Genomic DNA, 144179 nt, shown 5'->3' with positions numbered 1-144179 from the left:
CAACGTTTCAAAACTATCCACGCATCGCAGAAGCAGTGTGGACCATTCACGTATGCTCAAAACAACGGTCAAATGCATCGGAAACTGGCACACTGTGACCTAGTTTCGGGCCGCAGCCGCCTCAATCGAGCACTCCAGAAAACCAGGCACCCCAGAACCAGAACCTTACGCTTTTTAAGAGGTTAACAGTGCGACTTTACTGCCCTTCTTTCGGGGCCTCGCCTTCTCCCCACTATCATCCATTTACCTCCGGTCTTTCCACCACCGTGGGTTGTCTAAAAATCTTCTAACTGATAGCAAATTACTCCGGTAGGGGGAGCGAGTCGGAGGAAAAGACGAACACTCATAACGCATGGAGCGCACTGGTCAAGTGCATAATTCATTTTGGAAGTTTTTTTTCGTTTGTTTCTTTCCCCCACGTCCCGGCCCCGGAATATATGCTCCACGGCTGCGACGTGACACGTACAAACACGAAGACAAATTCGACGAGCGCAAACACACATAAATCCAAATTCCTCCCGTGCCCTTAGGAACATCCAGAACCATTCCGTAGGGTTTTGTGATCGAGGGAACTGTTCTAGTTTTCAATCCCTCGCTCTCTTTCCCCCTATCTAGTTTGTTTTCTTCTTTTGACTTGCCCATCTTGGTGGGAGCATCTTCAGACTGCATACGTGTGGGTTAAGGAACGAGGGTGCATTTTTCGGGGAACACTTTCGTTTTCGATGTGTTCGCGATCGAACCGATGTTTTTTCCCTTCCGAAAACTAATCTAACCCACTGTCCCTTTCTTTGGCGCTCTCTTTTACCCCCCCAAAAGTGAAGTTTGTGTTAGTTTGTTCCTGTGTTATGGGGTGTGTTTACTAAAGGGCTGCGTCTTCCATCACCCTCTGCCGGCGAAGATTCCGAAAGGGCCCCACGTGTTATCTCGCGTGGGCATTCGGACTGGCGATGTTTTATTTCCATTTGGGCAGGTTTTTTTTCTTCTCCCGCAACGCACTCACACCACGTTGAGCCCTTCGGATGGCCGCCCCCTCCGCGCCCCCCTGGCTCCGAGGGTTCCTTCTGCGAGGGTGAGGTTTGAAGTAGTTTCGTTTTAAATAGTTTTGACCTATTTATGTTTTTCCCTGAGCGACGTGTTTGTTGTTTTCGTGCAGCATTGGCTTTTTTCTTCTCAGGCGCTTCTCGTCTTCGGGGTTTGCCGCTCGTAACCGAATGTGTATAACATTTTTTCCGCTATTCTTCTCACTCACCCTTTGCTTCCTTCAGCCGTCGTCGTCGTCGTCGTCTTCAAACGTGGGATAGTACTGAAAATGAATCAAGAAGACCTGTTACTTGGGATGCAGTTCTTTTTTTCAGTTTGTTGTCCCCTCAACAAATGGCGCTCATGCTCGCTAGAATCATGTGGAAGCGCCTCCGCGGGAGGCAGGTCAGCTAAATTGAAGGCAAACAAATTGTCCACGTCGACGCCCGAAAATGTGGAGCAGTGGAGCACGCCCTACGGCGGGTTAGCTGGTGCGGTTTGGGAAAACAAAAGGCACGAACATACGAAATCTTGAAAATACCATTTGAATTAATATGCAAGATGAAGCAGCTTCGTAAACAAACCGAATTGGATGTTGATGATAGAAAAATGTCTCTGTTTTACTTTTATTAAAATTAAAAAACAAATTATCATTTTATTGATGTATAATACGAATTTCAATAATAATGAATCGCTGCGATAAGGTTTCAATTAGTATTATACTTCATTGTCTAATTGAGTCCGAGAATACGGGCGAAAAAAGCCGTCTATTTAAATTCGTTGTTGTCGTTAATGATGTTCGTGAGATCTGGCAGAAGACAAGACAATAAAACAACTCAATCCTTATCAGCAATTGCTTTAACATTCTCAACCCCTATGGGGTGAAATTAAATGAATTAGTATAAATGATTTCTATGATGTCAGCAATAAATTACTTCCGCTGTCATGGCACACTTAAGCGGCGTTCTTTGGGAAAAGTGGAAGATCTGAGTAGAAAATAATTTGCTACAAGTATTTTTTTTTTTTGCAAAAAGTCATTTTCGGCCATCGACGCCGTTGACCTGGTGCCTAAACCAGACGCTGCTTCAAGGTTAGCCGCGTCCGCTAAAGCCTCGCGTTATCAGCCCGAAAGTGCCGGATCGACCGGTGGCAAAGGTGAACTGATCAACAGCCCCGTCAAGACGGCGATGATTAGGCGCTAGACAGGATGCATCTCCGATGCACTGGTTCGTAAACAAACTGGGAAACATAACACTCTCGAGCCGAGGTTTTTTTTAACTTTCGGGTGTTGAACAAAAAGTTGTTTTATTTTTTAGCGATTGCACGAATCGGCAGAAAGAAGGGAAAGAATGCCCGTTTCGGTGCGGTTCAAACGGAGGTTTTTATCAGCTGGTAGCCGGGCATGTCAAAAGGCACAAGAGAAAGATTAGATGGACCTCTGTTGTGGTTGTTGCACGAAGGAATACCACCGACAACACCTCGGGAAGTTATCTATACTGTATGTGATAAACGAATCCGGTACAGCTGCACCGCTCCAGATCAGGCTTCTGATCCCTTGGGTTCATCCCATCAGCTTCTGTTGGCCCGCATCAGGTGTAAACGGAAGCGTAGCCAATGCAGTTCTGCCTCACCTGGGTCATGGTTTGCGATGGTGTTGCGATATTGCCGGACAGGTTGTTCGTTTTGCCAGTGATAACTTCCATTCATTAACGGTCGATGAAGAGGCTGAGCCTTGCATTGTAAACATAGTGCTTTATGGCTGTTAATTAGCCTGGATTAATCTCCACCAGACAACAGTTATCGTACCGACAGGTTGTGGCGTTGATAGCGCCACGGCAACGGTGGTTCACCCAAATAACTTCATTTCTTCTTTCCGTTACATAATTGTACTTCTCGGTCAAAAGTCAGAAACGTGCGTTATTTATATTTTAAACCATGAGTTTTACGACTATATTTGTTTTTAACTTCGAAGGATTTGCAAAATTTCACGTTGCAACATCGTGGCCACCTAAGCTAAAGGCAACATTGGCGAAATGCGGACAAAATATAATCGCACAACTGCAGACGATGATAAGTATGGCTCTGCTAAAAGCATTCCACCTTTCGCTTGCATTTTTGCGCTATCAGTAGCTGCAGCTTCACGTGGACGTGTTTTTAATATATAGAATTCGGAAAACATAAACATAAATCAAAAGAAAGCAAACAAGATGCTTTTGATTGTTTTTTTTTTATACTGTTCACGATTTATATTAACATCTTTAATAACTGCATTCTTTATATTGAAACATGAGTTCAAAAATATTTGAAATTTTCTGTATTTGTAAGTGTTAGATTTAAATTTGCATGAACGATGCAGATTAATGGTGCAGATATAATTCTCGCAATGCATCAACGTCAATTAAATGCAAACTGCCGGTCGGTGGCACGTGCTGAGCGAAAATAACTCTGAACCATGTATCCTCCTTTTGAAATTTTGTTCGTTGGGAACATAGGAGATGCCGTACTGAGTGTTTAATTAGTAATAAACTGTTAAACTTGGGCTTTTAAAACTCCTTGAAATATTTTTGAACATAAAATGAAACACTACTCAAACAAAAAAACACAATGGAAGAACAGTTTTTGAAGAAATTTGTTTTCAAGCTTAGCTATAACTTTCTTTAAAAAAGAAAACTAACTAAGTAACAGATAGAAAACCCGGATGTGAACTAATTTTCCACGGTCAGAAACATAGCGCACGGTTTGATTAGAATTCGACTCACTTTGGTGAATCTGTCGGAAGTAAACATTAACTATCCTGTTAGCGCAGAACCGTATAACGAATCGTGGTCAACATCGACGAAAGGGACGGCGCCTAGCATCGACCAAAACGAAACGCATCTCGTTCGGAAGCGGAGTCTCAAAATTTGGGCATCGATTGGAGAGGGATGAGCCGGGCAAGATTGGACTAGAACCTTAGAAATTAGATTACGAACCTAGCGAACGCATAGTGTCCACGCGGCGTCATCGGTGGAACGCCACAGCTGAAAAACTAGCCGACAGCAGGCCGTCGACGGGCCGTTCTAAATTTAGTATTTAGGTCCCGAATCCGGCCCCGAAAACGGGCCAGGCCAGCTAGAGCGGGCGGCGTGCGACGTGGTAGCGCAAGGAAAAAAGTGCATCCGGCCGCATCCGGTAGTAGGTCAGTAGTGGTGGTGGTGGTGGTGGTAGCGACGGTCAAACACCACCGCGGGGAGAAGGACGGTTGCCGGGTCGATTTTTTTTCTCTTTCCCTGCGTTCTGATCGACTGAGGAAAACGCTGCACGGAGGGTTTTCCGCGATTTTCCCGCCCTCGGGTCGGTTGGCGGCATTCATAATGTGTACGCGATACGCATCTACGCGCGCGTCGGGCGTGAAATACGCGTGGTTCCCGGGGGGGCCCAGATGAATCCCTCCTCCCTCCCCCCGTGCAGTGAGGGAAGTGTCACGAAGGCCTGGGCCCGCTTCCTGAAGGGCTGAGGAAGGTCATTTTAAAAATAATTCCCAGCGACTGCACCCTGCACGCGTTTGCTTCGTACGCACTGCGTACGAAACGCGCAGCTGGCGCACTTTTCCGATTAGCGATTTTCCATGAGTTGGAAAAATGCACCGTTGAGGCACAGTGATGAAAAGCAAACCAACGGTCTCAATTTAAGACCGGAAGCTTCCCGATACTCCCAGTGCAGTGGGTCTCAAAAGCCGACCGCTTTTGTCAAACATCCGAAATTATTCAACCCTGCCGTGATGGAATGGACGGTCGTACGCACGAAAGTGAAAGTTTTACCAATCACGCTCGTATGCTTGTGTTAGTCGTGTAATAAACGTAATGTACCCACCGTTTTTGTTAGTACTGGTGTTTTGCTGGACACTTTTTGAAGATATTTCTTCCTACGATATCTTTATTTTTTTTTTAGTTTTTATAGTTTTATTCGAAAGATTATATAGAAAGCTCAACCCATTGTAACTATTATTATAGTTATTAGTTTTACAGGTCTACAACTGATTTCGTTACATAGTAAACTTTACTTTCGTTTTACATGGTTGACCAATTGTTTTCCTCTATGATTCTGATGATTTCATTTACCGTTAGGGCATTACTTGTTGTTAATTTTCGTACGGTTTTGCTGATACCGATTTGGTTCTGATTGCTTCGTTTTTCCTAAATATAGTTTTTAACATTCATTGCAACAGAATAATCACTTAGTTGGTCTTCTAAAATAATTTTAATTACATACAAAACAAGCAACATACTTAATTGACATGCACGAAAAGCTAAGTGTGTAAATTTACGGTTTTTCTTTCTACTTTATTTTCCTCTCATAGTTAGATGTCTGAGTTGTTCCAAAAGTGCAAATAGTTATGAAAAATTTGTATAATTTTTTTTTAAGTTTGTTAATCAATACTTTTGTATCGTTCATGTATTTCAAAGATAGTTTTACGATTTATACTGCACATCCAACGAGAATAACATAAAAGCAACTCTTCAAATGCACACAACATCTCCTCAACCTTACAATACCGCCTACCGACGACGTAAGTAGCTCAAGTTCAGCCCACTTTCACCCTGTCGGAGACAGCCTTTCTTTGCCATCGTATTGGACAGTTGAGTAGTGTTTCTTTTTGCGTTGGCTTACCACGTAGTGAGATTTCGCAACCGCATCCGACGCCACCGACTATCAACAGGCCGGATTCTATCATTCAGCAGTTATGTTCTTTCTCGTGTGGTGAACATTTCTTTTTTCAGCTTTTTTTCAACTAAGGAGAGATGAAACGACATCGGAGGTGCAGCATCAGGAGATAACCTCATGCATGGTTGATTTACAAACCATTGTCAAGCCGTCAGGACCTTAGAGCCGGTTCGCCTCGATGCCCATGCCAACAAGAGGCGATTTGGGAGACACACTTGTTGAAAAAGAGGTTTGAATAAATTCCACCCATCAAGCAATTCGGAGAGTGGTGGTGTAAAACAAAACCCTGCAAAATGAACGTGCACACGATTCAGCTCGACTGCACCAACAATCGTCGGTCATCATGTTACCGGTCTAACACTCACCTTGCTTGTTTTTTCACCATCCCCTATCAAGGGGAGACACTTATCAAGTGGAAAGTGTTTCGTTTTTTCGTGACCCACCCCGACGAGGGTGAAACAATAATTTAAATTTTCTTCCCATTCTAATTCCGATCGACTTATGGCTCAGCGCCAAGCAGGCGTCTCATCAGAATCGTTCTCAGGCGCTGTGTTGGACCGGCATCAAAGGACGGCAAAACAACCAAAGGAGTGTTGTTTTGGTTTTCGTTGTTAAAAAATGACGATTAGATGCAGCACGCTCTTCCTTTGCTTCGTGCCTTCACATTGGCCCTGGGATCCTCTTTCTCCTCCCTGTGTTGGCGATCTTGTACGCCGCACGGAATGATTTCGAGTGGCGGTCCATTTGTTCTAGCAGTCAACCACTAAACGGTCGCACGTTGCATTCTTGGTTGCATTCGCAAGGGGGTTTCGCACGCTGTCCTTGCGAATTTTTGCAAAGACAGACGAAGCTGTAACACGTTCGTGCCGATAAGCTAAGATACGAACAGTTTAATTTTGGCATTTGATAAACAGAAAGTAGGCAATGAACTTGAGGTGCTTCGTATATGAGTAACCCGGAAAGAAATCGTACATTTTTATCCGTTCATCAACCACTTTCTTGTAATGAGTTGTATTTCTTTATAGGCCTGCTTTCTAGGAAAGAAATATTAAAATAGTCAAACAATAAATAGAGTTTTTAAATGAGTTTATTACATTTATTCAGCCCGTTTTATATAAAGTTATCGTGTTTATTCAGCTAACAGGTTTGCCATCACAAGCTGAGAGAAAAGAGTGTTAAACATAGTTTCGTTACATAATTGCGCTACATAACTATCAGCTAGAAACCTAGGTATTGCTGCGGCGGTGAGTTAAAAATGTTCACCAACCGCTTAGATAAAAATTGTCTCCGGTGGATCGGTGTTCGTTGCGTTCTTTCCTATCGGCTCCGGAGTATGTGCATTGTGATGGAAGAATGACTAAATTTTTGACCGCCACACATACAGGACGTTTTATCAGAGAAACGAAGAGAGGAAAAACTAAAAGAACGGCAGAGGAAAGGGACGCACGAAAAGGTGTCCGTAAACTTAACGCTACCTTCGGTGCAGAAGCGATATGCAAGATTGGATGGTAAGCTAACTCTAGGTGGTAACTTTAGTTTCGTACGTTGGTTGTCGACATTCCTACAACGATCCCTGGGAAACAAATACGATTCGAATCCTGTTTCATAAGTATTGACATTCATAATTTATTTTTCATTTAAACAGTTTTTTTATCTAGCCGCCACGAACGGATTGTAACAGTTTTCGCGTTTGATTGTACGAGCAAAACAGACTTCATCGGCGCTTCCGCTTTCACTTTCGCTTGCATGTCAAATATTCCCGTCCCTTCTTCTATCGACGCTACCCGTTCTATCGATTGCGTTGACACCGTCTGGCTGCTTTCTTGGACACGCACCGCACGGGGTCAGTCGGGCAGCCTTAATTTTAATAATTCACCCCGTTCTAAGTTCTAGGCACACCGGCTGGCCTACAATAAACCGTATTGAAGACGCCCTGCAACACTCACAATTTACATTGTTGGTAACTTTCTATCTCAGCCACTTGGTTACATTCGGTACGGGCTTGGTATTTACAAAACTGGTTCACATTACAATTTACGCGCTGGGTGCAGTTGAGACCTTGTTTGCATACGAGCTGGGTTGAGGAGGGAAAGATAGAAGTGAAGTAACGAAAACGAAAATGCCAAAAGTTAATCAAATCAAAGTAGAAAAGAACTATTTTTTCAATACAGGAGATAGAGAGTTGAGTGTTGAAGAGTGTTAGTACCAACAAATATAAAAAAAATCAAACATGAAAAAAAAGCTCAAAATAGAAGTGAAGATGCATAGGTAAGTGAAACAAGGTGAAAGATAAAGAAGAAGGTAGAAAAGGACAAAGAGGAAAGGAAGATTTTGGTAAATTGCGAAAATGATTGTCATGGAGTGAAAAGTGAACTGAGTGGTCAGAAATGATATTAAATGATAGTGGATAAGAGCCAAAGAAAGATATGTTAAGTGAAAGTAATCGGAAGCGGAAAATGCGTGAAAATTATTTGATAAAAAAAGAACACTGGTAAACCCAACTTTTTGAAAAAAGAACATAAAAGATAGAAGTAATAGAAAGAACGAAAAAGTTGTGTGAAAAACTGTATTTTTGGTATTAACAGGAAATAAAAAGGAAGGGAAAAGTTATAAGAACATTCAACGTAGCTCGAAAAGAGAGGCTCGGTACACGGTGAGCCTTATCGGTGAAATAATAATAATAAAATAAGTCTTATCTGCAGCTGCCCCATTGGTTTTCTTTGTGCAATTTCTTAAGTATTAGTCAAAGTTTCTTGACGTTATCTTATTTCTTTCCCACCTTTCACCGTTTTTGCGTGTGTGTGAGCGTATGTCATTTCACGATGTGAAGAATAAAGAAAAAGAAAATAAACTTCGAAACAAACGCTCGCCTTTTTTTACATATACATGTTTTCCCTACACACGGCATTGCAATAATATTATTACTCGTAACATAAAAAATAAACACGAATATCTTAGAGTCTATGTACAGGTATTTAAGTTCCTATAGCTCGCTGTACGCGCAGTGTCACAGATTGTTACAGTATGTAGTTGCCTTGCATGTGTGTTTATTCGCCAACCATTCGGCGTCCGCCTTCCGCTTCGTCACTTTGTGTCACTATAGTGCTACGATTTCCCGCCCAACGAAAGCCCTTTTGCTTTCCTGCCTGGGGATGGAAACCGGAGTCTCTTTCTGTCTTTGGTTCATAAACGTAAACGCAAAAGCGGGGAAAAGCGGACTGGCCCGGACGCGGCGTGTTCTCTATGGGTGTTTGTGTCTTTCCTATCGATTGGTCCAACTGTACACGTTCCTTAGCGGGAGGGACTAACCAAGTAACAAGGTAGGAGTCTGTAATAGGAGTTCGCAGCGCGTTTGGTGCATATTGGGATTACACTTGGGGTTGTGGTTTTTGTCATAGATATCAACGAGTTGCTACAACTAGGATACTAAAGCCTGATCTTGCACAGCGGGTCCGTTTTGGCCCGCTCCAAGGAGCTCTTTTCCGCCTTCAGGCCTTAGAGAGTGAGATGAGAGCCTGAAGAGAATCCGCGGAGACTCAGCGCGTTCAAATTCCCAAGGATATTGGCGAGATGTGGCCTCAGTCCTCCCACACACACCCACGTATTTACAGAGTGGCCACACTCACGCCACATATCCTGTCGCTGGGGTTGAGCCCGACCTACATGTGATCACCCATGTTGGACAGATTGAGCGCACTGCGGCAGATCTGGTTGATCTCGGGATTGCTGTGGTTCATCAGGTGCATGTACAGCTGCTTGTACAGCGCGATCTCGTTGTTCTTCTCCTCGATCTTCCGGATCAGCACGTCCTTCTCCTTCAGCAGCGTCTTCACCTTCTCCTCCACCTCGCGCGATCGCACCTTGGCCTTTTCGCGCGACTTCCGCACGGCGATGTTGTTCCGCTCGCGCCTCCGCCGGTACTCGTCCGTGCCCTTGTCCACCGACTTGGGGGCCGTCTTGCGCCCCACGTGCGGCAGCATCTTGTTGTGTTTGGTGAGGTTCGCTAGGTGGGCGGCACCGGCCGCCAGGTGCGGGAGGGCCTGATGGTGCAGTACGGCGGCCGGTGTGAGGCTGGAGAAGCTGTTCCCGTTGCCGTTGGTGACGTAGCTTGGAGTGGTGCCACCGCCTCCACCACCACCACCACCACCGCCTCCGGTACTGCCACCGAGGGGACCGCCATTGGGGAGACCGTTCGTGGGACCGGATGTCGCCGAACCCGGCAGTCCCTGGTAGCCATTGATGGTGCCCATGAACTGAGCGCCTCCACCGTTCGCCAGCAGCTGCCGACGGTACTCGTTCGGGTCGACGGGCTCCTCCTTGATGTTGGCCGAGTCGGCCGAGGAGCCCACCGAGCTGTTCTCGTCACTCGACGTACCACCGTAGGCCGCGCCGGTGTGCACGGGCTGTGGCATGTAGGCCAGAGATCGCTGGTAGCTGTTGTTGCCGTTCGAGTGCTGCGAAAGTCGAGCCTGCTGCAGCTGGAGCGCCTTAGCGGCGGCCGTCTGTACGAGCGGGTTCGCCATCGTGCCGTTCGTGCTGCCCACCGTCACCATCTCGGTGAAGATCCCGAGCGCTTCCGGGTCACGGAACTGATCGTCGATCAGGTGCTGCAGGTCGAGCGAGATCTCCTGCGAGGTCAGCTCGTCCAGCTCGGACTGGGAGTACTGGATCTGCTGTAGCATCTGCTTCGACAGTAGGTTCCCATTGGTGAGCAGGTTCGGTACCACACCGTTACCAGGATGCTGCCCCAGCTGGACCTGCTGTTGCTGCTGCTGCTGACTCTGCTGCTGCTGCTGAACTTGCTGCACTTGCTGGACTTGCTGCTGAACCTGCTGCTGGACTTGCTGAACCTGCTGAACCTGCTGTTGCTGCTGTTGTTGCTGCTGCTGCTGCTGCTGCTGCTGCTTCAACGCCAGCGTGTTCTGGTTAATCGCCGTCGGGGAGTTATTGTTGTTGGTCGGCGACGCCCCGTTGGCCGTGCCGTTCGCACCGTTCACACTATTGTTCGCTGCCATCGTTAGCTTCTTGATATCACTGCGCACTTGGATTTGATTCGTATCGTACATTTGAGGCGATTCCATATTTTATTGCTGCTGCCTTACACTGTAACCGGGGGGACACATGGAACTACAACTGGGACGCACCACCACCACGCACCAACGTTGTCTCGTGAAAACCCAAAAACTCTGCACACGGCCACTGAACACTGGTTCGAACGTTCTGCGGAAGCAACAATCAGAAGAGCCTGCACGGGACACTGCTCTTCGAGTTGGCCAGACTATTGCACTCACTTTCCACCACACTAGAATATCTTGTATCCGTATTCCAACCACGTCAGACTTTGCACCTCAGTCCACACTCGGAAAAGATCACGATCGCACGAGAAAAGCCACTCTGGTAGTTTCCACTAAAACCTCACTTTCTTTCACGTCAAAACGTCCTCATTTGTTGTAGATCCAGAAGTAGAAATAATCCATGATTCTTCCGTGTTTCGCGAAAACCAAAAACCGAACGGGGAGATGTCCCTTTCCGCAAACTAAAAGGGGACTAAAAGTTTGTTTAGTCGGTGGGGAAACGTTTCGGCCTCGGCGTACCCGGGAAAACAAGGCGGTTTAGGCCGCGCGGCTGCCTGTGTCCGACCAGGGGGGAAGCTTTTTTGCGAAAGATGTTTGTGGACGGTACACTTTCTTAAGACTGAAGTCTTAAGACTATGATGCAACTTGTTATATATTCAACAAACTTCGTCTTTCGCCCGACGCGGTAGTGCTGTCTCACTCGCACTGGGGGTCCACTTAAACTCACTCGCACACTAACACACACTCTTTCTCACCAAAACATTTCTCTCTCCCTTGCTGGGGTGAATTTTTCCGACCGACTGGTGAGAGGGAAGGGGCAAGGTGGTCCCTAAAACGGTCCGCTCCGACTCCTCGAACGATTTTCGGAATGGCGGCTCAGAGCTCTGGCCGATCTTGAATGCACCGTTTCTCACGCTTCTCACTCACCATGCCAGTACTGCAGCTCACTGCACTCTCACTTCGGCGGTGTTTACGGGGACTGGGGGAGGGGGATTGAATTCCGGAGTTCCCTGCACCAAAAGGGTCGCGGTCCACGCGGTCGCGGTTCGTTCGTCTCCAAACGAATGTGTTAGGGGATGGCCGAGCAGCGCGTGTGCGATCGGTTGCGCTGTTTGAACGAGAGTGAGCCAACCGCGGTGTAGCAACCCGACTATCACTCGGACGCCGAGCTCGCGGCTCAAAAACCCCCCGTCGACGCTGCTCACTCGCGGCTCCCCTTTTCCTTTGCGGTCTCTTTCGGTTTCACCGCATTCGAGTGCATCAACTCTGTCACTCTCTCTTTCGTTTTTTATTCGTCCCTTCGTTGCTCGTGCTCCACGCCATTCGCTTATCTCACAGCCGACATTTTTGGGGGGAACTTTGCGGTGAGTGAGTGAGATGGCCCTTATGGCTTTGGGGCCAGCGAATGGAAAGGGAAAGCCGATGACAATGCCGAAACGGAGACGCCTGGTCACTCTCACCTGGTCCTGGCGCGCTGAGCCTTAGCAGATAGCGAGATTTTCGCGGCGCGCTATGTTTTGTCTGACGGGATCGTAGCGAAGCGTCGTATTCACGTGCTTCAGTGCACTCTCTCCTTCTCTCGGTGTCCCGTTGTACGTGCGTTGAACGTCGGTTTCGAACGACTCGATTCATCATAGTAAGCGGGACTCCACACCTGTGGCATGCTGCTCGCCAAGCTCGACGTCATCGAACACCATCCTCCCCCGTTTCGGTCACCCTCGGAAAACCCCATCTAAACGCTCTAGCTTGGTATGATATAATCAAGTTTGGCCGCTCAGTTGTGTTGTTTAACGTTTCGCGCCGTTTTTCGCGTACCACATGGAGGCATTTTCACTTTCGTTCTTAGATTCTTACTCCCGGAAAGGATTTGGTGTTTTTTTGAACGGGTTTTAACGGATAATAAGGCTCCTTGGAAGGCATTAAACAATCACAACATGAAAATCAAACAGTCAGAATGAAGAACAAAATAATCATTTATTCGATTCAGTGATTCAGTTTAACAAACCCAAGAACGATCGACATTTCCTTTCATATTGCAAACCTACTGTTTTTATTTTTGTACAAACTATTTGAAACAGCATAAATTAGTTTTATTTTCGTAGGAAAATGCTAACACTCTGTAGCATAAAACAAAACATTCCAAATCAATCCAAGAATCAGTTGAATTTTGTGTCAGAAAAAGTTTAATGTTGAGAAAAGAGTATCAGTGTGAGTTATGATTTTTCGTCACTGCAACATTGATTTTAAACATTGAAGTAAAACTTTCAGAAAAAACTACAAACTATTGTGTCTAGGAAAGGAAGATATAGCAGCAAGAAACATCATCTTATTTTTAAGTTATTTTAGCTGATACAGCTCGTACTTGATTCCATTTATTATCATGTCATTTTTAAAATAAGAATAATTGTTTTGTTGTAACGGTACGAATTTATCCGAAAGTCTCCTTAATACAAACTTAATAAGTTTTTCATTAGTATGATGATATTACATCAATTTAATGAGTAATCAAACCATCCAATCACCGATAAATCATGAAAATTGGACAAATAATGTGTGATCATGTTTCAAAGTTGCTCTTACAATTAAAAATTTCCTTTAACCTCAGGTTGTTTTCAACCCTAGTGAAGTTTCTCTAAGTCACCTGCAAATTCTGAAGAACTCGAAGTGAATCAGTGACAATCATAATATTTACTACACTTTACATTTTCCCACCGTTTCCTGCGGCTCATAAATGTCCTGTGTGATTTTTTATTTCGTGGAATAAATCAAGTGCAAACATAAAATATAGCGAAAACATTCGATGAAAAATACCCTACACGGTGCATAGTCATGCTGACAAGCCGAAGGGCGAAGGAAAGGTGATCTGTTTGACCGTGCATATCTTAAGAATGCTTCTACACCTTAATTTGCACAGTGATTCGTTATCGCACTATCAGTCGGTACGTGTGTTTTGCTGGCCGATCATATTTTCACGATGGTGTTTTTTTTTCTCTTTGCTTCCCTTTTATGTCATGTTTTCCCACTGACCACTGAGGGAGGTAAATGAATGAACCCGTTTGTTCGATCAAGCATCGCCGATAAAGCCAGGTGGAGTTTCCCGCATTCGTGGGCAAACAAATGCAGACAGGTCATCCAGAAAACAGGTCGCCCGAGGTAAAGCACCGCGCTTCCGAGCTGGAGCTCAATCCACTGACCAACATTTAAGTCTCCATCGACGATAACGCTTTGATGTGGTGGGATCGTTTATCGCGTTGTTTGCTTATCGGTAGGTCAGTTTATCGACGGTTTACATGGCCGCAAAATGTGAGCAAAAGAAACATTAAACAAGCGCAAACACAAGTACGCCCGGTCCGGTATATCAGCAGTTTCTCTTCGATTTTTTATCACGAGACCGCGTTTGGAGCAAGACAAATTGGCTTGATTAAAAGTAAGCCTGGCCCCGACGAGAGGAAAACAAAAACAAAACAAACCCGTAAGATAAAACAGCCTCGGACGCACAGTGCGAATCCCTTCGATCATTCATTGATTAGCGAGCCGATTTGATAAGCCTATATCAGCCCGTCACCGATACGTCACCGTCGTAAAAACAAGTGACTCACGGCGTGGAACAATACGTAATAACCACTTATCGCATGACTCGCCCAGCATTCGCAGGGGTTTGCCGCTGCCAATCTTCCCTTATCACCGGAACCGCGAGAACGTCATCAAACCGCTGGCGATAGTGATTAGATTGTGTTTAGTATCGCATTTGTTTTACCATTACTTCATCCATTCCTGCAGCTGCCCTCCCCGAAATGGCTATCGGAAAAAAAGATTACTTATCGAGACGCCAAATTCCGGTGCGGTCGAACACTTCCGGTGGCCGGAAGAGGCCGAACCGGTTTGACGTCACGTGCCGAGGTTTGAAGATTCACGCGCGGGATTCCAGGTATCTTAAGCTACTCATCTAAGTTCGCGACAACTGATAAAGGAAGTTTGATAAAGGTAGGGCAAAGATTGAATGAAAAAGAAAAACACAACCAAAGGCTTAGGAGAGGGGTTTTCATTCATTGATTGAAGTTTTTGTTTCACGCTCTGGTTCTTTTGTTGTCTCCTTATCGTTCGCCATATTTGTTGTTGAATTTTGAATTGATAATTTCACTGCGTTGTTTTGATATTTTACTCTTTGTTTCGAATTTATTTTTATTCTTCAAGTTATTTTACTAATTTGTTTTAAAATAAGTTTGTCATTTTCACTCTAATTCATTCTAATGCTCTTAATTACAGTCTTCCAATCCTTACTTTACATTTTGTCTTAATCTATTTATTTAATATCTAGTTCGCTTGTGATATTCACTATAAGAAACTTAATTTTAGGAGTACGTTCCTTGATTGATTATTACTTGTTAACTTTTCAGTGTCATACTTTTTCACAGGGCGAGTTTGCATTGCATCTACTGTTTTATTATTGTTCGAACCCATTTTCGCGCGCCAACTTCATCGCCCACCCCTTCTCGCCATCTTGGCAAAACAGGTTTGCTGAAACGTGTCTGGGTCGAGTGAAACGAAGCGGATGAAGCGGAAGAAATGGGGCCATTTCTTTTTCAAGGTTACCGTGAACGTGAATAATACAGTCGTACCTCCCCCCCTCCCCCCTTCGCCGGGCGAGCGGAAAGGTAAGCCATCCCTCACCCCATCACTTTTCTTTTTCTGTCATCGTTTTTCCTTTCGTTTATGTTTGAAACTTTCTTCGATCGCGAGCTTTCTTCGTCACTTCGTTGATGATGGGTGAGGGAGATCTTCGTTGTACGGTGAGAAGATTTACTCACAATACCCCCCACAACGTGTGTGAGATACGTGTCGGGCGTACGGAGAAGATTAGTGGATTCATCTCATCTTACAATCAATCTGTGCATTTCTTTTCTTTTCCCTCATCCCCTTCTCATCTTTTCACGAAATTGTGGCACGCGCCGGGAGGGGCAGTGAAACGAGCATCAGCATATTTTCACGCCGGATCTGGGACAATCTTTATATAATTGTTATAACCTGTTCGTTTCGAACACACACGCATAAAACGCCCCGGCTGAGATCTTCAAGACGCGCGGCTCGCTTCGGTGCGTTTGTGTACGTTTTGGAAATTTTAGCGCGAGCCACATTACGTGACTCAGGTCCTGTTTATTTTGGGTTTCATTTCGCCTTGCCTCCGTCCATCCCGCAATTAAGAGGAGCTTTCGCGGGCATGTGCATAAAAAAACAGAAACGCGAATAAAGTATCATGGTCAATGTGTCACGCCGGTGATGATCGTATGAGAGGAAAAGGGAAGGCTGCTGCGTGGTTGGTTTTTAACGGTATCTTGTATTCCCGACGATCACAGGCCCTCACAGACGGCGAAAATGCGGGAAATTCCCACGTTCGGACCGGAATTGATGCTGTCGCTAGGTTACTCAAGCTGACAAAAATAGGATGTCAATTTTGAATAGTATATCTTTCTTATTATTTTGACTCAAGAACCAAATTTAAAGAACGACCAACTAACATTTAAACACTATGAATGACAATTTAAGCTGTTAAGATAATTGCCACCCATTTTTTATTGTGACAAATTACGCGGTAATTGAATTGCTTCCGAAGAGCTACCCCTTACACGGTACTTAACCTCGAGACGGAAATCAACTCCAAGAAATCTAACCACTCTCTACTCCTTTCGTCCTAATGTATCGTTCTACCCCCGGACCGCCTGTCCGAGAACGTCCGTACTTCAATTTAATAATGATTACCCCCGAGAGCACCCCACGCTATCAGATAAGTAGCAACGCGTGTCCGGAAGGTGGCAGGTTTCGCTCCTTTCGTATCAATCCTTAACCGGGGCCCAAGGGCTGCACCGGTGTGGGCTTTCAAGTACATTAAACAAATTGTATCGGTCGCCGGATTAAGGCGCTGTGACAATTTGTTGCTGAGAGTACGAACACAATCATCGCCATTTAATGGCGTTTGGGGAGGGGACGATTGATTTTGTTGGATGGGAAACGCCGTACCCACGAATTAATTTTCTTGCTGTGGGAAAAACTACCTACCCCCGGCTTTACATGAGATTGGTCCTCGAACATACTCCGTCGAAGGTATCGAAGGACCTAAATTACATTTTAATGGAGCTCAATCTTTACCGTGATATGTAGCGTTATGTGATGGTCAAGAAAATGATAATGATGTTTCGAGGGCTGATTTCCATAAAGACATGTTCTGTAAGTAATTTGGAGAGGTATTTAATAAATCCGATTAATAAATCAAAATTGCGTTTAAATGATAAAAAAATCATTTAAGTTATAAAGCAAAGAGTTTACTTCAGTCTACGAATTTTACGAGAAAAGAAAAACAATCGTCTAAAGTAATATATGTATGTGATTGGAATCTGTAAAATTGGTATATTTATGTTAAAAATTCTAAAATAATTTAATGGTCCTGTATTTTTCAAATTTAATTACATCACATTCAGATCACGAACAAATTGAAGCTAACTTCTTCTTGGTGTTACGAATTGAAATTGAAGATAACATGAATTTTAAATAAACCCTCTCCTTTCCAAAAAAAGGAATCAATTATTCAACAACTTTCGATTCGAGTTTTCCCAACTATTTAAACTATTTTATTCTAGATTTATCACCGTATCATAAAACAATCCCCCCCCCCCCCCCCCCCCCCCCCCCGTATGTTACGAAACTTGATTGGTGGTCTAGGATCGGAATTGTTTTCGTCGATTTGATTGTTTTCTCCTGCCGGTACCTTTCACTCTTAATTGGTGGATTGAAGGAATGCTAGTGGTGCCGTGATCACCATCACTACCGACCCCCCAATCGCCCATTACCCTACCGTGCGCGGCCCAAGACACGACCACGGGACTTTCGTCGATCACGTCGATCAGGAGGGCCCAATTGTGGACGGGCGTGTGATTTGTTTGGATACCCAGATGTCATATCGAATCGGGCAGTTTGGGTGCTTTTAAACGGGAAAATCCAATGGCATGCTTCGATGGCCCTATCCTGTGCGTGCACACTATCGACGATTGTTTCAAGCGACGGGAAGACGATCGCAGTCGATTGCGTCACTGCATTTGCGAACGGAGTAGAGTTATCGATGAGAAGAACGGGGTGGTCACCATAGAAAAATCGTACTTTGAACACATGATCGTTAAATGCTAGAAAAGATCGACATTTTTCTAAATATCAAGGAATTGAACAAAACTAAATCTTCTATTGAACGAATTTCAAATATGGTATAATTTTAATTGGAAACAGGAAATGTTCTATTTATTAAGGTTTTTGATTTCAACAAGACCTCTTAAAGAAGGGTTGTGGGAAATCAATGGTGTATAAATTGAGTTTTGCTCGTAAGATTTAGCTTGAAGTAGAACAATTTTATTAGGACTGGTATATTCCGGAAAGGTGTGGCTTAGAAAAAAATTCCTTCAACGTGATAATATCGGCGCAATTCGAGCAACTTTATCAAACCGATTTACCCGACCGCCGGTTCAATTGGTGATAAGTGAAACATGGCGCCATTCAGAAGAAATGGTCTCTCTCTTATCATATAATCATGCTGGACTCCACAACGCAGGCGGTGTTTACAGCTGGCGCCACTTGTGGTGCTCTATGTGAGTTCGATAACAGTGTCTTTCGAGGAAGTTGCTAACCACATTGGTTAAAAAAAGCTAAATACCCTGGGATCAATTTACGTACGGCAGCTGTAACAGCATCGAACGACACAGGAAGCTGATGCAATTTGTCTCCGCAAACATTCGGCACGTTTTAGAAAGCATGGGAAAAATCATCATTAAATCGACGCGCGAGAGAGATGCGTGTTTCCCGAGCATGGGTTTTCGAATGGGGCTAAGACTATTAAAAGTACACCGGGATCGCTATCGGTATCGAACCCATTGGACGGTTTTATCTTCCCCAAGTTTTAGGACGGTTTTCACTTTCGTCCGGCACTCACAATAAAGGTAAAGGTAAAAGTTGAAAAAAAGGTTACAAGACACCAAAATAGTCATTCGATAGGAGTGTTCCAAGTTAAAGGCGTAAAGTTTGTCACACAGAGAAACGCGAACGTACTGCAGGACGGAAGAGTGTTTTGAGGGATTTAAGTATCAATGCGTTCGATTAATTTCGTTTGAATTGAACTAACGGTATTTAGTACAGAAAAGGAAAGTTTGCGTAACTTCAATTTTCACCCAATGTGTTTAGTTTAAAGTTCAAAACAGATATATCGTTTACGGAGCAATGAGCGAACGGAACTAATACATTTTTTGGATATTAAAAATCCGATGTGTGTTCATTAAAAAAGGCGGTATTCTTACAAAACAATGTAGAACGAGTAAATTCAACTTATTTAACTAAATGTATGCAGTGCTAATGTAATATGGTTTCCCATGAAACCCGTTACGTTAAGCGAAAACGTTCGTGGTCACAATTGTTTACGTTGCAAGTATAAATTACAGAAAATAGTATGTTCAGATATAATAAGTGAAATCAGCATACACAAATTAGTAACTTTAGTGATAGTTTTTTTTTAAATGTTATGTCACAGAAAGTGTACGCACACAGGCTTAAGTCATGATATGATATAAAAATCGTCTGTGTGCCCTCTTCATTTCACCCCCTAACGAACGGAAGTAGGAAACAAAAACGACAGTGTTCAGCTAGTTCGATTGTCTGCCCACACATTATGTACGCACATATTGTCACCCCCCCCCCCCCCCCCCGCCCACCCCCCTGTGTTTCCCGTTGCTATGGAATCGGTCGGCATACCACCTCCACAACATAATTGTTTTTTTTTTTGATGAAGTGACCGAACGGAAACGCACCGACGCAACATCGTGAACAATATAATTTCACTTTCAGTATCAAACGGATTGAATCGGAATTTGAGTGTGGTTGATTGTAACGGTTTTTTGCAGCCTGTAAAAGTATATTCACATTGGAACTCTTGCACAGATTTACATAAATTTCAACCTAAAATTGTTATGCTCAAGATTTATTTGTTATATGCTTTTATGTTTATTTTAGTTTAGATTTGATGTATTTGGTGTTTTTAACACCACCTTTATGATTTAATTTACCGTTTTTAATTGTATTCTTCAGTTTTATTAATTCTACTTTTGATCTTTATCTATCTTCTCGTTGCTTTATTCATTAAACAAATATTTCTTATTGTTTCTTTCTGTGTTCTCGTTTTCGATTTCTCATTTTGCTGTCTTCGTAGCATTTTTAACTTTTTTCGTCCATCTTTTTCCATTCATTCGCGTGGATGCGACGCACGTTTTGCTGCGCGTGACACAATTTCGGCTGGCGCTTGATCGCGTTTTTTTATTTCACCCCTACCTGTCCCCCCCACCATCCCGTTCGGCGTACCACGCAAAAGGCCTCGGCGTCGCGTCTAGCGTGTTTGAAAAGTGAGAGTGATAGCATCACGCGTCGTGCTGCCGGTTGGCTCGATTTTGTAGACGAAGCCGTCGTCGTCACTAATGATGGTGTATGTTTGCGTCGGTGTTGGCATGATCTGTCAATCGAAACATTCCGGCATTGGTGTAGGGGCTGCGCTAATCGCGATGTTGGTGAGCGCGTTGAGGTCTAAGCTCATTAGGATTGAACTGAGTTCTTCCGGTTCGAATTGGGGGGATAAGTCAGGGCTTATAAGAGATCGCAGAGCAATAGAGGGACCTTTATCATTGGTAGAAAGTTTATTTTCTTTTCTCTACATTTTTTTTACACTTTTCACTTTTACCATTCTACTTTCACCCTGCGTAAATAATTCTATTAGGTGTTGCACGCGTTAGCAACCTTCATTGATATTTAAAGAACGTTTAAAAATGCCATTTACTTCCACACCACGGCGGAACATCATCACGCGTCGGTGGAAAATCTCGAGGGAAATCCATCATCGTTGCTACCTTCGCGGTACTCCGCGTTTGTGCGAGTAATTATACGACTGTTCCCTTAAAATAATACACTCACTCCCATCGTAAACTGTCAACGAATCGTACAGCGATGGCGAATCATCCGACTAACCATCGCATGAACGGTTTTTACGATGTGTACACATTAAATCATCAGCATTTTCCCGTCGCGGCCAACGCACGGTGCACGGTCCGTAAAGAACAACATGCAATAAATTTCACTTCGCTCCCGCCAGTACGTCAGGCTATCGGCTGCGGCGGTGTTTTTCATCGGGAAAATGGATCGAATCTTCCGCAGTTCGCCACTCGGATTTGGCATGTTTCGTCTCCGAGATTCGGAACCGCGATCCGGACCATTCGCTGAGCTGACGCTACCTGGCTGACTGGTAAAAAAAAAGTTGGCAACAATGTGTCCCGACAAATTGCCAATCGTGGTACGGCGGCGACATAATTGATCAACAAATTATTTTCTCACTTACGATGATTTACGGCGGGGTGATTCTTTCTGGATAGTACAGGGTTGGCTGGGTTTGAAATGCATGGTTTGATCAAATCCAACACCAAATAATTCTATTACGGTAAAATTACATCATTGCATTCACTTTATCTAAAACAATAGTTTCTCAAGGTGCTACATTATGTCTTGAACGAACGCGACAGTACTGCGAGGACCAAAAATGCTAGAAATCGTGTTTTTAAATATCAAGTCAATCATTTAGTATCATGAGCGGCTTTTCATTGGTGTATGATATACCGCCTCTATACGTCATAGTATCTCTCCTCGAAAAGAGGCCAATACCAGCAAGAGTAGGTTGAACCATATAATAAAACTGTATGATACGATATAATATATATAATAATGTATTTACCTATTTTTGTACTTCGTATAAGAGGTTGAATTGATCAAAATTGTATCAATGTCAAATCCTTTCCTCCTATTTATTTGTTCAGATAATCATTCTATACGAGCGCATCCGAAAGAAATTTCACAATTTAAAAAAGTATCTTTGTGATTTATCAAAGTTTTATTTACCCAACATAAGTAAGGTTTTTTTAAAATTTTTAACCTCGTAAGTAACGTTATTTATTTTGAAAATTCGCATGATTTTATTGTCTGCTAGTTCTGAGCTCTCTTTTAAAACATTATTCTTCCATACAACGCATGACTTGTACGCAGCATTTGCGTGCAAGTTATCTATCGCATGTGGAGCAATGGGAATCAGGGGTCGGCACATGTTTTCTGGAACGATACGGAAAGTTCTCACATTTTACATATTTCGTTAATTTATTTTCCTAAACTTTGTAATTGTTGAGGCTTTCTTTTATTCTGTTTTTTTCTTTGCGTCAGATTATTTTTATACAAGCTTTTAAATGATTAAGAGTAGTCCAATTATTACTATTATTATTATTATTTCCACATACAATAAACCGATTTCCGTTTCCTTTTGTAGTGCAATGGTTTCTTAAAACTTAAGGAAACTTAAATCCAACTCTGGACTAAATCATTGTGCTGGCCGCGTTTCACTTTCCATTTTATGCTTTCATTTTTTTAACCCTTTCCAACACCTCACTCGATTTTAAATTTGATTTTAATAAATCTTTTATTTACAATCAAATTTTTCTTTATATACCAACGATCATATTATCGTTCGTTTGAAAAAATAAAGCAAACAGATGTTTGATCGACATTCTTGGCAACAACATTCTTATGTAAACACTTTATGTAACGGTATGATCCGCTGATCAGTTTTTACTATCCATCACAAATCTCCAATACAGCTCAAAAACTAGCATTTGGCCATGTTTATTTTACTGATTGCATTAAACTTTTAATTGCAACCACCAAACATACGCGCGCCGAGTGCATTGTTGCAATTCGTAATGGCCGTCCGCGATGATCGATGGCCGGACGAGGGCGAGCACCCGAATGGAATATCAATCACAAAAATCCACAAAAGGAAACTCAACGAGCGGAACAAGGAAACGCGGTCCAGGCCACCCATTTGCATACTTGATTGCGGCCGGCGGGAAAACCAACCGGCTCGTTAACTAATTACACCGAAAAAACAACCAGGCGTCTCCATTGGCACGATGATGAGGTTGATAAAGAATCATTACGTGAAGTGGCGGTTGAAGGGTTAAAAATCCAAGCTCTTAACTATCGCTCGCTTGAGGGTGTAATTATTGGTATTTTAAATGGATTGAGAATTTTTTATTGGTGAGAAATTACGGTGCCAGTTTTTGTTGCCAACGGTAGACGCAGTGATGCGTAGGAAAATGTGAAAGTGTTTCATTGCAATAAAATTCGTCAAAAGATATCAATGGCGTCCGATGGATGGTTTTTGCGTCGAAAGCAAACATTTGTTGGCATCAGAAATCATTGGTTTTGTGGTGTCTGCTATTATTATCTCGCCAGTCGCTAGATCAAGTTCCAAACCACGTCGAACAGTCTCCTCAAACCGGGGAAAAAAGGAGTACCCATGCAAGTGGCACCAGAAGTAGCCCGAAGTAGTTGTGGAAAATAGTTTCAGCCAGTGCGTCGCTTTCCAAATCCGAACCCGAAGCAATTTGCATTAATGCGCATACATTTGCCCACCGGGTGCGGGTTTCACCCAATGTCCCCCACTTTCTCTCCCACCAACCACCCCCTCGTTCCCAACCAACCCTTTCCAACTGTGGCAGCGAAACGAGCGTGAAATTATTCCAATTTTATGGTTGAATAAATAACTTTTCATGAACATGTTTTTCACCGGAAAAAGCTTGCTCACTTCACGACGACGTGTGTGTGTTTGTGTGTGCACGGTGTGCGTCTGCATGTGCCTTTTGGAGCAGGCAGTAGGAGTTGCACAACGAGTAGCGCCAGCTTGTTTTGCTGTTGGTTAACCGAGAAGCAATCCCTTGGTTTCGCAGGGCCCGATGTTGTCGTTTTTCCCATGATGAATCCCGTTCGCTTCCGGTGGGACGATTCCCATGTCGTAAGCCCCATGAAAGAAGGACTCTCGGATCCCGGACCCCTCTCCCCCTCCGTGTGAGGAGACAAGTTCTCGAGGGCGAGTTTTCGGTATGCCCGACCGATGGAACGTCTCTGTGCGTTTCTTGTGTGGAAAGGAGTCGTCGGCGCCGTGGCTCCTTTGGACCAGCATCGATAAGCTGCTCATTCGAGCTGGTTTGTGGCCGGGCAAAAAGGGTATGGGTGTGGGAAGTAAGGCGCATCCTCGCGTGGACCAATGTTACCATTCCCAACGGTTTCAACCCGCACGAATCGCACGAAAGCTGCCGATGACAGAAGTGTTCCAGAAACGCGTCCCCCGCCCTTCCTGCCCAAACCGCACGCCAAACCGCGTGCGACAAGACCGCACGGCACATTCTTTAGGTTTCGGTGGGTTTTCACACGACACCCCCCCTGGGCCGGGACGAAGTTTTCCACCCCGTTTACCAATTCGCAGTTCGCGCAATCCGTGCAAAATCCTCGACTCCCGAAGGGACTGCGGTGTGGAAAATAAAAGAAACGCTCTGCGATTTGCAAATGCACTCACGGTGTCGGTAATGAATGCGATTGAATGGAGCTCGCGCTCGCGCAAGATGCGCCAGTTGCACGGTGCCTGGCCACCCCGAACCCCGTCGCCGCTTGGGGAGTTGCCGCTTCGTCGGGCGGAAAAGTGCAGCGAATGGAAAGTTTCTCTCCCCCGCTCCATTGATTGAATGGCCGTTGTGTTGGGGCACAAATTGGTGCATATTTTGTGGGAAATAAGCACCGATTCATAGAGCTTTGCCATGTGCAAAAGCCCGCGTGCTTACTGTCCTTTCTACGAACGATGAAATTTGATATGGTTTTGAAAAGAACTAATAAAACATTTTCTCTGTTCACAAATAAAATTATTACAAACAAAAAACAAAAAATAAAAAATGCTTTCATTACGAAATTTCCTATACATTCTTAAATTAACACCAGTTAAATTTAATAAAAACTAAAAACACCTACAAAATGAAATGCAAGTTGTACAACAAACTCAGACATTTCCAACAGTTGACTTTTTCTTTCAAAAAAGATTGTAAGACAAACTAAACTGATTACTTATTCCTTTCACACTTCAAGACTCAACGCAGTCCCAAAAAAGTCTTCCTGTGCGCTTTGCATGCGAAACAGAAATTGGTTTTCGTGTAAAGTAAATATAAATTTTCTCAATTTTTAGCATAAAAGTGAATTATTTATTTGCTCACCCTCGCCCGGGCAGAGGGGGGGCTTGCATCATCATCATCATCGTTTTATTTACTTTACCGTTTTCTTTTCCCTTCGCTTTCGGACGCACTGAGCGACTTTTCCAATCTTTTCGAGTCGTCGCCTTGGGCACCGGTTTTTTTTCCTTCGCGTCGTTCTGTTAAGATTTTTACCACGGTGTGAAGATGCTTCCCGACCCGACACTTGAAATCAGACCGCATCGGAGGTTCTGCCAAATCCATTTTCCACTCTTGACTCCGGCAAAACCGGCTCGAGAGACGTATGTGTTTGTGTCAAGTTTACCGGAAGTAAGAACGTTGGGAAAAGCAGGCCGAAAACGTGGAAACGAAGGAGAACGAAAACGAACCGGGTGGGATTGGAAGGCGATCGGTGCCGGAAACGGTGGCAAACCAACACCAAAAACCGTATTGACATTGGGCATCTTATGTCTCCGGTGGGTTTGAGATCCTCCTGTTGTTTGCCTTTTCTTTTTTTCCAAACCTCCTGCCACCTTCTCTGCCGTTCACTCTTCTCCAGATGCTTTGGAGTATTCTAAGCCCATTTGAAATTCTGTGGTTATTTCGGTAAATATTTGTTATGACGAGTTGAAAATGTGCACCAAGACGGCGCTGTGATTGCCACTGCCTTGTCGGGCTGATAAACATGTCGACGGTTTGCTGAGGAGCGGATGCGGAGTACGTTTGCGGTGCTTCTGACGCATGGAGAATGCGGTTTTAAGTAACAGGATGGCACACGAAAGCAAGGAGAAGGTGAAAGCAAACATCACGAAAATCAAAAGAATTTGAATGAAAATCAGAAGCACGATGGTTTAGAACCAACAATTAAGCAGTAATTTATGTTTTGCAGGAACAAAACTCAAAAGAAAACAAACACAACATTAAAATATCATTGACAAATCAATCAATCTATCTTTTATCGTCGTCGAAAAACATGCAAATAAAAAAAGATAAGAAAAATAAAGATTTTACTTACCTTGATTTTCTTCTTTCCTAAAATGTCAATAGAAAAATATCTTTTTAATATGTTGTTGTGTTAAGATTCAATCAATTGTTTCATTCATCGTTTATTTGTGAACATTAGTTTAGCTGATCTGTTTTTCCATGTTTGATTCCAGCTTCAAGTTTAACCATGGTAAAAAATGCTTCAATTTCAATATTTAATATAATTCATTCATATTTAACGCAGGTAGATTGTAAGAAAAAGAATGGTGTATAATTCTTATCGAAATTTTAATCTTTAGTTTACTACACAGATTACCTGTTTTTGCTTGTTGGAGTGCTTTTACCATAATAATACTGACAATGAAAGCAATGTAATCCATGCTATTTGCACCACTTCTTCCACAATCTTTCAAGAAAATAGGCCCCAAAGACGCACCGGATAACGTAAGATTATCTCGATAGGCATCGCCCGGTTCCACAATCCAAGCTGGCAACTGTATCTGGCATAAACAAATAATTCAATCCCATCCATTCCGTTCGCTTCCTTGCGCCCCGCTTGCAAATGTGTTGATGGTGTTTTTCACTCAGCCCCGTTAACGTAAAGATGGTGTTTTTAACCATTTTCCCGGGGAGACGGGAACGGGAAAATCGAATGTCTTCCCACGTTCGGCTCGCCTCTCGTGCTTGGCGATTGTTGTTTGCGAATCGTTTGTCACAAACGATTAAGAATTACGCTTCCACAGTGCCACCACCCGAAATCGGGAAGGAAATACCAATGAACGGAAGAAAAAGTAAAGGGAAATGCTGGTGGAACGTGGCTCGGGATGTCGCTTCTCTTGGCCCGCAGGGCAATAAATAGATGGGCCTGTTTTTGTTCTTCCGTTCAATAAATGCCAGACACCCAGGCAAAATGGGAACCCCGATGTTGGTGGAATTCAAACAATATAGCACCCCATCAACCCAGTTTGACACTGAACCAGAACGTTGTTTTTTTAAATTTTACAATCATAAGCCGATTTTGGGACGTACTTGAATAAAATGTATAAATACAGTGACTTAGAAAATCATCTGATGACTTATCTTAGCTAAAAGATTTTGAAAGGATGATCGCGGTTGATGTAAAACAGGACTTGTATTACACGCAAGTCTTATTTTTTGTTCAAATGTTCAATTGTTATACAATACTGAAGTCAGATGAAGCTTTTGATATTTATCAGCTTTACTTTGCATGTGAATTATTGTGATTTATTCCTTTTACCATCAGCTTTACCATCACTCTTTCGAAAAAAGGTGGAAAATTGTCAACGTCGATTGCATAAAAACATCAGAATGAAAATTACAGAGTTGTATTTTAAATTAATTGTAATTGTATGGTTTTGTGAAAATTTACATTGAAAAGAAAAATTACCTCCCGTCAAGCATATCATTTTTCCTTAATTGAGTAGACAAACGTGTCCCGGATGTTTCCGCTTTGGTAGCTGCTTGCCGTGTTAATTAAAATTTTCTGCTTGTTTGTTGACCGTTTAACCATTTGATTAAATGGCCACCATTTAAGCGGCAAACAGTCAGAGTAATTGAAAGAATGAACTCTTTTGCGTCACACGTCAGGGTGCTCGTTTGTGTCCGGCCTTGTAATTGATTTCTGGTTAGCGATGCAAATTAAACACCGCTTGGATTGCGCTCTGTTTGACTTGATTTCGAAGCTTTCGATCTGAACACGACTTTATGCTTTTTGTTCCAGTTTTTTCATTCGAAGTTCCTACGATATATCGTTTTAACGTAATTGTTGCAAACACTTTCTACTTCGCGGGAATTAAAAGAATTCTTAGGAATTTCTATTGTGGCAAAGAAAAGCCAAAAATTTACTCTTTATTCCCGTTGGTTGTGTTTGTACAAGAGTAAGAGCTTTTTCCCGCTTTTCCACTTCTTTTATCGGTTTTCTAACGCTAGTATCGTTCCCTTTTCGTCTGACAGGTGCTGTTGGAGCGAGTTCGAACTTATGGGTCCGAACTGTTTCCAACAGTAATGATTGCTGATAAAAGAGAGTTTTAAAAAATTCCTCACAGTTACACCTGTAATGCAAAGGAATGAAATAATTTTATAAATAGTGAAGTTTAAAAAACAAAACAGAAGCTAATATTTCATACAACAAAATGGAATTGAAAAAAAATTAACAGTACGCAAGTAAACAAAATTCGAAGAATGTAGAATTATGGTATGTACCATAAGATGTTCGATTTACCTATCATGGTGGCAATGTTACTGTCTAACTAAAAGCTATTATTTACATTCAAGTCGTATGGGCTCCACTCGGAGAATTCAAATATAATGAAACTCACATAACAAAACTTAATCAACGAAAAAAGCTATAGTTGTTTGACATTTTTAAATTCGATATGTTTTGAAGAAGAGCAATACTTTATTGAGAAGAGCAAGTTAAGTTTTGGAAAATCAACTTTTCCTGAAACAAAAACATTCAACATATACAGACATACCGATCAAATAAGATTAGACCGAGGATAAAACAATTTCCCAACGCTCGGTTGCGACAGTTGCACTGCCAGGAAAATATCGAATGATAACGCTCTATTTTTGTGGATCCTTACTTCGGAACGGAATAGGAAATTGACAAAAAAAAACAACGCGGCACCGGGGTTGCGCCAAAAAGCATCCTGAAGCTACGCTAGAAGACGTTATCTTTAGCTAAGGGATAACAAGTTTACGACTGTGTTTTGTGACCGTTGAACTTTTATGCTTTTGTTTTTTGGGATGAGTGCGCGAACAAGTCTGCAAATGTCGTATAAGATATAATTTAATAAGGACACATTTTATGTAATAAAACAAACGACACCAAAAGAAAGTTTTCTGTCCAAGTGTTCACAGCTGGAAAGTTTTTGAAATCCAATCGTCTTAAAACAACTCGTAGTTATTCATTTTTAATTACGAATCTAGCAGAAACAGCATAATTTCTAAAGGATGTTATTTATTTACAGTTCTTAGCAAATTGTTTCATAGTTTACTCTTCTCTCGCACATTGCACACGAATTTTAATTCATGATGATTTTTATCAAATTAACTATGATTTTGTTGAATTTTCATGCTACCGCACCCTACTGGATTGTGCGGAGGCCCGCTTGTAAGGCGTTTGTTTCTTGGCCAAATCTGAAATTAAATGAACGCCTTGCCGGACCCGGCACCGAGCGTTGAGTGAAAAATGGCTGCAATAGTGAAATTAAATTTCAATTTAATTAAGTTCGTTCGTTGTAGCCGTATTTCGCTGCGTCTGTAACCGGATTTATGCTACCACCTTCACTGCAAGAAACAGCGGTTGTTGTTTTTCTTTCCCCCGGCAAAAAGTGCACTTTCCTTCGGATTGCTGTTGTTGTGCAGTTTGTTTTATTTTATTTAGTCATTTTTGTTACTTGAGTGTTTTTTTCTGTATTAACGTTTTTGCAAACCATCCTTTCTCTTTGCTTTCTTCATTTGGTTAGAACTTTTTCTCAATCCACTGACAGTTTTCTGCCGCTTGTTTAACGTGCCTTTTTCCTCGCATTCTTTTCTCCCTCCCGGTTAAAACTGTTTGAAGACGGTGGAACTCGGTCTCATTCCTCCGTCCTTCGTGACGATCGAAAATGCATTGGATTTTGTTTACACTTTTCACTCCTAGTACGTTCTGTTTCGTTTGCTACTCCCTTTGAGCGAAGATTGCAAAATGAATTATTCTCGGTGTGGTCTAAGACTCTCGAAAGACAACGGTCGAGTGCGGTACTGTCTGCTGAAGTGACCTGATTTAAAAAGAATCCCCTAAGGATTCTCCAGTTTCCCCCCGGATTCGAAAATGATCTCGAAAGTGTGAGTAACTGAAGGAATAAAAAAAACGTCCAGGACAATGTCCGTTTTCCTTTGACGTGCTCGACATCTACCAAGTCAAGGAAGAGGTAAAAAGACAAAACACAAACGGATGGGCAGGCGAAGTAGATAAACTTTCGAAGCAGTAGTCTCCTTCGGGTCCATCATCGTCGCGCTTAAAGTGTCTTTAAGAAAGCCCACTGTCAAAGGGAGTCTTCCCAAAGGCGAATCGAGAAAAGACACCGGGAAGAGAGAAAATAATGGCCTTTCTAACGCTGATGATGACGATCGTGATGATGATGCCATTTCTACGAGCGCATCCATCCCGGGTGGCATCCATAACGCGCACGAGCTGCCGGGGGGAAAACATTATTATGAAACACAAAACATAATTAGCTGAAATTAAATTTAGCTCCGCTGCAAACAATGCGCGAACTGGAGCGGAAACCCGGACCGGCGTCATTTTTCAGCGCTCCGTCATCATCGATGCACTTTTCAATAAATCTCCTCAGATCTGCTGGCTGCGTCTGTAGCGCCACCCGATGGGTGGCTTCTCTCGGTGGAATACAACAAACTTGAATTTAGGACAGGCGCTTCCTGCGCGACCAAACAGTCGGGAACAGTACAGGGTGATTCATTATGGGCTCTTCATTCCGGAACTGGGAGTGGGCGAGTTGTTAAGCTCGGCGTAATTACGGGTTCTTTTAACAATAACTTAACGGCGAAAAGGGATGAGTTTCTGTCGCAAACTGAAGCCACCGTTGACATACAGAATGGAGATTCGTCGCTTGTTTCAGTTGCAGTTTTTGTTAGCATTTATCGTACTTTTTGTTGCATTTACAATAATGAAGAAATTAGCATTTAGATGGCGACGCTGTTTCAATTTCCATCGTGATGTGCAATAACGAAACATAGGTTATGTTTTTCATGAAAACAACAGAAAAGCTAAATTTCTTGCTTATTTCTAGAAATATTTTCTAATAAAGAAATACTTTGGTAGAATTAGAACTAATTCAGATTAGGTTGACTAGAAAAACCACGAATACCCGATTATATCTGGTAGACGTTTGATTAGTAATCCGCCAAATATTGGAAAAATGAAGGGAATAGTACTATCCAACTCATGGCAAAGCAGTTATCGTATTGACTCCAGTATATAGTTTGAAGAAGAATCAAAATTATTGGAAAACTTTATTTTGTTATAGCAAAGCATACAAGATTAGATGTATGGAGAACTGAAAGAAGAAACTCGAACAAATTCTAGGATGTTAATCAAAAACTGTTTTTGATTTAGTGTAATCAAGATCAGTGAAGTGTCTCAAAACTGTACAAAAGTACATTATTAAATTTTTTAGTCATTAATATTTAAGGAAAAAAAGAATTTCATGGGTACTTAGCTCTTAAAAATTATCTTGCTCAACTGCTTACGAAGAACATTATTTTCTTTTATATTTGAACTTTTCCAGATTTTGGGAAACTAAGTAACAAATTAAAATCCTTGCATATTGTAAATACCTAATTTATGCTATAGGTTTAATTTACGAGCAGTCAAAATGAAGCATTTGTACCATATATCGAATCAATTAAAACATGTTTCCTTTCATTTTCAAATGTGCATATATTGATGAGTACTGATCGTATAACTGAGAAACAATATTATCACTTCGTTTTCAAAAGTCATTTATAATTCTTAACCCACTTCTCTTTTTTACCCTATTCAGCAAACTGATTTAGTGGCTCGCGCTTTTCTACCTCCACTTGCTTGTAAACATATAAAGGCACATCAAGTGCAAAGGCTCATGAATACTGTATTTATGCAGCTGGTACCTATTCAATTGTGCCACCAGGCGCTAGTTCATGCTCGGCGCTGATTTTCCGTTTTTCCACTTCCATGCAACATCTGTTTCCCTCGAACCGTAGTGTTTTTCCGGTTCTTCCCCCAGCACAACACGGTCTCGAAACTGACTTACAATGTAAAACAAAAACTCCGCTAACGCTCTTGCTGCATCTTTCAATCGGAAGGGGCGAAAATAAAAACAAATTCCACCCGTTGCCGGGGTAGCTGCGGAATTTTGCCACCGCCACTTAGTACATCATAATCGCTCTGGGTGTTGTGTGCTGGGAGAAGGCACGGGAGCGTGGTGGATACTTCGAGGATGGGCGGGAAATAAATGTTAGTTAACTTGCAGACAAACGGTCCCGAACATGCACTTCAATCTTGCCTCGCTCGGTGCCAGGGACACCGTAGCTGTTTTATCATTTTCTTACAACCGTTGGCCATTTTGTCTGCCCGTCAGCTGACGACTGCGCCCGTTGGAAGCCGAACTATCCGTAGACTTTCCGCAGTTCTTAGAGCTTCCAAGCTGCATGAATATAACGAATTCTGTCTTCCTCCGATGGCCTTTCGCTTGTTTTTCGCATTGTTTTGTACCGGTGGCAGCAGCTGCATTTACAAGCGGCACAATTGCACTTTCGGAAAGGAAAACATCGCACTGAAGTGCATTCAAAGGGAAAGAAAGTTTTTGTCTTGTTGCAGTTTTGTTTTGTTTCCTTTTGTCTTACGTCGAATCTAGCTCACTCAACACACTTGGAATGTACTCGGCGATTCGTTAGCGCTGTGAATATTGTTCGATTTCGATTCTATTGTTTTAACAAGCATTAACTATTCATCGTAAGGATTTCCATCTCGGAAAAAGAGTGTTGGAACTCTTGTCTTACTTTTTCCGTTAGATATCGATGCTTTTTCTTGTGCAAATAACAATTCATATCAGACTTTGCTCGTTATCACCTGGAGCTGTTTCTGTTTATTTTCAGTTCATAAATGATAGAATTTAGTTTTCTTACACTTATGTAAAGTTGCAATATAAAACCAGCTCTAAAAGAGAAGTGTTTCGATTTTGCTCTAAAGCAAACATCCACACGAATCCCCAATCTAATTTCGTCCTATCAATTCGACATCATGCAGGACGATTCATTTTTCGGTACATTTGCGTGTGACATTCCATTTAGATTCCCCTCTTGAGAATTTAGGTCGCAAGATTCTCCTTTGCTCATCGAAACCGAGCGTGCTTCAAGTGAACCCTTTGGAAGTGTTTTTTCAATCCTTTCCCAAAGTCTGGTCACTTACCACCGGGTGTGTGATCATCCACGGGTGGACCTTTCTTTCTTGAGAGACACTCGTAACATCACACCCAAACCGCCGCTCAATCATGTTGGAAAGAAACCAGCGCCGATGTCGCTTCAAAGTTGTCCACTTGAAAAATGGGTATGGAAAATCGATTGTTCGACCACCGAAAGACTTCGCTATCCGACGTGTTTTGTATCAGTGTTTGTAATGTACATTTTTTTTTGTATATGTTTTAAAATCTTCTCCGTCAGATTTACTTGAATTGTACCGTTGGTGTTAAATTTTTTTCAACCGTATTTTCTAGTTAATATTTGAACCATAAAATTGAGAAGCGTGTGTTTGATGGAAACGTGATTCGATCAAGAAAACCAGTCGCTAAGATTGATTTATGGTCAAGCTCCTAATATTTATGGTCGAGTTTATCTCGATTAAGTTTGTCAAATACCATGAAAAATTTGAAATATTTTCCTTAAAGAAAACCAAATCATCCCTCTTGACTAGTTGAGAATATGGTAAAGAGCCATCTGGATTCCGAAACATTTCGGATTCAACACATCAAAAACTCAACATGATCCGGACATACCAAATATGCCAAATACGGTACGGCCTCGTCGAGGTGAAATTCGATGACGGGACCAACCACAACGACTTCGAACTACTACCAGAGTATCTATTTTCACAGAATTTGAGTCTTATTTTACGCATCTGCAAAGTAAAACCATTTTTATTTGATGTAGGAAACAAATTCAAAGAAATTTCATGCAATGATTAGACCTTCACAAGCAACGTGAAACAAAAAGAAAGATGCTAAAGTGCTGCTTCAGCATTTAGCTTGATCACCTAACTTATCACACATTTGCCTAAGTGAAATTAATAAAAAAAGTAATCCTTTTATGATATTTAAAAATAAACACAATCCAACAGGAAAACAACTTTGGTGCGGGCAACATGTTACAATTTTACGGAAATAGAATCCACAAGAAATAAGAATTTGGCTGCCAGGTTGGTTTATATGCATATTTAATATAATAGACATTATTTCTTTCTCCGTATATCTTTTGTTGTCAGTGATATTAAAGAAAATTGGTCGGAATTTTACAGTTTATCTAAAAGAACACAAATTAGTGCTTTATTCGACTACCAGACTCAACACGCCAACTTCTGCACTTAAAAGAAACCCCAGAGCCGTTCGCGCCGCATGGCGGTTCTGTTCGAATCTACCTCCATAACTGCTGGGGCAGCTGACAGCGACGGTGTTGTGTTGTCATTCTAATCACAACATTATTTTCCTTGGTCTTTTTTACCATCTTTTTTACCATTCTTATCAAACAATTTCTTGATATTTTCATCGATGGTACGGCGTCGTTGGTTGTAGTGATTATCATGCACTCCATTGAGACCATCATTAAAATATCTCATCCACTCATTAGTGTTGGTAGATTGAATCATTGTTATTACTGCCTCAATTTCTTCACGCGATTCGGGTTTAATAGCTGACCTCAAACACTCAACCAGAGAATTCACTATTTGTTGTATGTTTCCAGAGTGGACGTTTCGGTTTTTTTGAATAAAATCCTTCAAGAAATTGTCGAGAGCGCGGCCTACGGTTCCAGCTGCGTTTACCGCTTTGTGCACTGACTCTGTCTCGCCAACCATGTTCATGAGTATGTTTTCAAGGTCGAGAATGAGCTTTTTAATCTCTTCCTGAGTCTTATTAGGATTACGCTGTCTGATTCTTTGACGGATTAAATCAAAGTTAAAATCGGTAACGGGAAAAACATGAGCATAGTGATACAATTCTGATTTATCTGTGATTTTACCAGGGCGAGCATCTTTGTACACACTTGTCCCAAATTTACATATATCCTTCATATTGAGACCTAACTCGTTACACAGCTTTTGTAAACGACCGATGCCATAGAAAAACATACGGGATCTATAGATTAAGTGACTTCTCGGTTGATAGGGTCCAACGTGAGGCAACCTCAAACCATGAATTAATGGGTTCGGTTTCTCCGCATAGTCAGGCACCCTAAAACGAATAAAGAATTGCTTCTCCGATGGATCTCTCAAATCAACGGCCTCGAGCCACGCTGTGGAAACTCTACGGTTTGAAGTTCGTTGTTGTTGCTTTTCGTTGTTGTTGTCTTCGTCTTCCGATTGATTATCCAATTCGTGATCAGTTTTCTTACGATCTCCATTTCCGTTCCCACCACCACCGTTACCGTTGCCGCCAGTACCGCTGCCGCAAGCACCGGTATCATCGGTCTCCCTTCGATTGCTTTGGCCAGTACCACTGTTGGTAGTACTACTTCTATTGCCATCACTTGTACTGCTGCTGCCACTTCCGTTGCTGCTGGTGTTCCCGCTGCTATTGCCACTTCTATTCGCTGCTAAAATTGCTGCAGATCCGACGGCCGCAACTCCGGCTTGAATAAGTGGCCCTGTCAGGGAAATCAGAGGCGCTGCAAATATCCCCATCTCGTGTTCCTGGAAAACCAGTAAGATTAGTTTTTATAAGCTGAGCGGAATATGAATGACCATTACAATTGTTGTTTTCTTTACAATTTACTATCGGTATTCTAAATAATTCTTCTTCTTCGTTTTCTTCTTGGCGTAACGACAATCTTGTTAATGGTAATGTCTGCCCATCAAGGACTTTCTAGACTGTTTTACCCTTTGTGTACGTGGGTAGTCAGTCCTCTCGCATAGCGGAGCGTCCGATCTTGGTTGCGACTAGTGTTGGGTAATGTGCGATTGTGCGCACTGTTCGCCTCTTACGTTAGTTTTTGGATAAGATAGTGATAAGCACGATATTATCAAAACAATATAAATATATATAAGGAAGATTAGATGGGGATCTATAAGGATTAAGGCAGTGCGGTAAACATACAACTGGATTGATAGGAATTAAAGTAGTGCATGATCCCCCCCCCACCCTTTTTTTTGTTGGTAGCATGATCCGCGTCAATTAACGAATGGAGGAGATTCGTGACAGACCCGTGAAAGATTCATGCTCTTGTGCGCACTGTGCGTGAAGTGCAGACAAGACAGATAAGACGAATTTTCCAGAAACGTGGTTGACAAATAAGGAGCTACCAACGCATTCCAATGGAGATTAGATTGATTAAAAATCCCCTAGAACTATCAACTGGTTACGCAGCTTAACCTCACTAACACGGTCAGGCAAAAATTCAAAAGTTGGAACACCGGAATCAAGATACGGCGGGATATACGTATAATGATGATCATTATGAAGAAAGATATAATGACGAAGAATGAGATAATAATGAAGTAAAGTAAAATTTATGATCATGATCCAAGATGATGCATCAAATATTTTTTAAAGGAAGCCTTTGAAGGAAGCCGAATGACATCAGAAGGTTAAATCGCCGGCTTACATATTTTAGTAACCCCTTTACGAGGATTTTCATATGATAGTAGTTTGGTGGTAGGGGAGGGGGGGGGGGGGTGGGGAGAAGGGAGGAGGGGCTGTGATATACAGAAGCTTCTTACGTTAGTTTTTGGATAAGATAGTGATAAGCACGATATTATTAAAGCGATATAAATATATATAAGGAAGGTTAGATCTCTATAAGGATTAGGGCAGTGCGGTCAACATACAGCCGGATTGATAGGAATTAGAGTAGTGCATGGCAAAATAGAGATAGTACGGTAGGAAGGTGTAGGTAGGGCAATTAGAAAAGGATGCGCAGGTGACCTCGTCCACGCTGGGGAAAAGTCCATATACTGTACCCACACAACACATATGCATGTAAATCGAATATCAACTTGAAATAATCGTACTTCTATGCAATATGATTGAATCGTAAATGATGCTAAAATAATGCCTATACGTACCAAAGTGGAGGCGCTAAGCGTACATTGTTCAAAATGTATATGTTTAGTCGTATATTTTCTAAGTCGGCATCATATACGACTTACGATATACATGAGCCGTACATTGCTCGTTCATCTATACGTATGCATAAAGAAAATCGTATTACATTCTTAATCGGCATCATATGCAACAAAAAATGTACATTGCTCGTACATTGTCTATGCATAATGCGATTCCGATTCGAAATATACTAATATGAGATTCAATTTATTCAACTTAATACGACTTCGTGTTGTGTGGGTATACCCTAGTGCATACTACCATATAGCCTAGTATACCCACACAACACATATGCATGTAAATCGAATATCAACTTGAAACTTTCTATGCAATATGATTGAATTGTAAATGATACAAAAATAATGCCTATACGTACAAAAGTGGAGGCGCTAACCGTACATTGTTCAAAATGTATATGTTTAGTCGTATATTTTCTAAGTCGGTATCATATACGACTATACATCAGCCGTACATTGCTCGTTCATCTATACGTATGCATAAAGAAAGTCGTATTGCATTCTTAATCGGCATCATATGCAACAAAGAATATACATTGCTCGTACATTGTCTATGCATAATGCGATTCCGATTCGAAATAAGCTAATATGAGATTCAATTTATTCAATTTAATACGACTTCGATCGGTATTACGAACGGCTGACCACCGATCTATAATATACCGTCTTTCGGTTACACAAACTCTCTTCGGAGAGAGGCCTTGTCCCACTAGGGGATGTCGTGCCACATAAAAAAAAAAAAAAAAAATACGACTTCGTGTTGTGTGGGTATACTAGTTTGCTACTTCTTCTTCTTGGCGTAACGACTTCTTGATCATGCCTGCCCGTTAAGGGCTTACGAGACTTGTTTCCCTGTGACAGGGGAGGGTCCGGTCTCGGTTGGGATTCGAACCCACGCCGTATAGGTGCTGAGCCTCATCGCTCATGGACCGATTTTCTAACCCGGCGCTACCGCTCGGCTGTCACTGACCCCCTATGCGGACCCCTAGTACGCTACTAGATGTTCTGTTTTTCGAGAATGCTAGTTTGAAATCACTATTTTCCTATTCACTCTACAGTCGCAGTTATACAGTTATACATAGTGTATGTAAGACATATCTCCCGCTCCCAACCCCTTGTATTAAACTTCAATGCAAGTTAATGGACAAACAAGGCTCGTGAGGTAAGTTATGATCGTGCTGCCTCACATCAAAGAAAGAAAACCACGAGTTATAAATTTCAAAAGGTAGTAAAGCTAAAGCAACAACGATGTTTCAGCGTAGGTTAATTTTGTCTTTATCAAATACATTGATACAAGAGCATTAAAATGCAAAATTAACAGATTATGGGTTGTTGCAAGTTTATTTTCCGAATAATTAATTCCTTAAATGACCCTCATCGCAATAGTATTAGGGAACAGGTTTCATGGAACGAATACAAGATCACAAGCACAATAATTTACTTGAACCTTATCGGAAACAATATATATTCTAATGTGACAAATTTGACTTGTACATATTTTTCCATTTAATCACACTAATATTGGGTAAAATTAATAGCTCCTTTTAATCAGTGCAGATAAAAGAACATAAAACAAGCGAAAGAAACATGTTACGGCAGATGACTGCTTTACGTTATTATCACCTATTGGATATATTACCTTTTTCTTGCTGGACACACTATTAACAATGCAGCAGCTTCCTACCAGCTTGCTATATCACGTAGTTCTCTCAACGTAGTACACTGAATAGGTTTAAGCGCGTTCCTGCAAGCAACGTGATTCACAAACGAAGCGTTCCTTCCAACAGCCGGTTAGCGACTGACTTAAAATGTCCTCTAACGGTGAAATTGCGCTCTTGGCGACATACGCTTGCCTTTTGGCACTTCGCATAGACGTCATCAGGGCTGTGCACACGTGGTGTGCGCGTTCTTCGGGCGCGGTTAACGCGCAGACGAAGTGTGCGGATAAGCGACGGCAAAATCCGACATAACTCCTGCTTAGAGAGTGAACAGCAATATACTGCTTCCTTTGCAACCGTACAGAAAGCAAGGTAAATTTGGGATATTTACACATATGACCGTGAACAGCGCTGAGCAGCCGTGAGATAGCCCGGGTCGTCTTATCGATGCTTATTTCTCACTCATCCTACTCACTGCTCGACTGCTTTGAACTGCATGAATATTTAAGCCCCCATTTAAGTATACCATTCACCTTTCTCACCCTCTATCTTGCATCGTTCCCGTAAGCAGACCAGTATGTTTCTCTGTTTTGCCATCAAAAATGTTTAGATATGATGAGGACGCAGCAATCACCGAAGCCATGAGGTCGGGCCGCTAGCCCCTGGACCATCGCCAACGCATAGCCAAGGTAGTGGCGCCGACCAGCCCAACCAGCGGGTGGCAGCAACCACAACAGGACAACTCCAGCAGTTTCAACTCAAATTCTTTGCGCAAGTTTCGAGCAGTTCGCAGCGTTAAGCACAACAATATTTTTTTCATTTGAAATCGTGAAAATCCAGGAGGTCTTATAGCAACTGGGCAGAGTGTATATGCAGCGCCCATACGTATTGTAAGAATTTTTATATCCTTTTGATACACTAGAAACGTGGAATAAATAGAAAGTTTCATAAACCCTACAGCATTTTACCTAACCTTTTGCTGATATTCAGAAATAAACACAAACTAACATGAAAAACCCCTTTTGATTGATACCATAGCGAACAACATGTTACAAATTTATTATTGAATTATTAAATTGAACAATGTTGGAAGTAAGGTTGGATTATATGCATATTTTATATTATTGATATTGTTTGTTTCTCCGTGTATCTTTTGTTGTCAGTGATATTAAAGAAAATTGGTCGGAATTTTACAGTTTATCTAAAAGAACACAAATTAGTGCTTTATTCGACTACCAGACTCAAAACGTCAACTTCTGCATTTAAAAGAAACCCCAGAGCCGTTCGCGCCGCATGGCGGTACTGTTCGAATCTACCGCCATAAATGCTGGGGCAGCTGACAGCGACGGTGCTGTGTTGTCATTCTAATAACAACATTATTTTCCTTGGTCTTTTTTTCCATCATTTTTACCATTCTTATCATACAATTTCTTGATATTTCCATCGATGGTACGACGTGTTTGGTTGAAGTGATTATCATGCACTCCATTGAGACCATCATTGAAATATCTCATCCACTCATTAGTGTTGGTAGATTGAATCATTGTTATTGCTGCCTCAATTTCTTCACGCGATTCAGGTTTAATAGCTGACCTCAAACACTCAACCATAGAATTCACTATTTGTTGTATGTTTCCAGAGTTGACGTTTCGGTTTTCTTGAATAAAATCCCTCAAAAAATTATCGAGAGCTCGGCCTACGGTCCCAGCTTCATTGAATGCCTTGTGTATTGACTGTGTCACGCCAACCATGTTCATGAGTATGTTTTCGAGGCCGAGAGTGAGCTCTTTAATTTGTTCCTGAGTCTTATTAGGATTAAGCTGTATTATTCTTTGACGGATTAAATCAAAGTTAAAATCGGTAACGGGAAAAACATGAGCATAGTGATACAATTCCGATTTATCTGTGATTTTACCAGGGCGAGCATCTTTGTACACACTTGTACCAAATTTACATATATCCTTCATATTGAGACCTAACTCGTTACATAACTTTTGTAAACGACCGATGCCATAGAAAAATATACGGGATCTATATACCAAGTGACTTCTCGGTTGATAGGGTCCAACGTGAGGCACCCACAAACCATGATTTAATGGGTTCCGCTCTTCCACACCGTCAGGCACCCTAAAATGAATAAAGAATTGCTCCTCCGATGGATCTCTCAAATCAACGGCCTCGCGCCACGCTGTGGAAACTCTACGGTTTGAAGTTCGTTGTTGTTGCTTTTCGTTGTTGTTTTCTTCGTCTTCCGATTGGATATCCATTTCGTGATCAGTTTTCTTACGATCTCCATTTCCGTTCCCACCACCACCGTTACCGTTGCCGCCCGCGCCGGTATGCTCGGTTTCCCTTTGATTGCTTTGGCTAGTGCCTCCGTTGTTAGTACTACTTCTATTGGCATCACTTGTACTGCTGCTGCCATTTCCGTTGCTGCTGGTATGTCCGCTGCTACCGCCACTTCCGCTGCTATTGCCACTTCCATGCGCTACTAAAATTGCTGCAGATCCGACGAGTGCAACTCCTGCTTGAATAAGTGGCCATGCCAGCGGAATCAGAGGTGCTAAAAATATCCCCATCTCGTGTTCCTGGAAAATCAGTAAGACTAGTTTTAATAAGCTAAGTAGGATATGAATGACCAGCATATTTGATGTTTTCTTTAAAATTTACAATCGATATTATAAATAATTCTTCTTTATCTTCTTGGCGTAACAACAATCTAGTTAATGGTAATGTCTGCCCATCAAGGGCTTGCTAGACTCTCTTCCCCTTTGTGTACGTGGGTAGTCTGTGCGCCCAAAAAGGTGTGTTTTGCGTACAATTGCACATTACCCAACATTAAGAAGTCCTCCCCCTTCCCTCCTTTTTTTTTTGTTGGTCGCAAGATCCGCGTCAATGAACAAATGGAGAAGATTCGTGACAGACCCGTGAAAGATTCATGCTCTTGAAGAGCGCACTGTGCATAAAGAGCGCACAGCACACTGATTTTTGGTGCTTTACCCAACACTAGTTGCGACTCGAACCAACGCCATCTAAGTGGTAAGTCCCAGCGCATATGGGCCGATTTTCTAACCGGCGTTACGCTCTCCTGGTGGACCATCATCACACAACAATTAGAGAATAATGATAAGAAGCTTCCGCACATGTATGTTTAGTATGTTTGTTTCCGCGTCCCGCTTACGCACTTACCAACGGTGAATGTTGAGACATTTGTATAAGTAGGATATATTGAAGTAGCACTAACGGCACATATCTTTATTTGATTTACTACAAAACTTATTCATTGAATTGTGATGAGGCTGAAGGTCAAAGCCTCTATAAGCAAAATTGAAAAAAAAAACTTTTGCTAGAGTCTTGTGTCCCAATTCTCCCTTGCTTCCTCGTCGGAGTTGCGGCTATGGGCTTAGAGAAAATTGAATTGTTTATTGCCTGGTCTTTTCATTTGTTGTTCCAGAGAGGAACTTGGGAAGGACACCGGTGCGTGAAAAGTTATGTGGCCTGGAGCCACTTTAGTGCTCAGCCAAAGGGCTTCATATCATGCAGTGGACCTGCAGACACACGGCCAACCAAGGAGCCTTCACCTTGACTAAGAGACCCTGCCACCGTGGACCGTGGGTGCGAGGGAAACTGCGATTGCAATCGCCAGCGGGGGAGATGCCAGCTGAAAAATTAGAGTTTAAAAAACTCATAGACAGGTCTTGAGGAGGGTGATGATAATTAATTTTAGCTAGTGACTAAATTGGTGGCCTGACCACGCCGCATAATTCCAACTTGCAGTCAGTCAGAACTAAATCTAGAAAGCGAACATTAACATTGTCTTAAGCATTAGTTTGGAACAAACAAAAAATGTCGAACATGTTCAAAAACTGCACATATCAAAACAGATAAGACGAAAGTTCCAGAAACGTGGCCGACAACTAAGGAGCTACCAATGGCTACCATTCCAATGGAGATTAGATTGATTGAAAATCCCCCAAAACTAGCAACTTATCATTACTTCACATACGCAGCCTCAATTAACCTCATTAACACAGTCAAGCAAACATTCTAACGTTGGAGCGTCGGACGCAAGATATGGCGTGATATGTGGTACACAACACCAAAAAATATTTTAAACTCAACAGTGCTGATCTCCTCCCATATGATGATGATAAAATTGTCGTTAACAATGATGAAGCTTCGTTTAACATTTACATTTAAAAAATATACAAATGTTCATCGGTAATACGAAAAAAGTTAACCAAGTTAATTGAATGAAGCAAAGTTCATTGTAAAGCTACATCTTTTAAGTACTTTTAAAAAATATTCGGACGGCCAGTAAAGTGGCCTTACGGTCCTTGGCCTAAACTTTAGCCATTGGAATTAGTCCTACCTATAAGTTTTAAAAAAAAAAATTTCGATTGGTTGTAGTTGAGAAGCATAAGGAGGGTTAGCAGTGTGGAGTATTTCAGTTATATTTGACCCGTTTAACTCCTCTCCCTTCACTGAATCGTACTTGTAAAAAATCTTTGGTCACGTGGTCCGTGATAAAGCTGGATGTTTTAACACACTATCAAACGTAGATGGTTTAAAGTTTTGGCCACGGCGTATTCAAGAGGCTGTGCGGTTAAGATAGAGGAGGAAGGAACGTAGGGCAATGAGAAAAGGATGCGCACCTGACTACGCCCACGCCGGGGAAAAGTCTATAGACTATATATACTAGTGTATACTATTGTATATACTACTGTGTACTAGTATGCTAGTAGTGTATACTAGTATATAACAAATATGTATGCTAGAATGAAAGAATAAAATAATACGCAGAAAAATTCCGAGTTCGCATAGGTCGATCGAGCAATAAATCGTATAGTCTGGTGCGTGCAAGATGTTCGGATTCTTGAGAATGCTATTTCGATACCACTATTTTCTTATTCACTCTCACAGTCACAGTTGTATATAAAACATATCTCCCGCTCCCAACCACTTTTGAATTTCAATGAAAGGTAATGGGCAAACAAGGCGCGTGAGGTAAGTTATGATCGTGCTGCCTCACATCAAATAAAAAAAAACCACGAGTTATAAATAGCAAAAAGTAGTTAAGCTAAATAAACAACGATGTTTCAGGGTAGGTAAATTTTTTTTTATGAAATACATTGATACAGGGGAAATACAAGGCATAATTACCAGATTACGGGTTGTTGCAATAAATAATAATTAATTCCTTAAACGACCCACACTAGACAATCGGTTTCTGAGAATTCGTGTCGGTAGCTATGTATCATCCGCAGGATCATCATGAGAGTCCACGTGAGCCGAGCGGTTACGATAGTTATAAAATTGGCCCATGAGCGCTGGGGCTTCACCCTCTTGACTGCGTGGGCTCCAATCCTAACCGAGACAGGACTCTTCCCTGTACAGGACTACTGACTATCCGCATGCACAAAATGGAAGAGTCAAAATGAAGAAAAAGATCTGTATAATTTTCTATTTTCCTCATCGCAATAGTATTAGGGAACAGATTTCATGGGACGAATAGCGAGATCACACGCACAGACATTTACTTAAGCTTTACCGGCAACACTATATATTCTAATGTTACAAATTTGACTTGTACATATTTTTACATTTAATCACACTAATATTGGGTAAAATTAATAGCTCCTTTCAATCAGTGCAGATAAGAGAACATAAAACAAGCGATAGAAACATGTAACAGCAGATGACAGCTTTAAGTTATTATCACCTATCGGCTATATTACCTTTTTCTTACAGGACACACTATAAACAATGCTGCAGCTACTTACCAGCTAGCTTTATCACGTAGTTCTCTTGCACAAGAATTGCGATACACTGAATAGGTTTAAGCGAGTTCCTGCAAGCTACGTGATTCGCAAACGAAGCGTTTCTTCCAACAGCCGGTTAGCGACTGACTTAAAATGTCCTCTATCGGTGAAATTGCGCTCTTGGCGACATTCGCTTGCCTTTTGGCACTTCGCATAGACGTCATCAGGGGTGTGCACACGTCGTGTGCGCGTTTTTCGTGCGCGGCTAACGCGCTGACGAAGTGTGCGGATAAGCGTCGGCAAAATCCGACATAACTCCTGCTAAGAGAGTGAACAGCAATATACTGCTTAATTTGCAACCGTATAGGAAGCAAGGTAATTTTGGAATATTTACGCATAATTTCTTACAAGTACCATACAACCCTAGATACGCACCTTTAGTTTTTCTTAAATGTTTTTATCATGAAGGAAATTTAATCTCTTTGATTGCTGTTCTCTTATGAAGAGCTACAATGTCGGACATAAGTTTTGAACGTGGAATAAATAGAAAGTTTCATAAACCCTACAGCATTTTACCTAACCCTTTGGTGATATTCAGAAATAAACACAAGCAAACATGAAAAACACCTTTTGATTGATACCATTGCGAACAACATGTTACAAATTTATTATTAAATTATTAAATTGGAAAATGTTGGAAGTAAGGTTAGATTATATGCATATTTTATATTACTGGTATTCTTTGTTTCTCCGTGTATCATTATTTTTCTAATCCTTTTTCCCATTTTTTTTACTGTCCTTACCAAGGTTTTTGCTATCCTTACAACTTTCCTTGATATTTCCATCGATAGTACGGCGTGTTTGGTTGTAGTGATCATCATGCACTCCATTGAGACCATCGTTAAAAAGATTCTGCCACTCACTAGCGCTGGTAGATTGGATAATTCTTATTGTTTCCTCAATTTCTTCCTGCGATTCGGGTTTAATAGCTTGTCTCAAACAATCAACCAGAGAATTCACTACTTGTTGTATGTTTCCAGAGTTGACGTTTCGGTTTTCTTGAATAAAATCCCTCAAAAAATTATCGAGATCTCGGCCTACGGTCCCAGCTGCATTGAAAGCTCTGTGCACGTAATCTGTCTGCCCAACCATGTTCTTGAGTATGTTTTCAAGCACATTAATTTGTTCCTGAGACATATTATACTGTCTCATTCTCGCACGAATTAATTCAAAGTTAAAATCGGTAACGGGAAATACATGAGCAGCGTGAACGTGAGGTGCTTGATTTAGTCTACCAGGGCGAGCATCTTTGTACACACTTGTCCCAAATTTACATATATCCTTCAGATGGAGACCTAACTCGTTACACAGCTTTTGTAGACGACCGATGCCATAGAAAAACATACGCGATCTATATATTAAGCGTTGTCTCGGAAAGAAGATTCCATCGTTTAAACGATAATAGTATGGCACCTTTAAACGAATAAAGTATTTCTCCTCCGATGGATCTCTTGGGGGAAGAACCGGTGGCTTTGGGTAATCTACAGGCTCAAGCCACGCAGTGCAAACTTTACGTTTTGAAGTTCGTACTTGCTGCGTTTGGTTTTCATTGTTGTTTTCTTCGTCTTCCAATTGATTATCCATTTCGTGATCAGTTTTCCTACGATCTCCATTTCCGTTCCCACCACCACCGTTTCCGTTGCCGCCCGCGCCGGTATGCTCGGTTTCCCTTCGATTGCTTTGGCTAGTACCACCGTTGTTAGTACTACTTCTATTGGCATCACTTGTACTGCTGCTTCCATTGCCGTTGCTCCTGGTATGTCCGCTGCTACCGCCACTTCCACTGCTATTGTCACTGACACTATCGACTATCAGTTCAGCAACAGCTATACCGGCTCGAATCGGAGCAGTGACGACTTTTGCAGTAGTTTCCACAACTGCTACAGTAGCAGAAGCCACCATCCCAGGTAAAGGTGAATGTGCTATTAAAATTGCTGCAGATCCGACGACTGCAACTCCGGCTTGAATAATCGGCCATGTCAGTGGAATCAGAGGCGCTGCAAATATCCCCATCTCGTGTTCCTGGAAAATCAGTAAGATCAGTTTTAATGAGCAGATCGAGATACGAATCAGAAGAATTTAAGTAGTTTTCTTTACAATATACAATCGATATCATGCTTGCTGCTATATTTAAAACTTTGGAAAAAGAAAGATTTAATACAGTTTTGAGCATTATTTGTATATTTTGAAGTGAGCGGGGCGATACTTTTCTATGCAAATATATCCATATTAAACTGTTCTGAATACCCCTCTCCTTGGGTAAAATCATTACACTTATTACTGTAGTATAAGTTAGGATTCATTAAAACTGTGTTTAGATAGTTCAGTTCCATAATTCACTCATTTTCATATTCTCTATCAAATTTCATTCCAAAGGCAATTCACAAACATCTCATGCATTTGATAAGCAACGAAACTTTTTGGCAAAATAATCTCAACATTTTACAAATATGAACAAATATGGCCATAAATACTGGGGCCTTCGACAGCTGCTGCCAGCAGCTGTTTATTTATTCTGTTTATATTATCATCCGCCTGTGATCCCATCCGTATGATGCGAACTGATCCCATGTACAAGAGAATTGACTATCGACTTACGCACAGGGAGAAAAGTTTAGTAAACCCTTAATGAGCTGGCAGAACCGAAAACGGTTGCTGCGCAAAAGCAGAAGAATAAAACGAATTTAATAATGCGAAAGAAAGGAGAAACCAATGCGCAGAAAAATTCCGAGTCCGCATAGGTCGATCGAGCAATAAATCGGGTAAAGCGGTGCGAGCAAGATTTTATGATTCTTGAGAATGCTATTTCGATATTATTTCGATACACTATTTTCTTATTCACTCTCACATTGGCAATGGTATATAAGACATATCTCCCGCTCCCACCCACCTGTACTAACAAGACGCGTGAGGTAAGTTATGATCGTGGTGACTCACTGAAACGAAACCAAAACACTGTTTGTAGTGTTGTATTAGAGACAGCAAAAGGAAGTAATGCTAAACGAACAACAACGCGTAGGGAAAACCCAACACATTATAGATTGCTGATTGTTTGTGCATGCTTGTTGACAGTGCAAACAGTTCTTTAAAACGACCCGCATAAGACGTTCGGTTTCTGAGAATTCTTTTGGGCAGCTCTATATTATTTTCTTTTTATTCAAGAGTATGAGAGAAGAGCGCGACCACACGCACACGAATTTACTTGAATGGAATCTGTAACAATATATATTCACTGGTAATGGCATTACTTTTTTGTAATGCAAATAGCTCCTTCCAATCAGTGCCGATAAAGGATAAGAAAACGAGGGAAAAGAACATGTTACAGCAGCTTACGGCTTTACGTTAGTTTCACCTACTGGGCATACTACCTTTGACTTGCTGAACACACTATTAATACTACAGCAGCTTCCTAGAAGCTAGCTTTATCCCAAAGTTTACACAAGAATTGTGATACACTTAACAGGTTAATTCAGGTTTTTACAAGCAACGTGATTCACGAACGAAGCGTTCCTTCCGACAGCCGGTTTGAGACTGACTTAAAATGTGCCCCAACGGCGAAATCGCGCTCTTCGCGATTTTCGCGAGCCAATCGGCGCTTGCCTAAGACGTCATCTGAAAACAAAGGTATGCGCGTTGCCGCACCCGGCAAGCAAAGAGCGCGAGTATTTTCCACTTTCGTTGAAGAAGAATATGTTGCGGTAGGCTGAAATGTGGCTAGGCGCGGCGAGGTGATAACGATGTTGTTGAATCGCGGGAGAGAAATACCAGATGAGCAGAGTAGGTTTGGGCGATCGGTACGATCATAAAAATTCCAAAGCATGCAATGAAGTGGTATTTTGGTAACTTGTAAATTTGGTAGCAGTTTTTAAAAGTGATAACTAGGTTTCATGTTGCTGTATTGAGTAAGGACATATCCATCTTCAAGCTAACTAACGAAGGTCCAGGCAGCTGGAAGCAAGAACCGTTCTGGAGTAAATTCTGGCGAAAATAGAAGAAGCACAAAAGCACTAACATGGTTTTCCAATCGCTTATAAGTTTTGCGTATCCGATTGAATATTCAAAACAAAACCAACCTATTTGAAGAGCGTAAGCAGACACGAGAGTGTTACTAAGAGAGCGGGCGGAGAGTCATGTTGTCATGTTTTATTCCACCTTTGATGAAACGAGAACCAACCCCTAGAAGCTACCCTCCCCGCAACCCTTTGTTATGGTACGAAGAAACGTGCGTTGTGAGTATACACAAAGCGACAGCGCATTCATGTTAAGCTCCCCCGTTGATAGAGCCGCTTGCGCTCTCTCGTTTGCGTGACATCATCCCTTTTCAACATCCGACCAAAACTCTTCTTTCTCCCTTTTCTGGGTGTTAGTTTTTGGACGATTTAATTTAGAGCGTCGCGATCAGTTTCGCTGGAGCGCCCAAATCTTGTACACTAAGTTCACTTTCAATTGAACTTTGTGAAAGTCTGCCAATGCTGCCACAAGTAGACAGCTTGAGGAATAACATTTTTTTTCGGACCTAAAAAACAACACGGAAAATTGTATCCTATTGGTAAAGTGTGAAAGAAGAGATCTTTGCAGGTTGGAATGGAAGGAATTGGACTATGACAAAGATGTAGCTTTCAAATAGAGTGATGACCTAACTACACCATCAGGGATGGAGTGGGATAATGTTTTGCACTGCAGAATACGCCGTTTTGCTGGTACATTGAATTCATCAATTCCTATCAATTAAATAAAAGGTAGATTAAATGCAGTTCCTCTCCGAGACTCGTTGCGATCGGACGCACTTTTACCAAAACAGAGTGTTAAAAAAAAAAAGTGCAAAAGCAAGCCACATCATGGCTGCTTCGAGAAGCACCCTGCGGGTGGATTTCTCGAAGCTCCCCAAAAGGCCGTCCTTGATGGAGGCCACAACCCTCGCCATGACCAAGCTGGGTCTAAGCAGCTCTTCAATCGTTTCAATCCGGACGAAGCCGGCATCCCACTTCCTTCACATCCGAGTGAAGGACCAGAGCCTTGCTCTAAGAACCGTCGAGGAGAACGACGGCAAGCATTCTCTCGAATGCGACGGGAAGAAATTCCCGATCCCGATCGTAATGGTCGACAATTCCGTGGTCATCAAAATCCACGACCTGTCCGAGGACATCACGGACAGATGCATTACGGATTTCTTTGCTCGCTACGGAGAAGTCCGGTCAATCCGAGCCGGAGTATGGGTGAAGCCATACCCGTGTGCCGGAATCCCTGACGGATACCGCTACGTCACAGCGGTCTTGTCTAAGCCGGTGCCGTCATACGTCTCGATTGGAGGGGAAGAGACGCTGGTAACATACCGGGGACAGCAGCAAACGTGTCGAACATGCCGTCTTGCTGCACACCATGGGATGACCTGCACCCAAGGCAGGAAACTGGTGGCTCAGAAGACGAGCGTCAACGAGAGGCTGTCGTATGCCTCAGCGGTGCAGAATGGCACCGAAAACCCTGCTCCAGCAACAGTCCCCCGGGCGAGCACACAAACCGTCCGTGCACCGACCGACCCGGTGAGCACACCGACCGATCCGGCAAGCACAATGCTCATCCCATCGAGCACACCGATCATCCCGGCGCCCGCATCGACCGTCCCGGAGAGCGCACCGGCCGTCCGCGCACCGACAGTCCCGACGAGCACATCGACCGTCGCGGCGAGCACATCGACCGTCGCGGCGAGCGCACCGGCCGGTGCTTCGAGCCTGACAATAGGCGCACCAGCAACGATCATCCCGATGCAGGCCACTAGCGTTGCGGCTAGTACACGGACCGTCCCGGCAGTAGCATCCTTCATCCGGGCAAGTGCGTTGACCGTACCGGCAGCATCGACCAGCACCAAGATGGACAACGCCGGACTTCAGGTGGACGCCGATGCCTCATCGACGTTCAAAGCCCCTCGTGTCCCTTCACCTTCCGCTACACCTTCATCCCTTTCCTGGCAAACAGTGGCAGGTAAGAGAAAGACGGACGAACAGACGGACAGCGACGTGTCGTGCAAGTCTGGGGAGGAACCGATCAAGCGTAAGCCAGGTCGTCCTCCCAAAAAGACCAATGCCACGGCAGCGAAACCGACAGGGGTAATGGAAGTGGACGCACAGTAGTTTGGTGGAAATGGATGAGTTGATGACATCAGTGACGATCGCATCGATAAACATCAATGCGATATCCAATTCCACCAAACTAGATGCACTACGAACTTTCATACGCACTCTTGACACAGACATAATCTTCCTACAAGAAGTTTCTGTCAAAGACTTAGTGCTCCCTGGGTACAATGTTGTAACAAACATTGACCACACAAGGAGAGGTACAGCGATCGCCTTGCGGGTGAACCTAAAATTTTCTCACGTCGAGCGTAGCTTGGACTCACGACTAATCTGCGTCCGGCTTGAGAATTCTTCCACGCTATGCAACATTTACGCTCCTTCGGGAAGTCAAAACAGAGCTGAGCGGGAACTCTTTTTCAACCGCTCGTTGGCGTACTACCTGCGGAATGCACCGGGACCGGTCATCCTTGCAGGGGATTTCAACTGCGTGCTGAAGTCCAAGGACGCCACGGGTATGGGGAATACGAGTCTCACTTTGCAAAACTTTGTTGACAGTATGCAGTTGTGTGACAGCTGGGAGGCTCTCAAAGGAAACTTTGTAGAGTTCTCTCACATCACACGTGGTTCGGGCTCTCGCATCGATCGCTGCTACGTCTCTAAGGACATGAAGGATCAACTGCGTGCAACAGACATGCACGTATTGTCTTTCTCGGACCATAAGGCGCTCACGGTGCGCATCTGCCTTCCAAACATACCTCGCATGCGGCAAAATGGATATTGGCAACTTCGGCCACATATCTTGACAGCCGAAAACATGGAGGAGTTTAGATGTAAGTGGAACTATTGGACAAAACAGCGAAGGAGCTTTGGCTCCTGGATGGAATGGTGGATTCATTTCGCCAAACCAAAAATAAAATCGTTCTTCCGATGGAAAACGAATGAAAAATACTCCATGTTCCGCTTGCAGCATAACATTCTCTATGCGAAGTTAGAGTCCTCATACGGTCGGTATCTTTCCAATCCGATCGAGTTGGTCAATATCAACCGTATAAAAGGAGAAATGCTACTCCTTCAGAGGCGTTTCTCCGAGGACTTTACAAGGATTAACGAAACAAGGGTGTGTGGGGAAAACCTCTCCACCTTTCAGCTTGAGAAACGAAGGCGGGAGCGCACCGTGATCACCAGACTTACGTGTGACAACAACGTTGTTTTGGACTCTCCAAAACAACTGGCAGACTATATACATACGTACTACAGGGAGTTATACACCGACGAGACAACAAACGTTGACGATACTTTTGCCTGTCATCGTGTAATCCCCGAAGATTGCGAAATCAACAACGATTGCATGGATGAGATCACCTATGGTGATGTCCTTCATGCAATTGAAAAATCGAAACCTCGAAAGTCTCCTGGGCCGGATGGAATTCCGATTGAATTTTATCAGCGAACGTTTGGGATAATTTGGAGAGAAATCATATTGATTCTCAACGATGCTCTCAACGGTCGTTTCCCGGCGGCCTTTGTCGATGGGGTCATAGTGCTTGCGAGGAAAAGGGGAGATGGGTGCACACTATCTTCGTACCGTCCGATCTCTCTGCTTAACACTGACTACAAGCTGCTTTCCAGAATTCTGAAGCAGCGGCTCGAGAAGATTATTGCTAGGTGGCAAATCATTTCACCGTCGCAGAAGTGTAGCAATAAACCCTGCAATATCTTCCAAGCTGTGCTCTCTGTTAAGGAGAGAATATTCGAACTCAAACGGAAGAAGAAGTGTGCAAAACTCGTCTCTTTCGATCTCTCGCAGGCGTTTGACCGTGTTGACAGGGGCTTCCTGTTTGGAACGATGGATTCGTTAGGGTTTAATCCCGCACTAGTGCGGCTTTTGAGGAAAATTGGTGAGCAATCTTCGTCCCGTGTCATTGTAAATGGATCCCTATCACCTGCCTTTCCCATCCAACGTTCCGTGCGACAAGGAGATCCCTTGTCAATGCACCTGTTCATCCTCTACCTTCACCCCCTCATCAAGAGACTCGAAGATATATGCTGCGATCAGGACGACCTGATCAACGCGTATGCTGACGACGTCTCCGTGGTGAGTACTTCCCCTTCCACAATCGAGCGGGTGAGAGCAGCAATTGAGGCCTTTGGAGTCACTTCTGGAGCGAGGTTAAACGTCCTTAAAACCACGGCTCTGGACATCGGAATGGTGACAACCGAGAACAGAATCAACCTGCCATGGCTGCACACCGTAGAACGGCTCCGTTTACTTGGAATTCTGTTCTCTAACAGTATCCGGGAAACAGCGGGCCACAATTGGGATACTGTTATCAATCACTTTCGTCAGTTGGTATGGCTGCACAGGGTGAGAGATCTAAACCTGCTGCAAAAGGTAACGCTGCTCAACTCATTCTTGCTCCCTAAGCTATGGTTTGTTGCGTCAGTCTGTGGCCCTCGCGCAATGGACATAGCTAAGGTGACAAGTTTGATCGGGTCTCTCCTCTGGAACGGATCTGGGGGTATACGTGTCTCGCTCCAGCAGCTGGCCCTGCCACGAGACCGTGGTGGCTTAAACCTACACATCCCAGCCGTGATGACAGCAGCCCTACTCACAAACCGCTATGTTGCAGAACATCAGAGCCTCTCATTTGGAGCCCAACACATCTTGTGTGCGGGAAACCCCCCAGATATTACATTGATACCGTCTACGTATCCGTGCCTTCGCAGTGTTGTCCAGCAACTGGCGTACACTCCATGTACGGTAAAAACACAGCTATCCACCAAGGCCCTCCGCAGGTTGCAAGTGAACAGACTACCCCCAGCCAAGATTCAGTCCCATCCGAAGGCAACCTGGAAAAAGGTGTGGAACAACATCCACCGAAGCAAACTAACAGCGGAGCAAAGATCCAGCTTATATTTGCTTGCGAATGGCAAGATCCCGCACGGAGAACTGCTTATGCGTATGGGACGCACGCCTTCGGCTTCCTGCATGTTCTGTGTTGAGTGTGACACCCTGGAACACATGTTCACCTCCTGCACTCGCGTTATTGCCGCCTGGGACCTGCTGCAGCAGTGCATCAGGAATGAAGCTCCAGGGTGTCAGTCGTCCTTCGAGTGTCTCCGATTCCCAGTGCTTGGGAATATAAGCATTGCGCAGCGGAAGGTTGTCCTGCGTTTGTTTGCAAACTACATCATCCACATCATTGGAAACAATGATGCTGCGATCGATGTAAATGTCCTTAAGTGTGCACTGTATTTGTGATTATAGAGTATAAGAAAGTTTTGTTTGTACACCTTATCTATTTATAAAATAAATAGTTTATATTTTACAAAAAAAAAAAAATGCATCAATTCCTAGCATATTGCCCTCAACATTTATAGTATTAGTATTGAAATCAACATTAGTTACAGCTAATATATGGCAAGCACGAATGATCTCCTTGTTAAAAAGCTTGTTTGGCCGATGCCGTACTTACAGATATTTTGGATTTACTCCTATCTAATCGCACAGTTTACAAAGACGTCCATAGCCGTAGATCAACGTTTCAAATATCGTCACGGCTCCATTCCACTAGGGTTTAACGAAAACGATTAAATTTCCGAGGCAGATATGACATAGCATTCATCACACAGTTTGATCCAAATAAGTTTTTAAGTGAGATCCATAATCTAAATCGTTATCGGTAGTCCCACCGGGTGAACTCTGCTAGTCCGAGGCCGTGATAGTGTGATAAAGTTATTTTAAGGTTTAATTTTATAGACGAGCAGTGCCCTAAAATCAGAGCATTATTGAATCCCATTGTTTTTTGCCATTATTTTGAAATGTAGCACCATATGTTGCAATACCTATACCCGTGACTAACTTAACTTACGTTATTCGTAGAAACTATCGAACTCTCTTTTCCAATTTTTTCACTGACGACTTATCACTTGTACAAGACGTCATCAGAATGAGCCTTAAATTAAATTAATCACATTCTAAAACAGCCCGCAGAGTCCTCTTTTTTCTCGAACCTATAAAAGCATGAAGTGAACCGTTGCATGCGCATTTGGAAAGCTAAAACTATTGTAGTTTGGATATCCCCATCGTAGAAATACAGCAAGGTACGTAAAAATGATTAGTAGCTAAAAAATAACTTGTTAGAAAAAGAAAGCATATGCAAGTGGAAGTAAGAAGAAGGAAGAAGGAGCATTACCTTCCATTTGCTTGTTATTTCAGTTCTCTGTTTCACTCATCAAACTAAAGGGTTTCACTAGGGTAAATCAACGGTCAAGATATTTGATTCAAACATTCCTATTCCCTATACAATATCGTCACCTCATAATTACACGTACATTCACCACGTGTCGGTACCAAGTGGTCACTAATCTAACCTTCTAAAACCCATCGGGTTACAAGAGGTATGTTTAGATGTTTTTAAAATCTTATTTCATTTCGCGAACTCATTACAACACTCTGAGTATAAAGACCTGGTTTGAAAGAAGCTAGAACGTGCCTTATTCCTGGCACGAAGCCGAAAACTTTATCAGGAACAGCGATACCAATCTGGAGTCTTGAGACATTCGACCAACCGAGCTTTTCGAGTTGTGTCTCGGTTTCTGCTCAAATCCCTTTGAGCGTAGTTTTTTGCTTTCTTTCGGCAATGTAAATAGCGTTTGCGAGTTGCGAGTGAACCGGGTTGGAAGAAATTCTCTTCAAAGTTCTTCAATGCTCGAGGAAAGAAAGTCCTCGTGCTGCCCAAAGACCGGCTTTAAGTTTCCGATGGTGGTTAGTGTTAATTTTTATGCCTTCTCATGCTCGCGAAAACTTGGCTCAGCGTGGCACTGATCCTCGTCAGATTTGGCATTCGGAAAGGAAAGTGCTACCGAAGCTGGTTGACTCTTCCAGCTATGGTTACGTTACATGTACGGCAAAACTTTCCACACCCCGAGCGATCGGGTTTTTTCGGCCTCCACGGGGCCACATTAGCTTTCGCAAAGCTCGCCGGGAAAAAGTGGCAAGAGGTGTGAAAACTATCAACATTATCTCAATGGCGACGCTCGCAATGCTTCCCCTCAAATGGCTTAAGCTGTTTGGAAGCATGAACTTTGGCACTGAAACAATAAGTACATAACCTCGGCGAAACTTTTTCCCTCGCTGATCCGTTTCGCTCGTGCCCGGGATGGATAGATTACAAACTTTTATTATAACATTTATTTTTACGACCGTTACTACCCGTGGATTATTTTTTTGTTGCTGTTGTTCAATATCGTTTCAGCTTGTATGAGATGTTTCTTTACTTTCGCCGTGTAAATTGCAAAGAAATGTTCTGTACATTTTGTTTTGTTTTTGAAAACTATAAGAAAAAGTTATCAAATTCGCTCTGATTTCGCTCTTTCTTTGACGGATTTTGCTAAATTTTAGTTTTTTATTTTTTCTTGTATTTTATCAGTAAAAATTCAAAATTTTCTAATCTTTAGAGACTTTATTCCCATTGAAGTCGAACATGTTATAATTTTAAACACAACCCTCGTCCAAATGCACAAACACACACAAACACATCCACGCGTATGCTAACACTCAAAGTAGGACCCATCTATTCTCAGGATCAGTAAACTAGCTCATTTTCATCCTTTTTGGCGCGTTTCCAACGATTTGCCTACAAATGATACCAAGGCAGATTTCGAACCAACCCGAACCGTGGACATGACATAGAACGAGATGTGACGACAGTTTGGGGCTGCGCTTTGTATGAAAATGGCCGAAATGGGGTAGGAAAGGATCGCGTTAATACATAAAAAAGGAGCATAAAAAAAAGATCCGAAGCAGATTGCAAGAAGGTGATGATATCTTAAATGGCGGAAATTCTGTATTCGCAACCAAAGGACGGCAAAGAAGGAGCAAACTCGGACTGGCGGCTTTTCGGCGGCCTTAGATGGAAAGCGCACCCGGAACGGAAACCGAATCGGAAAACCGTACAACCACGCCACATTTCCATATAAAATAGTTCTGCCGAGTCTGTGCTGGATGGATATTTTATTATCAGCTAAACCAATCGGAGCCAATGTTGGATGAATGATAAAAATCTAATTTAAAACCACTGGAGAACTATATGAGATGAGAAAAAAAAACCACGATCGTTTGCTCAGACGACACTGCGGCAGGAAATGGATTGAAGTTTATTCTGAAGATGTTTTTCGACCCGTTACAAGATAGTTTTCCGTTTGGTCACGTTTTTTATACTGTGCAAACTGAGTTAAAAAGTAAATCGACTCAAAATACATTTCGGTGGAATATTTCATCTAATTTTTTCGTTCTAAATATTTGCAAATACACTTCGGAAAAGTTGTTCCGAGCAATCTCCTGTACAATTCTGGAAACAATCGACAACGGCTGTTGAACTATTTCAATCAAACTTTTAATCGAGTGATAATTGTTCTGCGCAGCATCCTTCGCAACCAACACCGAGCCGGTTTCAATTATCGGGTGGAAATATTTCAATAAGTATTTTTGCAATGTTTCCACTCGCTTAAATCATTTCCTAATTATCCTAATCGGGGAAAAGTGTGCGTTGGAAACGGAACCGGACTGTCGGAGCACGAAAGTTTAACAATTACGTCTAACAAACTTCCCCACAACATCATCATTATCAGCAACATCATCGGCATCGGTGGAAAACTTTGCTGATTATAATCTCTCCCGCACGCTGATAGATGATTTTGTTTTTTATTTTAATTTCCCCCGGTTTGGTTTAGTTTTTTTTTTCGGAAATTTCACCATTTGCCAATAGAAACAAACCCTCGTGCGTATTGTCCGTCTGGAATCGGACACATTCGGCTGGCTGCTCACCCTACCGATCGAACAATAACTGTTATTATAGATGTTGTCTAATTACTTCTTTACTTAATTGCCCGTGAAATTAGCTTTCAACTTTCCTCCCACATCCCCGAACTCCCCTACAGTAAGTGGAGCGCGTTTGTCCTTCGACCCTCATCGACGAAAATTCGAAAAGGAAATGAGTGGCAGCTCGGAAGGGCCTGCCGGGTTTCCCGCTTCCACCCGAGCGCCCTTCGGTTGCGTCGGAAATTGACCAGAAAACCGTTAGCGATGGGTGTGCGCGAATCATCCGCGAAGACATTCCGGCGAGAAAGAGTTTTCCCCCCGGCGAAACGAAAGCATAATGGGCAACATTCTAAAACAGACGAACTTTTCACCCGAGCGCGCACAAATGGAAGGTGATTTTGCTTGACTTTTTCGGGGCGTTTTCTATGCTAGCGACTTTTTTTTTGCGAACAAAAATTGAATTATTTACTTTCGAATCATTTCGATTGGAAATTGACGTCCAGAGTTCGTTTGGTTTCTTTTTCGTCAAATAGGAGAGGAAAGTGGCAAAGAATTTAATACAAACTTCAATTTTTTTTTCGCTCAAAGTTATCGGTTCAACTTTGGATTCCGACGATGCTTTTGAGGCGTTTGCAATTGGACAATTGGAATCAGAATCTTTTCCCTATTTGACTGATTGTTCTTTAATAGTTTGCAAAAATTGCATTGAGAAAGAAAAGTTGTTTTTACAAAAAATGTTTCAGTTTAACTATGAAAAAGAGAAAGATTGATGAATATTTTGTGTTAATATAAATTTTAACATTTCTGATAAAATGTGGGTTCAGAAGGACAGAACATTAAACTCAAATGAAAATGTCAAGCTCGAATTCGATACTAACGGAAACATTCATAAAATACAAACACTGAGCAATGGAATATGCTTGATATTTCAAAGGCTTCTGTAAATATTTTCGCCGTTTCCAAGCACCGGACTGTCCTGTGTCCGGTCATCAAACATCCTGTCACCCAGGAAAACAACGGCAGCTTGCCCCAATCACCCATTCGATGCCCATGGTGCCGAACCAGTCCCGAGGCTCATCGCGATTGAAAATTCAAGTAACGTTTTCGAACGAAGGTCCAATCCGGCGGGCAATAAAGAAAAGCAAAAGGAAAAGTGAAAGGATATTTCTCCCACCCCGCACCAGCCAAAGCAAAAACGAACCGGGAAGATTCGGTGCGGGCCATTTTCATTAAATTTCCGTTCACACAAAGTCCCACCGCAATTACTTCCACCCGATTGGAGTTCGTGCTCGATATTTGCGGCTGGCATCGTCCACCACTGGCAGTGGGGGTTGAGGACGCACGAGGGAGGGGTGAAGGTTTACTCCTAGGGGATAACCTCCTTCAGATCGAATCACATCCCTCCGTTGTCTTGTCGTCATCGAAGTTGTCAGCAACCTACCCCTCGGTGAATAATATTTGCATCGACGATAAACTGGCGCAAGGAAAACTGCGAGCCCCTTCCGATTCCAATGCCCATTTCCGCGCCCGTTCCAGCCGGTTTTCCACCCCTCCTCGAGGGCGCAATAAAAAAAAATATTCACCGAACGAAATCGAAGAAATTCTCCGACCCACCGCCGGGAAGTGGGAAAACCCCGTGAAAAGGAATTGTTAACACTTTGTTGACGGGCGTTTTTTCCCCAAAACTAGCTGCTGTCACCGGGGCCAGCCGCTCCGGTAACGAACGACCGATCGAAACGGATACGACGAAACGAACCAAAAACCCGTATGCTCGACTATGCAATGGTATGCGTGCAACGTACATGTCCGTCTTTCCGTCCTCAACGTTGAGTCAAAAACAGACGAAGATCTTCGTCTCCCGTCAACAAGGTGTTAATAATCATAGAAATGAAAGACATTCCGTATTCCGTTGACAATTTGCTTCCGAACCGAAGGGGAAAGGGGGCCCATTCTTCATCTCGTTGAGGAACCATATTTTTTCGCTCCGCTCTCCACAATACAACGCTAATGATTTCCACATTGTGTTGCGGCCGGAAAACCCGTCTGCCGCCGTCTGTTTGCGGTCGGTTGATCATCTGATTTTATTTACATTTTCTTGTTCTTTTTTTCGATCGCCGGGTGGAAACTGCATCGAAGGAAACATAATAGTGTTACGTGGGGGAAAGGAAGGGCAACCGGATTCCGGTTTCAGGTCAGTTGCGAAGCGGGTCAGGATAATCAATTTATGTTTCAAGTAGAATCTAAGGCTAGAGCATTAATGGAAAGATTGACATTCGATTAAGTTAAAAAAAGGATGATGAAAATGTACGAAATCAGTTCAAAAAGTTTTCCAAATTTTTAATAGCAGAAATCCTTTTAATAGCAGAAAAAAAGAAGAAAGTGATAAAAATATGTCTATCAGAATATAATCCTGTAAACAATATTTTTCTAATTTTTTAAGTCATCCCTAATGAACTATCATTCTGAGTTTAAGATTTATTGGAATGAACCTCAAATGACAATCGCGATTCACGATCATTTTTCGGGAAGGATTTCACTGGAAGTGTTCACTCTTCCGTTCATGTCCTTTTTTATTTGATTCATTTTCTCATTTTCTCCCACCTTTCATCATCCAAGCTCACTTTCTCATGCCTTCACACACACAAACAGAGCCTGCTCGCAAATGAGAGTGGAAACGTCTGGTGGAAAATTCTCATCCCCTTGCACTACGGCGGTTTCCCTGGCAACCGGCACCGTCCGCTGGGATTTTCCCAAGCGCGTGCAGAGGCGACGTTCGGTATCCTTTTTGAAGGACGTGTTTTTGTTTTGACTCTTCATCCGCATGCTGGCAGCGGTTCGGTACGAAGGCGCTTGCGCCGATTCTTTCGTGCTTTTTCACTCACTGCTACGACACTCATTCTCGCGAAGCGATGGCCCATTGGCTTTCATACGAAAACCGTTCCTCCCAAGTGTCGTGATAACAAAGATGAAGTGGATTTATTCCACACATTCGATCCGAGCACGCAGATTCCGAAACCGAAACCGATTCAAATGTTCTTCACCGTTTCTCCTCGGAGTTTGTCACTGGGCGGAAGAAAAGTCTATCGGACCGTTGGGGTGGAGGAAGCCGTTGAAGGATTCGTTCCAGTACGGTTTTGGACACGCAATGCATAAATCACTCATCATCGTCTAGTTTTCCGGCAGCGGCAAGATTTATTGGCACCGAAATAAAACGGAAGTCGGTGTTCGGGCGGTCGATAGCAAATTCGAGAAAAGTGTTATACTTTTAGAACAGTTTAAACAGTTAGATACGATAATTTTGAATAAATTGTTAACAGGGTTTGAACTTACTTATCACTTTTTAATTGTTGTCAATCGTTCCAATTCAAACGGACTCTTAAGACGCGTAATCGGGTGTCATTAAGGACACAAACAAAGCACACAGACACTACACAAAAAAGGTCATTAGGATCCATTGACCTCGTTTTGAAGGGGCGAAAAGCGTCATCCTTCACACAGCCCACTGGCACCATTCAGCTTTCAACACTCGTTAAAGTTATAAAGGGGTTTTTTTTTGTGTGTCCTGTCGGTGTCGTTCGCCACAAAGAGCATCCTCGATGGACAACAGCGTGCATGTGATGAAAACACAAACCCACCCGTGCCGAGGGGGTTCATTTTCCGGAGGGTGAATAGCGAAACCCTCCCCTAAATGAAAAGAAATCTCTCTCGTTTCTCTCTGTTTGTTCACTCTTTTTATCAGCTCCTCGCGTGCACAGATTCTCCGGCAAGGATGTTGTTTGATAATAATCGGCAACCCAGCGATGCACCGAAGTGGTTTCGAAGCATTATCCGGCGAAGGAGATAGAGCGCGGGCAAGCAATATTCTCTCGGGCAAGGATAACGCACGCGAGAGTGAGTGATCTTCTCGCAGCTCCCGAGCACCGACGTTGGCCGGATCAAGGAAACCGCTGCGGTTCAGTTTCAGAGTATCCTTCGCCGGGGATGGACCTTACGCGCGCGCGTCCTTTCTTCTCTATCTCTATCTCGCACTATCACCACCGCCATCATCATCGCAGCCGCTGAGTCGCGATTCCGGAGCCAACCTTTCGTCCGGAGGCTCGCCAGGCGTGTAAGTTTTCCAACCGAATGGGGCGTGGAAAAGGCTATTTTTAACGAAAAAGATCTACGTAATCGCCAGAGGGTAAAAGTCGAACATGAAACTGGACTCAATTCATCGATAACAAAAAGAAACTAACATTTCATTGCACAATGTGTGAAACAATAAAAGAAAATATCCTAAAACTGTGAAAAGAAATTAAAAAACCAACCTGAACTGTGATTGTGAGTCGTTTTACGTGATGCAATAATATTAGGGAGGAAACTATTGTGCAATAGTGTGTAATGATGATCAACGAACGTAAAAGCGAAAGTCTTGTCATTCGACTTTTCCAAGGGGAACTGTCATATCGTGATACTAAGTGTGAACCTCCTTTTTCTTGGTTCCTGAACAGCAAAGTGATATCGGCGTGAAATAATCTGTAAAGAAGTCAAGAAATACAAAAACAGATATTTAATACTCGAAATACTAGAGTTGTGTTTACAAAATCTAAAAAGATGTTTATTGGGGCTTTGCGTTGAGTTCGGAAAATGGTGTTTTTCTATGTTTTAATATGCAGTGAAAAATTGTATGGTGCATGATTCCTTTTATTGCTCTGTGAAGTTCTTATATTTTGGAGTGCAATAAGCGATGCTACACGTGATAGAATGTTTCCCTAATGGATGCTGGAGACTGGAATACCGCAACGAGGAGAAAAACCAGCCCCATCATCACATTCACACGATTTAACCGTCCTAATAAAGGAACGCCTTTTTCCATCCGATCCGGTCCCGCCCGTAAGTAGTCGTAAGCAGAAAATATTGAATCTGTTTTTCTTCAACTCATCTCCGGCGCCCCGCCACATGTTTGCTGGGCTCCCGGGGTGCGTGCATGTGTGTGTGTGCTTTGTGTTTGAAGCCCCCAGCCTGTATTAGTGTGAAGGAAAATTCGCCATCCGCCGCGTGACGACCACCGATGTGCGACGGGGAGGAGGAAAACTTTTGTCGGTTGGCGTTTTCTTTCACCGGTGACGTTGGGAAAAGTGCTCGCTCGGTTTCCCTCGCTGGTGGGTTGGGGTGGATTTTCTTTGCCGTGCGACGTGCACGGCGAACTTTTTCCTCTCATTACGCGCATACCGAGGGAAAGCGTCCGTACACAATGCTTTCGCGTCGTGGAAAACGCGCGCCCGGAGCGGGGCGGAAAACTTTCCCATCGTCCAAACCGGAAGAATTTGGCATTTGAAGAGGGGGGGAGGGGGGGGAGTCAGCTAAAGGCAACGCATTGGATTAAGTCCACAACAGAGGGGGGATGTGGGTGCAAAGGAGTGAAGGAAAAATAAAAATAATAAACGAAGGAAAAACCTCGCCGAGTGAAAAGTCAGCAAGCTGATCCCTCGGAGCCCAGGGAGGGAAGCGGAAAAGCCGGAGTAGCCTTTCCAGCTGCACGAGGCAAAGCTTACGAAACACTTCGCCGTCCGGTTGGCTTGGACCGTGCTTGGACGAAAAGCGACGCCATGGGAAAGTGATGAAAATAAAATGCAGAAGGAAATGAAGCAAACAAATTAAATTAAAAGAGAACAAGCGCGTTGGGTGCCGCGATGGTGCAGCTAAACAAAAGGAGTGGGAAGGGGGGATGAGAGGGGGAATCAGAGACCGAAAATGTCGGTCAACGAGTTTCTGGCAAAGGACAGCATCCGGAGCCAAATTTTAGGAAACTGTCCAAAACAAACAACCGGTTTTCCACGAATAGGTTAATTTGGTTTTTTTCTTCTGTTTTCTACCATTTAAAAAATAACTAAAAAGCGTATAAATTCACTAAAGGCAATGAATTCCACCTAACTTAGGTCGACTTGCCGGGTGAAAAACGAAGCTATCGGTCAACTCGTCGCTTACGTTACGATATCGGAAAAATGATAGTACGACGCTTCAACGTCAATCCAAAAATCAGTTTGAAAAACCGTTCACCGTTCCAGGAATGCCCAAAAACCCAACCCGACCGTCTTTCGAGGAAAGCTTCGCTTCCCAAAACGGAAAGCCTGCCGCCTAATCGACGCTCTTCCGCGTGAAAACTCCACCGACAACCACCTCCAATCAGCTTACCGCACGGCTGATTGGCTCTCGAGTGGAAGATAACCCGGGCAAAACAATTTACCAAACTCCCTAATTAATGCGGAGCGTTTGGTAGAATTAATTTTCCTTTACACTCCTTCTCGAGCCCGCTTTTCGGGTGTGGAAATGGATGGAAAAAAACGAATGAACCAAAAATTCCTGTACTCCTGTTGGCAACGTTTTACCGAGTTTTTGACGGGCAACTGTTTTCATTTGCCTTCAAACGTTCAACCGTTCGTTGGGGATTGAACTGGAGGGCCGATGAAAGTTCATCAACACCGGGAGTCGGATGGAAAAGCTCGTAATTGCTGCCTTCGAAGAGTGTTTGAGGAAAAAGTTGTTTTGTTTGTTTGCCTCTCTTTGTAGAAAATCCGCTTTGCCGTCAACTGATGAACGATCGATGGTAAATTGGGTGAGAAAAAAATATATTAGTCTGCTGAAAGCAAAAGTAAGAGTGGAAAACACCACACCGAAACGAACGGGGAATGAAAAAACTGCGTCGTTGTTCATAAACAATCATTTGCTTGTTTTACACGGCACACAATCACACCCTCCACCGACGCCCAGCGAGCAGTTTGGAATTATTTTCAGTTTTCCACCAGGTTTATGAACTTTCCTCCACATTCCACTCCCCGCCGGGGGTGAACCTGGCGGCAAATGGGCGGGAAAATGTGTACGAAAAAGTCCAATCCATGGTTCTCAAAAATCAGGGAAAAAAGACTGCTCTAAGGCCGTGTTTGTGGAAAATGCAAACTTTTTCCACTAATTCACCACCCAAACATCGAATAAACCGTCACCGGTATCTCTTCCAGTTGGTGAACATTTTTGTTTTCCTCCGTCAACCGGCGTCTGGCCAGATATTGGTGCGGTGTGGAAAGAAAAAGCGGGCTGGAAAATGGCTCAACCATTCAATGCAGACACAGCTGCCGCTTCGGAGTTCGGGTTTGTGTGTCTCCCGGGGGAAAGGAAAAAAATCCGAGGAAATATTGTGAAAAAAAGAAGAACAGTACCACACCAAAACAAACTCAACAGTGAAACATCACACAGCATTGTTGAGGGAAAATATTTCCCTGTCTCAGCCACCCTTCTGGAGGTGGTGAATTTTCTTCGTCCCCGAAAAAATAAACCGTTTTCCACCGATTCTACCCTACGTCTGAACGGCGGGCTCAGGTGAAATGCAGAGGACTCCCCATGGGGCGGGGGAAGGAGAGCTGGAAAATTCATCCTCCGAGCAACCGCTTTCCACGCAGGTAGCGCAACGTCTGCCCGTCTGACGTTATTGCTGCGGTATTTCAAACTCCTCGGTTCGGTTGCGCTCCGATTTGGTGGACTTTATTTTTCAACCACACACACCGCCAAGTCCTAGCGGTCTCGGCGCAGCTCCCGGGGTCGGGAAACTTCAAAAGAAAAACCGCAACAATTTTGGGATGATATTTGAGATATTTAAGCCTTCAATCTGGGTGAACCTAGCACTGTATGTCCCTGTGTGTGTGAGTGCACCAGGTGAGGCTTAATTTGAACGTCAGGGCAAGGATCCGCTGCGGTGAAACCATTTTGGGAGGGGAATTGTTACGGGGAAGGATATTTTGGGCCGTAATGTCGGTTGCACGTTATAGACACCGTTGTGTGCCGGAATTGTTTAAAGCTGCAGCAATTGCCATCGCACTAATGGAAACTGGTGATATGGAAGCATATTCAAGCACAGCACAGAAACATCTTTAGTGAACACTTTTTCCCAAAAGAACTTTCTACGGGAGTTAACTTTTTAACGAAAAACATGATTCAAAAACAAAAGGAACAGAACGATAAACAGTCTTATTTTTTCGTATTTTCAATTGAAATCCTTGATGTTGTAAATTTTTTGTTTATCATGAGTCAACGTCTCAATCTGTCAGCTTTATCAATTCGATGATGCAGTCGGCAATGATGAGTCGGTAAACAAACTGATGTAGAATTGTAAATGAGCTGTATTATTTGATCTCTAAAATTGCTAAACATACTCATTTAGCATGGTGAATCATGCAAGTGAACTTAAATCGTATAAAATGACTTTGTTTATTTCGTTTACCGATAACTTTAAATGATTGTTTACTGTTGACGCCTTCTAAAGCTGTCAGTGTATTTTTGCTGATTGTTGTGAAATAAATTTCTAGCCTGGCTACGCTTTGTGATATTTTAGTTACGCAACTAAAATTGTTTGGTTATTTTGAGTTTAGACATGCTAGGTTGGGTTTCACATGAGTGAAATCTGCAAACGTTTAAAACCCCTTTTAGAGACGAACTTCTAAAATAATAACCAATTATTGACACTTAACATGTCCTGTTTAAAAGCAACAAAATTTATTTTATAAAAATAACGAATAAGAAATAAAACTAACATTTTTAAAAGTCCTTCCAAAATCGCACAATAAAGTATTGTCAACATTTATTAACCAACTTTTGTCCTCATTAGTTCTTTGCGCGGATCCTTATGTCGAACTTCAGTACGAGTTGATTAGTGCTTCCGGTATTTCAAGCCAATCTTTCTTTGCCTATACCAAAGTGGCGCACCTCTTGGAGTTTCTTCATGCGTGAGCTTTAACCGTTGATGATGTGAGTGCCTCGTGCCAACCACAACTTCCTGTCTGACATTTCTTCATTAGCGCGAGCTAAATAAGAGCACGAGACGGTGCGATCATCTTGTCGCTAATGATGAAGTGGAAGTTTCATCCACCGTTGACTGGCATATGCTTCTAGTCTGTGACCTGGGGAAAATGGGGATTTCAATTCGCTGCGCCTCATTAGGAGGATTTATAATTTATAATCTCGTTTGTACTGCCTGTTATGAGTCAATGTTACATGAGATGATTAAAAGCGTGCGGAGGACAAATGAATGTGGTTTCCGGAGCATTTGTTGTGTACTTTATCGGTTAGGTTTTGCAACGGTTTCGTAACGAGAGGAGATTTCGTAAAAGCTGTATGTTGTTTGAAATAAAATCTGTGGATCTTCCAAAAACATAAATATTTGTCAACAATTCAAACATTAGTTTTTCGATCATATTTCAGCTTTACAGAAATAACTAGAGCTTATTAAGCGGGCACCATATTAAGTTTCTGCCTGTAATCATGTCGGTGCCAGCTCGCCTCACAATGAACCAAGCAAATTGCTGGCAAAGGCAGGATTTCCATCCCAGTCCATAAATCCGATGAAGCGTATTTGGGTCGGCGCTTAAGCAGCATTATTCGAAGCGCACGCGGGCGGGATCCCCGGTCCGAAATCAGATTAAGCGTTATCGAGCGAGGAAGCGAGCTTTTCCCGCATGTCCCCACCCCGTGCCCGTTCGGGTGGGGGTGTGTTTTAATGGGATGCTGACACATTTGCCGAAAAACCGAACAGCCATTTCGGGCACGCTGGTGCAACTGCAATTTACAGCCACAAAACCAACGCAATGCGCCGACCGATGGAGTGTTGGCTCGCTGCGCCTTCGAGTAGGTGAGATGCTCACGTGCAGGTTTGCGGGTGTTTGCGGGTTTTTGCATCACACTGCCGGACGGGCAATATAGTGTCGGAATTGTAGTGACCATAAACCACCAACAATGGCGACGGATGGACTTAATTGCCGGGTTCGATAGTGTGTGCGCCATGCAGGCGCGACTTCCGGCTGCGGGTTGTGGAATGCGGGGTGTGATGAGTACGGGACGTAATAAACATGGCAACTTTGCTTGTCTGTACTGACACCATTCGGCAGAAAACCCGCCGTTCATTGTTCCAAATTAAATGGAAGTATGTGGAAAAATATACGGAAAAAGAAAGCATAGAATTTAAATATACTTTGCGTTATGTGAAGTGTGCTTAACAAAAAATTATGAAGGAAATAACACAGAGAAATACAATTGATAAAAATAGCTAAAATATCTGCTAAAAAATTAAAACAAATAAATAAATAAAAATACGTAAAAGGGAAAACTTTTACACAAGCTACAATTTACAATACTTTATACGCCGACCTACAAAAGTAAAGCCAAACAGCGATTGAGAGCACCCTAATTAGGGTACGCACAAATCCCTATCTCCCGTTTTCTTCCTTCATCACTCGCTCAAAAATGTTAACAATTTGCCAAAATATATTCACAACCAAAGCACCGAAGTAAAAAACGAACCTTCACCGAAATCACACGAATCGGAAAACTTTCACGGAAGGCTTTAGCGTGCCGCACATTTTATAACCACAACACAACTAAGCGGAAACAACAACAAACAAAAAAAAAACACAACCCTCACTCTTAAGCTTCGGGGTTGGAAAGTTTGTCCTAGTCGAGCGCGCGAGCGTTTTCCACGGCACATTTTTGCCTAAATTATGCCTCATTTTGTTTTGGCAAAAAATGTCCGTGACTATTGGACGTGAGTGCCCTTTGTGCCCGATATGGCGGGAAAGCGCCGGAAGAGGGTATACCATTTTTTTTATTTTTTTTTTGTTTGGCGGGCATTTTGGAAACTCGCCCACGAGTGTGCGGAGTGCGGAGGAATTTCCCGGTCGGCCATAAAACACGAAACATGGGGTGTGAAAATGAGCTGTTGGATGTTGGACTATCAGTTCGATATGGTAATTAAATGTTCGCGTGCATGGTTTCCCCCCCTCTCCCACGCACACATACACCGGCCTCCGTAGGGTAGCGGCACATCCGGTGACATAACGGGAGCGCGCGGGCAAAAGGCTTCTAAGAGGATTTGATTCCGCTCTGTCACGCCATCGTGCCGGGAACGGAAAAGCGATTGAAAATTCCGTCCCGTGTGCGGCGAACTGTGCGGTTACATGAGCGTGTTAAGTAGCTGCTGCAAAATGTATGTGTGCTGCTCCAGGGGCCCACGTGGGCGCTCCAGGATCCGGCGTACTCGGCTTAGAGTTCGGCTGATTCCTTGTTTTTATTCGGTTTATTTTTCGGAAACTCGCGGGTTCGTTTTTTTCCCCCCCGGTTTATGTTTTAGAGAGCCTTGTTTGGAGCGTCTCCGGTTGGTGTGTCCGATCCGGGCCTTTGATGGGGCTTGGGATTATGCAAGCTCCGATGGGCTCATGCGTCATAACCAGCCGCATGTGTATACACGCGTCGCCGGTGGTGCGTGGTGGGAAAATCGCTTTCCCATAAAATTACCTACCGCTTGGTAGGAAGCAAGAAGACCCCGCTTGAATCATGTGGTGTTACGGTTCGGATTTCGTCGTATTCCTTAACGCCCTGCATCTATCCATCATCACGCTCAGAACCGAGCGTCTGGAAGTAATTCCACGCGAAGCTCAGAGCCGGTTCAAAGGCTTATCTGTCACTGAAAAGAAGCCCGGTGAAAATTCGTAAAGAGATTCTTTTTAAATCAGCAGGAAAGTGGTGCTGAAAAAGAAGGATTTAAGGAAAATAATGCAGTCAAAAAAAAGGTGTAGGAATGATGCACTAATTCTATAAACCATAGATATAAAATGATGTCAATACAATGTTGCGTACATTGGTTACATTTTTCCCTACAGTGGAAATAAGTATTTCGATTAGTATAAAAGACACATTATTTAACCAACAAACAACTTAAAATGGATTGAAAATAACACAGATCACAATCACAAAAAGATGTAACGTATTAATTTTGGAACTGGGATACGTTGGTCATTTCAGTATTATAACTTATACAACATCACAATGGAAGGAAACAGAAAAAACTAATTTAAGGATTTGCTTCTTATAGTAACAAGCTCGCTTTCATATTATAAGGTATTAACCTTACTAACTAGTAATTAGAATGGTATCGTTTATTAGTTTTGAATGTAATAAATTAGAGTGTTTTCTTATTCTAGGAAAAATATTATCGAACGAAGGATCTTAAAACACATTTTTATCAAAACGAAAACTGAGTTTATTCAATAGTTGAGGCATGCAATCTGTACAATTATGTTAATGCGTGTTTTTTATAGCGCTAAACCTGTTAAGAATAGAAAATAATATTAATTAAAAACATATTAAGCAACGAACCCACACACTCACACACCCTGTAATCTAAATGGCATGGCAATTGCTGACAATTAGGTTTATCGTAGTTTCTAGTATTCCACCTTCCTACCCACGCGAACACCTTGAGCCAACGTTGAAGTACGTTAAACATATAGCCGGCAGCTGAAATCCGTCCTTCTTGAAGGACTCGAAAAACACCTCCGCAACCTCCGTACACCTACAGCGGGACCCCCGGTAAGGTGGGCCGGATCGTTTATCACAGAACATAATTAATCGCAATTAAATAACCATCGTTTGAATAATAACCACGCTTCTCGTGCAAAGTGGGCCGGAAAATGTCTGCTTCACTTTTCACCGGGTACGCTCTCGGCGGGCTCCACGTTTGCTGGCGACGGCGGTGTTTGACGTTCTCGGAAAGTGTTTTACCTCGGGCAAGCGGAGCTGCCGGCAAACAAGTGGTCGAGTGGTAAATAGGCTGTACAAATATTTTTCTTCCTCTCGGTGCGGGAAAGTTGGTGCAGTTGTTCGTATTTGATTTTTAGAAGGTAAATAAAAGTCGTCGGTAGTTCGCTGCTTCTTTCTGAAGAAGAATTAAACAAGTATTGAAATAATTTAAAATTCACATGAAAGATTAAACGTGCGAACAACTCGAGCTCATGTGCTTCATGAAGGAAAATCATGCTCGAAATCTATATTCTGTATGATACTTTAATATTTCAAATCAATCTATAAAAAAAAAGAAAAGCAAACTGATCTGTGGATTTGGTTAGTTTTGTTTGATGACAGAATTAGTATCGCTTTCTACATCCTTTTGATAATTTGGTTCAAAAGCTCAAGTTGCTAAATACCAAGGCTTCAAATGAATAAATAAATCCAACCAAATTTCAGATATAACTTCCATTTTGAAGCCACATGTTGTAAGAATGGTTTATTATATCAGAATGAACTAAATTGGTGTATTTCAGGTTAATAGTGTTTCCAGAGTGCCTGATTCGCACAATTTGTTTGACCTATTTCTTCAAAATGTTCTCATCTTGATGGAACCACTCTAATGAGCTGTGTAGTGCTTCGATGAAAAATGAATCTCCATCCTGGCTCGGGTTCGACTTGAAGTCATTCTTCGGAACTATACTGCCCGGGAAAACTATTTCTCCATTCCACGGATCACCGTTTTCAACCTCCATCGTTAGGAGAAAGTCAAACGGAGGTCGAAAGGAAACCAAATGAACTCTAGGGGTGACTAATTGATGGATTCGTGGTACGGTTTTCGCTTCACTTCCGTTATTCGTGCTCTAGAATGGAGTAGTTGCTAGAAAAACAATGGTGAATTCAGGTGGAATGGGGGACCACGGTTGGTACGAGGCAAATAATGGCAATCCTTTTGTGTGAAGTCAACGATCGTCTACCTCAGGGGTCGTCATACATTTCCGAAAAAGGGCCAAATAATTAAAAGGATACCTCAAACGATGATTTATTTTTTCCAGTGCGATGATTTCTTTTAAATGGAGTGTCAACTTTCTGAATAGTAAAGATACATAAAAGTGGTAAAATATACAATATTTGAAATTATATACATAGATATTTTTATATTTATTTTCGTTGAATTTCTTCAATAAATAACATGAATATCTCATTCTACAATTTTAACTCCTCATTAAACACCTCATTCAACAGTTTGTTTATTTGTATGAAGCATTAAATTTTCTTTCGGCCCCGATAAGTACAGTTGGTGAGTCGGACTTTGCCAACCCCTGGTCTATCTTATCCGATATACTGTTTCCACAAAATGATCTCTATTGGAAACTTTTCGTGAGTAGTTGGTTCAGGCATTCTTTAGAAAAATTATAGCAAACTCTTGACAGTAATCACAATAAAAAGAAACGTTTAATTTATATTTCAATGGGTTCTTATATATTAACATTTTTATTTTTAAATATTATATTTTTAAACATTTTTCCACCAAACTGATGAAATTTTACTGAATACCACACAGCTTCCTACATTCCACCATCCATTAAAGGTACCCGGAACACATTCATAACGCCCGCGTACTCTGACGTTCGATGGCTCCGTTCGATTTTCCCGGCGTCAACATCCTTTCACTCCTCCGTTCACAGCCAACCTTCCTCCGGGCACCCCATTAGGGCCGAGTGCGCTTCCGAGTGTTTGCTTTCGTCCCGCTGGCAGCCATGAAACCATCACCTCTACCTCAATACATCCCCCCTCGCATCTGGCTTCTTCACCGCGCCTTTGTGATGATGTAGAAAATTAAATTATTTCCATTAGTTTTCGCAAGCAACCGTCGCTCGCGGCCCCCAAAAAGCCGCCGAAGGCCAGCCGGGAGAGAAGGGAAATGGGCAGGGGAGAGACATAATAATGAGGCTTTAAGATTTGGGTCGAGTGAGGCGCTTCCGCGGAAGGCTCAGGCTACGATTTTCCTACACCAGGAACAACCTTCAAACTCGCCGGTTGCTTGGTGTGAGGAAGTTTAAATTTTCCCCACCGACTGGCTGCGTGTTCCGGTATGAGGTTGGAGGGGTGAGGTGAAAGTTGAAGGGAAAAGCCACCGCCAGCTCGGGCGTTCGGTCGCGCCCGTATTTATGGTGCGCGCCGTTCTTTAAGGCATAATTACCGAATACATTAAATTATAGCAGCGCCGGAATGCTGGAAACACTCTCCGTGGGGCGGCGTTAGGCGTCGATTTTTCCAACCGAAAGCCTGTTTTTCTTCCGCGTCCGGAACAAGAAAATTTGCATTTCTGATGAGTGGATGATGTGGGGATTCATTCTTTATTTCCTTCTGCCATCTACCGCCCGGGAAAAGGTTCGCCTCGCGGAAAAGGCGAAAACAACAGAAGCGATTGTGATGATGCTCATCATGATGAAACGGAGGGTGTGTTTTTTATGTCTCCCCTCCCCCCAAAAAAATTATGCGTTCACGCTGGCCAGGCTGGATTTGAAATAATTTGTGAACAATAAAACAAGGAGATGGTACAAGAAACATTCATTGTAGCACGCCGATTTTACTTTGCAAGGAAACTGGTTTACCTCACGAATAACATTTATTATTCTTCTCTTTTCTTTCTTTCACAGGGAGAACTCTTACGGGATGGAGTTAGGATATCATGAAAGGCGTAACATACTTTTCAAAACAAACCACCCGTTCGTTGGACCTTTTTTTGTTTATCAATCTGGGTTGTTTGGTTTAGAAATTCCTTCTTCGTTTGTTTGTGACTTAGGAAAAAAAAATTAATAATTTTCATAACACTTTGTTTTTATAGCAACTACCATAAAATTTAGTGCAGTTTTAGTTTCGTAAAAAAGTTTTAAATCGCAATACTAATTCATTCGAATATGTGCAAGTGTTAATTGGATGGTGAAAGTTGAAAAGTTTAGCATTAAATGCACAGCATAAAACACAATGCGTATGCGATACAGCGATGAAGTAGTGCTCGTCGACCATTGATTCCCGTCAAGGGCATGGCGTACTGATTGTGACACTTCGTTCGATGGGTTACGAAAACTTTGGATAAAGCAGGGAATGCCGTCATGATACCAGCGTGCGATCGACGTGTTTGGATTATGTTTCTTTGGTATCTTCTTTTGAAATGTAAGTATAAATCGATGATATGTTCACTCAATGTTTACTAGCTAACCATCCATGGTGGTGGAAAAGATAACCAAACTGACCTGGCTAACAGAAAAGCGCAGGCATTTCTGCTCGCTCTTAGATCCGGTTAGACACGGGTTGACCCCTTAAATTCTGAGCGCAAGGATCCCTAGCGAGCGCCCCATTACCATTAGGCGAGGGATTTTTAGGCAACACAACGTTCAACGGAGAACATCGCAAAACATCCATTTGTCGGAAAGTAAAAACCCCGGTGCACTCTTCAACTCGACGGGGCAAACTAATCGACCGGTTTGGGCTGCTGCTGATTAAACATTAACATTCGCCCGCTTTCGGCGCCCCATTCGGATAATGAATTAATCCCATTTCCCAAGCCGAAAGCGAAATTGCACTGAAGGGTCCGCGCCGCCGTCAAGTTGACCCTGAGTTGAACAGTTTAATCCTGCGTCGGTGTTTGTACGAGCCGGGAACGAAACGATGAAGGCAGGGCTAATGGGTAGTGCTTCGTTTCTCAGTATTCATAATCACTGAAAGCTTCGGGTTGCTGAGGGAAAAATTGCTATGAATTTCTTATGTCCTGCCGTTTGTATGCTGTTATGTTGATTCTAGTTCATTCGCAGCTTCGTTCATCTCTACAGTCTTAAAATTTTCTGTTATTTTCGTTGATTATTTTATCAGGTACATCCACCGTTTGATTGCTGCTAAAGTTTAAATGATGTAAAATTCTTTCGTTTCGAAATAAATTGCTGCTAAAGTTTAAGTGATGTAAAATTCTTTCGTTTCGTGAGTTTCATTCATGCTTTTCATAAAATTTTGAAGAAAATTTTAAAATACATACGCTCAACTAAAAAAAACTCGTCCACTTGCGTTGGAAACCTAGTTTTTAAAGCACTGTTTTTGTTCAATTATCTTCTCCTTTATATCAGCAGATTCTTTCATCTCTACAGTATTAAAATGTTCTGTTATTTTTGTTGATTATTTTATCAGGTATTTCCAAAACTAGATTATTGCTAGAGTTCAAACGATATTAAGTTCTTTTGCATCGATTCAAACGTGAGTTTCATACAACAAACAACATTTTGTAACATTTTGATGAAAATTTTAAAATACATACGCTCAAATAAAAAGAACTCGTCCACTTGAGTACGAAACCTATTTATTAAAGCATATTTTTGTTCAATTCTTGTTTCAAATCAGTAGAACATCTCTTCTAACATTCCAACCATAGAATGGGATGATTTTTGGTAGGTTTAACTAAACGTGAGTTACTTGCAAGCATTTTGTAAGATTGTGAAGAAAACTTAAAATACATACATCAAATAAAATGAACTAGGCTACTTGCGTAGGAAACCTATTTTTTAAAGCTCTTTATTTACACTATCTTATCCTTTATATCAGTAGAACGTCTCTTCTAACATTCCAACCATAGCACGGGATGATCTTTGGTAGGTTTAACCAAACCCCAAAACCATCACCTTCGGCTTCAGACACATACCGTCCACCATCCAACGGAACATCGGGTTGACTGCACATTCGCATCAGATTGTTGCACGATTTGCACAACATAAATTGATTCGATCATTCAAGCGTGTATGATGCGTTGCCCCGTTCCTTGCACCTGCCGGCGATGCAACAGCATTTCCGAACGGCACGCAACAACTCCCTCCGGCACACGAGCGGATACCCCTTTTACAGCAGAATTTCCCTGCACGCCAACGACGTCAAGGGTGCAGACGAGATAGTATCAACAATTTGACTGCCATGTGATGGGTTTCAGTGTTGTTGCTCGTGTTTCGCTTCAATGCTCCCCTCTGTGTCTCCAACCGCATAAGGGCTTGGGCGGAAACGATATCGTGCCGGGATGGTGATGATAATAACCGGTGATGCCCCGTGCATTGCAGTGGAGGTGCTAGATTGCTGGCTGTGTGGTATCTGATTCCTGGCCGCGTGTTTGCCCACCTGCCCTTCATGTTCGCTTTCCATGGTATGCCCACATGGATGCTGGGTGGAATGTTTTCCTGCGGAGAAAAGTGTAAACGACTTGTTATTAGTCTTCGCAGTCAGACGGAGTAAGGTGAACTGTTAAAAACGCGCTGTGCAGTAGAGTGTTTAAAGAGGTATTTTCATTTTAAATTTCCTCCAAGAATTAATTTGATTGTGCTTCAAATGGGTTTCAAGAGATTTTTAAAGCGTTGTATTTTTAATTGGTTTCGTAGGGCTTAGTTCATGTACTCGAGATCCTTTTCAAGATTATCAGTAATTATTGGATAATTTTAAATCCCTTAAATTTGCTTATTTTAGTTCCTTTAAAACAAAAAAGTCTCTTGAACACAATTAGTTAAAATTCATCAAACAATGTTCTAAAATTAATTCCTACAAACATTTTATTGTAGACAACGGTTTGCTCCGGACAAACTGAATTTTCCTGTCATCCAAACCGACTTTTACAGACCTCAAAACGCCATCCTCTCGAATCGGTTACCCAGAAAACCGCTCGAAATAATGACAGTGAGGACGTGTTGCTCGCGTTACACAAAAACCCGCACAATCAACATGACATGAGGCGCTTTCGACTCGATTGCAACAGGAACCACCAATATCGTGGCAGACCATCGATGTGCAACGCTAGAATCTGGCCGGGTCGATGTTTGTCAGATTTCGCGAGAACACAGACGTTCTGCCAACGATTGGTAGAAGCTTCTGAATTTCGCAGTCTCGGTTCCAGTTAAAACTCTCACCGAAATGGCAACGATAGGGTTCAGGAGTTTTTCCAGGTGAGGGTTGATGCTCAACATGTGTAATGGATGTTGGCAGCACAGACACTTCGAGTAGTCGAACGATGGATGGACAGCCTGTGAAGGTACATACTCTCGTGGCAACAACGTACATTCATTTTGATTAAAATTGATTAATTGAAATTGAACGGAATGTTGAACATTAAGAGTAATCCTACCCAAGAGTATAACACAATAAAGTGAAAAAGATGTTTATAACTACAGTTGGTTAAAAAATAATGTGATGTTCCAACATTGCCTCAACATTCAAACATGTTTCTAACAAAAGAATTGCTTCTCGTTTGGATACATATTTTTGATATAGATTGATTAAGTTTAACCTTTGCTTCCACTGTGTTGGCCCGTTCTACCTTTTTGAATTAAATTTGAAAACTTTCCCATCTTTACCCATTACCAACTGACCCTCAATTATGATGGCTACGCTTTGATCTTTTGACCATCGAATGGAAAGGTTTTCACTCAGAGATGGCATCCACTCAACTCGTTCGGGTATACATTTATTTTTATTCCTTCGAGAATAGAATATTTTTCACTGTAATGATTATGATTTGAGGAAAACGTTTCTTTCTTCATGTTTTTTTTAAATCATGAAATCTTTTAAATCATGTTCGATGGTTACATTACATTTCTATTGTTATTGATTAGTTCTTATATTTATGTCATTATTTTGTTTGATCACAATTTAAAATGTAACAATGCAAAGAAAAGTTAAAGTACTGTTCCATTTTATTTTGAAATTTTAATTTTCATACGAAATGGAAAAAGCATTCTACAATTCTTACGATTGCGGCTGAATTTCAAACCAGCATCGCCTTCTGCTTTTCCATTTTAGCGAATCGTATGTGCGTGGTTTATTCGTTCTTTTTGGCTATGCTGAGTGGTTGGTTGGTTTGTTTCGTGGGACACTTTTCTTCTTAAGCTTGGGAAAGCGTGAAGGGCACGATGAGTATCAAGAAGAGGATACCGACACGAGAGCACTTAAGCTCATTAGCAGCAGGCGTGTGGCGTTAACGTACCAGCTTATATTAATTAATCTGTCGCTGCCAGCAGCAAAGGAAGTGGCTCGAGAAGCGACCTTTGAGCGATGTGGAAGTATATGTAAGAAGTCGTTCAATTTAGTTGTTCTTTGTAAACGCATTTTTGTCAGTTTGTAACTCGTTATATGTTTTATTATGTAAACAAATGATTTTTATTTTCATTAAAAACAGCCTAAACAACGATGATTTTAGTTTCTGACGTCGTTCTTGATGATCATCATTTTTCTTTTGCAACAAATCATGAAGAAAAAGCCCCAAACCTACACACCTTCTGACGAGGCGAGTACTCAACTACATGAAGGAGCACTTTACATCACGCCCCATGAGTTATGTCTTCTGACCTCACACGCGGGCCGCGGCCCGTTGTTCTTGGGTTCGGTGTGAAGAGATTTCCCGAAAATCCCCAGCTCGTAAGTAAAGATGACGAATTACGCACGAACGGCGCGCCTAGATTATCCGACCGATGATGACGGAAACCCCCGAGGGGTGGGAGGGGAGGGGGAGGCGGGGCTTCCGGTGGTTCTACAAAATCAAAGCCAAAAACAAAAGTTCGTTTCGGTTTTTATTCCAACGAGAAGAAAGCACAAAGCACGCGCCAAATGGCGCAGTTTCCGCCAAAGGATAACGGAAAAGGATAACAAAGGCGAGGCAACCGAAAAGAAAACGGGCGAACCACGGCGGGCAGGAAATGGGCCAAGGTAAGATGACGCACACGGGAGTGGAGCGGTACGAAATCTTCTTCCACCTGGACCGAAGCTGGGGTGAGGGTAAAGGGAAGAACTCATAAATCTCCGTTATGCTGCCATTTTTTCCACTTTCTCGGCGCTCGCTGGCGTTTTGTTTTGTTTCCGCGCGTTTTTCACGTTATGCACGATAAATTACACCTCCTCTCCTTGTCCCTCCATTCCGCCTCGGACGTCTTCCATGCTTTTCCAACCCTCCAAACCCGGGGCTCGGAGGGATATCGTAAAAGTATTGTTTTGCTCACGTGTTTTCGCGTTTCACGATTCGTGGAATGTGTTTTTTCGTTCCGCCGCCGTTTTATCAAGATTCACGTTTTTCGACCAGAATGGCTTTCATCTCGTGCCGCTTCCACCGCCGCCGGGAACTAACCTGAGGCGGAAGTGGGCATAATATTATTACGCTTACGCTCGGGGCGAAACAAAACGGTGCCTTCCGACCGAAAAGTATCGCATGTCAAAGACGGATGAAGTTAAGCGAAAGCAAATAAATCTTCGGGGCCAGTTAAATTCGTGTCTGGTTTCATATTTTTTGCTAGAAATAGAAGTTAACAGTGGAGGTATGATTAAAACTTTCGACAAATTAGACCAGGTGTAGATTTGTAAAATGCGGATAGTGGATTTAATTTTATTCTTCTGTTTGAGATAATAAGTCAAAAAATAAATGTTAATGTTATGTGTTTCATTTACATTCCAAGTACTTTGTGATATGAAAAAAATCACCAAATTGACAATCAAGTGTATTTCCTCATCGCAATTCAATCGAACGACGGGACAGAGTCAAATATCATCCACTTGACACCTGAAAATGTCGACAGTTGTTTAAAACTCCTCCATTTTGGTCCATCGGGGTTTCCTCACGCGCTCACCAAGGGAAAATACTTACCGATTCGATTCGGTTGGTGACGGCTGGCCGCAACTAGCCATTGCATCGCCCGGACGAGGGGAGCATTAATTCTACCCATCCTTTATTATTCCAAATTGGTTTTCCATCCGAAACCTTTCCACCACTCGCGAGGCGCACGCGGGAAAATGCAAAGTTTCACCCGGGGAAAACTGGTTAACAATAAATTTGTGCGGTTCGGGCACGGGTTTCTCGTTGGTCGAGAAAAATCGTCCCATTCCGTATCGCTTCCCTTCGGTTTCGATCTCACGCACAATCTAGAGAATCTTCCGAACGACATCATAACGATAGCTGGCGGGAAAAAGCGGGAGTCAGCCGGATGACGCGCCACAGGAGTTAAATTTTAGGAACCGTTTGGCAAAACGGAACCGAAGAGATCCCTTCCAGCTAAACCTGGGTAACGGTGGGAAAGGAAAATGGCAATAAATATTCAGGACACGATTAGTTTTCCCGGCGTCGGCCGCAACCCCGGCCCCTCACCAAGGACACGTGTCGGTACTTAATGAAATGTGACGAGGGTTGGTCACGGCGTGTGTTTTTGCCGAAGGCTCTCGACCCGCCACCCTTTGGGTGTTTCTTTCGGCCCTTTTCGCGCATCGGGGTCCGTTTTGTCTCGCAATAATTTGAATAGTGACGGCTGGAGCGTTAGGGACAACGACCCCGTGACCGCGGTGTCTTTACCGTTCGCTTTCGGCGTGTTGCAAATTTTCTGAAACATGTCGCGTGAGGTTTCACTGAAGTATTGATGGCTGGGAGACGGCCGGGTTTCGATGATCGGACGTGAAGGGGTACGTGAAGAGGATGATCATTTTATCATTCGATCGGCGTGTCGGCGTTGTTTAACGATGCACTGATTTATGATGATCCCCGGGTCAAACATACGCGACACGCGACCTGTGCAAGCGTCCAAGCAATGATCTCTTGCGGCAAGGGATTATGGGATATTTTGTTGAAACTTCGGTAAACAAAAGAATCAGAAGGCATTCGAAAGAAAATTTTCGTCAAACACTGTATTTGTGATATCAGATTCGATGGTTCCATGCTACGCCACAGCAAAGGAGCGCTTTTCTTCATTCTTTTGAGTTTTTTGTTTGCATCACATATACTTTATTCATTTTGCCTTCTTCTAAATGCCACACCTAGTTCAAAATAGGTTTAAGAAATGTTTGAGCTTATCGAAAGATATGCAATTTTTAAATGATTTATTTATTATGACCTTCTTATATTTCGCAAATAAATAGATATTTGAAATGTCAATACGAACTGTTTTTATGTAGAGATATTTTTACATTTTACGGTAGTTACTTACCTTTCATTATGAAAAATGTCACAACAACAGAACTTAACAATGTATTGTCTTTTTATACTGAATTCAGTTTAGACTAGAGTTATGAAATTCCAATTCAGATTTATTAACCGTTATCTTTGCATAGTTTGAGAGAAAGTATCCTATAGATTCATGAATATTGAAAAAAAAACATAAAAGTAAAGAACAAAATAGAAAAGAAATGAAAATTCATTAAGGTCTGGTAAGATTAATTAACGTTTGAAGATTCGAATCCTAAAAGTTGTATAATTCTGTTTGAATGAATCTGAGGTGAAACGTTCATTAGGCAAAACACTAGTTCAGACCAACACATTGACGCAAATAAGAAGAGTTATTGATCTTTTATTTTTCAGTTTATGTTACTTTGTCGCTGCTAAGATAACTGTCTTTTGCAATATTGTTATTTTATTTTTTTATTTGATTATCATCTAAAACATAAATTATAATACGTTTGACTAAATGATTTACTACAAATTTTTAAATTCTTCGAATGTTTCTGAGGAGTTCAATCAGAAGTTGTTTGAAGAAAAGAATAGATCTGATTAAAACAAGCAACACAAATGTGTTCCATTTCATAAGGGTTCAACAAACCTTTTCCCTCACATTTCCTGGACCTAGTGTTTATTCTTCTCCTTTACGTATCATTTCGTAATCAAACTGCGACTCAAACTTCCAAGTAATTACATATTAGGTCTAAAAAAAGAACCTACCAACCCCAATGAATTACAGTCACAGTGGCTTCCGAGTGAAATCCTCAAATCGTCCCAACGCGAAACCGCCAACCGAAAGCCCAGCAGGTGGCGGCAGTCCCGGGGTTCGCTTTCCGGCTTCCGACAATCGTAACCCGCATTCAGTTGCTTCCGTAAATTCCCTACTTCACAGTCAAATCGAGGGGCGTCCCCTTTCCTGCCCGCCGCCCGGGAAAGGTATGCCAGTTTAATGTTGTGACACATTTTCACCCATTGTTGTCAAACATGTTACCTTTGGCAAATATGTATCGCCGATCGGAGTGCACGACACAATGCTACCCAACCGCTGACGATGGCGATGGCGATGATGATGATGATGATGACGACGACAATGATGCTGTCGCTAACCCTCCGCCTAACCCGCTTTCCATTATCCTTCTCAGCTTTGTCCTTTCGACGGGGCGGGTGACGGGAAGAATTTGGAATCGAGCGCTGAATGCGGCCAAAGGGGGAATACCATTAAGCCGCAGGATGCTGTACAGCTGGTTTGGTAAAGCAATGTCGACTGTTTGTGTGTGTTTGTGTGTGCGTACCAAACGGAGGTTCAATTGTGCGTGCGACCCCATTTTTTCCTTCGACCCAACTCTGCGGGACTTCTAGCGGCGAATTCACAATGCGTGTCACGTTGCGAACAAAACGCACTCGAATGCAACGAACGATGTCAAGAGTACATGTGGCGTGCTGCAACGACCAAGAACTTTGCTGGAAGAACTGTTAGGAATGTTGGTTGGCAAGGAAAAAAGGGAAATAGAAAGGCGTGATGAATGGTTCTACAAATAAACCTCGTGAGATTGGGTGCTGCCTGTCGACTGAAAGAAGGTAACCTTTTCCTGCGTGATCAATTAAATGTACTGTAAAGTCTTTATGTTCACCATTTGTATCAAAACCCGTTTGCTCCTTTCCTCACGATTTAAGTATAACATGTGTGAGACAAAATAAAATCGTCATTAAATGTACGACACAAAAAAGGGGTTCTCCTTGAAAGGGACAGCGGCCCTTCTCACTTTCCGAAAGCATTTGTTAATCGGTGTGTCGCTCTCATTCAATTTCAAATTAAACCCGGCCCCGAACATGAGCCCTCGCGAGGGATTACTGTCGCTCGACCATTATTTATTGTCCCAGAGCACGGGGACGCAAGTAGTTGAAGAATTATTTTAGGAATGTTTTAGTTTTGAATATTGTTAGCATATTAAAGGTCACATTTTCTCATTGGGGTGAGTCTGTTTTAAATATGTTTTACTAATGGCAACTTGTTCATAATCTGCTTTAGGGACTGATTCTATGTCTATTCATAAATTGCTGCCCTAAGAATACATTTTATTGTAGTTAGTTGTTAGTTGTTGTTGTACACATTTTTAAAGTATGACATTATGCAAGATTTTACAAATTTTAAAAAAGTACTAAGTATCAATTCTACGTACTAATGTTTTAGTCAATTGATACTTAATTTTACGTCAATAAATTTTTAAATAAATTTTGCATTATTTAACGTTTCCAAAGTGATTAAATCATTCTAATCATGCTTTTTAATTTTTTAATCCTATTTTTCAAAAATAGTATTTAGATAGATAAAACTCAAACTCTTATTTTAACAAAATAATGTGCACATCAAAGCAAATATAGAAAGTTTTCCTCAAGAAAGCAAAAACGTACAGGGCACGCAAATTGGTAACATAAGTTTCGTTAGTTTGGCGAGTAGCTCATCCATTAGCTCAGCGGGATAGTGAAATTGGCACCGGAGTTAAAACGAATTTTCCGTCACATTTGTTCGTGCTCAAGCGGGTCATTTACTTATTTGTTCTAGTTTTTCCTTTCTGACTTCAACGTTCCTGTGGCGGTGAGGCGGCGAAAGATTTTACGTGCCCGAATGTGTGTCTTACACAAGTCACGGGAGCGTGTAGTGTTGGATAAGAGATGAAAAAAAGCCGCACGATGTCCTAGAAGCCCTACCGGTAGTGAGTGAGGATGGAAAAAAAAGAATGTAGACAGGAGCCCTGGAGTTATCTAAATTACATCCTCAACCAGACGCAAGTTGATTTATGGCGTCATTAGTATGAATGTGAGCGTGCTCGTTTGCACTCATACCCGGGGCTGCCGGTGAACGTCGGGGCGATGTGCAATAGTAGTGGCGTAATGTTGGCGCTATCGCGTTTCACTCTCGTCCTTCCACCCTGCTTTTTTACGAGCATCCTTCCTTTTTCGGATCCTTTCCCGGAGCGTGTTGTCGTGTCGTGGTCGGAGTGTGGTGTGAAAATTTAAAAATTCCTCCATCATCGAGTCAAAGATATTGCCTTTCTTGGATTTTTCCCGCCCGAGGTTGAGGTATGGCGGGGTCCGTGGCTCGTTAGTTGCCTCTAATATTCGGATGCCGGGGGAAAGTTGGATGGGAGAGGGCAAGGTTTCGGTGATCGAAAGGTTCCGAGGCGCGTCTTCAGTCCTCCGAAGAGCGATAGCGGTTCGTTACGGAGTAATTGCTGTAAAGCTGGGTCGAACGACGCTGGGAAGGTTGAGAAGGCACGAAGACTTTTTGACTTTGACACCAATAACACTCATATGAGCGTGGGGATGAGTCGTACCGTATCACATACTGGTCGTTATTAGTTTTCAGGATTGGAAGGGAGAGGTTGAAATTCAAACTAATGACGTACGAGAAATTGAATTCGTTTTCACAACCACTTAAATTTTAAAGCGTTCTTTTTCTCCCAATTAAGAATACGTGATGTGGAATATCCTAAAATTGAAACAGAACTACTTCAAAAAAGCGATCGATTTAAAATCAAATAAATTTCAAAAATACTTTCCAACATGTTTGCAAAAACACTTTCGTATTTCAAACGAAATACAATTACCCCTAGGCCAGTAAGTTCTGTAGAAATTCAAATAAAATGTCATAACGTAATTTAATACACCCACGGGAATACACGTTGAAAATTCGAACATTTCATTCAAGGTAAATAAATATCAAAAGCGAAAAAAGGTGTTTAAAGAGCGACAAAAACAAGTCCTTGAAGAAACCTTGCGACGAATGGAACTTTTCCGTTTGTCCTATCGATTGCAACCATCCCCTCACGACGCACGGAACGAATCCAGCATGCATGGAAAGTCGTTTCCTCTTGTGCAGAAATAAATTTTCCTCCACTCCTCCGCACCAAAACGAGAAGAAAAAAAGAGGAAGGCATAAGAAAGGACAAAAGGGAAACAAAGGAAGTAATAGCATTCCATCAGAGCGGTTTCCACCGGTGACGAAGGACGTGAGAGAGGAGGAGGGGGTGTTGCTCGAGAGCAGAATACTGATGACTGGCGGCACGATAAGACGCCAGGAAGGACATGCGAGGCCAGGCTCGAGAACTGAGCATAATCTAAAAATGAATAAATTCAAATCGCTTCATTTATCCGAAAGCGTCTCCCGCGCGTACTTTGTCTGTTTTGTTCCTTTCCTTTTATTACCGTGTGCGGGCCTTTTACTTTGTCCCCGGCACTCGTGTATCGAGTCGGTCCTTCCTTTGGGGCTTGTGTTTTATTGTGGATCGAAGAAGATGGCGCACCCGAAAGGAAAAACCGAACCTGCTCGGAATGTCCCAAAAGAAAGAGGCACCTAGCGTCGGTTTATTGGGGTTCGTTGCCCCCACCCCGTAATTTCGGTGGGCCTTTTCTTTTTCCTTGTCCTAGGGAAAAAATGGTGCGCCCGAATGGCAACAACATCCATGAAGAAGCGACGAGGGATAATCGAATGAAAAAAGGCCTGCGACATTTCCGAAATGCGCGGCTCGGGAGCGTCCTTCCGTCCGAAGACAACGGAAGAAATTCATTTGGGAGGCGCAGAAACCTCCCAAACCTCCCTCCTAACAAAGAGAAGTAACCTTGGCCGATGGTAACATAAGCGTGGGCGAGAGGAATAAAAACCAGTGGGAGATAACAACAACGGCCGAACGTAACGACACCGCTTCAGATTGCTATCGTCGTTAGGGAGCTGGGTTTTTTTGTTTCGCCCTTTCCATTCCAGTTAGCGTCTTGCGAAACGCGTCTCAACTCTCATTCGCCCTGACAGGAGCGGCTTCCGGGTTGGTGCCCGGAGGGAGGCGAGGCGAGAGTCACTTCAAGGGAAGGGTAGGCTAATGTTGAAGAATGTACGAATCACTCCTAACGCGCTTAATGTGTCCTTGTGTTTCGTCCTATCGCTTTCGCTTACGTCCGGGGTGGTTTTTTTTCTCCCGTTCGTCGAAGATCCTGCTTCCGCCCGACGACAGAAAGGGAGAATAATGGGTTTCGAAGCCCGCCAGAAAAGCCCGCCGGCGAAGGGAGCTATCGATGTTTTTATTTATTTACTCCAGCTCCGCCGGTTTGTTTCGACCGCTTGAGGGTAAAGATGTGCGCCTCCATTAAAGCTTATTCATCGGAAATCGTTTGAATCGGAATGTGGATATCGTTTACGGGGAAAGATCCATCAGAAAACGTTCGCGCGTTGTCAGTTTCGTATTGATAGCAAAATTATCCGATTTGAAGTCATCTTATCCAGTTGCTGCCAAAGGAATAATCCATCAAAATGAGAGAACCATAGTCAAAATAGACATACTATTGAAAACATACCTATTGAAATTGATTTACAATTACCTCGTACATTTCAAACTAAAAATATTATAAGTTCTGCTTAGTTTATATCTATATACATGAATTTCAACTAGCTAGACATTATAAAGCTAGAAAGTAAAACAAACATAAAATAAGTTTCCTCCTTATTGTGTATTAAATGGCGTAATGTATGTGATGCTAACAGAAGCTTACTTATTTAAATAAAAGGTCGAACAATCCACTTTTCAAAACATTTAAATTAAATGTCGTAATGTATGTGATGCTAACAGAAGCTAAGTTACTTAAATAAAAGGTCGAACAATCCACTTTTCAAAACATTTAAAAATTCTGTTTTGCTAAGTGTGATCAACTGTTAATTTAAACTATATGGATGACTGAATACAAAACATAAACAATAAATAACGTTACGCAAAAAACAATCTCAAGAAACATTTTGTTTTGAAAGTCCATTCTCTGTTCATTTTAATCCTTTTATAATAAAAATTGTATACCATAAACCAAAAGGAAAATAAAAGGAAAATACAAATGAAACTGATGTGCACATGTTTCACAATGCAAAACAACTAGTATCTGCTCATCGACATCATTCAACTTGCGTTATGAACTGTTTCGTTTTTCTAATGCTGTACTGATTTTCTCCTTCGGTGCACCACTCGAAACCGACAGATACAACGACCCATTTCCGAATGGATGAAGTTTGCCTTCATCCTGCCCGCAGGCGATTGGACGCAATCTTCAAAAGCCTTCGATTCTGATTACGTCGGCCCGGCCACTCCCGGGGTCCAATGGATATATAGAGGCAATCTATTCAAACCGGCCGGCCCCCAAACCGGAAGCTAACCCCAAAAAACTGCCTCGGGCGTGTTTTAGATGGAATAATTACAGCTTCCACCGCTCAGATTATAGGCAAACGGACGTGAAGGAGATGCGGAAAGAGAGATAGAGTGAAGAAGCGTTGGGAGAATGGATGGAGAAAGTCTCTCCTACCGCCCTTTCCCAGACCGTTTTCATTTAGTATTTATGAAAAATATGAACAGAGGCTGGCACCTTGCAGATAAAATGATGTACCGCAACGTTAAATGTTTGCCCATTTGTTCTGATGTTGCTTTTCCGCCTTGCGGGCCTTCCCGGAATAGAATCCCCGTCCCGGGCCCGCCGACGCTCGGGCTACTTAAGGATGCAAAAGACGTCGCCGTCGGGAACACGTCTATTGTCTGAGTCCATTCCGGTGGAACCGAACCGACGGGGGAAAAAGGATTTAAACAAATACCTTGCGGATATTTGACGACTAAATCGAAATCCCACCAGCTCGGTCCTAAAGTGCGCCGTCGCTATCAGGCAAGCGGGATCGACGTTGTACAGTGAACGGACTGCTTCCGGTCCTTGGGCCGATTGGATGTTGGTGTGCAAGGCGTAGTTGCCGCCGGGGCCCGGTCAGCAGGGACTTTCGTCAGAGTTCCGAACTTCTAGTCATACCATACCGACTCGTACAACATGGGGTAAGATATTGCGTGGTTTTCTTCGGTCCCTTGGGAAGTTTTGTTTTTCTTTCCTTGACGAAACATTCGCCGAGCGGAGCGTGTGCAGGCGTGGATTAACACATTAAGTTGATTGATTTTTACGCTGGATTACGGGGCTTAGTTCCGAGGAAACTTTCCCCAACCTAACGAACGAGTTTTCTAATGATGCATATCGGATAGGAACTTCGAATTTATGAATATCAAATATCATAAATAGTAAAACTGAGAGCTTAAGAAATACTGACTACACAAGAATAGGTTTATACGTCCTAGAAATGAGTGGTGATATGATAGATGGTTCATTTCAAGGGAGGAGGGTCTAATTTATATCTTCCGCTTACACCAAACCTTTCAGGATCCACATTCTGGTCAATTCCCACATGAATCAACCTACTGTCGCAACCGGAACGGAACGGAAATGGATGCTTCCGAACGATGTCTATTTCCACCGAGACTCAGAGGATGTCCCTGAGGGTCACTCTGACCTCGGAAGGCCACAGCCCGACAGAACGGAATGGTGTTCCTGTCCAATCCGCTACCGTTACCGATGGCGCAAATGAGTTCGTGTGGTTTAATTTCCACCGGACAACTGATGTCGCAAAAGGACACCCACTCAGGAACCTTTCGCCTATCGGGTGGGTTAATGAGTGTCAAATGATTGTTCACTGGTGGTAGTCCACACCGGTTCTCGACAGTTGTTCGGAGTTCGATTTGCGTTGCCCGGTACGTTTGCTATTCGAACAGGCTCAACTTCTGCTAAACGCCCTCGGATATGCGAAATTCAAAAGACAATCCAACCGTGTGGGGTGTAATAGAAACGGATCCACTTCTGATGAGTGCTTCGCCGTGGGCTATTTTGCGGAAATTCCCCGGAAAACTGGGTAGAGTTTACTCGCAGCCAATTTGATGGACGGTTTACTCCGTCAACCGTGGCGAATCGATACTTCAATAGAGATTATTTTATCGATGTTTCGCCTAAGTCCCAACGGGAGCTGAGCGATCACAGGATTAGCCTTTTAAAGCGATTATTCGAACTACTGTGAGTCAAACCTTCTACCGACCTGTGGGACAACTAAATCAGTAAGCGCTGCTTATAATCTTAAGTGCTTCATTGTTTGAGTTGTTTGCAGAATAATTATTTAATTGTTTTCTGCAGTTTTAATCCATTTTACATGAATTTACTATTCATTTACGTTTCAAAAATAAGTCTATTAAATGAACTGTTGAAACGTATATGTGAACAAAACAAAATGTTATGTTTAAATTAATCTTCTATCAAATTGAAAAGGAATTTGATATATTTTCCGAGGATATTTAGGTGGTTTGACAAAGTTTATCATGTTTCTTTCCTTTTATTTGCATACTCAATAATGTAAAATGTGTTTTCAACCAAAATTTGATACATTTTTTTTCGTTGTTCGATTTTTTATTTTTCTATCGTCTTTTTTACTTTTACTTTTCAATTTGAAATTGGGCTTAATAATTTACTCTGTTCCTCAATCGTTGAATTACTATTTTGTTACCTAATTAAGTGAGTGTTGCAATTCTATATTTTGAAAAGATTGATTTGCAATTCTCTTTACTTTATTATGTACTCTGGTTTGCACTTTCAAATGTTGATTGGGATTCCTACATTTCCTTATCTTGTTATTTCTACATTTCCTGCATATTATTGTGTGCTTTGTAGTACTAAGAATGGAGCTCCATTACGAAGTAATATTAAATTTCGCTTGACAAGACAAGAGTAAATTAGCAATAATCAAACTATCAACCGTTATTAACTCGATATCGAAAGTCCTACATTTTTTCGCAAAACATCTTTCCACAACAGGAATGAAGGTAAACAATAAAAAAAACGGTGGCTCATTGTGTTCATTGTTAGTGCCGAGTGTTCACTGCTTGCCGGTGTGGGGGGGGTTTAGTAAGTAAAAAGGTTCGTTAGTTCCGTTCGTCCTTAACGAGCGTGGTGCTACCGCGCGGAAGCGGACTGTTTCGTCAGCGAAACCATCAACGTCCGGAAGGTTCAAGGAAGATACGACTCGTTCCCTCGGTAAGGAAGAGTCCCGCTAAAAGATGTCCAAGGTCCTTCCAGTGCGAGGCAAAGAAAAGAAAAAAAAATCTTGGGGATCGGGGATGGAAAAAATCCATCCGGGAAACACGGCACCAGAAAAGCTCGTCGTCAGCAGCAGCCAAAGAGGTAGCAGATGGCCGTGCCATGTTTGCTCTATTTGTTTCCTTCTTTTGCAATCAAACGGCGAATTGATTGGAGGGATAAACACACCGTCCGTTGTTGTGGCGCGCGCGCGTCGATTGTCAACGTCAGCGGAGGAAAAATCTGGAAGCGATAAGTAAATAGTCTTCCATCGTTCGAGGGGCGTCCTTTACGAGCGCGCCTGTCCCGCGCGTGTGTTTGTTGTTGACTCATCGTCAGCGTGTCGTGTTTGTGCTGAGCTGGAAGAAATCGCGACACATTCCCCCCCAAAGCCACACTCCATCGATTCCTCCTTCGTTTCGGTAGAGTCCTGGCGTTGGAAATTAGTTTTACGACTTCAAACAAAAACTGATCCGCATGACAAATGGAGGAACGAGGATGAGAAAACTCTCACCCCCCAGTGCCGGAAAACTTCCGGAGCCTACGTTCGTGGGTTTTAGAGGATTATTCCAAGGACCTTCCTCCTTAAACCGCTTAACTTGTGTGACAGCAATTACTTCGAAGCTCAAGGCAAAGTCCCGCTTCTCCTTCCTTCGAGGAAAAGTTGTCCCAAACTCCCGAAATGGAACACAAAAAAAACCCCACCAGCAGCGACGAGTAGAAACACAATCTATTTTGGGCATTGGTGCAATTTGCATTTCAAAGCAGCCTATTTTTCTTCATCTTGTGGTGCTTGTGGTTTCGAAGATGGGAACCCATGGGGTGGGGGGACGTGAGCGTCACGGAAACGTCCTTACGATACGCTCATTCATGTACGATGTACAGGACACACATAAACGCGTTTGATGAGTTCCGCCGGGACCACAAAACCGAACCTGGATGAGAGGGAAAGGAGGAGGTAAATACATCGCTTATTGGTTTTTTTATTTCTCCTCTAGAGTTGGGAGGTGGGTGGGATACGATGGTGGCAAAAAGTGTAAGTTTTTCCGCCAGAAGCGTTCCCTTTTCGAGCGATCGATAGCATTGGCGATAAACGAGCATCTTCGCAGGGTAATATATCTAGCATTTTCACTTCATCCGAACCGTTTGGTCGGTTTTGAATATTGCTTGAAACATACGACGGCATTCGGTGGAAGAAATGTACGCGAGTTCTGATGGGACGTCGGCAGGCATTCGTCTAAATTTGTCATTCGGCTAGCGTCATCGATGGGGTCGCCATAACGCGCCCGATATCGTTAAGAATGATGCACACCAAGCTGTTTTTTCTTGTTCCGCCGTTCTTTCCGTTTTCCATTCGTATGTGAAGAAGACTTGCTATGGACGTCTCGTTCATCCTTCCCACCGACGCATGCATTCAAAAATGTATTTTTATATGAGAAAAAATGAAACGCTCCCCATGTGTTTATACACATACCGGTAAAAGGAGCATATGAACGGGGAGAGAATATGCAGACACCGGCGGTGATGCCGGGAACGCCGGGAAAAATGTCTGCCACATGGGCTGCGAACGAGAAAATGTGTGTTTATTTTATGTGCATAACTTTCAATAAATTCGTACATCAACAGCATACTTTTTATGGCGCACACGAGCACACTCACAAACACAGCCGGGATGTGGGAGGCTGTACCGGCATGATTGCCATTTGTTGCCGTTTGGGGCGTCCGTTTTTCCCTCCCGCGTGCGTTTCTCTATCAAAATAGATGGATGAACTCCTTCCTTCCTTCCAATGTGTGTTTTTGACTCTCCACGGAGCGATACAGGATATGACAAATACGGTTTTACTAGCAAGTTTGTTGTGCGTTGGCGTGGATATCGAGCATGGGGTAACCTGCTGATGCAGTGGTTCACAGCCTATTTGCATTCGCGAATTCAAAATTCAAATCACTTGTATTGATTAACCTTAACCTAAAAATGTTTCATGCGCTCATGCTGATGATATTTTGTTTTCCGAGCTTTTCCGGCGAGATTGAACTGATACAAAATAATGTGTTTGTATCTCTTTTGTATGATTTATCCTAGAATAATGCGTACCTAATTTAAAATACTTTTTTATGCATTTAAAAACCAATAAAGCGACTTAAACATTCTTTAACCATGTTAAAGTAAATTATAATTTGTCGGATGTCAATCTCGTGTCTTAAGAATATCTTTATACTGTATTTTTTTCATTGAATTTCAAGATGATTCCGTTCTATATCTTTGGATAATCTTCCATGATCAATTTTAAAATCACTTGTTTCCTTGATTATATTGAAATACAAAATTTTATTGAGGGGAACAGATGACAATTTTTGTCTATTTTTGGTTTGACTTTAGAATTTGTCCTCCGATATTGGGCTGATATGATTTGAAATCGTTTTTCCTTGTAAATCCCACATTCGCATACCTGCTCGTCACAACAATCGATGAATGTATCGATGGAAAGTCATTAATTTTAATGAATCATTCCGCCCAAGTGTCGCATTTAAGTTTGGATTTTGGATTCAGTCGACTACCGCTTCCATAAATCACCGGCGTCTCCTGTATCCCTCCGTATTTCCCTCATTTTCCTTTCTTAAGTATTTTTTCCTCCGATCTTGATGCCTTCCTGTGACCTTCCTGCTGCTGATCCGAGAGGGGATTTATCCTTCGGCTGACGTCAACGGGGATGAAGGAATCTTTCACCCCTCCCCTGACCGACCGCCTACATCCGGGGGATGACTGTTTCGCAATCGAAGACGAACCCGAAGGCTGCCAATGAGGGGGAGAGGGCTGCGAATGCGAATGCGATATCTGTGCCAATGTTTTTCTTTTCCTCCCAACCCACCCCCATGGAAGCTCATTCAAACGATGAGCGTCGTGCTCATGCCCGAATAGTAATATCTGTCCCGGCCAGAGGAGTTTCCCGGTGGTGATCCGCGACGGCGGAGGAGTCCACATCCTGACAAACTGTCTCCAATTCCGGACAGTCGTCATCATTACGAGCTGGGAAGGAGAAGGGGGCGGAGAGGGCGCGTGACGTGCGTTCCTCACGGGTACGGAATGATTATGTTTCGCATGCTGCGCGTCCGCTTACGGCCGACGACCATCAATTACTTTGCGCTGGAGAAACTGTCAGGCGCACACTTTTGTTATTTCTTTCCCGCTGAAGAGCGCTTCTTTCTTTCCTTGACGTCTGTCACTGGCGGTCATTAGTGGTTTTGGCGGAGGATGGGGCACGGTGTGGTGGAGGCACACGAGAAGGCGCAAACAATAGCACCCCGGCAGTTTAGTGCGGAGTGCAATCAATAACATCATTACCATCGACATCATCATCATCACCGTCATCGTTATCACTCCTGCTGACTCGGTAAACCGTTGTACCTGGTGTGACTTTTTCCCTTAAACTGTTTGATTTACACAAGTTTGCGATAAAGCTATATTCCCAAAGGATTCACAATGTGATTAATCTTATGAGCGTCAAAAAGGAATTTTATAGCAGTTCTTTTATAACTTTCACCAACAAGCTCTTAAAAATTCAAATTAAATTGAAATATGGGAAATATTTAAATTCGAAATGGATGAAGGATCTTACCAAAGAGAAATTTCAGTAACTGTACAATAAGATAGACTTCCTAATCCTAAAATTGTGATATTATTCTTGTCTCAAGTGAAGTTTCTGATCCTAGTGTTTATGTTATTTATTTTGTTTTTATTTTCAATTCAAACAGTTCTGTGTTAACGTAATATTTTTCAAGTAAAATAATAAGTTTTTATAAAATAGTTGTGGTATTACTCTCCTCTTAAGTAAAATTTTTGATGCCAGTGTTCATGTTGTTTATTTTTTTTAATTTTAAATTTTAAACTGTTCTGAGTGAAAGAAATATTGTTCTAGTAAAATAAAAAGTCATTATAAAATAGTTTTTCACTAATTTATTCTGCTCTGCTCTGCCAAATTATCATTATGTATGATTGAAACGTTTATTGTTCAAATAAAACATCCTTTTCTTACCTTTTCTTGGATTGAGCCAGAACTTTTTCGGATGAGGCCGAAAAACTTCAACTCAGTTTATGTTTTATTGCTCGTTTATTGCCACCGAGCGCCGTAATCAACCGACGGCAATTGGATCGAAATGCTGTCTCGTGCGTTTTCGCCATCATTAAGCATTCATTCACGGCGAGGTGAAGACATTTAACTACCGTCCGGCCGTCCGTGGATCGGCGTCCTGAGCAGCCGTTTCTGAAGCCTGGTCAACTTCATCATAAATTGCTGTGCGGAAGTGAGCACATAATAAATGCCACAGGACCCTATTGCACACACACGGACAACGCTAAAACAAAGAGCCCCAAAACACCACCTTTATCCTCACGATCGTACCACGGGTTCGGTTTGCTCCGGGGAGGTTTATTATTATTTTATCGTCTAATGAACATTCGGCGAGTGACGATGAAAGAGCGCAAAAGCGTTCGGAAGATGTTTCAGAAAAATGGCTACGCATTTGTGGGCAAAACGTTTTTATTCCAACCTGCCGGAGGTTTGGCCGCGTCCTAGTCTTGCCACCCTTTTTTTCCCCGGGCGAGAGTAGTTTTTGTTGCCTTCCAGCATTTTTCGGCCTTGTGTTATCCTAAGAAATCTGCACGCTCGTACCGTTTCGAGCCGTAAACTTGGACGCGTTTACTTCCTTCCGTTACGCTTTGTTTCGCCGCCGAATTAGTTCGAGCGGTGGTGGCTAAATGAAGGGAAAGCGACCGGTTCGTTCCTTCATTCGCATATCCTGCCCCGTACCACGCACCATTCGGTTCACCATTAACGCAATCCACCGTGGAAAAGTTGGGGAAAAAGAGCCCCCGAAAGTGTACGGGAAACATTTCTCGTCCCGCACCGCACCGGAGACCTTTTTTTTCCCTTTCGCAGCCTACTTTCAAGGTCCATGCCCTCTTCGGAAACGTTTACGCGTACGAGTGCGGCCCGTCCTTGGACGGAGCAAAGAGCCTACGAGGCGCTCCGGTACCGGGCGAAAATTAGATTCCGCAAGGATCTTATCAAACATTTATCTTCCGGGCGGCTTCGGGCTACATGCGTCGGTCGCATGTGGGAAGTGGTTGGCAAACGTTGAAAGCGGGATTAATAAGAGTAAAATACCGGTAATCAAGTGAACAAGGGGACGAAATGAACTTTGTAATTAACTTCAGGCGTAGAAGTTTGCTGCTGTTGATTTGATTATCGGGAAGAATGTTTTTTTCTTCTCTCTCGCTTCTGTTTGTTTTTACCATGGTTGCGTTCGTCCTAAGAAAAGTAGTTTCTTGTGAGTGAAAGAATATGCTTTCAAGTGTGAAAATTAATCAAAATCCAAGCCCGAAAAATTTAAATGAACCTTTATTAAAAAAAACGAGATTACAGTACTTGGAAATTTGAGTCATTACTTCTCAACGAAAGCGAAATCGAAATGGTTTACTTGAGGTTTATTTATCGAATATTGTTGCCTTTCATTTGTATTTGACTTAAAGGACTTATGATTATTTCAAATTAATTTTTCATAGGATACAGTTTATAAGATTTTCTTTGGCCAAAACTATAGCTTTGCCTTTTTGTCAATTCGATGCGGAATCCTTTAAATTGCAAAACCAACATAAAAGTAATATCATTTGAATAAAACATTAGCTAAATAATTCGACTCAAATGTGTAAAAAAAACATACAATTGTGGCATGCAATAAAGTTCTTAGCTACTACTATTTTTTAACCAAACTGATGTTATATTTCAATCTTTACATATTACAAAAATTGTTATGGATGGGTAATATCTTTAAGTAAAAACCATATTTCTCAATTCGGAAAATGGGCTGAGAAAGAATCTTTGGCGTCAAAGAGCCAAAAATAGTTAAAAGCAAAAGAATCGTTAGTTTGAAAAGATGCCTCAAGATTCAACTGAACGTAATTCATTTTTTTAAATGAACACAAAAATCTATTGAAGCTCGTTAAAACTATGTTCAACTTTTTTCCACAAGGGTTTTCACCCTTCCGGTTTGTTATCAGCATATCTGTGGGTGCAATTATTGTGGATCAGTGGTTGGCTGGATGAGGTAGTGTTTTTTTGTGTTCCCTATCTCAGCGTAAAATACACACGTTCGCAACTGAATGTGCTTCTATTTTTGGAAGAGAAAAGCACAAAGCCTACGAACAGCGGTTCCAGAGTTATGTCTGATCCGGAGAGGGGGAGTTTTCCGTTACAAGGCCTTACATACTTGGTCGGTGCGCTGGCTTAAATCGCTGGCAAAAAGCTAACCCCGGCAACATTCATCTTCACCCCGGCGATGGGATTTTCTCCCGCTTTTAATCCAGCTTTATCGGACTAACGAATCCGCTGAGTTGAAAAGCAGAGCGGCAGAGAAGGGGAAAAAAAGCCAGAAACATCATGGCAACAAAAACCAAAAACCCAAATCGTACACGTTTCGTACACGGGCCGCGAGAGACAACGGGAGAAAAAGCACTGACCAGCTCAGTGGTAGATTTAAGAGGAAAAATCATTGTCAAACCAACCTTGCCGGATCATAACCCAGCCGTCGCAAACTGTTTTGCGTTGATGGAGGGTTTTTCTTTCTTTTCCCCCCATCCCTTTGCGATTTGCTGTAAGCCATCGTGCAGGCTCGAGTAAAAACATAAAAGGGTACAAAAGGGACAAAAAGAGGATGCAACGGAACAAAACAGAAATTAAAAAAGGTAGACTATCACTTTCCCGTACGTAGCTTATCCCGTGGATCAAACCTCGACGCGCTGAAAAGGCTCTTTTATGGCCGGGTTTGACTGCCCATTGCGTCTGAAAGCCGCCTGCAACCGACCGAAAATGTGCACCGAGTGGATTCATTTGGACGTCATTTTGCGCTGCGAATTGTGCAACCACCCCTTCCTACCACCCATGGAACCCACGAGCCACTGCCATTGTTCTTCCGCCAGCCGGTTTTATTCGCACAAATGAACAAATGGGCCGATTGTGCCGGATGTTACCAGCTTGGGGATCCGGCACCGTTCACGTACAGGATCGTTTGGGCAGCAAAAACGCTAGCCGTTTCCGTCGCCAGAGGGACGAAGCGTTGCGTTTTCCACCCGGTGGTCGAAACTGAAATATGATGATTTTCATTACTGTTTCCTAGGCGTGATGATCATAAAACAAGCGGTGTAGGTTTTAATATTCGGTAGTGAGTTTTTCATTAATGAATGCTTCGGGTGTTGTTTGCGTTCACGGGTTTTGACGGGTGTAACAAATAAAAAACGAATCAAAGTGATTCCCAATCTATCTCTGCCAATCAAAAGTAAAATATTCCTGTCAAAACTCAGCTGAATCGGAGTTCCGGAAAGCAAATGACTACACAGAGGGGAAACAAACTTTTTTTTTAAATAATTAAACTTACTAGAGTTTTGTAAATCAGATTCAGATTAATAAATCTGAGTGGTTCTTCGTTACGCCAAGATGATGAAGATCCACGCCATTGAAAAAATCATGGAGATTAGTGAAAGATCTATGAAATATTCATTAAGATTCATTAAGGTTTCGAATGATTCATAAATGTTTGAAGGTTCGAATCCCTAAGGAATCATGAATCCATCTGAATGAATCTTATGTGAATGCTTCATATGAATGAATCTCGTAAAAGATTCATAAGGCACGTCTACAATACTTTAACCAACCAATGCGCATTTTCATGAAAATGTACACGATTTCGCAAAAATAACGTTATGTAACGCTACTCGCCTACAGTTGCATACATTCCGGCACAAGAAATGTTACAGAAGGACATTTTGATCCTTTTTATAACCTTCGTTGCTTGAGATTTCTTCCAGCTAGACTAAGTTCATTCGCACCCTTACGGTTTAAACATCGATTGAAGAGAACCGTAACTCACCAACAATTAAATTAAAGAATTTTGTGTAAATTCTTTTTCGCTAGAAAGTAACATTCCTTTCCCTGTTCACATTCATCTTGTAACAAGCAATCAGTAGCAAAGCACTTCAGCTTATCGCTACTTCCTGCTATCGCTTGGAAGGAGTTTAAAATTCCAAACTCCGAAAAATTCGTCAAAGTCAAAACCGATTGAACCCCACCCCCCACGAATTTGTAAATAACGGAGTGAAATAATTAGGTCACTCATTGGTTGGATGATCCTTTCTAATGCTTTCGGTTCCGCTAATGCCACTTGCGCCACTCCAGCCGTTTCCCTTCGCCGGCATTTTCCCGCTGGATTCACTTACCAAATAATCTGACCAGCTCAACCATCGTCAGCATCCTCTCCATCCTCTCGTCTCATCATCATCATTACACTCATCGTCTTACCGTCACAATCTCGTCCTTATCATAGGGCGGAAGAAGAGGAAGAAGAAGAAGAAAAAAAGGCATTAAAAAAGGGAATGACGAAAAAACAAGAACCATGGTCGGGATGCTTGAGCTCCCGGTTTCGGAGGGTTGGAGGTTGTTGTCATGATGGCTCTCGGGAAACCGATCGGAGCGATATGGTTCGGAGTGGGCGGAGGTTGGGCACGTAAGCGTGGGCTCAAGTACTTGCCCCCCGGCACACCCTTACGCGGATTCCCCGAAGCCCGAAGCCCGGGGTTCCGGAGCAATGCTGACTCACGAAAAAGGACCATTAACGAGTGTTTCTGACTTCTGCTCTCTAATAAAATGATTCGATTTTTACGACCCCTCCCGAAGGGGAGGGGGGTACCGAAGAGCCAGTAGAAGAGTTCGATACACACGAGCCCGGGCCATCGGAACGATACGGTACTTTGCGCTCCGCTTTTATGCTTTTTCAAGGATGACCAACTTTCCGGCGAAGAAACGAAGGAGCGCCGGAACGAAAAAGGAAAAGCTCATAACGGTCGTGTCCCTCCACCAGATGGGCCGAGTGGACGTGAACGAGCGCACCGATAAAAAAAAGGGAAGAAGGTTTCAACTTCCAAACTCGACGATGATATCGTTGTCTCCGAATATCGCCATAAAAGCGGCGAGCTCGTCCTCGACGGCCAACTTGTAAGGGTTGGTCCGGCAGATGTTGATAAAAAGAAGAAGAAGAAAAAAACTGACGGTATAAAAGGTGTCCAATTTTGGGCGATGGACATCTTTTGTGACCGAACTCGAAGGACAGTGCTCACAGTACGTGAAGTTCTTCAGCGAGATGGGGGGGAAAAAAATAAAACCCCGAGCAAACGGGCTAAGTCACGCTTCCAACAAATCTTTAACTTCAACTTTACATTCTCGGGCTAACTTTCGGCGCAAAGTGGGGGTTATAGGGCACTTCCGAGCCATGGACGAAAGGCGTAGGGGCCCACATAAGTCTAGTACGATTTTATTGGAGATGGAAAAATAGTTCACCGAAAGCAAATTGTTCTTTCGGAACGATTTTCTTTCCATTTACTACCATTGTTTTGGTTTTGTTTCCTTTTTTTTGTGACTTTCCACTTGGTAAAGGCTCGAGCACACATGTATGTGTCTCATTGCGCCGGAACCGAGTGGTTCAAACGATCCTTCCCGGTGGAGTAAAGTTCAACTCGGCACCGAAAAACTCCCCTCCTCCCACCCCTTTCTACAGATACCATGGAATGGAAAACTTGCGTCCTAGCGACAGACTCTCTCGAAAAACGGCATTGGAAAACGTTGGGAAGTTTGCATTATTTCACAGAAGACGAAATAATTTGTACCGAGTTTGAAGTTACCTTCCGGTGCTCGTTACGCTTCGGGATACTTTTCCACGAGTTTGTGCAGATCTTCCTTACAGTTTTAATTACACAACACACGCTTAACTTTTCCTTACTTGCGATAATTTGAATTATTTCCCAGAAAAGGCAGACAACTGCAGCTCGCGTTATAACGCAGTTTCCATAAGTGGAAAAACAACATATGGAATGAAATGTAAACATATGAGCAATTCTGGTAACTTAAAAGATCCCTAAAGCATGAGAAAATAACACGTGCATAAATGTTGTCTCTCTTTGGTCTGTTGAAACAACTTCCTCTAGCATTCACCGGACTCGTTAACCCTCAGTGCCATAGTTCGTTCGTAAGTGCTCGACAAAAAAAAAAGAAAACTCATCGCTTCGCACGGAAAACTCGGCAGAACTTCTTCGGCTTTTCCTCACATCGCACCGAAACGCATTATGAATGCGTATTTCAACCGAAAGTGAGCATCCGGAACGGCACGCTACAAGGGATTAGCGGGAGGGAAAAAGTTTTATCAAATGGTTGGTTTTAGCGAGATGGATACGGATATAACTCCACAAGCAACATCGTTCCCTCCCCCCCGGGTGGTAGGTTCGGTGTCCTCCTCTACTTTCTCGATGCGATAGGGCAGAATTTATTGGACTAGGGCCACGCCTTTTCTTTGTTCATTTGGTAGATTCTTTTTGATAGATTATGTACGGAACGGTAGAGCGTCGTGTTGGCGGTACTTTTTCCACCCCCCTTTTCCTCCTCAGGCGGGCCCGACTTGGGGAAAAACTGTCCAAAACAGCCCGGCGAGTCCGGAGGTAAAACATATCTCCTAGACATGTTTATCCCAGTTATGTGTCCGTTTTCTCGTATCGTCCGATGTTTCCCTTCTTCTCTAGTTCGTTTTTTCTTCTAGATGAGGGAAGACGCCGGGGAGAAGATGGATTTTTTCTGGGTGGTTCTTTTCCTGTTCCACCCTGGTTTGCTGGTAAATGTTTGCCCATACGTAAGGAGATGATACACTTCACAAAGCGCCAAAGATAAATTATTTGCCTCCAGTCAATTTAGCATCGTTCGGTGACGGTGTGAGTGGTTCCTAATGATCCGGAGCGACTTATAAAGAATTATTGCATCGTACGTTGCCCGAGACGTTCGGGCGGACGCAAAGAATCATTTATTAAACTCCATCAAGAAGTGTTCAGAGTCAGCGTGGAAGTATATTTTCGATTACACAATGTTCAAATAACAGCGTGCTGACATCAAAATGAACGCAAACCAAGAGTGGAGCTCGTAATGATAACAAATCTCAAATGATGTACTCAACCGCGTGTCTGATGTCTTTCCAAACATCGTATTCCAAAACGAAATCAAATTTAACGTCACTTGTGTGGAAATAACAACCCACATTCAATCGATCGTAAAGTTGAATGAACCCGGGCAGGATAGTTTGGTGTTTTTTTTTCTTCGACACAATCCATTCGCAAATCAAAACGGAAAAACAACCGCCATAAAAATATGTTTAGATGACGGACGGACGGACCGTAAAGGAAGCCGTTAAATTCCGCCCCCGCAAATCTCCGCCAGTCCGACCTAGTTCTAAGAATGACGCTGCATAACACTGTCGTCCCTGGCATGAGTGCGCAGAATGGAGATGATGGCGGTCAGCCATGCTTTGCAAGATGGGAATGAAAGTAAGGAGCGAGGGAAGGAAAATAAAGATCTGCCCACAGAGGAGGATCAATCTATTCCGGGGCCTCAAGCCATCGGGGTCATCGGGACCCTCCAGACATTTCCATCATCCTAAATGTGTCTATACTTAAGACCAAAGTCAGACTTATTTATTTTAAAAGAAATCGTTATCCATTTTACAAGCTTGCAAAAATGTCACATAGTTATTTATGTTTATCTGTAATAAATAAATATAATAAATAATATATTCTAGAGTAATAAACTCTACAAAAGTACTTGAAAAATAGCAAGAGAAAATTTTTAAAAACTGCTATAGTTTGAACCCGCTTTTTTAACTTTTAATTTTCAGCCGGATTTCGAAACAGATTTAGTTTTCATTTATTTCTATAAATTCATCAACAATATGATGTGACACGTAATTCACATTTCCTTATCTACTATTTGCATATTGTTTATTGTGTAACTAAAAAAATTCATCATATTCTCCTAAACAACCTAAACAAGTAAAAACAATTCCCTAGCTATCCGAATCTTGCTGTTCATTCCGGCATCCAAATCCTCAATTCAGACGACAGAATAACTTTCTATTGGAAACTTCTACTTTTTTATTAATAATTTTCCTCTTTTTTATTTCATACTGTTTTACTTCTTTTAACAAATTCACTACTCACATTAACTTCGTTTTTTCTTCTTTTAACAAATTCACATCTATTTTACTGTTGAAAGAAAATCTTTTTAACAAAGTTCGAATAGCTACCATGTGATACTTTGATTTTTAATGGTCGTACAATACATTTTAAATTGCTCTAGAATTATTAAATCCTTTGATTAAAATCGATATCTATTAGGATAATCATTTACATGAGTAACAAACCAAAGAAACTATATTCTATCAGGGCTTAAAAGTGAAAATTAACATTGATTAAGCAATATTGAAGAATATCTTAATTCTAACTAGAAAAAATATGTATGATCTCGCTCGCTATCCATGTCTAAAAGAGAAAATATAAGCTGAAAAATAATATTGGTGGTTTCTTGGGTTGGTATCCCGGGGTCTCCTTATACTCAGGGCCTCCAGGCGCTGCTCAGTCCACTCGTAGGTAGATCCGCCCCTGTCGGCCAAGTAGTCGAGTCATAAAAGGTGGATCATCAAATCGTGAAAGAATTTTAAGCTGCAAATTTCGCGCTGGGAGGCTATGAAAACTGTGGTGCAAAACGTTTCTTTGATTGCTAGAAAACTTCAGAAAAATGCGAAGCTGTGTTGAATATTTTCTGATCATCCTCTATTCCCTCTTTGCTCTCTTTCTCCCTCCGTTTGCAGGCTCGTTACTGACACATGTGATTCCCATCCCGGGTGCATCGGGGACCTCGGTGGAAACCGCCAACAGCCCGCAGCTGGGCAGTGGAAGCAATATGGAGGATCTGTACCACCGAATACTAGATGACAACGAATTTAGTTTGCGCGAGAGCAGCCGATTCAACCGACACAGTGAGGTGCGGGACCGGAAGCCCCCCGTGGCGGGCAACGAACCGCCCCGTAGCCACATTCCCCGGGATCCACCCCGGTGGCACGGTTCGACGGCGAGCCAGCGGGTAAACAATGATCGCCGGATCAACTTAGAGCCTCCCCGGCCAGAGGGCGCTAGTGTAGGTAATGTAATGAATGTTTTCGAAAGGCTGGATGAGGACGAGGGTGACGGTGTGGCCGGCACGCCGAAGGATCCACTGGAGGAGGATATGCACGATCAGCGGGAGCTGTTCGAGCGCGAAGGGTTGGCGAGTGTGTTACGCGACTCGGAGGTGCCGCCGGAGCGACATCGGAGTGGGACGGAGGACACGCACCATCCGGCGTACAAGCGACATCGACGTTCGTTGATGCGTCGCAGGTCGATACGGATGAAGGAAGCCGAGGAGGAGGAAACGGCAGGAGCCGATGCGGAAGGAGCGAAAGACCCTGAACCGAATCGGAATCCATATGTTGTAGAAAATCCGACTCACTCTCCTGATGACGATCCCAAAAGCCATCTCAGTGCGGAAGGTGCGAGTAATTATGGTATCAAAAGTGATTTTTCATCGACACGGAACACACCGAGCGTCGTCCCAACGCCGGAAGCTGCGATAGTTTTACAAAATGTTAGCCTCGACGGGGCGCCGAACCGAGCTCACGAGGCAACATCGGCGGTCGCGCCAACAACACCGCCTCAAAGGCGCCCCAGCGAGCATCACCTTAGCGGAGCCGATCCACAGCCAGCTGCCATCGGGTTCGACAGTTTCAATTTGCTAGATGACAGTGTCTTCATCGCGTCCGGCCGTAGCCATCGGAACTCCAGCGACGTACGGACCGGTCGGTTACCCCCGCTCGGCACCGACCTGACGCTCGACGAGCATGGGAACATTTTCGGCGACGGTGTCGGCGAAAACTTTGACGAACAAATTATCTTTCTCAACGGACCGGATCTGCTGGAGACGAGCGTCGAACAGCAGCAGATGGTGTCCAAGTCGAAGGTGGCGCGGGAAGCGATGGACGAGCCGCAGGCACTACCGCTCCGGCCCATCATTCGCGGCCCCTCGGAGGAGCACGTGGTGGAGGACAACGTGGTGGTGGTGTACGCCGACCAGCACGAGACGGTGCGGCTGAACTGCGAGGTCGACGCCGACATAACGACGAGCGTGTGGCTCAAGGACGGCCAGATAGTGCACGTGATGGACAAGAAGTCACGCACCGCCGACATCCGGTTCGTGCGCGAGCCGCTCGGCGGGCTCACCATCCAGAACGTGATGCTGGAGGACGACGGCGTGTGGCAGTGCGAGGCGGAGAACGCTCGCGGGTTCTTCTTCAATGGCCGCCCGATAAAGCTGATTGTTCTAGGTGAGTTTTGCGCGTCGCTGGCTCCGGGCCATGGAAGGAAAATTAACGTTGGTTATCAGAGACGAGCACCTTCGTGAAAGCGTAGGCTCGTCTGCCATAATACAACTAATTTCCTAATTTTGTTTTCATCAGATATCGTTTGTCCTTTAAATCATCGGTTTATTTTCTGCCATACATTATTATGCTGTCGCTAAATTCGAAATAATCATTTCGGTCGAATAGATAGAGAAAATAGATAGAATAGATAGAGAAAAATAGGTTACAGTTATCAAAATATTGTATCGTTCTACTTCAAACTTATGGTTTGTTACGAAACTAGCCCTTATTATTTTGTTTTCCAAACATGTGTAACTTTTCAATGTTGTTTTCTATTTTTTGCAAAGTATAATCCCTGGTTTAAATTACTGAAAAAGTATTTTGTTTCTTTCCTACAGTTCACTTTTAATAAGCTCCATTTCTTATTTTTGCGGATATATTTTCGACATTCTCAATTAATGTTCAGCTTAATTTGATTTTGGTATTATCGTCGTCTTGAAAACTATATTGAGTGTATTAAGATATGGTTTCGTTACTATGTAAACTTAGCTTAGAAGGGGAAATAAGTTTTTATTCTTTTGTATCACAAAATTGATAAATTTATAATGTTTTTTGGTTCTTTTAAAAATATATTGTACATTTTAAACTACTTAAAACTTGTCTTATTTCTTTTCTATCGGGTACTTATTGACAAGAGTAAAACCTTATTTCTGCGTAAATTATTTCGACATTCTCAATAGTTCTTTTGAAATTGACGGTATATTTAAAATTGACTAATTTGATGCATTTGTTAAAATATTGTTGAATTCTTCTAGAAACTTATGCTTAGACGTAAAAACAATCGCTTTCATTTGTCTCTTAAACACATGAGATACTCTTGTATTTTATGTTCATTATTATGAGAACCATTAAACTTTTACCTCCGGTTTGAACTGTTTTAAGAAGTCTTATGTTCTTTTCTCTCTCTTCTTTTTGACATGATCCTTTTCTAATTTTATGCGAATATCTTCGATATTTTTAATAAGTTATATTGATTCGAAGTTAGATTTGTCTTTAAATTAAATGAAAAACTAAATGTTATTGTTTTGAACTTTCAAGTTCTAACAAAAGTATTTGACCATAGTAGTAAGGAAGAGACGTAGGAATGTTTGTATAATTAAGTTTCTTTGAACAACTTTCATGATACAACTTGCCTTACCAAAGCATGTCCCAAACTGGCTGTTGCATAATTTCCAAAAGTGATTCTTACTGCTTTTACTGAAGCTTTGATCCCAATTTTTATGGTGGCTCTCTTCCCTAATGGAAAGATCCACCTTTGACAATGTTCGTTGTCTAGAACAATCAGAACTACTTCGCAACGAATGATTCCCAACACAAAACTTCCTCAACGGATGCAGTGGCAGCGTAAAACTTTTCCCGTTTCTCATTCTTGGTTGCGGCACAAGTTGCTTCCTTCGGAGCGGTACCGATTGATCTGAAAATCGATGAGCAAATACCGAACAAACAGTCTATCTTTGTTATCAATCAGAGGCACCCGGGCAAAGTTTGCTCATCGCCTACGCTTCCTTCCTTCGCTTTGTGCATGTTCGGCAAATTTTGCAACAGCCATCCGGACGGATTCCGTTCCCGATTCCTTGTACTTCTTTACACTGGGGACACTTCAATCACAGTGGTTTCATTTTTTTCTCCCGCATCCCATTGCAGATCCACCGAAGGAGCCGTACCTGCTGATCGATTCCCGGCGGCTCGATGCGGGCAACATGTTCATCCCGGTGAAGGAAAACTCCGAGCTGACGCTCGCCTGCGTCAGCGAGGGTGGCAACCCCAAACCGGCGCTCACCTGGGAGGTCCTGCTCAGTCCCGGCATCGACCGGCACGCACAGAAAATCTCCAGCGAAGTGCTCGAGCTGCAGGAGATTAAGAAGGACAAGGTGAGTGTGTGAGATTTGGCAGATTGTAGCCGTATCGTGCATGATGGATGAAATGGAAATTAGCGGCAGCCTTCGCACCCAAACCATGTGTGTGTTGTGAAAATATTTTCAATTTTACCAATACACGTTGGGCGCGAGTAACAAAGCAAAACGAGGAGGTTCGTCAGTGGATGTCGTCCTTTCATGTTTGTTTGTTTGTTGTCTGCTTCTTCGGGCCCGCTTCTGCAGGACAAGGAACCGTACAAGATCAACAGCGGGGCCATCTCGGAGGTGAAGCTGCCGGGCGTCTTCCGGGTGCACCACAACGCCCGCATCCTCTGCATCATGGAACATCCGACGCTCAAAGTGCGCCAAAACGCATCGATTCTGCTCGATGTGCAGTGTGAGTGGAATTTTTCATTAGCCTTCGTCATCCCGCCCGGAACTCGACGGGTTTCCGTTTGATCGCTGGCAGTGCCTGAACAGAGCCGGCGTTTTTGGATTAACATGCAATTTTCCCGTGTCTTTCTCGCTTCTCTTCTTCAGATACGCCATCGTTCGCCATCACGAGAACGCCCGGGTTCGGTTATCCGCTGCGGGAAGGGATCGAAGTTTCGCTCAAGTGTGACGTCGACTCCAATCCGCCCAGCACGCCCCTTTGGCAGAAGGACGACGGGGACACGCCGGTGCCGCAGATCGGCGACGGGTTCCTCAACTTCAGCTCGATCCGGCGCGAACATTCCGGCTGGTACAAGTGCACCTCGAGGCATCTCAATTTCCAGTACTCGAGCATCGGATACTATCTGAGCGTTCGCTGTGAGTAGCGCTTATATTCAGTGGTTTCAATTGGTGTTTGGCATTTGGTTTTTTTTGTAACGATTTTTCAGACCCAATCTTCAAGCTATGTTGCCAACTTTTCCATTGATTTGGTTTCGTTCGTTTGCTTTCTTCTAGGCACTCGGTGGAAACATTTTCTTTACGCTTATAAGACTTGATTCCAACCTTTTTTTGATTGATTGGTCGGTTGGAAAATCAATTTTGCAAAAGTTCTAATTAAACAAATGAAACGTACAACAAGCGCACCGAAGCAATGATTTATCACCTAATCAATATGCCCTTAACTGGGTCAGACGAAGCCACGATGTTACCGATGGGGACTTCCAAGCCGACTGGCAATCGTCGCAAAAACTGGCACCATCGCGTGCAAAAGGTGTGCCGTTTTGCTGTTTGCTTGCTCTCAACTCAATTAAAAATCAATCTTGAAATATATTCTTCGTTTCCTACCCCTCGGCACAAATGCTTCCTAACCTACACTGCCAACTTTTGCCGCTCAATGGGTGAGGGTATTCTAGAATATCTGCATCGGTAGGAGTTGCATCTGCAATGCAGCTTCGATTTCCTTTGCCATAAATTAAACGTTTTCCAATTAATAATAATATCCACCTACGACAACTTCTCCACTTAGAGCATCGAGCAACTTTGTGCAGGGCAAGGATTTTTTAATTTGCAAAACCTGTGTGTTTGTGCGTTCCATACAGTTATAGGTCTATTTATATAATTTTTCGCAACCACTAAGAAATTTTTAAGAAACGACACAAATAAATAAATTCTCTTTTCTTGCATCCGGACTTTTAGATGAACCAGTCGATGTGACATCGGAACCGGTCGAACACGATCTCTCCATGTCACCGTCATCATCTTCCTCCTCGTCCTCATCATCATCGGCGGCGTCGTCCTCTTCGTCCGTCTCGCTTTCCTCGGCCGCCGCATCCCCGAGTGGAGGAAACGCTGCCACCGGGTCTGCGGCCGCCTCAGAGCAGAGCGGTTCCAACTCCTTCAAGGCTGGCCAAATGGAGGTCGAGCTTGGTGGCTCCGTCACTCTACAGTGTCCTCAAGGTATTTGTTTTTCTTGCACTCAAAACTATATTGAGGCTTTAGCTATATCATTTTGAGTTACAATCCGTTTTCTTTTCTTCACTCTATTCTTTCTCCCAGGATCGCTAGGTTGCTGGTCGCACTTGGATCCGGTGACGGCACGATTGAAAGGCCTTGGAGCAGGCATTTATACTCCGACGGGGCAGTTTTCACTGAAGGACGTCGTCTACCAGGACGCCGGCACGTACAAGTGCGTGGGTCAGAATGCGAGCAATCGCAAAAAACTCGAAGTCCTGCAAACCGTTTCAATCGCTGTCAAAGGTAAGTCAAAATGAAAGTTAAAAATAAATAAGACCGGTTTGGACGAGGGGAATATTTCATATTTTATCTAAACATTGGTGGCCTCGAATGTGGCCTAGGTTGATGGAGGCCTTCAAATTCGATTCTTTTGAAAACTCCCCTCGTCTAATCAACCGTCATTAATCGTACGATTGTTCAACTCCCGCGTTAGATTTTTTATTCTAAAATTAATACGCCAATCAGTCGATTGAAATTACTTCAATCTATTTTCATCCAGGATAGGGTCCCCGGTACACGACCCAACGGATGTGCCGGATGCGTGCATTAAATATCAACGTTCAGCCTGGCCGATGATGAGCAATGATAATTTATAATAATGCCAATAATTTGCAATCAATGGCAATGTTATTCGCATGATGAAATCCGAATGGAAGTATTGTCACCGGGACGGGGTTTTTGATTGTAAATTGTGTTTTTCTTGGCGTGGAAAACGAGGCTCAGCGTACGTCACGAGGGTGGGGAAAAAAGGAAACTCATAATCAAACAAAATGAATGATTTGATCTATTTTCATCGAGGCTGGATTTTAAATCCACTGAAGCGAAAAGGTAGCGGTTGGTGTTGGTGCAATTAATTATTGTTCCATGGAACATAAAATGAGGCATGCTTTGATAATCATTTTGAAAATGGCTTGGAACAAGTTCATAAATATAAAATAAATAAATTAAACACTCGTCAAAGTAAAATTTATTATGCAGGTAGATGGAAATACAACTTTATCACTTTATAGAAAGTTTTTAGTTTACAAGTTATTTTATCTAACCAACGTAAAATTCATAAATTCTCCATTGCGACCCAAACCTCGTTTCCGGGGCCGGTTATCCGTAATTGAAATCTCCCAAAAATAAATCCATGACGACGAAAAGCGGAAATAAATTACTTCTTTTCAATTTGGAACGGAAAAACTCGCGACAGTGTGCCAGAAAACTTCAATTACGAAGCGCAAACTACACGTTGCCGGCGTGCAAACACTTGCCTCCTTTTTTGTCGCCCCTTTTTCGCCCCGAGTTTGGCCTCGCTTTCCATCGTCCTGACCTACTACGATGGGACGATTATTTAGAAACTTTTGCCACCTTTCACCGATCGCCATAAAACCCGATGGAACCTCGTCGGAGTTTGTCGCCATTTCGCGGAAAGCGTTTCCCGATGGCATCCAATCTCGGCTCGTTACGATAATTGAAATTCTGCTCCACGGCCAAGTCGCAATCCTGAAGTAGTGTTTTGTAAACTCGCGCTATTTGCGGCGCCACCTTCTGAAGGGAGCCAAGTGCTTTCCACACCGGTGCTAACCGTGCTCATATGGACATTGCTCTGCCATTACCGTTCGCGCAACCACGCTATTTACGTTGCGGCCTGGCTCGTGTTCCGTTTTCGTGCAGCGTGAAAACGTCCTCCGACGGACGGATGGCGGATTTCCGGTCCTGGAGTAGCCGCTGCAAAGCCATGCGCGTGGACTCCACTGCACCCCGGGAGCGAACCGCTCTGGTGTTGACATCGAGTGAATGTTTCAACAGCCGTCACCAAACGGCCGAGCTGTAAACGTTCAACAGGATGCGTGCCCCCGGTTCACGCCCTCGTGGGCCTTCGTCCCCGGCCAGCTGCGGTGCAGGATGTCCATATGGTCCGGAACTGGCAAATCGCGTCCAGATAGAAGCGACGATGCCGAGCCGCGTTTATTTACTAAAACCATCACACAGCGCGGACAAACCTTAACACGCTTCATGGTAAATTAGTTTTGCGGTTACAAATCACAAACTTGTGAGGTTTTGGACGAGCGGCGCTCATGTGGGAAATTTGTACCCGATGTTATGCTGTTTGCTTGTTTTTATAAAGGAAAAAGTAACTTCCTTGTCAACGCTTCAAATAGTCCTGAAAAGCTTATTTTTACTGGCTCAAGAACTGATTAAGTTAAATGGTGATTTGAATGTCCCCTCTATCCAAATTTATCTATAAAATTATATGAAAAATAAAATATAACTAAGTCAATCCATACAAAAAAGCATTGTGTTATCACAAATGTTAAAAAAGAAAATCAAAAGCTACAAACGAACCAGTTTTTAATCCATAACAATACTCGCCGTTTCCTGCTGTTGTTGAACTCGATTTCCATATGACAAAATAAATTCAGCATCAGAGTGAGGCAATGAATTGAATTCAGACAAAAAGAGAAGACATAAATCAAAAAGCGATGTCCTAACTTTCACTGGATAACAGCACTCCAATACTATTGTTGGACACTATTGCTTAACGCAGTGCGCCGAGGACAATTCGATTCCCCATGATGATAATGTGTTATTCATTCTGTTGCTTTCACTATGGATGGTTTTTCTGCTCGCTTTGTAGCAACCATAAGTAAGCCATCGGCCGGGAGGGAAAGAAGTGGCCCATTTTCCGGGGTTTTTGTTTGAGTGCGCTTGATACAGATGGAAATGCGTATGATAAATCGAATTAGGGCAATGAGAGATTTTCACTAACAAAAACCGAAAGTCTATACCGTCCTTTGTGTGGATGTTGAACATTTTTCCGCGAACAGGATGCCATATGGGTGTTTGTAGTATGTTTGATTATTTTTACGTTTATAACAGTATCAGTTTTATTGATTTCAAGTCCTCGCGAAGCGTGAAAGTGTGTAACAATAAGTGTGAAAATAAAACGTCGAAGCTAAAGCGCAGAATGAAGTAAACAATGAGTGTAAAAAATCATCAAAAAAGAAAAAAAAGAATTTTCATGATGTTGTAGGGAAAATATTAACGATAAAATACTGTAAACGAGTAAAACCTACGCAATCGCAATATTTTACTCGTTTTTTTATTTCCACCAGCGATATCGAGAAAGGATTTTCTTAGATAAGTTTTCAAATGGTAACATTCGCTTTCATAGAGTCGTTTTATCGCATTCTACCTACAAGCAACTGGTAAAGTGAAAACATACATTTCTATACTCGTTCGAAAAGAAACATTTTCAATAGTTCATCGAAGAAATCAAATTTTTAAACTGCATCCCGGTTGCACTTTACCGTAACATTCGATACAATCATTAAAATTGTAGAGTGTTTGCTTTGCCATACACAACCACCAAGCGGTACGTCGGTAGCTTTTAGTTTTTGCAACTCAACAGCGCGACCGCGGTTGACCACCGTGACAAACCGAACACGAGTGGAAAATTTATGATTGTTGTTGAATAAATGAATTTGACAGGATGCCCCGGTTGACCGACGAGTGGTTTTCTACATTTCCGCAGCCGGCGCGAGAAGTGTGAAAAACAACTGGAGCCACCGAGTGGAAAGCTTAGGATAGGAGGTAAAAAATAAAACCCATTCGCTACATAGGCGTGAGAATCTGAAACCGCATTTTAGCACCATCGAGTGTGGGTTTTATTTAATTCGATTGCAAACCTCTTCATTCCACTTGACAGGTTGAATCAGAATGGTCATTAGTTTTGTATTGCGGAACACTGAGAGTATTTCATACTGAAACTTGGCGTACTGTTGTTGCATAAGAGAGGGAAATTAGCTTCACCATGATATGGCTGCCATTAACAACCGAATTTGATCCCTAAAGTAAGATTAAAGCTATCTTAAATGAAACATCTTGACAACGTTATAAAGTGACCGTCCACGAGCAGGACTCACCCCCGGGCTTATTATAAGAATAATCATTTAAATGTCTCCCAAGGGTGGCTTTATTTTTAATAGGATTTTTCAAACAGAACCTTTCTAAACAGACACTTTCAGTAACATTGCCTACACCTTTAACGGCAGGCATAAGGAATTTGAATTACATCTTTCAGTGCGTTTCCTCCCGGTTTTAAGACATCTCGTTCCTTCCCTTCTTTCTTTCTTTTAAACAGGGGCTCCGAGTGTAAGTGCCAGGAATACAACCCCCGTCGCCTATCCCGGATCACCGTTGCATCTGTCCGTGGAGTTCTGTGCCAACCCTCCGGCTTATGCGGCCCGCTGGCTACACGGCGATCGTGTCTATACGCCCGGCAATCAGTACGGTTCGGACGTGCTGGCCTACGGGTTTATCGTAAGTATAACTGTTCAACTTTTTAAGTAGCTTTAAAATACGTTGCTTTAAATATTCAGCATGTACAGCCTATTGCATACCAATCAGGCGCAAACATTTCTTTTGGAAAATTGAAAAGGTGAACAATCAGTCATACATTTATGTGTCAATACCACTCTTAGTTGAGGTAAAGTGAGTCGAGTTTTCCAATCATTCCCTTATTGCCATCAGCATTTTGTGTGCTTTTGAAAAACTGAAAACTCACCATTTGCTCCTTCGGTTGATTACAAACGTGACCGCATCTACGGTGAACGTGAAGTTTCGCAAATCAACCTGTACCTATTCATGGCCTACCAGGCATCCCTGTGGAGAGCGTCATCAGGTTGAGCTCTGATATTTGCACTCGAATGGCACCAGTTCTACACGGAATGGTCCGGATGGATACGTTTCAATGCATTTTTTTTTGTCCTCCCATCACCCTTCCGACAGGATCTGCCGACACCGTTCTGCAAGGAGGCACGTTTAACCTACGTGCACATGCACGAGAAGGTTCCGCGGACGTTCTACTTCATCGTATCGTCGCCGGGCGGCGTCGCGGAGGCCGTCTTCCGAGTCAACTACACGCTGAAGCACAAGCAAATCGGTTCCTCTTCGGGCGCATCCGCTTCCGGAGCCGGCTCCGGCCCGTTCGGCAGCCCTCCCTTCTCGCTCTCGGCGTCCTCCTCCTCGTCCTCCTCGTCCGGGACGACGGTAAACGGGGGCAACTCGGGCTACAAGATCAACACCAACACCATCAACACGGTCCCGGGCAACGGGCTCGACGACGACGAGGAGCTGATGGAGCCAGAAGAGATTCATTTTCCCATCTTCGGCACCGGCGGGGTCGGCGGAAGTGCGAGCCGTCCGGGATGGCTTCCGGTTTCCATCGCGCTGACCGTTGGGTCCTGGGGCATTGTTACGGTGTTCACGCTGGCCCGCAGCTGGACTCACTGTTAGCTAGCGTAAGGTAACCTCCTAAACTCCACTATCGTATTCCCTAAACTATTTCTCGATTGCGTTGTTACCTTTGACAAAGCTTCGCTTTCTTTTCGCACCGCTCAAGAGGGTCGCCTTTAAGGAAAGGAAAGCAATTGCTGCGTGCTGTAAACTTTTAACAACTCGACCGGGGGCGAGCTACAGATATTTTTTTTTTTTCCTCTATCGATCCACAACAATTTCCTGAGGTGTTTCCTATTGCTTGTTCATTCCAAGCGATCGTTCGTTTAGTGTCTCCTATCCTTGCCACTTCACTTTTTCTACGTGATGGCTTTCGAGCACACCTCTGTCCGTTGCTCCCTGGGCGGTACCTCTTCCGTGCCGCTGATTGTACGGTATTCTAAAGCAAATCGGAGGGATGTAAAACATACACATAAACAAAAAAAATGAAACATGTAAAGAAAAAACAAACGATCGAGCTATTAACATCCGAACCAGAACCATAATATACACCTCATTGTAATGATGCAGCGGAGAGCAGGAGCATAATAAACATTTAAAAACAAATCCCTACACGGAACCTGACGAGCTGGAAATGGACCCAATGGAGCGAAAACGTGACACCCTTTTGGTTTTTGGGAGAAAGTTCATATATATTTATTCGTGGCAGTCAAACGGGGGCAGCCGACATCGATGGTGATGTAAAATGCAGCTTTTTTGGTGAACTTGTTGTTTTGAGGCCGAAATGTTATTTTGGCGATGAGAAGAAAAGAAAACTGACAGCGCAAGTGATTCCAACCTTATTTCGAGGGAAAAGAAAGGAACATATTTCTATCTTCTAACGCGTGGCGGTGTTGGCGAATGTTAAGTTTGGGAACCCTGAAGAAATCCCATGCAAGAACACCGTGGCGGAAGAAAGCGGTAGGTATAACCAACGTTTAGCAAACCAAATCGATGATATACCATGTACATATTAGCCAAACATTTACACGGATGACATTTAAAAAAACAGAAAACTAGGATCATAAGCAACACGATGCAAAACGAGTTTATGAGTTTGACATTTTTATTTCTTGAAACATGTTTCTTTTCGACTGAAATCGTTTCCTGTTTCAATCGACATCATTGTTGTGTAAAGCAGTACTAGTTTCGAATGTAAGATCAAACATCAAAACCAAGTGAACGTTTAGGGAATTAGGCACTTTAAAATGCCGAACAAAAGAAAGTTAATGCACGTGGCCGGACCGGAGGCGGAGAATATTGTAATATGTTAACATAGCGATACACGTCATAATGGTGGACAGTTGTTGGAGTTTCCTTACGATTTAAAAAAAACTGGGTGGAGAATAAAAGAGAAACTGGAAGAAATGTTTAAAACGATAACGTAATGGGCTCTTTGTATCGCATGCTGCTTCAACTAAACTCACTTAGGATCGTGATACCATCGAATGTTCTCCCCAAGAAAATGGGAGTGACGAGCAAAAAAAAAACCACAAACGATTGAAATATAAAACATCTAAACCAACTAATTTAAATGCTTACTAACTGTAAACTATCCCTTAACGACACAGCTGTAATTTTCCTATCCTAACTAATGCATGCTGGCAGACCTAAACTAACGCTCATACTAATCATAGTTAAAGTATCTCTGTAAATGCTAAAAGTAAGATTGTTGTTGTCATTTACCACTATCGTTTCCATTCTGTAGAATAAACTTTTTCACACCTCATCTAGTGGTAAGTTTCAACCCAGGAGCCATTATGCTGAAATTGGATTATCAAGTAAAACGTTATAAACTAACCCAATGATTTTGTTTTAAAAGCACAGTTTCCATTGTTTCGGGGATGATATCATTGTTTTGTGAAGCAGTGTTTATTTCCGTCGTGAAAACAACATTTTCATTTGTAAAAATTACATTTTCATTATTATGGACCGATTGTCTCTTTTTTTTAGGAAATACACACCATAAAATCTGTAACATTATTTGTAACTTCAATCAAATCGTTCCATAATTTTCCTTTTTCTTTACACCATTGAAACACCTTCTCTCATGGCTTAACCCTATCTATCCTATCAAATCAAAAACTCACTTCTAACCCTCCTAGAATCCAGTGTCCATAAACAAGTTAACATGTGAGAATTCCATGGTGAGTTAAAAAAAATAACATCCGGGTGCATCTCAATGTTGCAGCAGAAGCACGAAGCGGCGAATAATAAAGGGATATGTACATAAAAATTCAAAACTAGGAATGAGATGACAGAGAAAAACACAGACAAGCCAAATTAATGTAGCAAAGAAGCGAAGGAGCGTAAGAAAAACCAAAATGATATGGTATCTAAAGCAAAGCTGATTTTTGGGAATGAAAGCGGACCCGGTTTGGTTTCATTCTTGGCAGACTACGAACTATAAGTTCTTTTCAAGTAGTTTGAAGTGTTATTCACAAGCAGTTTCATATTTTGTAGGATTGTCAAACAGTTTATCCCAAAAATGATTTGTTTTCTATTTCTCAAGTACTTTCATTCCACTATTTTGTAACCGCTTAGAAAACCGTCAACAAAACAACAACACCTACGATTCAGCAACAGCTATTGCAAAACGTTTGTCTCACTTAACAGACGTAGAAACGTTGCATAAATGGAAAACATGCTAAAAACAAACCGATCACTTTGATGAAACTAAGTGCCGAATTATAAAAAATGTTTAAACTGATCGGTAAAACACTCCCTGAGAGTAAATTTAAGCGTATGAAGTGCGAAGAAACACCAGGAAAGAGATACATCATTAACAAACAAACCGTGAAAACAAGCCACCAGAAAAACGGACAAATTTCTTATTATTTCGATACACAAACATCTTAACAGACATTTAAACTAAACGTAACAAGTGGAAAAGTTTAACGTGATCGTTAAAAGCAAAGATTGAGTTTTCATTTACCACATTGATAAAATATGAAACTGTAGAAGCCGTCGGGGGGTAGCATATTCAACATAATTTTAACACCGAGGAATACCAAGAAAACCAAAACACAAGCGAAAAGATGAAAGCAAACGCAAATGATTAAAATAGAATAAATTTGAAACCAAACAACATGATTGTCATTTTATACAAAAGTGGAAAAATAAAATGAAAAATTATTATCGAAAAACGTGTGAATCAAACCTTTCCGGAAAGAATTCAAATGGCATTGTTTTCATATCATTGCGCCTTTGTTAACTAAATAGAAGAGCTCCAACCGGCTACAAAGAACTGAGAAAAGGAAAACCCTACCGAAAAGAAAGAAACATAAAACTTCCCGAAGGTACAAATCTTTTCCCCTTCGGTCCGTGATGATGGTAGTCCATTCATTCCGTTCAACGTAGGGTTCGGTTGGGGTGGAAAACGTTCGTTTTCTTCCCGCCATCTGGCCTCGAGATACATGGATCTAGCAATGGAACTGGCCAGAAATAATTTGCAAGGCTTTCGGGTACGACGCGGTTCGTCCTTTTGTCTAAGATTACATTCCCCCGTTGTCGTCGTCGTCGTCGTCGTGCCAGAATCCTAACGTTAAGCGGTTTGAGGAGACGCCACGTCCAACCAAGAGTCAGAAGCTTGGGCACGCTGAGGCAAGAGCGAACCGAAGATAAAAAGTATAATTTTATATGATTTTATTGCCGGAAACGAATAAACGACGACATAAAACACATAATTTACACATCCAGCCTCGGGAAGGTCGGTGGTGCGGAATGGTCCATGCCACGCCACGGCAATCGATTTTGGCCGCAAGGGAAGGCAATTTGGGATGGGCTGGCATGAAAGTGAAGCGGGATTTTTGGTTTGTGTGTGGGTTTTCCCGAGAAAGAAATCCTCAAGCTACTCCTCCATTCCCCAGCATGAATCATAATGGAGGGATTTGCCAGGTGATTCCAGGTTGGTAAGTAAATCGAGAGGATTCGTGTGAACGTGTCATTTGCTTCCGACAGGATTTAGGCGAAAATCGTACCGTTTGTTTGGGAAAGCGATCGAGAGAGTTTGCCTCGCCAAGCGTTTCCCACCAATCATAGTTTTGGGACTTGTGTGGTTGAGTTTTTATTTGCAGAGTTGGGTATGGGCCTTTAAGGAAACATTTAATAAATTTTCATACATAATTCAATTTGTTTCATTAAATGTTTGTATCCATCCGTTATTGTGCGGCTACTGTTCTCTTTGCATATTTAATTTTAATTTCATCGTTTTTATAACCAAAGACAAATATTAAAATCAATTAAACCAACGACCTGCTTTGCGGTCTCAAGCCTTCCGCATCGATGGTTTCCCGTAGCCTCTCTCGGTTGAGGTGTCCCACGAAGTGCCACTCGAACACTCCACCAATGCAACCGGCCGGTGTGAGTGTTTTCATAATTGATCATTTTCAATAGTTATCACGTAATTACACAATAAATCCATTAAGCACGAGCTGCAGAATCACTGTTTACCTTTCATTACCGAGCCTCTGCTCGGTGGGCGGGATTGATTCCTGCGTGCGTTCGGTGCCATGCCCGGACCATGTTCTTGGCTTGGCTACACGATGCACGATGCCGTCGTTCACCCGCAGACATTCCTTCCTCGCAGGCGGGGTGACGAGACACGGGAGGGAGCGGGAAACAATTCGCGTCCGGGCAAACAATATGCGTCCGGTGCGATAATTAATGCAATACCGGGGCTTTGGATTTGCATAATTAAAGGAGTCCCTGTGTCCTATCGCGCGTCTTATGATCAAAGAAAGTGCACCAGCGCTATTTGTCCACCCGGGCAACTATTTGGATTGGCATGCGAGGTTCATGCATTTTGCCCGGGAAGGGGGTGAGCTGGAGCGATCTCCCTGCAAACCACACCGATATCACTTTCCGAAGGCAAGCTATTGGTATTGCAAAATAAACAACAAGGACCGGGAGATGGTTGGCATTAGGTGGTACCATGGACAGCATCCCCCTAGAAAGATGATAATATCACTCGGTTATGTTGAAGAAGAATGTAGAAAATAATCAATTACAAAGAATAATTGGAATGTGAATAATTAAATGTTTATGCTAATAAGTGCATGGATGAAGCTGCATTATGCTTTGTTTTGAAATTGCTCAGTTTATATGATATAACGATGAAGATAGAACTACCTTTAATTAGACAATACAACTGTACAAAACCAAATTGTTTTTACATTTTTTAAGAACACTTTCAAATCGATATTTTTCCAAAAACTGCAAGAAGATTGTTTTAAATCCATAATTTTATAAAATGAAAACATCGCATTTCAAACTTACATTAAACTGGAATTAAAAACATTATTTTTCTATGTTCCCGAAGTAAATAAAATAATAAAAGTAAAAAAACAACCGATTTTAATTGGACATAAAATACCGAATTGAAAAAGGGCTTACGAATGATTCAAAAGGAAAGAAATGGACTTTTTCAACTCAAACAAAAGAACAATCTTGTTTCATAAAATTCTCTACTCTATCGAACCCTTTTGCATTACTATCTGACACATAAATTGGCAACACCGGTTGAACAATTACTTAACTTTCTTCACCTGTTAGCTGCCCTCATCAAAACATCGAATCATAAAGTGAAGATAATTGTTATGAATTCCTTCTGTACGAATGTATTTTTTAATGCTTCTTAATACCTTTTCAAGTGGCCTTTGCTGTTTGTGTTTCGCTATTTTCCTCTGGTTTTTCTCTTTGTTTTCCACTCTTTATCACTACTTTTCCTCCATCGCAACAATCGTCGTCGGACAAACACAGGCGTGTAAGACGACCCTCTCATCAAAGTAGCCCATTAGGGTGTAGAAAGGACTTTGGCTGAAAACTGTGGCATCCTTTGTTGTCGTTGTTGAGAAGAGAAGACTCTTAGCAAAAAAAACACCAAGCTCATTGTCACATCGTCCGTGGTTAGAGCGTGATTTGTGTTGATTGGATGCTTGAAGCTTACTGATTTGTTTCTCAAGTCTTTAGTAGATTTTTTCTTCCCAAGTTCCGTTTTCAATACTCCTATGGGTGTACTTGAGTGTCACAACCTTTTTTGAGCTGTGGGTTTTTATACCTTGTTTGCCAACAAGTAACCTTTAAGTGGATGGTCGGTTAAAACAGTACTTTAAGTGTTCTGTTATCCTGGATCTTTGTAAGCAACCACGTGATCCACGCCGTTGTGGTGGAAAAAATGTTCCGTATCGCTTAAAGCTTTAACATTGTTCGTTTGCCATCAATTTCCTTTTCGTTGTGTTTTAATAATTGTACAAAACAAAACTTTCGAGTGACATTTAAACTCTTGACCTTACCTTTTCGACCGAATCAAATGGAACCCCGGTAGAAATATCCACAGCACGGTGATATTTCACACTTCGGTGTAAAAACACTGGCTTCAAACTAGGCGGGGCACGAAACTTTCGCGACGATATGTCCACGCGGTGGAAAAAAAGAAACCGTCCTTCCTGCGTCACTGCGATTCCCAACTCCAGCCTAGGGAAAGAGAGAAAAACTTTTATCATTTTTCTCTTCAAAGTTCGATCCTGTCGATCCGACTGTCGGCCGGATTCATTTAAATGAAATTATGTGCGTTGGCCAAGGCCTACCCACTTTCTAGGAAATACATTGGGTTAGAGGAGGATAAAGTTTTCGAGAAAATTATTTTATTACGCTTGCCAAACGGCAGAGAACTTGCGCTCCGTACCGAACGTGACAGCACGAAGGCAAAGGACAGTGCAATCAAAGGCCGATGGTTTTATGTGTTATCTAAATATTAAAGCTTGCACTAGGAGGAAAATATGGAAATTTCCATTTAAAATAGATAACTTGTTTTTGTTTTCCCCCTAAACAAACTTTCTTTTCAATGCCGTTGTGTTTTAGATGGAGCATGATTTGAACGCGACGCAGCTTAAAATACAAATTTATACTGAAAGGGGGTTCACGCCCAACTCCTCGCAGTCGCCAGCTACTTACCCAGGCAAACTTATTTGGTTGTAAGCATTTTTACAGCCCGCGGCTGTAAAACTTAAGATCAAAGGCTAGAGAGAGCGTGTGTTCAAATTTAAATCAACACGACGGAGATGGGGGGAAAAAACGAGCGAAGAAGGGAAAACAAATCACCCCACAATATGATCCGCCTGTACGTCCTTCAGTGACATCTTCTTGTGATGGGAAAACCATGGGAAGAGGAGAGAAAAGTGTGATTTAAAAAAGCTTGTCAGCGAAAACGAGCTCAATTTGTTTCATGCCTGCAGGCCGGTTCGTCGGTGTATCGCAATTTTCACCAGCGTGTCCTTTGGAAACGACGGTGAGTCTTGAACCCTAGGATCAACTAGGACGGAAGAGGATGAGATGGTCCCTCCATGGGCCCTCTTTCCTTCCCTTCCCCCCCCTTTAGTCTAGCACAGTACGTTGTTGCGGCCGTCGGTAGCCAACGCTCCCTGATGGGCGTTTTGGTGTCGGTTGCTTCTGGATATCGTAATTTGGTATTCCATGTTTCCTAATTTTTGTCGCGCGAATGCATCGCATACAAAGCAGCCTGGCCCCGGCCGTCCCGGCGTACCACATCCACGTCCACCGGGGTCTTTTCTGGTCATGCCCATGCGATGCTGCTGCTTCTACGAGGCTTCGAGACCTTGAGATTACCAGCGAAATTACAGGGTGCCTTTATTCGATCCAACGTTCCACGACCTCATGTTCACCATTGCACGTCACATGTAACGCGATTCTTGTTGGCTTCGGGGAAAATATGTGTGTGCAGTAAAATGTTCAACATTATGCGAAGTTTGTTCGCTCGCAGAGAGCAATATGTCTAGGGCTTTTCCCCGCGTTTTTCGGCACGAGTTTTGTATCGTCGGTTTTTCCTGAGTATAACATTTACATTTTATTCCTAAGCTACGCGAGCCAACCTCTCAAGTTTAATACTCTGCAAGGCTATGCAACTTTGTGGTGAACATTGTCTTGCAAGCGAATAACTCAAACTGAAACTAGTGCTAGCTGATTTAATTTTGTTTTCGGTGAAAATAACAAGCAACAGCATTGTTGCAAGGTTTTTAAATTGATAGATTTTCGATTTAAAAACAGAAATGATAAAATGCATAATACGGCGTTTTTTGTGCTCGGGTCTTTTTATGTTTGATTTTCATCGCCTGACAAAATGGCGAAATTGGTGAACGATAATTTGCGGAAGAGTTATGGCTTGCGGAGGCTCCCGACGAATGCATCGGTTTTAATCGATAGTCGATTTTCCCCATATTTCCCGTTCGCCAAACACACAAAATGCATTCCGACGGCCATCGCGTACGTGGCTGGTTTATATTTATTTTTTGCCTTTGCAATTCCGAATCAGTTCAATTCACTTCTTTTTTTGCCTTTTGAAAACTTACCCGTAAATCAAAAAGCTCACTCGCGTCGTACTGCGGATGTGCGTGCGTTTGATGGGGCAGTTAATTTATGTCGGCAATTGCGTTCGCTGCGGTTTGCCACTTCCGACAGGCGGCAATCACTAACGGCCGTGCGTTCGCTGCCAGAGCGAGCAGAATTTTCGGTAGCTTAACTTTTTTTTTCTTTTGGAGCTCGGAAAAAATCGTCCCGAGGACCGAAATGATCTATGAAATGGAACGCAACACACAAGAGTCGAAACAATTTGGAAAGGCATCAGCTTCGATTAACGTGACTCCATTTAACCGCCGGGCCATTTGGACTTTGCGGTCAGGGTGTGGTTCCTTTCTTTCAAAATAAATTTAAAAATGTGTTTTTTATGCACCAAAATCTTCAGTTCGTTATGGATAAGATTTGTTCTCATAAAAGAAAACCAATCAACGTAACAGAATGAAACATTTCATACTATTTAGGGATGATAAAACATAGAAAACACATTTAGCAAGAATATAAAACACAGGGAACATTGAAATATGCAACAAATCTTCAATTCGGTATGACTAAAATATGTTCTAGGAGAAGAAACTCAATTAACCTTCTCCATACTATTTAGGGATAATAAAACATAGAAAACAGATTTAGCAAGTGAAAGAAACATCCAAAAATATAGGAATATAAGACATAGGGAGCAAGAAAATAAGGAACAATTTTAAAACGAACAGATTTAATTCAAATTATGTTCAATTTTTATGTTTATTATTTATTTAATGTTAAAGGTCCAACGAATACTTTCCAACACGAAAAACATCAACTGGACCGTTTCAATTCAATTGAAATTTATCTGCAATAAAATGATAAATTTAGTTATTTTAAAGTACCTCGAACGGTGCACAAACATTCCCTTTATTGTAGGCCTCAAATATAACGATTTGCAGAAATCACTATAGTGACAATGACCAGGCGTCATAAAGTATCTCATTTCCCAAACCACGTTGTGTGGGAACTCGGCTCGCTCGGGTGCTACATCGTTTTATGAGTGCTTGCTATCGAACCGCCAACATATTGGCGCCCACACTGTGGTCCACACCCAGAAACCAGGTCCATTCTCTTATCACAGCCAGCCAATAGGAGTCTGCGAAGAGCAAACGCTGGAACGGCTGCTGGTGGTGTGATTTACATGTGACGCTTTTCCAGACATCCAGAAGCTCGGGCAGTTTATTTCCCTCGCGACTCGCGTGCCATCGACGACAAGCCATCAAACTATCAAACACTATCATTGCCGCAGCCATTTGCCGTTCACGGTGGGGGTGAGGGAACGATCCTGCTGGCACTTTTCGCTTGTCGATGACATGTTCGCTCCAAAGCCGGGAAAAATCTTTTCCATCGTTACGATGCTCCAAGTTGGTTTCCGGTGCACTGCTGCAGCGTCGCTTTGCTAACGTTGGAGGAACCTTTTTTGGGCCTTTTTTTTCTCTCTCTCTCTCTCGGAAAAGCTGGGAACTTCCACACATGTGGCCAGCGGTGGAAAGACACGGCATGAAAGGGCAACCCGCGGGGCACATATTTTACGCTTTAATGCGAATTTACGTGCACACTCTAGGTATCGTTAGGCGAAAGGCGATATATTACAATTCGGGGCGATGACAATATTCACACCACTTTTTTTTCGTTTCTTTCTTCTGGTCAATGTTTTGTGTCCCTCCCGCCCGCCCCAAAGGCGCTTAGAACAATCTTTTTCCTTTTCGGGGAAAAAATCCTTTCATTCACCCTCAGTGACGGTTTTCCCGGTTCCTTGCACCACGCCGAATTCCGAATAAAAGGTATCCATATTTTTGGGACGTACGTTCGGGGGGCGAGAAAAAAAAACACACACACACACACACCCGTTTTCTCACTGCAACGCGTGAACCGGAAGGGATTAGTGAAAGAAATGGAAGCAAATCACACATTGACAGGTGAGCAGATAAAACGGTGCGAGCAAGTGAAGAAAAGTCCGTAATTTATTTCCTACACTTTCCAACGGACTTACGGGCTTAATGCACCATATATTTCCGATTGGGGTGCTCCTTTTAAGGATTTTTAACTCTTCTGCAATACTTTTATGTTTTTGGGTTTGAATAAGTTGAAATTGTGGTCTAACAAAACGCATATTGCAAACAAATTTCAAAGTTTTTGCTCATAAATGAAAATAAATCGTAGGAAAACTCGCAACCAAATATTATTTCCTACACTGCACATGGACCAGCAAAGTCGAACGAACACTTTAAAGTCTGTCTTACGTAGTTAAAGATGGCAGGGATTAACTGCAGCGCAGAGTGTTGTGACTGCTCTCAGCGTTGAAATTAATTAGAGAAATAACACACCAGTATTAGCATAATTAATAAAGATTAGTGTTGAACTTGAGGCATCTCCAGATGAAATTCTTGCGCCAACCTGCACATTAATTAAGAGAGTCATTTTCCAGACTGCTGGATTGACAAGAATATGCAAAACTCGTGAAGTCAGTATGCAGAATGATTCAAATGGCTCGTGATAGAGGGAAGATATTTCATTTATTCGTTAAATACACTTAACTGTATCCTGAGGAAAAGAGATATAACCTGCTAGTTATGAAAGATAAACCTCAACATATCAAAACACAGAACAATACATTTAACGTTTCTTAAAACACACAAATATAGCTGGCATCTGAGCATATGTTGCCATGTCTTTGGAGTTGGCTCTAAAGTATAATAAAAAAAACAAAAGAGAAGAAAAAACTAACTGCTCACGTCCAGCAGGAAGATGAACACCGTATCTAGCAACGACAGGAACAATGGACAATGCAGTAAGTGACAAAATGTGCACCCATGTGCTGCTCTTTTGTTAATCATATCACCATTTTCTAGACCGACGCCACCAAAAAACAATAGCCTAAGGTGTTGGTGTGTGTTTTTCTTGTGTGAGGTGCTCAAGAATGGAACCAAAATTTACTAACACCTTCCAGTTCCGGTGTCCGGTGGAAGACAATAACGGCAGAAGGTAGCAAACAACCGGTTCGGTGGTGATGAAAAAGAAGCACTAGAGCATTAAGGATATTTACGATTATTTTAGCACGACACTAAAGGTGATAACGGAGCGCTTGTTGGTTAGTTTTAGTTCAAAACAGTGTTTTTGTTCATATATTTATTCCAATAGCTCTAGTTTTAGCTTATATGTTGTTTATAAGAAAAAGGTTGTTTGTTGTTTGTAAGAAAGGTTATTTTTAAATTTAAATGTTAAACAGGTTTCATAACACTGCAAACATAAAATTAGTTAAAATAAGGCAAAGTATTGATCATCAAATCAAAATCTCACTTAATCTAGCTTAAACATGAGGAAGTGAATCTATTTATAAAACAGACCATTTGAGAACGGACATGCAACCCTTGTTCCGTTCTTACTAAGCTTTTTCATTGTCTTGTCCCCGAACAAGGGATCTCTGCTTCGATGGAGTTGGTTTTTTAATGTTTTTCTCTTTCAACTGGACCTTTTTTCTACTTTTCCGGGGCAAATTTTTGCCTGCATAAAGCCACCCCTGGCACTTCCGGTCGTGCCATACCGGCCGGAAGCTGCCCGGAGACCGGGTTAGGTTAAGATTTTATCATAAAACCACACAAATTTAATTGGACGCCGGTAAACGCCGGCCTTTGTGTTGCCCCGAGTCCGGTGCCTTTTACCGGAGATACACGTGTATCTATGCAGTGATTTGTTTGTCTGGTCGAATGGGTGCGCTAGGTTAGAGAGTGTGTGTATGTGTGGTTGCCAAATGTACGTGTGCAGTCGGGCGAGTTTTGTCACCTATCTCGCCACATTCGCTAGTCGTCGGCATCCACAAATTTATTACAGTGCAGGCTCATTAATTTCGTTGGTTTTGGGTTTACTTTTTTTTCCTATACAGCATCCGTTCCGGCGTTTGGTAGTCCTTTGTCAACAAAGGAATGCGATGTTAGAATGTCTCTATTTTGGGAGAAAACAAAAAAACAGAGAGGTGATATCTCTGTTGGGTAAGTGGTTTTTGGAGGTAGAACTAATCACCAATCAAACAATAAATTAGAAGGTGCTTTACTGGAGCATGTATGAAGAGATAAATGTTATTTAAACATTCTAGAACCTCAAATCGACGAGTGAAATTATTTCCCTTTCCACTTTACACTAAACAAAAGGCACGAGGATGAATTAAAAATGAGATAAATAATAAAAAATTAAAATAGTTGTATTTCCGCACAACCCAACCAGGCACAACTTTTTCAATCTGCAGCGGCGTATAATTATTGTCCTCGTCTTTTCTTACAGCTATTCGCGCCACATCGCGAGTGGATAATTATATCAATGAACTTTCACGACGCTTAAGCAAGCTAAGTCCGGCTAAGCAGCCGGACCGACCGGCTTGCGAATGCCTTCGGAAAAGGAAGCTTATCAAAAACGGTACGAGGGAGCGGCACAAGAGCAAGCACGAAGAACCTTTGAGTTAAACCTACACGTAATCGTAAACTTTTCCCATCAGAGGAATTTTTAATTGACGGTGGAATTAAAGTAGCTGTAGCCGTTCGGTTTAGTTCGCAGCTGGATGAATAATGAACGGCGTGGAAAAGGCAGGGAAATGGTCTCATCTCACAGGCAAGGAGGTGGAGGGAAATGATATGCATGAATTATTTCCTCCCTTTCTCCGTTCTGTGCGAATAATGTAAACAAACGATTTCAATTTACTCAAACTTTCCTACTCCATTCTTCTCAACGAACGATCCTTGATCCTGTCAGAAACATGGCCTGAGTGTGTGCGAAACCGTGCGGTTGATGGTTTCTGTAACAAAGTCCATCGACCAAATTCGTTTCCATTTTTTTCTTCTCCATTGCACCGCAAAATAAAGTAAATCACGATCCTTAACGACACCCACTTACACAATGACCCACAACAACAGTGTGTGTTTGTATCGCTCGCACAGCCCGTCACAAGTCGTAAGACGATTATAATAAACCTCAAACCACTCCGACCACCGGCGTTGCCGGCGTCTCGACTGACGAGCGAGTCAATTTACAGTCATTTTTCCGAGGATAATTGCATTTTCCCGCTAAGCCTTACCACCACTACTGGGACGGAGTCGGGGCGCGCGCGCGCGTTTGTTTGTCAAAAATCTTATCACGAAACATTCGGTACGAAAAATTTCCCGCCCACCTTTTTGGCCGCGGCGTGTTTTCACCGTTTGGAAAAGTCAGTCGACGGCTTCCAAGAAGTGGGTTGTTTAAGGTTTTGGGCCACAGCATCGGCATCCCACCCCTGGATGCTCTCCCCTTTCCGTCTTGCAAGGGATTATGAAAGAAGCAAGAATAAAAATGGAAACAGAATGAAACATTCGTCTATGGCGATGACGAATGCGAAGCCGCATCGACCGCCAGACGAGGTGACGTAAATTTAACCACAACCACCAGAAAACGGATGAGGTGCCAGGACCTTCACCGTGCCCTCCACCACAACTCCTTGGAGGGGAGGCTTTGGTACGTTGAAATATTTTAAAGTCGACCGAGAAAGACGGAGGAAGTATTTTTAAAGTGTACCGTCCCGAAATAGAACAGAGAAATTGCTATGCATTCCCATGTAATGTTGTTAAAACTTTGGAAATTTATTTACAACAATGTGTTGTGAATTATTAAAAAGACATGCAACAATGTTGGATTTGATTTCATTAAATTGTTCCGTTTTTTTGTGGTGAATTTAAATAATTTTCTTCACAAATAAAAATGGAAATTTATTATACATGTTTGCTAAGAATGTCTTGAATTTCTTCCCTCTTTTAACTGGTTCCAGTTTGTTATATATCACTTTCAACATAGGCTTTGCAATCACCCCGGAACAATACCAACAAACTTGTTGCGGATGAAAGCTGAAATTTTCCGGAGATGCTAATAAAATTACAGTGAGCTCAGTGCGAGGGCCACTTGCATACGTTACCTGATTATAGCAATTTCGTCTACCGGAACAAACAAACACCGAACCCTCAATCAGATCAACTTTCTCTATTCGGAAACGCTGTAAAACGACGACCTGTCTCCGGGGACAGAGGACATGCAGAAGAGTCTCCGCCAGGGAAGGAGACTATAAATAAGAGATCATAAGTAACAAGATCAAAGATATCTATTTCGGCCACTTGACGTGGGGCATGGCGGGGGAGGGGAAATTGCCGTTGTTTATTTTACAAATCAACCTCCGGATTGGCCTACCACACGCAAGCCTCCCCCGGTCGGCTTTGACTCATTGCCATGTTTTCGTCGCAGTTTGCATTTCCCAGTTCGTTCTCCAGAGTCGGTTGGAAGAAAGGACGAAAGCTAGGACGAACGGACGATAACGGCTGGCGCTTCTGATTGTGCTGGTAACATGGCACGCGACTCGGTTGGAGGGTTTGCTGATTTTCTTAAAAGTACATCAAAGAGGAGGGCCTCATGAAGGTAACGCACACGAGTGGGGCACGACATTTGAGTCATGAAAAGCGACGGCGACGGTGAAAACCCTCGCGCAACCGGGCCGACAACATTGAAGTGTACATGATTCCTCTCGCTTTGGACTCATTTCAGGCACGTTGTGTTGCACGAGGAAAGGATCTCTTTAATATCGCCTAATTAGTGTAGAGCGTTGGGCTGGTTGTGCTCCGTGGTGGAAAGGATACGCTTCCACCGGTGGCCACTTACGTAAAGCAATAAAGTTGAAAGCCTTCGGGATGATTAATTTAACCATCGACACTCGGCACGGAGCGTCCCCAATCAAGGAAAAGGGTTGAAAAGGGTAATTTGTAATAATGCATTTACATCTCTCCGAATAAATAGAATGATGGTATCGTCGTTTATGAAAAGGTTGGACGCTGCTTTTTTAACGCTTCATTTGCATTTTTCCTAGTTGGAATAGATAAGGTTATTTAAAACTAGCTTGTGAAGTCTTCTTTATCTGAAATTATATATGAAAATTATAAATTATTGTAAAACAGTGGTATGTGTCCTCAAAAGTGTAATTTTAACTGCTATTTTTGACGGGCTTAGTGACATGACCAAAACCGTAGTTTAATGGCACCGAAAGGTTACAACATAAGTAGATAAATTAGCAGTAAGTAATACAGGTGTAGAAAACACCAGTAATACAGGTGGTAAAACAAGATAACAAATCAATATTGAATAAATATGGGCAAGCTGAAGAGAAATAAACAACTTTGTTAAGCTAAAACAGCATTGCTTGTATTTCAAACAACCATGTGTCATTTTGTGTACGATTTAAGTCATGTTTGCTTTTAATTGTCGTTCTCCCCACTTTTTCTCAAAGTTATCCACGTCACGGCTGTTACATCTTTTACAACGTTCTCTATATTCTTTATCTATAAAGCGGTGAGTTACGTTATATAATCATATTGAAAATTATAACCCATTCTGTAATCATTAATCCTCTTTCTGAGGTTCGCAGATTGCATCAACCTAAAAGTTTTTTCAATCTCTCGATTGATTGTAATAGTTATATATTAGCTTTTCTATGCAGTGTTTTTATTTTCTATTTCTCAGCGTATTATTTTCTATCATGGAGTAAAGTCTAGTAAAGTTGTATTTCATCGATATTGCGCCTATAAAAATAGCCAAAACCGTTTATGAATCCATGATGATTCTAAATTATACTGTTTTCTTTTTTCAATCAACTTTTTGAAGCTGACCAACTTTTAACCAATATGAAAAGTCAAGCACTTTTTCGGTCTCTATTCAAGCACTCCATAATCAGCTAGGCCGGAAGTGCTGGGTTCCATTTGGTGTCGTGCGTTGCAGACAGGTTTCTGGGCATGGTTTGTACCTACCATTAAGCGTTTTTCACGACTGTATTCTCAAGATTTTACATCTAGTTTTTTTAAACTCAAAATATAACAATATAAAATCAAAACGATTGTTTTGCTGACTAACAAAACGCTCAACTCAGCATCTCCATTCATTCAGCTTCACGGTGAAACTTGATCATCCATTGTGGTTGGGCCAGCTCGGGCCAGTCGGTGATGTAAAATTCTATTTTCAGATACTCAGAGAAACGAAAACCGCACTCCAAGCTGGACTGGCCGGTGCCCGCTGATACGCTCCGCCACGTTAATTGCCCCACAAAAGCAGCCACTTTGCATGCGGGGAAACTTTTTAATAGGATATGATGATGATAAAATTAAACGACTTTTCGAACTTTTTCCTCGCCGTCACTTTATGCGTTTTTCCCCGCCGCGAAGCAGAGGACGAAGGAAAAAAGTCACGCCAAAGCCGCGTGACTTCGGAACGCATCGAGTATGACGCTTCCATTTATCACCAAAGACGCTGCTTGTGTGTTTTTTTTGCAAATACATTTTCTACTCGTTTTTCCGTCTTAGGCGCTGTTTTATGGTTCTCTCTCCCTTGGATCTTGATTTTTACTGCACCGCCCGGTCTTATCCGGGAGCGAGATTTTGGTCATCCAGTCCCCGCCAGGAGTTCATCGTTTGGCCGGTCAGAGCCACAAGGGTGACTGTTTGATTTACGACCCGACGGTAAGATTTGCGAAAGATTTTATTGCAAACAGCTCAATCGCTCCCGCCACGGACAGGGGCGTAATTTTTTAGCACCGAAAAACTGGCACCGGACAGGGTAACACGCGCGAGATTTTAGTGGCCGCCTTTTTTGGGTAGTTAAAGCACAACGAAATGCGATCTTAAGTGCCGATTTTGTTTTCTAAGCATTCGAACAAAGGAATGGACATTCTAAGTTTCTTTCCCTTTAAATATTAAGCAGAAGACAAACGTTAACCACAAACACATTGGGTGTTGGATTTTCATCTGTTTTGTGATGTTCCTAGGTGAGCAGACAAATTGTTGTCTTCATCAGTTACTATCTATCCAAACAGATTCAAAACTATCTCCACATTTTCCACCGAAATTAACGTTAATCACCACCATAAATCAAACACAACAATCGAAACACCATGCTGGGGCAAAATTAAACCGAAACAGCATGGCGAAAGTGACTCCTACCCATCATCATCCGCGCACCGGATTGCCACTCAGCTTAATCGGTTTCCCTGTTCTTGCGCCAGCGAAGGTACAAAACGCACCCTAATGGGCCTGCCAGGCGAAACTATTGTCGCCATATGCTGCTAATGGCCGAGCGTGGTGATGCTGTTTTGGAGAAAAGAAAATGCACCACTCGAATAAAATCCCCCGCAGCGGAGAGTGAACTAAAACGCGTTTGAATTGTGAAGGAAAACTATTGCACCGAAAAGCAATCCGGAGTGGAATGGGAAAGAGGAAATGTGGCCCTCTTCGGCTGCTGAAAACAATGCTGTCGGTGCTACATTTAATGAAGCTCAAGATGCTGCCGTTCTGGATGGTGGACAGTCGATTGTACAATTTAAAATAATCTCCAGTAACAGCGGGAGCGAACGCAATCTTCGGTGCGTTTCGTGGCTATTTTTTATAATTTATATCGAGTGCGAGCGGCGATACTGGAGTAGGATAGTAATTACTCGACTTTGGCGCTTCATCGCGAGATTTTCATTTGTTTTTTCACCCATAAAAATGTTACTGAAAACAAGAGTCGTTATTTTATCTCATTTGAAGAAGTGCATGTAAATATGTTTTGCGCTAAACACAATTTTCTTTATTGAACTTGTGCTCTGGTTCAAGTTCGTTTCTAATTAAATGTTTAACGCCAGTGGCAGACCGTTTTTAATACCTTTTCTATCTTAACCCTTTTTAAAAAAGTTAATGATTATTCATGGCTTCCAGTTAATAGGCAAATCTAAAATGAAAAAAATAAACAGACGTTCCTACCGCAATTCGTTCCCGACTGAACTCCCCCACGCCAAAGGCAACCGTACGGCCAAGTGGTCAACCGGGAAAAGATTGCGAATTCGGATCCTTATACGCAAAATGCTGGATGGCGACCCGAGGCGACGCCCGGTCATAGAGGGTTGGAGAGACGGAGCAAATGGAAACAAATTGCCTTTTGGCACCCGGATCGGCGCCAGTGCTATTTAAGGGAGCGTTTTCGTCGTCGGAAGTGGGAGGATGGGAATGGAAATTGATCGGACATTCGGAAAATAATTACATTGAAAGTATATGACCCATTAGCCGTAACTCATGCCGACATAATTGTGCGAAGTATGAAAATAGATGGCGAAATTATTCAAATAACGCAATTAATGTGCGTAAGTTTGAAGAAATAAAAAAAATAAGCAGGATTAAGGGGGGTGGGTGGAATGACCGGAAGGAAAATTCGGAGTACTCCATTGTACGGTGTAAATTTACGATGGCAAACAAAATTAAAAGTACTCAAGAGAGACGAACATACCAGTTGTTATCCGAAAAGGGAAAATGTTTTCCTCTTTGACAATTTTCATACGTGAGATTGTTTTTTTTTTAATTCAAACCGACTCCATGTAACTCCTTTCATTTATATAAAGGTCTTCGTTACGTGACAGAAAAATTATAGAAAAATCTCACACCTACCATAAGGAGGTGACAACGTTCCTCGGAACCTGTCATCCATACTGCCTTTATCTTTCTCACCTCATTAATAACTCATCAAAGCGTGAACATGTCGATACACTTCTCACCCATCTTCATTTCAGCGAACTTTTCTCCGTAGTCCTTTTTTCCATCATCGAGAAGAAAAATCTTACACAACCAAAGTAAAGAAAAGTATCCCGAGGTTCTAGAGTCTCGGGACGTAATGAGTCAACCCGGAAAGCCGCTCACAATCTGCGTTCAAAAGGATGAGGTGTGATGAAGTGGAGCTAAAGGTGCGCTTCGGTTGCCTGAAGTGAACCTCGGGGGGTATAAAGTTATCTTGTTTGTCTTTCCAGAAACATGGGAGGAGTTCTCTTTTACTGGCTGTTCTACATCGCCAATGTATCGTTTTCAATTTGCGTTCACCAAACATTTCATCCACCGACGACCCACCATTTCTTTTTCTTCCCGCTATCAACATGCAACGTCCATGTTTGCTAGAGAATCGTATTGGATTTTTACCGCGTCAAAATTTGCACAGCAAGGCGAGAGAAACAGATTTCCAAATCTGTCAACTTTTTTGTCGGGAAGAAAATCCCACCGGGAGAATCGGTACTCCCAATCGTGTTTGCCTTTCGACGGAGGCGACTCCCACGTGGATGGCGATGACGGCATCGTCGATGGAACGGGCCTTTCGATGGGCATTTCAACATCAACACACCGTGGAGTAGCTTTCATCAGACACACGATGAGGGGCCGCCCTGTCAAGTGCTGCTTGTCCCGCTTTGACAATCGAAAGTGAGTGAAGAAGAGGGTGGGGCGAATGCGGTTTGATTGAGGGTGGCGATGATGGGCCAAAGAAAAAGCGATTAAATGCTTACCGCACTCGAACCGGATCAACCGGACGGACGGGGACGCAGGCGTAGGCAAGGCGTCCTCGAAGTCCTTCTCCAGTGTCAAGTTGACTCAAAGGCTGGCCTTTCGATGCACTACGGAGAACCGAGTGATGGTGATTCAGCACTCCACTCTCCCGGACTCGGATGCTGGCAGGATCTTCGATGGGACCTCTCAGAAGTACTGGTGTCTGGCCGCCATTGTCCGTTCGGGCGAAGGCTGCAAAGCAGATAAATCAGATAATAATAATCAATGTCAAAGTGAGGGCCCAGTGAGGCCACCTCTCCCCCGCCATCCCGCAACGACTATCGGAAACATCAACCCTACCGGGAGCGTTATCGAATTTCCATCGCCGAATCTCTCTAGCTGACCCTTCAAAAATTCGTACCTTCCGGAACTCCCAAACCGACCGCACCGGGCGGCCTCTGATGTCTACACCCTAGAGGCAGAAGCGTTTCCCAAAAACCGATCCCTTCCGCTTGTATCGATTGTTGTTAGCGGCAAGGTTATAATTGGATTATAATCTCCGAACCTGCCGATCCCCACCAAGCGCTAGACAGCGGCCTTATAGGCCTTCAGATATAGTTTAGTCTCGAGTCCTCGAGTTTTGCAGAAGGGTAAACTGTGCAGGGTATAGTGACCTGTGTCCGGTTGTTGCCTCGACACGACACGGGAACTTCTCGCACCACGCAACCCCGAGGAGCACCTGAGCAACTAATTCAAAATCTGGAACCAGGAATTTCCGGAGATTGTTTCCGATTGTACCGGAATCGATTAGTCGCCGGAACGTCCGATAAGTCGAGTGTGCCGGCACACTCGACGTACCTCCAAGGACTCTTCTCGTACGGATGGTTGGTCGTTCCCGGGTCGGTACGCGTACGACGGAACCCCTCGATACCCTAATGAGATTCGATAGAAATTCGGAAAACGCTTCCCTGCAGGCAAACGAAACTGCTTGTTCGGGGTTTTTGTGCTTCTGTGTCCGTCGGAAGGTGGTTGGCCGTTTTTAGTGCATAGTGAACGATTCATTTTGGGGTGCGTTTTTGGGGTTTGCGATTCAAACCTTGGGCCCGGGTCGGACACGTCCGCTTCCGGTAACCCCCGGAACCCGGAAGCAACCTACACAAATATGTCTGCCTTACGTACCGTCCGGCAATCGAATTACTGTCACAGTTGTTTGGGTTTGGAGCCTCCCGAGTACAAAGTTGACCCAGGTGTGCTGTCGTTCTCCAAAGCTGCTCATCATTACAGACCCTTTCCCCTCTTCTCTGTATTTTTGTTAACGAGATGTGTTTGTTTTTATGCCTCAACGTGTCCAACCTATCTTCTGCCGTTTGGGCATGTTTGCGATGTCACCTCAAACACTCCTTTTCTGGTTGTATCACGAATCCCAAACCGAACCATTTCTCACACCCAACCCACCGGAACATCGGAAGCAATCTCGCACCAATGGCATGCATTCTTGGGAAAAGAGTAATTTAGTGCCCGTACGTATCATTCGTTAACTTGATGACCATCCAAGAAGCTTTGAGATGACGATTTCGACCGACGTTGGAATGGCATAACGTGCTGGCATTTTTTAATCACGAAAAGGGGAGTCGCCTGTATGCCACTGTGAAGTTTGACCTCTGATAAACATTACCATGCCATTACCATGTTTTAACAGAAAAATTCATTCGGAAATCCTCTTCAGGGGAAACATTCTGTACATCCCAACAGCACATCCCCACAAAAGGACGTTGACAAAAGTGAATTAAAAATCTGTCCATCATCTCAAAGAAAAAAAAAACCTGAGCAAGAATCTTCGTTCAGGAGAATATACCAGAATCCTTTTAACTGTTTGAAAACACAGTCCCCTCCAAATATCAACTACGCATATTTGCGACAAAGGAAAAAAGTGCACTACAGAGATTATGAATTTGCCGAACAGACGCGCTAAAGCAAATGAGTATATGTGGTATGACAGCTAGACGTGGTTCATTTACATAATTTAATTAAAAATCTGTTATAGGTTCTACTAGATATGTTTGTTCCTTGAAAGACTAGCAAAGGACTTTATATGAATAGTGTTTTGAAACATTTTAGGAGTCTTATGGCAGTAGTATTCAAAAGAACAGAAAAGCTATAAAGCAACCATTATTAATTTATTTATTCATTAAAATTTTGATGCTATCAACTAACAGTTTTAAAACATCATTTTGATTATGTTCCATAACATCAACATATGATACAAAAATTTTATGCAAAATATGTACATAATTAATTGCAAGAAACATCGCTGCAATCCCCGGGCTGATGGCACGGAATTCAACACCCGCGTAATGGGAGAGAAGTACGTCCTTAATCCAACCGTTTAAGTCCACTCACATTGATTGAAAATTGTCGGAAAATTGTTTTCGCATGAAAATTCGATTAACGCACCATTTACATCGGACGCGAGCGGCCGAAGCCGAAGCGTGTCGCAACGCTTGTAACGCTGGTCTTAGCGGGAGGTTTTGACACGTTTCCCGGGGAAAATCAGTTTGCGGTTATCAATCCTCGTTTAATCTCGGCGGGAAAACAAATGTACAAGTAATGAAACAAATGAAAACAGTACCAAATAAAAAAACACACACACACCAAGCGTGCATACAAACAGACACGGTCGGTTGCAATTAATGATGGAATAACAGATTTTAACACTGCGTGACCGGATGGATTTGGTGGGACGAGGGATGGGATGCGTGCAGGAGGGAACTCTCGAAGGATTACAATCTGTTTATGATTGGGTGCAAACGACATGGGAATGTTTGTTATGATTACAAGACTTCAGGGGAAATCACCATAGGGATTAAGCCATGATGAAAGGATTAGAAGTTATGGTTCTAAATTATTATTTTCCCCAGCCAATCGTATTTTGCACGATTATCCATTTTATTTTTATTTTTATGAGACTTTCCTCGCAGGCCATTTGAAATTATTCCCAGGAAAATACTAGTAACCAAAGTTGTATAATTCATGTTATCCGAATTTACTTTACCTCATATACACACTGCATTACTATGTCAAAGAATGTCAAACTGCGGAAGTCCTGCGAGTTGATTTCAGACCTCGGCACGTCTAGAAGACGTGCCTCCTGAACGATCACCAACCTGACGATGCAGCGGAACTTGCATCCCGAAGGCAGTCAAAGATGTCGGAAAAGAAAAATGAACGGAATGGCAAACTAGTAATGTCAATACGTTGCCCCAAGCGGGGTTGCGAACTGAACATCATGTGAGAGCAAATATTGGAACATCCTAGATGAACGTTGCACGAGGACTGTTTCTCGGTAATGCTGCACTTGCATCCCACACTCAACCTTGTACGAAAATGGGACCATCAACCATGTTTTTTCTCCCTGTTCAAGCACTCACTAAAACCCATGTTCCACACTGATGTGGTCACGTACGTAATCAACTGGGTTTGGTGAGCGGACAACCGTGCCCGACATTGTCCTATCATAAAATCGTTACCTCCGCTCTAGGAAGTAAATACCACAAATTCAAGCCAAATGTGCATAGGACACGGTAAAAAATATTAATCAGGTGGGTTAAAGATAAAGAAAACTGCAAAGGAATCCGGGATGGTTTTTGCGAAATGTACTGCAAGCTTTATTTTATAACAACCCTTTTCGAACGCAACCAGCTGAAAGTTTCCAACGGCCATTGACATGAACTTCTTCAACGACTCAACTCAGCTAGCGTATCCGGTGGCAGCGCAGCTGGAAGCAGTGCAACTTTGCTCAACCACGAGATGTGCATGGATTATGAGTGTGCATTATGGCTGCACAAAATGGCTGCCGAAACATCAACTAGCTGCCACAAACATACTGTTCCCACACAAAAGGGCAACCGGAACGGGAAGTTAGCTGTTACTGTTGCTTCTTTGGACGCTCGTGCAGTTTGCATTATAGTGGTTTAACTTCACTTTCTGAGCTCTCACATGCTCCGTGATTTGTCATAAGAGCAAACTTTTGAAGCGGATGTTCATGTACTTGTATTATTAGAGGAATCTACATACTTTCCCCAACTTGAGGTTTATGAGCAGTTGAAAAGTCATACCACAATCATTTTGAAACTATGTACAAGTGAGAAATAGTAAAGGTAACATCACTTCTTGATTCATTCAATATTTTGAACTCACGGAAAATGTTAGGTTGAATGTTGAATAGTGCAAACTATTCAAAATGCACATACAAAAGTATACCATGGAGAAACAACAAAATTCAATCCTAACTCAATGGAAAACCAACATCCTTCCATCTAGTAGGCATGAGTTTCAATTTTGATATTCGAATCTTAAGAGACAACCTTGGGTTTCGTTCATTTTATTAGTCTTTCCCAATTTCTTATAACAAATGGCGCTTCTTCATTTCCTACGCCTAGAGGACAATTTATAAACGGGATTCGTTTGTTTTTGTTTTGCATGGTAGTCCAAATTTTATTATACACTTAATCAGTTTTTAACTACTTTTTAGTATGAAAAAGGATCTATTTTAAGTTAAGAAGCGATATCCTGTCATTCTGTCATAACCGTAACAGTTGTAGTCCTACTATGTAGTTTAGTTTAGATTATTTTCTATGTTTTCCAGGGAAAAATTCCACTTATTTACAGTTAATTATGCTCACAACTGTGATCGTAAATTTAGCTAATTTCTAACTTGTAATTATTATTATTATTATTATTAATTGATTTGCGTTATCTGGTATAGTCTGCCTTCATAACAAAACAAAAATATGAATAAAACGTGGTAAATTTAACCTAGGGACCGTCAAACAAGTTGTCATAAGCAATTTCTAACCTGATTAACCGTCATATTCATATCAACTAGAATAATAAATAAAACGAAAGCAGATTTTCAAAGACTTGAAATAAATAATTTTTTACCTTGGTTTCATTCCTACACCAATTCCAGCTATGTATTAAACCACGCTTAAAAGTAGCATAAAACACTAGTTTCTACCAAGCGGCAAGGCCTCTGATGCCTTGTGACCTGATACACCTGTTATCACCTCATACCATGGCAAAACCTTTTGCAATCAATCCAGCTATCAAAGCTGCCACCCGAAGCTGCCAGTTTTTGTCCCGATACAAGCCTCAATTACGGCCGTGCTCACTGGCACGTGATCCAGGCGCACGGTAACAATCTCGTTACACTCTGTGAAGCTTCGATCTGAGCGTCATGTTTATCAATTCACTACACTCACTCTACACAGGCTGGGCGATACGTCGGGCGTAATGAAACCGAGGTCTGCACCCTGTTTGGGAGGCTTCAGAATCGCATGTTGCGTATGATTTCCAGATTCACGGATCGTCGGAAAGGGTTTTTCCGTCACTGCGTATCTCGATGCAGCAACGGGGCGATAGTAACATTCGACGACGATGGCGGTCGATACTTTTCCGCGTATGGCTGACGCTCTTTCATGTTCAATATCTACACGTTTTTCCTCGTCGACCGTGTTTTGCACGAGGTGGTTGTATTTTATCTTGAACACACGCGTAAATGGTTTTCTTTCCCACGCGTTTTACAGTGCAATAAGCAGGTGAAAATAAACGTGTCCACAGAATGCCTCAGCCTCTGTCGAGTTTGATGAGAATCCCAACGATCAGATTTCATGTGTCTCGCTCTTGCATATCCGATGTTCGCAGGGTTCATTGTACAAGCAACATTAAATAATTAGAAAAGCAGAGCTTCAACCGCAGCTATTTATTTCAATGTATGATGCAGATGACAAATGGCATCACGTCTAGAGTTAAGGATAACGCAGGCAGATATCTGAAGCGAGGAATAGATGGTTCTGAAGAATTAACCGATCTTCAGAACTATATTACAGCGTTTTACATCTCACCTAGCAACCGCGGCAGTGTATGTAGAATATCAAAAATGATAGCCTACTGCAGAGTATATGATGTTGAATCGCAAAACCCATAAGTGGCAACAGAAACGGGTTAGTAGAAAAATCATCACTTTCTAGGATCTACCAGAATGAAAGTTGTCTCATGGATGTTTGAAGTAGAGACGACCAGTTGAAAGGTACAGGATAAGGTAGGCTATGATCGCTTTTTTGCATCAGAAAACGAGCGCGAATCACAACAATCCTCGCAAAAGTATGTTTTCGATCGGAAAGCGATTTTCCCCTACTTTTACCTGCACCCCTTGACTGGTCGTGACTACTTCGAACATCCACGCGACAACTTTCATTCTGGTAGATCCTAGAAAGTGATGGATATTCTACTTACTGGTTTGTGTTGCCACTTGTGGGTTTTGCTATTCTACATCAAATACTCTGCAGTAGGCTATCATTCTTGATGTTCTACATACACTGCCCCGGTTGCTAGGTGAGCTGTAAAACGCTGTACTGGTTTGTGTTGCCACTTGTGGGTTTTGCTATTCTACATCAAATACTCTGCAGTAGGCTATCATTCTTGATGTTCTACATACACTGCCCCGGTTGCTAGGTGAGCTGTAAAACGCTGTATTGTGACTCGCTGCGAATCCTTAGAAGCAAAAATTATATTAAAATTTAGAGCGACGAGAATTTTTTAAATATTTTGCAAATAAAATGGATTGTTTGATTTATTTATCAGTTAATTTATGAAATCGTTTCTTGGATTTGTTTATTTATAAATTTTTTTACACATTTTAATCCACCGCTGCATATTACCCCACAATTCCTTGTCATGACTTGCTTCTGGAAGGGTGCATTTGTTACTTTATTTTCTTCCTTTTTGTTCTGTTTTCTTTCCAATTGATTCGTAATGATAGTATCATTCTTACGTTCTATGTTTAGTCTTATGAATTTCATAATTTGCAGCATCCCTGTTTTTATCTAATCAATTTGATTTTCCTGTAACGGAAGCAAATTCTTTCCCTCTCAGCAAATTCCTACAGAAATGCATGACATTTCTCTAGAAGCTTCAGAGAAACAGCCAGTAATCATCAAAACCCTTTTGCCGTCTGGCTTCCCACCAGCTCCTGCTGAAGGCTAACCCGTTGATTAAGGTGTACCAGTGGCTCGATAGCATTGTACCATTTCCTACCAACGTCATGCTGAGCATCTTAAGGTGGAAGATTGCGGTGCTCTAGGGTTGTAAAGGAACGTTGAAGTCACTACAATCTCGGCATGATTAATTGTTCGGTGCCTTCGGTGCAATCTAGCGAATTTCCGGTGGCGTAAGGGGGCGTGTGTTGAAATCTTCACCCCCATCGTGCGCGCCGCGAACCGTCTCCAACACCCGACACCATCCGCATCGTGCTCCGTTTTTCATTGTTTCGGCATCACGCTCATTTAGCACCTTGAATGAACCGCCGACGACAGGAGCTTAAGGGCTTGCTCGAGCTGCCTTACAACGTCGCAACCGGTTCCAGCAGTACATTAACCAGTAAATTGGATGTCATTTAACGGGAACGGCGCACCCGCGGAGCATGCTGAGGAAACTAACGTGCAGCTCACTCGTGAAAGTGAATGTGGGCTCAGTTCAAAGGCACGCGAAAGGCCTGTGGGAGGCGACAATACTATGGAAGTTTATTTCCAACCATGATTAAATACCCTTTCCTTATGCGAATTCAGAAAATTGAAATACAACAACGTAAGTTTAGTTTGATTTCATTAGAACTGGAAAATTGGACAAAGGGATAAGCTACTTCAGTATAAAGTTTTTCCATTTCCATTTCCAAGGGATAACTTACTGTTTGAATTCTGTCATATCAAATAAAAGCTAAAAGAGTAAATGAAAACTCAAAAGCTTGGAAAAGAGCAAAAAACCTAACCACAAATGAATGAAAGCAATAAATAAATGTGGATAATTTTTTTTAGTAAGAATTTATAAAAGTTTTAAAAAAATTAAATAAAATGGTAAATATTATCAATAACTCTCAGAAAAAAAAAACTTGATAAACATGCTGCTGCAGCAAATGGTTGTGAAATGTTATAGGAAAAAACATCTTCGTTCCACAGAGCTGAATGAAATGTATGTGAAATGATATTCAATCACGGGCTGGACCCTCATATCTCAGTTCAGTTTAAGGTTAAACACACAACAAATCACAGTCACTGTAAAACCTCAACCGATTGGGTTACGGAGGGAGGTTTGCCGGGGATTTGCATGGTGATGGTGATGATGATGATGATGTCCCTACGAGGGGGAATCGAAAGGCACAACGCACTCGGTCTCGGTAGCCACAACTCGAGAGCCTCCGATTCGGCCGAGATCGGCCGATAATCCGGACAATAAATATTAAAAAAAGATACGTCAGCCCCTTTGCCGGCCCGTCGAAATTGGAATTGTAACGCCATAGCAATTTATTTCGGTGCTAACCGTAACCCCGAAGGCTGGGCCCTTCGAACCGTCCAGATCCGGTGAAATGTGAATCCTTATTTACATTTGTGCGTCTTTTGGCACAAGGATAAGCAACATCCATTCGAAAGGCGGCTTTAGGTGGCCGGCTTACCCGGTGTTCGATGTGAGTGTGTGTGTGTGTGTGTGTGTGTGTGTGTGTGTGTGTGTGTGCGTGTGTTACTGCACGTGACCATATCGCACACAGCCAAAGGATGTGCTGGTTCTAGGGCTGAGTGTCGTATCAATTGGGATCAAGTGGGATTGTGATGTAATGGGTTTGAGTCCCAAGCATTCATAGATCCTTTACCTTGAAAAAGAAATAGATGGAAATACTTTAGAAGACTTAGAAAAAATAAAATCAACGTGTTAACGCACAAATTTTATTTTGCTAATGGATCAACATAATCAAAACTCAAGAAAACGATTTACAAGACTAATGTGATACAACTTCGTTTAAAGTACTACAAAGTAACATAAGCAATTGCAAAATAATTTATAGAATCAGGAATCAGCTAAAACAAATATGGATGAATCACGAGTATTTGCTACTTAAATAATGTTACATATCAAATCTTACCCAACCCCAAAATCTTCAAGAGATGGGCTGATAAATTAGTGAACCGTGTAAAACTTAGTAAAAAGGGATTGTGTTCAATCAATTTCCACCAAATAGTTTCCCAATAAACAATGAAAGCAAAACAACCATGCATGCTATTTTTAATTCTTATCTCAACTCATTTTCATTCATTTTCTTCATTTTGGATTTATTTTTTTCTCTTTCGTTTCAAAGACGTAGGCTGGCAAGTTGCCTTTATTTAACATACTGATAAAGAACTGAAACCTACATAAACTGATGTTAAACATGTATGGTATTCACTTCTCGATAACTCTTCGACACCCACACCCTTTATCGTCAGTCACGTACAACACCTTCGAGAGCACATTTTTCTCAAACCGAGTGTTTTCTAAACCACACTTGCCTTTAGTAATCCACTGGGGCATAAACATGTGCATTACGCTTGTTAACCAGTTTACTTCCGACTCACTTAACAAACATACTGAAATAACTCTTTCAACATGTCAGTCGGAGAGTAACTTTAGCGTTGCATTGAACTTTCATACCTTTGTAAGAAGTTTATAAATAAACGCAGTGAACGTTGGCTAACGTTGCGGTTGGATGAAATTTAATTACGTTCGATCAACAAAGAACAGGTGCTATAATCTCTGGAAGCGTGATATCGATCTTCATCGCCATTGTTTAGAAAATGACTTCTTTCGTCTCGACTGAAGGCGGTTTCCATGGATAATGAGGTCTTTGTCAGTTTAGTTCATTAGTTTTGTTTTACAGGAGTCCATTGAAACGCACTGATGCCAATGTAAAAGTGTTAACGCTGGTTCGTTACTGTAATCCTCCTTTGTTTTAATTATTTTAATTGGTTTTACGAAACATAATGATTGATTCAATCTTAATTTTCAAATAAAATTTCTGTGAAACATCTTATTTGGACAAACAAAAATAATCCGTTTTTATTACAAATCTTATAGATGGAACAATCAGTGAACGGCTAATAAACTTCTTTGTTAAAGTCACATTGTTATGATTCTGAGATAAATTTGTTCTAAAATCCTCACTTGATGGGACAAAAAGGACACCATCAAGAAGTAAGCGAAGAATCAAACGACCAGTTCGTTCCATGGTATTTTCAAGTGAAACATTACAATGATGGATGGATGAAGGCCGAATTCATTCCCGATCATAGGAGTGGTAATGTGTCCCTGGGGAAGAAGCTAGAAAATATCCACGCCGGCCATTGTGTCAATGAGCTGACTTCTTTGTTCTCCAACGATACACTTTGACAGAAAGGAGGGAAATAAATTATTGGTTTATTCTATTGCTTCAGCGAAGGACATTATCGTGGTTGACGTTATTTTCTTCTCCATACAGCGAAACGAGATTCGGTTTTTGGCCTTTTTCAATTGAAGATTTATATTCGATCATTGATTTGAGCGAGTGTTTGACTCTTTACTTTTTTTAGAAATGAGCTTTCTACCGAATTCATGTTATAGCCCATAGAAATGGGGTTTTCATATGGAAGCGTTTTCCTCCATGCTTTCCAGCCTCCAATCACTGTAAGTTTGTGAAAGGAAACCAGTAAAGTTTTGTTGTACCACAAGTTGAGTGGCGTGTGAGTGTGAGTGATGAGCGTGAACTTTTCGCACGACCTGGAAACAAGTTTTCAAACACGTACCAACACCCACCACCGCATTTCCCTCCCGGTTCCATCTGATGCAAAACTATACACAATTTCGTTCCAGCAAATATAAGAATAAATGAAAAAAAAACACTCTCATACACACCAAAGCCCACTCCGGGAAACAAAAGCAAAAGAAGAAGCACGCGCAAAGTCCTGTTTTTATGCGTCACGCATGTCGCATGTCAGAACGAAAGCTCTGGTGGAATAGACACTGATGAATAAAGATGACACGAGTATTTGATTTATGGGTCAAAGGACACACTGTCAGCTTCAGCGTTTGCCGACCGATCCCAGCCACCCACCCACCCACTCCCGTCACCCGTAGCTTGTCAATTTTCCCGCCCCCAGTTTTCCGAACCGCACCGTCGCACACCATACCAAGAATTTAGTGACGCCACTTTGGCTGACCGAAAGTCTGTGGTTCGTCGCTCGCCCGCCGATAGAACCGGCCACACCCTCTCCTGCATTTCGTGGCACCCGAATTCAACGGTTTTTGGCAAAGTTTTCTATTTTATTTCCTTTTTTCACCACCTACCATTTGCCCGTTGCCGATGGGAAAACGGGGGGAAAATGTGAGAGCTAAACGGAGAGCGAGTGAGATGAAGCTGAATGTATCACTGTTTTTCCTCCGTCAAATGATAAATTTAATTTTCATATAAAAGCAATCAATAATGCACATTGTGTGCGTTCGTTGCCCACTGGCGCAGTTTATTTAATTTCGTTTGCACCGACGACGCGAACGGTCATCGGCCCCAATGGTGCACGTATGTTTGATTTGAATTGCACTTGTAGGATGCTGGCAACATTTGGAGCACTGGTGGAAACATATTACCGAATGCAATGATGGATGATCTTGACCACCATGCGCTACTATTAGAATATTGAAGTCATTCATAGGAGAATACTGAACAATAATTTAAAGATTTTATTGCTTTGCATACAGTATTTTGTGTAGATGAGTTATTTAATATATTTCCTTTTGTACATGTTCATACATCATTAAAACTTTTCGGAATGCTTATTATTGTTTTTCAACTTTTTTTGATTTTCCGATAACTAGCTCAAATTTAACATATTTTATAATACATCTAACATATGATATTTGTGAAAGTTCTTAAATTATACAAGTTTGCTATACATTTTGAAGTGCATTTTCGTACGAAATGTAAAACATATAATTAGGATACTTTAGATTGCAAAAATTGACTTTCCAATGTTACTGTATGAAGTATCATTTATAATCCCTAAAACTGAGTTAGCTGTTTGTGTCATCATGGGCCAGATCGACATGTTTCCCCCGAGTATGATGGATCATGAGCTTTCATTATTGAAGATTTCGGGGACATCTGACTCTGACGAGTTAGATTTGATCCACCTGAGGGTTGGCTTGGTTTTACTCTTTATTGATTTTGTAAAAAAAGGATGGTAGATCGTTAAATAATCACCATTTTAGGCTCCTGTTTTATCTTTAGATTGAAATAATGATTATATTTCATACACACTGTGCTTGCACATGTGTTAAAAAAACTAATTTATATCGACAATTAATGCTTCTAACTGTTTGTGGGAGGGTGGGGGGTGTTATTCACTTTAATAAATTTAATTATTTATTTGGGGGTCCGCGACAGCCGAGCGGTAGCGCCGGTTAGAAAATCGG

The 144179-nt window shown here is 42.4% G+C and overlaps 3 protein-coding genes across 3 annotated transcripts; 1 reads left to right on the top strand and 2 right to left on the bottom strand.

Annotated features, from left to right (window-relative positions):
- Positions 1–9383: 9383 nt before the first annotated feature.
- Positions 9384–10805, bottom strand: LOC131288353 (CCAAT/enhancer-binding protein). The gene has a single exon (XM_058317477.1). The coding sequence runs from the start codon at positions 10803–10805 to the stop codon at positions 9384–9386; it is 1422 nt and encodes a 473-aa protein (XP_058173460.1).
- A 23175-nt stretch (positions 10806–33980) lies between these two features.
- LOC131285735 (putative lysozyme-like protein) lies at positions 33981–46185 on the bottom strand. Its single transcript, XM_058314592.1, has 4 exons — positions 45814–46185; positions 40665–41049; positions 34994–35329; positions 33981–33991 (listed from the first exon to the last, which is right to left on the bottom strand). The coding sequence occupies exons 1-4, from the start codon at positions 46183–46185 to the stop codon at positions 33981–33983; spliced, it is 1104 nt and encodes a 367-aa protein (XP_058170575.1).
- Positions 46186–72881: 26696 nt separating this feature from the next.
- Positions 72882–112170, top strand: LOC131285734 (uncharacterized). The gene is made up of 9 exons (XM_058314591.1): positions 72882–72942; positions 101441–102988; positions 104729–104955; positions 105184–105337; positions 105481–105750; positions 106570–106830; positions 106930–107130; positions 111017–111195; positions 111664–112170. The coding sequence occupies exons 1-9, from the start codon at positions 72882–72884 to the stop codon at positions 112168–112170; spliced, it is 3408 nt and encodes a 1135-aa protein (XP_058170574.1).
- Positions 112171–144179: the final 32009 nt, after the last annotated feature.

This window comes from Anopheles ziemanni, chromosome 3, assembly GCF_943734765.1.
Source record: "Anopheles ziemanni chromosome 3, idAnoZiCoDA_A2_x.2, whole genome shotgun sequence".
NCBI classification, from domain to species: Eukaryota; Metazoa; Arthropoda; class Insecta; order Diptera; family Culicidae; genus Anopheles; species Anopheles ziemanni.
The sequence above is the reverse complement of the archived record's forward strand: the minus strand, read 5'-3'. Positions and strand labels throughout refer to the sequence as shown.

Excerpts from the sequence above, each read along its gene's own strand:
- LOC131288353 (XM_058317477.1), bottom strand. The coding sequence starts at position 10,805 with ATGGAATCGCCTCAAATGTACGATACGAATCAAATCCAAGTGCGCAGT.
- LOC131285734 (XM_058314591.1), top strand. The coding sequence starts at position 72,882 with ATGATACCAGCGTGCGATCGACGTGTTTGGATTATGTTTCTTTGGTAT. Across the intron at positions 105,751-106,569 it reads ATACTATCTGAGCGTTCGCT|ATGAACCAGTCGATGTGACA; the intron begins GTGAGTAGCGCT and ends CCGGACTTTTAG. Across the intron at positions 106,831-106,929 it reads CACTCTACAGTGTCCTCAAG|GATCGCTAGGTTGCTGGTCG; the intron begins GTATTTGTTTTT and ends TCTTTCTCCCAG.
- LOC131285735 (XM_058314592.1), bottom strand. The coding sequence starts at position 46,185 with ATGGTGGCTTCTGCTACTGTAGCAGTTGTGGAAACTACTGCAAAAGTC. Across the intron at positions 41,050-45,813 it reads ATGAAAACCAAACGCAGCAA|GAACACGAGATGGGGATATT; the intron begins GTACGAACTTCA and ends CTGATTTTCCAG. Across the intron at positions 35,330-40,664 it reads ACAACAACGAACTTCAAACC|GGCCACTTATTCAAGCCGGA; the intron begins GTAGAGTTTCCA and ends TTTCCCTGACAG.